Source organism: Rhinolophus sinicus, linkage group LG15 (assembly GCF_036562045.2).
Source record: "Rhinolophus sinicus isolate RSC01 linkage group LG15, ASM3656204v1, whole genome shotgun sequence".
NCBI lineage: Eukaryota > Metazoa > Chordata > Mammalia > Chiroptera > Rhinolophidae > Rhinolophus > Rhinolophus sinicus.
Genome location: NC_133764.1, coordinates 40,352,350 through 40,486,722, shown reverse-complemented (window position 1 = coordinate 40,486,722; position 134,373 = coordinate 40,352,350). Strand labels below are relative to the sequence as shown.

The 134,373-nt window shown below is 55.7% G+C and overlaps 10 protein-coding genes and 1 long non-coding RNA gene across 31 annotated transcripts in view; 5 read left to right on the top strand and 6 right to left on the bottom strand.

Annotated features, from left to right (window-relative positions):
- Positions 1-1,417, bottom strand: part of GCGR (glucagon receptor) — an 8,270-nt gene extending 6,853 nt beyond the window's left edge. For 2 of the 7 annotated variants that reach the window (XM_074319651.1, XM_019735716.2), the window contains exon 1: positions 1,287-1,417. The gene's annotated coding sequence lies outside the window, so the exon portion shown is untranslated. Of the gene's footprint in view, positions 1-598; positions 734-1,286 lie in introns of all 7 variants that reach the window. The other 5 variants (XM_074319649.1, XM_019735713.2, XM_074319652.1 and 2 more) reach the window with 4 other exon arrangements.
- Positions 1-5,610, top strand: part of LOC109449447 (uncharacterized) — a 7,217-nt gene extending 1,607 nt beyond the window's left edge. The window contains exons 2-5 of the long non-coding RNA XR_012491973.1: positions 612-899; positions 1,198-1,649; positions 4,096-4,468; positions 5,150-5,610. This is a non-coding gene — a long non-coding RNA (uncharacterized LOC109449447). The remainder of the gene's footprint in view (positions 1-611; positions 900-1,197; positions 1,650-4,095; positions 4,469-5,149) is intronic.
- Positions 5,611-24,738: 19,128 nt separating this feature from the next.
- Positions 24,739-33,092, bottom strand: SLC25A10 (solute carrier family 25 member 10). 2 transcript variants are annotated; one of them, XM_019735724.2, is made up of 11 exons: positions 32,120-33,092; positions 29,592-29,711; positions 28,943-29,057; positions 28,773-28,821; positions 28,556-28,597; positions 27,683-27,726; positions 27,448-27,518; positions 27,049-27,141; positions 26,610-26,687; positions 25,935-25,991; positions 24,739-25,836 (listed from the first exon to the last, which is right to left on the bottom strand). In XM_019735724.2, exons 1-11 carry the CDS (start codon positions 32,210-32,212, stop codon positions 25,735-25,737), a joined length of 864 nt encoding a protein of 287 aa, XP_019591283.1. In that variant the 5' UTR covers positions 32,213-33,092; the 3' UTR covers positions 24,739-25,734. The 2 variants fall into 2 exon arrangements, with proteins under 2 accessions (XP_019591283.1, XP_074176429.1); XM_074320328.1 differs by lacking the exon at positions 32,120-33,092 and adding an exon at positions 30,305-30,413.
- Positions 33,093-36,090: 2,998 nt separating this feature from the next.
- MRPL12 (mitochondrial ribosomal protein L12) lies at positions 36,091-39,891 on the bottom strand. The gene is made up of 5 exons (XM_019735688.2): positions 39,083-39,891; positions 38,284-38,470; positions 38,019-38,102; positions 36,556-36,690; positions 36,091-36,470 (listed from the first exon to the last, which is right to left on the bottom strand). Exons 1-5 carry the CDS (start codon positions 39,154-39,156, stop codon positions 36,354-36,356), a joined length of 597 nt encoding a protein of 198 aa, XP_019591247.1. The 5' UTR covers positions 39,157-39,891; the 3' UTR covers positions 36,091-36,353.
- A 593-nt stretch (positions 39,892-40,484) lies between these two features.
- On the bottom strand, positions 40,485-61,091 carry HGS (hepatocyte growth factor-regulated tyrosine kinase substrate). 9 transcript variants are annotated; one of them, XM_074320322.1, is made up of 25 exons: positions 60,947-61,045; positions 57,343-57,456; positions 56,092-56,219; positions 54,612-54,997; positions 53,101-53,185; positions 52,749-52,824; positions 52,208-52,300; positions 50,733-50,856; positions 49,318-49,370; positions 48,860-48,928; positions 48,161-48,285; positions 46,970-47,048; positions 46,794-46,892; positions 46,572-46,664; positions 45,898-45,936; positions 45,670-45,813; positions 45,519-45,578; positions 44,739-44,949; positions 44,196-44,368; positions 43,959-44,099; positions 43,696-43,873; positions 41,934-42,067; positions 41,733-41,852; positions 41,490-41,579; positions 40,485-41,170 (listed from the first exon to the last, which is right to left on the bottom strand). In XM_074320322.1, the coding sequence occupies exons 7-25, from the start codon at positions 52,295-52,297 to the stop codon at positions 41,060-41,062; spliced, it is 2,133 nt and encodes a 710-aa protein (XP_074176423.1). In that variant the 5' UTR covers positions 52,298-52,300; positions 52,749-52,824; positions 53,101-53,185; positions 54,612-54,997; positions 56,092-56,219; positions 57,343-57,456; positions 60,947-61,045; the 3' UTR covers positions 40,485-41,059. The 9 variants fall into 9 exon arrangements, with proteins under 9 accessions (XP_074176423.1, XP_074176419.1, XP_074176424.1 ...); XM_074320318.1 differs by lacking the exons at positions 54,612-54,997; positions 56,092-56,219 and having other exon boundaries at positions 60,947-61,041; XM_074320323.1 differs by lacking the exons at positions 56,092-56,219; positions 57,343-57,456 and having other exon boundaries at positions 60,947-61,025.
- Positions 61,092-61,254: 163 nt separating this feature from the next.
- Positions 61,255-65,136, top strand: ARL16 (ARF like GTPase 16). The gene is made up of 5 exons (XM_074320329.1): positions 61,255-61,330; positions 61,558-61,616; positions 62,059-62,172; positions 62,755-62,870; positions 63,023-65,136. The coding sequence occupies exons 1-5, from the start codon at positions 61,270-61,272 to the stop codon at positions 63,192-63,194; spliced, it is 522 nt and encodes a 173-aa protein (XP_074176430.1). The 5' UTR covers positions 61,255-61,269; the 3' UTR covers positions 63,195-65,136.
- Positions 65,089-70,277, bottom strand: CCDC137 (coiled-coil domain containing 137). The gene is made up of 6 exons (XM_019735685.2): positions 70,108-70,277; positions 69,624-69,757; positions 68,117-68,333; positions 66,683-66,765; positions 66,515-66,594; positions 65,089-66,381 (listed from the first exon to the last, which is right to left on the bottom strand). The coding sequence occupies exons 1-6, from the start codon at positions 70,224-70,226 to the stop codon at positions 66,172-66,174; spliced, it is 843 nt and encodes a 280-aa protein (XP_019591244.1). The 5' UTR covers positions 70,227-70,277; the 3' UTR covers positions 65,089-66,171.
- On the top strand, positions 70,277-72,050 carry OXLD1 (oxidoreductase like domain containing 1). Its single transcript, XM_019735686.2, has 2 exons — positions 70,277-70,484; positions 71,457-72,050. The coding sequence occupies exons 1-2, from the start codon at positions 70,425-70,427 to the stop codon at positions 71,874-71,876; spliced, it is 480 nt and encodes a 159-aa protein (XP_019591245.2). The 5' UTR covers positions 70,277-70,424; the 3' UTR covers positions 71,877-72,050.
- On the bottom strand, positions 72,015-83,899 carry TSPAN10 (tetraspanin 10). 6 transcript variants are annotated; one of them, XM_074320327.1, is made up of 5 exons: positions 83,718-83,899; positions 82,097-82,245; positions 81,451-81,789; positions 79,985-80,385; positions 72,015-72,145 (listed from the first exon to the last, which is right to left on the bottom strand). In XM_074320327.1, exons 1-4 carry the CDS (start codon positions 83,751-83,753, stop codon positions 79,992-79,994), a joined length of 918 nt encoding a protein of 305 aa, XP_074176428.1. In that variant the 5' UTR covers positions 83,754-83,899; the 3' UTR covers positions 72,015-72,145; positions 79,985-79,991. The 6 variants fall into 6 exon arrangements, with proteins under 6 accessions (XP_074176428.1, XP_019591241.2, XP_019591242.2 ...); XM_019735682.2 differs by having other exon boundaries at positions 81,653-82,245; XM_019735683.2 differs by lacking the exon at positions 72,015-72,145 and adding an exon at positions 79,250-79,737 and having other exon boundaries at positions 81,653-82,245.
- Positions 75,364-78,834, top strand: PDE6G (phosphodiesterase 6G). The gene is made up of 4 exons (XM_074319661.1): positions 75,364-75,466; positions 76,856-77,072; positions 77,787-77,827; positions 78,257-78,834. Exons 2-4 carry the CDS (start codon positions 76,927-76,929, stop codon positions 78,331-78,333), a joined length of 264 nt encoding a protein of 87 aa, XP_074175762.1. The 5' UTR covers positions 75,364-75,466; positions 76,856-76,926; the 3' UTR covers positions 78,334-78,834.
- A 2,861-nt stretch (positions 83,900-86,760) lies between the features above and the next one.
- On the top strand, positions 86,761-133,934 carry NPLOC4 (NPL4 homolog, ubiquitin recognition factor). Its single transcript, XM_074320324.1, has 17 exons — positions 86,761-86,896; positions 89,745-89,825; positions 94,330-94,442; positions 97,673-97,849; positions 99,515-99,563; positions 100,281-100,375; positions 101,980-102,103; positions 102,958-103,137; positions 105,933-106,019; positions 107,996-108,067; positions 108,479-108,605; positions 112,593-112,753; positions 123,109-123,180; positions 125,659-125,754; positions 126,818-126,934; positions 128,368-128,470; positions 131,701-133,934. The coding sequence occupies exons 1-17, from the start codon at positions 86,882-86,884 to the stop codon at positions 131,856-131,858; spliced, it is 1,827 nt and encodes a 608-aa protein (XP_074176425.1). The 5' UTR covers positions 86,761-86,881; the 3' UTR covers positions 131,859-133,934.
- The last annotated feature ends 439 nt before the right edge of the window (positions 133,935-134,373 follow it).

Here is a 134,373-nt window from a genome sequence, read left to right as displayed (position 1 = left end):
GAGCTCCCTCTCAGGCCCTGGGCTGTGGCTGCACAAATGTCAGCCCAGGACTACAGCCCTGGGAGAGGGCTCAAGTGGACAGAGGCAGGGGGTTCTCTAAGGGCGGGCCTGCCCCCAGTCCCCAGCTCACCCTTCTCCCCTCTTTCCCAGCCCCCATCCCTCCCCCATGGATTCACCCCACCTGCCCCACCATCTGCTGGGCTGGCTTGTGCCCTGCCCATGCCTGGCAGAAGGCACCACTCCTGGGTGCTCAAGCTTGGCCAGCGTCCCACCAGTTTCCACTGGGGATGTCTGAGGGACTCCCAGACCTACAGCTAGGGGAGGGCCCCCTAGGATGGGTGGATGGCCCATCAGCCAGGAAAGGCAGTTGTGGTCACCCCAGCTGGCGGCAGGATCCTAATGGGTGGGATTCCCCGCCTCTGAGGTGGACGAGGTGGGGGTGTTTTTGTGCAACCAGAGCAAGTGGTGAAAGGTCATGGGCCGGGGTGGATCAGGGGGCACAGGCTGTTGACAAAGCCTGATTCCGGCGTCCTTCACCCCCCCACCCGTGGGGGTGGGGCGGGCCTGGATGCAGGCCAGGGCAGAACTCCCCACCAACCCTTATTTCTCAGCGCAGAGGACTGAAAACAGCTCGGGCTGGTCCTCAGTCCTCGGTGGATGTGGGCGCCCAGGTGTCAGGAGGCAGTGGGTTCGGGAGGCAGAAACCCGTGGCGGAGAAGCGCGAGTGGGGCCGCTGGGGCAACCGGAGCAGGGCAGGGAGGGTCAAAGTGACAAATGTGGGCCCCGCGGAAGAACGGACTGGGCAGGGTCTGACGTCCCTGGGCCCCTCCCGCGGAATTGGGCGATTTCTGGGGGCTTCTGGGGAGCAGGCGCCCGCCCCAGGGGGGAGGCGGGGCTGCGTAGGACCCCGCGCCTTGGGGGGTGTCTCCACCGAGCTGCGTGCGAGCCCATGGGGGGAGGGGCAGACAGGGGTGCCGGAGGGAGGAGTCGGGAGCCGAGTGGGGCAAAAGGACCGAGCGCCTGGCAGCCACCGACACCCCCGCCCCGGGCCGCGCTCCCCGGGGAGGAGAGGACCCCCCCAGCCCACCCGACCGTCCGAGGTGGACAGGCGCATCCCGGGGTTCGGAATGGACGTGTCCGACGGGGGTGAGGACGGCGACCTCAAGATAGCCCGGCCCACGACTGGGGTCCCCGCAGGACAGTTCCGCGCTCCCCATTCTGCGGGCCCCTGGCCCGGCCAGGGTGGGCCCCGGGAACGTCCCCTCGGGCCGGGCCCCAGTGCTCACCGCGCCGTTCAGGTCCGGCTCCGCGCTCCCTGCCGGCTCAGCGCCCGCGCCCCGCGCCAGCCGCGCGCAAACTTTCCGGCGGCGACGCTGGGTGGCGGTGGCGGCAGCGGCGGCGGAGGGGGAGGGGGCGGGGGCGGGAGCGGCGCGGGGGCGGAGGGGGGAGCTGCAGGCGAGGGTCCGCGCCCGCGTCCCAGTTCTTTCGACGCGCCGCGGCGACAACGGCGACGCCCGCACTCCTCCCCGCGGGGCTCCACTTCAGATCCCCAACCTCAGACCTCGCTGTGCAGACCCCCACCCCTCCGATCCCGGCCGGCAGACGGCTGTCCCAGCCCGGCTGGAGCCGCGGGTGGACAGCGAGGGCGTGTGAGTCCGCGCCCCTCCTGTCTCCTTCCACCGCCCGGGGTTGCGTCGATTTGCTCGAAGGGCCTGCCCGCCACTTGCTCCCACCCCGATAGGCGGTGACGACTCCTTTCAGAGCCGCAGAGCGGGCTGCACTGAGGTGGGGGGCAGATCAGGTCTCCGGGCCCTGGTTGCCGCGAAGCCCCCTCCAGTGCCGCTCACCCAGCAACCCCAGTGACCCTGCCTCCCGCCCCAGCGGGCTGCCACCGCACCCCTGTCTCCACCGGTCCTTCACTGCTGATCTCGTTGCCAAATGGGGCGCCCTGCTCCTTCCACCCCTCCGTCCCAGACTTCCGCCCCCAGACACTCCTCCTTCCAGCTCTAAAGCCAGCATCCCAGCCCCTCTTCTGGGGCTTGTCCACTTCCTCACCTGCCATCACCCCCCACACACAGCAGTCCCTGCTCTGCGCCCAGTGACCTCAGGATGACCAACTCCATGGACACTTTGGGGCCTCATTTTCCCTGACCTTTCAGCATCCCAGGACACTGACGCTGATGCCCTCCTTCTAGAAAGCTCTGTGGCTGTGGCTTCCAGGGTGGCACTCCCCTCCTCTGTCCCTCACACAGCTATCAGGGTGCCACCCTGGTCTCCAGGTGTCCACTGCCACACTCCCAGGCCCCCACAGGAGCCTCTCCCCTGGGCTGCTCCCATCTCCTGGATACACCTCCTCTGCCCACCCACCTGCTGGACCCCTGGCACTGGTCCCGAGGTCACCAAATCCTGATGCTCCTGCATCTCTCTGGAATCCGTCTGGGCCTCCTCTGCACTGTCAGCCACCTCCCGGCTGCCTTCACCCTGGGGTGCCCTCCCTGGCCAGTGCATCAGCTCTTCTGTTAGATGCTGTGCTTTGTCTCTGGGGCCTTCTCCCCACTCTATTTCTATTTTAGGGGGACTCCACCCTCCATCCCCCAGAGCATAGCGGAAGCTGGTCTTGCCAGCCTGCAGGTAGCGGTGCATTAGCACACCTCTGTGCCCCGCCACCACTGAAGCCCCAGAGGGAAGGGTGCTCCTAGGGGTTGCCTGCCAGACTCCGGCGCTTACCAGTCCACCTGAAACCCTGCCCCCAGAACAGCCTTTCTGTTTTGGTTCAGGCATGGCCCAGTGGCCCTAAGGCAAAGGTCAGAGACAAAGCTCAGGAAGTTGCTCTGCCTGCAGAGGGGCTGCTTGTGCAAATTCAGGGTGCAGGTGCTGGGGGAGGGGAGCCCAAAGCCCCCAACCCCTCTCGTGCCCCTGAACCTCTCCTCCAGCTCTCCCCAGGTGGGGCACCCATGTGGGTGGGCACAGACCTGCATGAGTGCCTCCGGAAACTGTGCTCTCCAGCCTTTGCCCACGAGCGGGCAGCCTGGACCACGTCCAGGTCATGGTGACGACCAGGGCAGAAGCTGCCAGTTCTGCCTGGAGGTGGGTGGATCTGAGCAGCTGGGAGGGGTCGTCCCTGCCGGGAGATTTTCAGAGAGGTCCTGCCCTCTCTGGATCTTGTTCTCCTCAGGACGGTCCTTTAGGCCCAGCAGTCCAGGGTAAGCACTGGGTGGCCAGAGTTGGGTCCCAGAAGAAGAATAAATGTAGGTGCATGAAGTAGGGTTCCGGGGGGCAACAACTGAAATGTGTAGACACAGTAGGGAGCAGAAGGGGGAGGGAGAGGGAACAGATGGGGGTGGGACCCCCTTCCCTGGGTTGGGCCACATCTATTTACGTGACTGAATTCATAAGACATAAACAGAATGGGAACTGGGAATGAAGGGGGCTGGGCCTTCCCACGTAGCAGTCCGGGGGCCTGAGGACAGGGAAGGCGCCTGCCCTCTGCTGAGTCCCCAAGGATCCCAGTGGGGTGGCACACTGGAGGTGTGCTGGCTCTGTGCTCCAGCGCAGATAAGAACGGGGGAGCTGCCCTCTGCCTGCTTCTCTCCCAGGCCCAGAATGCAGTTCCGTCTGTGAGCACTGGGTTCGCTCAGGCTTTTGGCCAAGTGTCGTGGAGCTGGCACTGCCTACAAGGCCCAGCGTCCGCCTGGCCGCCGGGGGAGGACCGGACAGACACTCCACCTCATGTTCTGGGGGGGGGGGGGCAGACGATGATAAGTAGCAAGGAAAGGGGGGCCAGACTGGGCAGTGCTCGGCAGACACCGGGGGGCGGGGGACCCAGACAGTGTGTGACTGCAGACTGCAGCAAAGGAGGAAGATGGAAAAGAGATGGTGCCCCCCCCCCCCCACAGAGCCACTGCTGGCAATACAGCCTAATCTCTCCCAGGTCACCTTGTTGGGCCTTAATTCGTTAACTTTTGATACAGTTTTTATCCAGCTTTTCTCACCACAGCTCATAAGCATTTCACTGTATTAATAAGAAGTCCTGCAAACATCACTGTACTTGTCACTGAGTATTCAGCTGTGTGGGTCTGTCCTCACCGTTCACAGGCTGCAGGAATCTAAAACTGCAAGCCACACCCAGGTGATGGGGACCGAGCTGATCCTGGAGCCTCGCTCCTGGAGGCAAATGAAGAACCCAGGACACATTTGAGACACCAAGAGCCAGCAGAAAAGTGGACACCAGAGGAAAACAGACTGGCATAGAGAACAGAAGAAAACCTCAGAAACATGTTAAGCACGCGATGTCCTTAGAGGATAGCAGAAGACGAGGGACCCTCACAGCTAGCATGGGCACTTTAGGGGAACAAGAAAGAGCCCTGCAAATTAAAAGTACACTAGCTGCAATTTTCAAAATGTAGTAGGTGGCTGGAAGCATGGGTTGAGGAAGTCTCTCAGAAGATAGAGCAAAGTCCAAGAGAAGGTAAGAGGTGGTGGGGGCTCCATGTGGAAGGTCTAACCCTCAAGTGACAGGTTCCAAACAGGTAACAGAGAAGGAGGAGACACCACGAAGATATAACGGAAAGCACTTTCCAGAAGCCCCATCTCCCACAGGCCTGCCAAGCGCCCCACACAAAAGAACAGCAAACAGACAAATGAATTAAAAACCCCATGAGTTGCATCATCGTGAAATTTTTAAGTAATTAGAATGAACAGAAGATATTTTTAAGTTCTAGAAGAAACATAGGTCCCCCAGAAATGAGCTCGGATCGCAAGGGCATCTGGCCTGTCACCAGCAGCGTGCCACGTGTTCAGGGAGAGGTTTTCTTCCCTTCGATTCCCCCCTCAGGCACAGCAGCCTCCAGGGCACGCTGTCACATGTGTGCAAGGGAGAATAGGGCAGCACAGGCACCAGACACCAGTGGGTCCACCTCCCGCCCCTTGTCCTAAGCTCCCCAGCCTGGAACGCAGCTGGTCCTGAGATGTACTCTCCCGGGGAGAGACACACTGGAGTTTGAAGGCTTAGTACAAAAAGCAGGATATAAAATAGGTCACGAATCATTTGTGTGCTCATCACATGTTGAAATGATCCTATTTTCACCCTCCTGGGTTAAATAAAAGGTACTACTAACACGTATGTCGCCCTTTCCTTTTTGCTTTTTAGAATGCGGCGACAAGAAAATTTAAAATGACTGTGGCTCAGAGGTGTGCCTGCATGACATTCCTATTGGAAACGACAAGGAAGTGTGTAAAGAAAGAAATGCAGTCATTGAACCCGCGCTCCTTCCAAGAGCAACATTTCCACAATCAGGACGTGAACCTGGTGATCCCGGGAGCCAGACTGAAGGTCATGGTGCTCCTGGATGGATGGCAGGGCCCTTGGGCGGGACGACGGCCATCCCCGGTTGGGGTGCCAGGGGGTGGAGATATGCCAACAGTATAAATCGAGACTTTTATTCATTCCTTCAATGAACATCGATTGAGCACCTACTGTATGCCAGGCTCTGTTCCGGAAGTGGGAGACTGGAGAGAGAGGATGGCACGAACCCACCAAACCAGTGCATACTGTAGTGTCCGGTTCTGATTAGTGCCCTGAAGAAAAATAAAGCAGGGTAAAGAGACAGAGTGAAGACTGTGTCTCTTTTATATACTTTCTTTTAAAAATATGAAACATTTCAGACCAACAAAAGTATACAAAGTATCACTTGCTTTAAGAAATAAAACTTTAAAGCTGCATTTCAAGCGCTTATGCTCCCAGCCGGGGACGACCCCTGCCCCCAAGCTCCCACTGAATTGGATGCCTCTCAGTGTTGCCACACTTGCATTACAGGTGTGAACATAGAAACGGCGCATCACGGCAGGCGGCACGTGCTCGAGGGCTCAGGGTGTAATTTTCTGCAGGCAGCTAGCTCTGCTGCTTCTCGTGGTCGTCAGAGGGTCATTCATGTAGACCCAGGAGGTCCGTCCCACTCATCTGTCCCTGTGGCGCCATATCCCAGTGTGCACAAACCTGTTTTTTGCTCGCATCTCTGTTGGAGGACTTTGGTTTTCTTCCCTCACCCTCTGGCCTTCCTTTTTGGGCTGTGACAAGGAACATTCCTGGACTGGTCTCCCCAGCACACACGTGCCGCAGGGGTGGTGAACCGCTGTGTCCTCAGGCGGTGTGCACGTCTTCAAGTCTACTAGCTGTTGACAAATTGTTCTTTGAAGTGACTGTCAATTCACCGTCCCACCTGCAGGAGCAAGAGTTCTGGAACACCTCACCAACTGCAGTTTATTTTCAAATATGTGTAAGTATCAATTTCATAGCATGTCTTAAAAGTCAAGTTCACTGAGGCGTGATTTACACACAGAAGAATTTACCCTTGAGAAATGTACAGGCCAATGAGTTGTGACAAATTCTTAGTTGTGTACTAAGATAAAGAACGTTTTCAATACCCCCCAAATTCCCTCATGACCCCCTATAGTCAGTTGATCCTCTCCACCCCGCCCCCCCAGCCATCACTGACCTGATTGTCCCTATAGTGTTTTTTTTAAATTTTTATTGGGGAATATTGGGGAACAGTGTGTTTTCCCAGGACCAATCAGCTCCAAGTCAAGCCGTTGTTTCCCCTCTAGTTGTGGAGGGCGCAGCTCACTGGCCCATGTGGGAATCGGACCGGCGACCTTGGGTTATGAGCACTGCGCTCTAACCACTGAGCAAACTGACGGCCCTGTTCTTTTTAAAAAAATATTAGCTGTTCTAGTAAATGTGTTGTGGTATTTCATTGTGGTTTGAATTTACATTTCCCTGGTGACCCATGATGGTCAATATGTTCTCTGCCATCTGTGTGTCTCCTTTTATGAATCACCCGTTCAAATCTATTGCTTGTTTAAAAAAATTGGCTTTTTGGTTTTTTTAAATTACTGAGTTGAAAGAGTTCCTTATACGTTCTGGATACAAATCCTTCACCAGACATGTTTTGTAAATACGTTCTCCCTTTCGGTGGCTTGTTTTTCCAGTTTCTTAGCAGTTTTTCAGAAGTTTTCAATTTTGGTAAAGTTTAAAGATCAAACTTTTCTTTCCTGCTGCTCCACAAAAGCCTAATAAGTTTTTGATTGGATATCAATTTGGCGAGAAAGGACATATTCACAATGTGAGCCCTCCAATCCATGAGCAATCCTTAATTCCCCTCAATAATGCTCAGTAGTTTTTTGCACACAAACCTTAAATATTTTGTTAGATTTCTCCCTAAATATGTCAGGATTTTTAGTACCATAGTCAAGTCAATATAATTTTTTTAAATTTCCGTTTCCAGTTGTTCATTGCTAGTACATGGAAATACAATAGACTTTTTTGCATATTGACTTTGTATCCTACGTCCTTGCAACACTCATTAATTAGTTCTACTTGTGTTTGCAGATTCTTCGGGTTTTTTGATGAAGATGACCGCGTGGTCTGTGAAAAAGGACAGTTTTTCCTCCTTTACGATCTCTATGCCTTTCAGTAATGTTTGGGATCGAATCAGATGGGATGTGACCAACAGCACCATGTTCAGCGGAAGTGGCAAGGTCATGTCACCTCATTCCCGAGCTTTGCGGCAGAAGCATTCTGTTTTTCGCCGTTAAGTGTGATGTTGTTCTTCGGTTTTTCAGAGGTGCTCCCTATTAGTTTGAGAATATTCCCATCTGCTCCTCGTTTGCCAAAGGTTTTTTTGCTTTTTGTTTTTCAAATCATCAATGGATGTTGAATTTTATCAAATGTCTCTTCTTTCTTATGAGGTGATCTTCTGGGTTTTCTTTTTCAGTCTATTGCTACGGTGCATTACATTGATATCAAGTGTACCAACCTTGCATTCCTGGGATGAATTTCACTTGGTCACGAAGTATTATCCTTTTTATATATTTCTGGATTTGATTTGCTAATATTTTATTGAGGCTTTTTGCTGTGTTTGTTAAGGATATTAGTGTGTAGTTTTATTTTCCTCTAATAGGAAAAGTGTCTGGTTTGGGGATCAGGGTAATGCTGGCCCTGTAGATTGAGCTGGAAAGTGTTCCCTCGTCTTCTGTTTGCTGGAAGTTTGTATAGAATTGGTGCTATTACTTCCTTAAGTGCAGGTAGAATTCGCTAGTGAAGCCCCTGGCCTGGAGCTGACTTTTGGTGGGAAGGCTTTAACTATGCAGTGAGTGCCTTTCCTAGATATGGTTCCCCTGGATGTTTTCCTCGCCACCTGAAATCATTGAGCTGCTTTTCAGGCCACAGCAGGGTTTGAGAGTCTCCGTAGCTGCACTCCAGCACTAGATTCTCTTGTTTTAAATGTGTGCACATAGCAGATTCTCAAAGGAAAGAAAAAAGCGCCAGGCCATTGCCCTGTAGCACATGTATCTGGGGTAGGGAGTGACACTGTCCCTCCCTTTCTGTCACCCAGCCTGCTTGGGCAGCTCCAGTCCGAGGTGCATCCAGTTCTCAGCCAGAGGCAGTCATTTAGGACCCCCACCCCCATGGGTTCCACAGTGGTATAAAATTCATAGCCCGGGCCTCGGGAACCAGCTTCTGACACCTGACCTTGCCATGTGGGCTGGGGGGCCAGCACCCAGTGCCCCTGTACTCCTCTACTGGTCTTCCCCTAAATCCAAGATGGAGGCCAACCTGTGTCTGGACACTTGCTTGTTTGGGCGGAGAACGTGTATGTCCATAGCAGGTGTGTCTGTGTATGTACTTGTGTGAGCGTGTTCGTGTCTGTGCCCACATGGGAGCCCCTGGGTGCCCACCGCCCTCTCCAAGTCTCAGTTCGGAGCACTGGAGCAGTGAGGACAGCCAGGGGCCATGGCGAGGGGTGTCCCTGCAGCTCAAGGAAGCCCCAGGGTTGGGCATGCCCAGGCCCCCCGATCCATGCCAGGTGGGGGTGTGAAGGGCACACCTTCATATCTACCAGCCGACAAATAACTGTGACTCTGAATGGGCGAGTTGCCTTAGGGGTGGGACTGGTGAGTCCCCAACGCTGGAGGTTTGGGGGCAGAAGTGCAGGGCTTGTGCCTTTTATGTGACTGCGCGAGGTGCCTCTGAGGCTCCGGGGCCGGGCCTGCCCCCAGACCCTTCCTCTCCGTTGTCTCATCTGGGACGGTCTGGTTCGGGGACCGACTGGGCAGTTGGGGCCTTGCCCTGTGTCCCTCTCCCTCGGGCTCCTTCCCTTCTTCATCCTTCTTGCCTTCTCAACCTGCCTCTTCCACCACCACCACCCCGTTTTATTTTTTATTACAAAAAAACACTGCAGGGGTCGGCCTCAGCCACCTCCCCAGCCATCTCCCCAGCCACCTCCCCAGCCCCAGCTGCCTGCTGTGGGCTGGGCTGGATGCTGGCCTGGGCGCCTGGCTTACCCACTGCCTCGAAGCCCATGCTGTCCCCTGACCAACTCAAGGTCGCCCCCGGCCCCATCACCTGTCTTTGGCCTCCACACTGGCCTCCTCTGTGGAGGCGGGGGTCCCCGCCCCCATTTTACATACGGGGAACCCGAGTCTCGGGAGGTGAAATGGCTGGTCCAGGGTCACTCTTAGCCCCCCAGAGCCTGTCTCGGAGGGTGGGCCCTGGCCCCAGCTTGCATGGAGCAGGGCTAGGCTGGGAGAGTCCTCAGCCCTCCCCCCACAGCCATTGTTTCCTCCCCAAGTGACCCCCCCATCCTCTGGGAAGGGTAACTGGGTCCTGGCCTCCATCTCACCAGCTGCCTCTTGCCCCAAGCCACCATCAAGGTCATTAGGCTCTGCAAAGTCACATTAGGTGGCATCCAGCTCAGCTCGATTGAATCAGGCCACTTAGAGGGATGGTGACGGCAGGAAGGGGCCCTGGGCCACCAGCCCTGGATGGGGCCAAGCTTGGGTCAGCGACGAAGCAGGGGGGCTAGGCCAGGATGGCACTGGCAGGGGACAGGTAGGCAGAGTCAGAGAGGAGGCAGCAGGGCAGGCAGCCCCTAACCCAGGAGCTCAGGGTCTGACGGGGACAGACAAGCCACAGGCTCCGTCTGCGTCATCAGGGCTGGGTTGTGGAGCATAGGCCAGGGTGGGGAGTGTCCAGGGCCCCTGGGCTTCTGCAGGATGAGCCTGGACAAGTGGGGTGAGGGTGACGAGGGAGCTGGGAAGGTGGGCCCGGGGGCCTGGGTGAGGACGGGGAAGCCACTGAGGGCAGTTAAGCCTGGAGCTGTGCTGACCTGGACTCAGCCCGAACCACAGACGCTGTGGACCCTGTCACTGCTTCCCAGGCCATGTGGCTCCCAATCTTCAATGGCTCCCTGGTGCCCCCAGGAGGCAGTCCCTTCCAGTAAGGACAGATGGCCCACAGCTGGCCTTGCTCCCATCTTGTCCCACCTACTCCCTCAGCCAACCCCATCGGTGCTGGTGACTTCCTGAGGAAACTGATGGCTTCTGAGTGACAGCCTCAACCTATGACATGTAGGACTTCATGGATCCCCGGGGAAAGGAGGCTGGGGTTCACCTGGCCCATGCCTCCTGGGTTGCTGGCAGTGGGGTGGTGACAGCTGCTCACCTGCCATAGGCTGGCCTGGGCCACACTCACCACGCTTTGTGTCTTGCCCTGGAGGGCAGTGGGGCGACAGTGACTGGGCATCGGCTGGCCTGAAGCCTTGGAAGGGAGCGTGGCCAGCCAGCAGCAACTCAGGGTTTCAGGTGCTCTGTCCTCACACAAGGAAGCAACTGGCACTCCCCTGAGTGAGCTGTGCCCACTCTCCGCCTTGGCCCAAGGCCACCTCACAGTTCCTGCTGTCACCAATGAGTTTAGTGTTTGGAAATGTGCCACATCAGTGAGGGTGTTTCTGACGTTGTGTCGTCGGCAATTCAGCTCAGATTGGCTGGAAGGCTAAATGGATCAGAGCACGAAATGATCAGGGGCCGGCCTGACTCTGACGGCGCCTGGGGGGTCCCCTAGGAGGGGTGGCCTGCAGAGCCCACAGCGACCACACGGGTCTGGGCCAAGCCTGGACACTGGGACCCGTCGTGGAAGGTGGGGCTCCCCTAGGGTGCTCTTCCCTGCTGCCAGGTGTAGCCCCTGCAGTGGCCCAGGGTGGCAATGGAGGTGGTGGTGGCTGGTCCTCCAATCTCCACATTGGAGGACTCTCGGTGCTGGGTGCTGGGGAGAGAGGCTCCACAGGGGTGCTGGGCTTCCTGGTGACCTTCATGGGGTCTCGTAGTCACACAACAGCCTAGGCAACTGTCCCCCCGTGTCTTTCCTTAAGGAAAGAAGAGTCTGTGAGACTGTGCCTTTCTGGGACTTTGTTCCATCCTTATGTTTACACCTTATGTCTCTCTGTCTGGTCCCCAAAAGATGGTTTACAGCCAAAGACGGGTAAGATATCTCACGGGAGATACAACCTAAGCCAGGCAGAACCAAGTGGGGACCCCCAATGAGCTGCCTTAGAAAAATATGGGAAGGGGCCTTGCCTCCCCTTCCCCCTGCCTGGGAAAAGCTGTTGCCGGCTCTGCCTTTTCCCTGGCACCTGATTGTGAGAGAAGTTACGAAAACAATCAAGATCAGTTCTCTCCACTTAGCTCAGCAGAACTGTTACAAAATGAGAGACTTGACCCTGAAAAGGTACATACCTTAATTAAGACATTGTGGGACCTTATTATTCAGCTGTTGACTGACAAAGGGTGATTGAGATAAATATTTTTCTGTTATGATGTGTGAGTTTCAGAGACGTGTAAGAAACAATGTTGCTTTCTCTTGTATTTGTATACCTATCAATAAAAACCCCCAGTCGGCCTTATTCTGGGCTCCAGTCCTCTGAGACTGAGAGACCCCTGGCCTTCGGAGAGATTTAACTGCATTAAGTCTCTGTTTCTTTCTTAAAAACTTAACCCAAACCCCCCCTTCTCGCACCCTCACTGCCCGTGTTGCGCTGGACGCGACAGGGTCTGGAGGTGTCACCTGGAAAATAAATCTCTACCCAGTGGGCTCCCCGAGAGTGAGGAAGGATGGGGTCACACACAGGGCAGGAGGGGTGGGTTGGAAGTGGAAGGGGAACTGTGCAAAGCCCTAGGGAGCCAGACCCCTCCCAGTACCCCTCCACTGCACCCTGCGTCCAGCGTCCCCAAGGCCTGTAATACCGGCTTCCTCTGTAGACCCCTCTCCCTCCAGCCCTCCCATGTCCCACCTGAACCCCAAGATCACCCACAAATCATGCACCAAAGGCAACCAGAGCCTTCCTTCCACACGCTGCCCCACAGTCTGCTGGGGTCTCTCCCCCTCTGCAAAATCCCCACTGGCCCCAGCAGCATTGAGACAGATGGACACTCCTGGCTGGATAGACTGGTGGCCTGATCTGGCCTCTCCCCTTTGGTTCTTCCCTTGCATGTCCTCAGACCACAGGAACTGGCTCGCCCCTGGAGGCCTGATCGCCTGGCCCCTGTGCACCCAGCTGGGTCTCCAGCACCATGTCTGCCCCCCTCCCGTCTGCACCACTCTCCCATCAGGGCAGTGGCAGGGTGGTGTCCAACTGGGGTGCCTGGAGTGCCTGCCCTGCATTGGGTGCCCAGGGCCGGTCGCACCCCTCTCCCCGAGGCTGGCTGTGTTCCGGGGAGTACGCGCTGCCCTGAAACCTGGGTTCTGGTCCCACTGGGCCGGCCACCCTCTCTCTGAGGCCCTCTGGTGCCTCCTTCTCCGGATGGGCAGCTTGGGCTGGATCTGGGCTTCTGAGTTTTCCAGTTTTGTATTTTCCAGACCATTATTGTTCTCCACCAGCCCCGGAATAACTTTCCGCCAAATTTTCCTTTGTTTACTCCTTTCACCCGGAAGGCCCGGTCCCCACTGGGCGGCCCAGAGCAGCACAGCTCTGCCTGGGCCCTGCTGGGCAGCACCCTGCGCCTGCTGGCCCTGTGGCAGCTTCTAGTTGCCTCCTAACCTGCAGGCCTACCCAGCCCTCCTGACCATCAGCATCACCTGGCTGCCACCTAGCGGCCACTTGGGGGAGTGCCAGGCTTTCCTATGGCTGCCTGCCAGCTAGGTGGACTCACCCACCCCCAGGGCTTCTCCCATCCATTTCTTCTGTCACCTGCTCCTTCTTCGTTGGTTCGTTCGTTCGTTCATTAATTCATTAATTCATTAATTCACTCACTCAGCAAAGGACAGTGAGCTCTGCTAAGCTCAGCTGGCGGTCCTCATGTCTGGAAGGACCAGGCAGAGAAAACACAGCCCAAGACCTCCGGACACAAACAAGTACCTCGGTTTTCCAACGTCTCCATTGACAAATATTTCAGTTTATGAAAGCCGTAAACCCGGAAGTAAAGCTTCGGTTTTCAAACACGCCTCAGCAGTCGAACATGTCACGCGGCTTCCACTGCGTGCAAGATCCTGAGGCCTAGCTGTCGGCGAACGTTTCAGAACTCAAACGGTATCCAGAACAGATTACGTTTGAAAACCGAGGTACCACTGTAATTTTAAAAGAATGGGGCACTGGGCAGGTGGGATGGGGGAAGGAGGTTATTTCTGTCCCAGCCTCATGGATTCTCCTGCCACCCTGCCCAGGGCCCCCATTGTGGTGTGTGTGTGTGGGAGAAACTCCCCAGAGTGGAGGGTAGGTGGCCTGAATCACCAGTGGCCTGCAGCTGTCCCCAGCGTTACCATCCACCCAGACCTTCCATTCCTCACTCAGCTGCAAGGAATTTCCTTTCACCTTTGTGGGGACACAGCCAGGAGAGCAGTTTCCAGGCTCTCGGCCTCCCATGGAAAGGTGCTGGCTCAGGTAGTAGATGGCCATCACCTGTGACTATTTGGCCGTTAGCTGTTACCGGTTAGCCATTGGCCACTGATATAACTGCCATGGCTTAGCTAGCAAGCGCAGACTGTGGATTGCAGAGAGGCAGATTGCAGTTGGCAAGTGAGGTTGGTTGGCAGAAAAGCGGATGGCGAGTTGCAGACCGCGTGGCTCCTGCTTCCTGTGTCTCAACCAGCCACCAGTGAGAATATAGTGGTATGACCCCTATCTATGGCTCCGTGGGTGTTCCTTTTTGGCCTCACCATGTCCTGAGTTCTTGTGCAGGGAGCGGGAGCTGAGACCCCGCATGACACCCCGCACGACCTTTTCTAAAAACAGCATCATTGGGACATAACACACATACCACATAATTAATCCATTCAAAGTGCACAGTTCCGTGGTTTTTAGTGTATTCACGGAGTTGTGCCACCATCAGCACAGTCAATTCTAGAACATTTCATCACTTCAGAATGAACCCCCCCTGCCCTTTAGCCACCCCCGCAGTCCCCAGCCCCCTCCCCAGCCCTAAGCAACCATTCACACACTTTCTGTCCACACACCTTCTGTCCGATGACCTTGCCTTTCCAAGGACCTCCTGGGTGTGGATCATAACTTGTCCCTCACTGAGCAGAACGCCTTCAAGGCCCAACAGGTTGCAGCTTCCTTCCTTTGGGCCGAGACAGGCTTTCCTGTGGCTGCCGGCCAGCTAGGTGGGCCCACCTAGGAGCTCAGTAAGGCTGAGAGTTCACAGGGTGGCTAGGCCAGTGTGTCCGTTCCTCCATCAGTAGCCATCTGGGTTTTTTCACCTTTTGGCGATTGTAAGGCTGCTATGAACACAAGTTTGCAGTGTTTTGTGTGGACATGGTTCATTTCTCTTGATTATAAACCCGGGAGAGGAATTACTGGGTCAGATAGTAATTCTGTGTTTAATTGTGTGAGGGAGGAACTGCCAGCCAGGGGAATCCTTTAAAAACCTGAACCTGAGCAGTCATGGCCCGATCAGGACCTTGTAACAGCTCCGGACCAGCCGGCCCGGCCCCATCCTGGGGCTCCCCTCCCACCGCAGATTTCCCTCCTGCTCTTCCTTTGGCTCTCGCCCAGGCAGGCTCCTGAACTCCCTCCTGGATTGCTCCATGGTGTTTGTACGATTAGTTAGTTCAGTCCAGGTCTGAAGGCCCAGGAAAGTGAGGCCTCTGGGTTCTAAAGCACATCATGGCCATTCCCAGTCACTCGCAGAAAGAATGAAGTCTCCACGGGAGAGGGCCCAGAGCCGCTCCAGTTTCTAATGGGGCTGCGGTGGGCAGAGGTCTCTTCTACCTGCAGAACATTCCGCAGTCTCTCTCCATGTCGTGCGGGGAGTCATGCGGGGCGGCCTGCGGGGTCTCTGCTCCCTCTCCCCACATAAGAACGCAGGACATGGTGAGGCCAAAAAGGAACACCCATGGAGCCACAGATGGGGGAGTCATACTACTATATTCTCGCTGGCGGCACTATAGTCTCACTGGAGGCTGGATCCACACTGTCCGCAACCCGCCATCCTAACTGCAATCCGCGCTTGCCAGCCCAGCCGCCATCTTCTTGCTAGCCCCCATTTGCTGCTAGCGTAGCCACAGCAGTTATATTAGTGGCCAATGGCTCACTGGTTACAGCTGACGGCCAACTAGCCACAGCTGATGACCATGCAATCACAGTTGATGGCCATTTACTACCTGAGCCAGCACTTTTCCATGTGAGGCACAGAGCCTGGAAACTGCTTTCTGGGGCTCTGTCCCCACATTCCACCCCTACAGGCTCTCGCCTCACAATCTACGCGACAAGCGTCTTCCGCGAGGGGCCCTGTGCGAGGAGCCTGGAGGTGAATGCAATATCCTAGACACAGCGAGGCTCTCTGGGCACAGCCAGACTTCCTGGACTTCTTAGGGTACCACTAGTTTCCCTGGGCACAGCCAGGGTTTCTCAGGGCCTCTGGGCACAGCCAGGGTTTCTCAGGGCACCACCAGTGCTTCTGGGCACAGCCAGACTTCCTGGGCTTCTTAGGGTACCATCAGACCTCCTGGACACAGCCAAGGCTCTCAGGGCACCACCACTCTCTCTGGTCACAGCCAGGGTTTCTCAGGGCACCACCAGTGCTTCTGGGCACAGCCAGACTTCCTGGGCTTCTTAGGGTACCACCAGTCTTCCCGGACACAGCCAGGGTTTCTCAGGGCACCACTAGTGCTTCTGGGCACAGCCAGACTTCCTGGGCTTCTTAGGGTACCACCAGTCTTCCTGGGCTCAGCCAGGGCTCTCAGGGCACTGCCACTCTCTCTGGGCACAGCCAGACTTCCTGGACTCAGCCAGGGCTCTCAGGGCACTGCCACTCTCTCTGGGCCTCTCAGGGTACCGTGCTGGAACAACAGCGACTCACAGTCAAGGTGCTTACATATTCTCGATGGCGACTGGTCAAGAAACAAAAGCAAACATCCCCCAGTTCCACTACATGGTGGTATGTTCCCAAGCAAACAGTCAAGCTGTCCATTAAACTAGGGATGGAAGGCAATTCCCCATAGTCCATAGTCATTCGTCAGGGCTGTCCTGGGGGTGAGGGATGACCTTGACCTCACCCTCATCTCCCACGGAGGACTCAGCAAGCGTTTCCTCGTGGGATTACAAGTCCTACATCCGGGCTGCCTGAGCAGGAACTTCCCAGCCCACAGGGCCGCAAGGACCTTCACTTTCTCCGGCCTGTGCTGGTTGGGGAACCGTCCACGTCTTCCCACCCCTCCACAGGGTTTAGCTCTCTGGCAGCTGCTCCTCATGGTCTTCCAGAGACAGTGTTCATACACACAAACTGCTCCACCGCCCTTCGGAGAGCTTTGGCCGGCACCATACCCTGGCTTGCTGCGCCATGTGTTGTGCAGGGCGGCCTGTGGGGGTCTCTGCTCCTGCTCCCCCCATAAGAATGCAGGACATGGTGAGGCCAAAAAGGAACACCCACGGAGCCATAGATGGGGGAGTCATATCACTATATTCTCGCTGGCGGCTGGGTTGGAAAAACAGGAAGCAGGATCCACACAATCTGCAACCCGCCATCCTAACAGCAATCCGCACTTGCCAGCCCAGCCACCATCTTCTTGCTAGCCCCCATTTTTCTGCTAGTGTAGCCACAGCAGTTATATTAGTGGCCAATGGCTCACTGGTTACAGCTGACGGCCAACTAGCCACAGCTGATGGCCATGCAATCACAGTTGATGGCCATTTACTACCTGAGCCAGCACTTTTCCATGTGAGGCACAGAGCCTGGAAACTGCTTTCTGGGGCTCTGTCCCACATTCCACCCCTACAGGCTCTCGCCTCACAATCTACGCGACAAGCGTCTTCCGCGAGGGGCCCTGTGCGAGGAGCCTGGAGGTGAATGCAATATCCTAGACACAGCCAGGCTCTCTGGACACAGCCACGGTTTCTCAGGGCACCACTAGTACTTCTGGGCACAGCCAGACTTCCTGGGCTTCTTAGGGTACCACCAGTCTTCCCGGACACAGCCAGGGTTTCTCAGGGCACCACCAGTGCTTCTGGACACAGCCAGACTTCCTGGGCTTCTTAGGGTACCACCAGTCTTCCCGGACACAGCCAGGGTTTCTCAGGGCACCACCAGTGCTTCTGGGCACAGCCAGACTTCCTGGGCTCAGCCAGCCTGGGCTCAGCCAGGGCTCTCAGGGCACTGCCACTCTCTCTGGGCACAGCCAGACTTCCTGGGCTCAGCCAGGGCTCTCAGGGCACTGCCACTCTCTCTGGGCTCAGCCAGACTTCCTGGACACAGCCAGGGCCTCTCAGGGCACTGCCACTCTCTCTGGGCACAGCCAGACTTCCTGGACTCAGCCAGGGCTCCCCGGGCACTGCCACTCTCTCTGGGCTCAGTCAGACTTCCCGGACTCAGCCAGGGCTCTCAGGGCACTGCCACTCTCCCTGGGCTCAGCCAGACTTCCTGGGCACAGTCAGGGTTTCACAGGTACCACTAGTCTTTTTGGGCCCAGCCAGTCTTTCTCACATATTCTCCATGGCGGCTGGTCAAGACACAAAAGCAAACATCCGCCAGTTCCACTACATGGTGGTATGTTCCCAAACAGTCAAGCGGCCCATTAAATTAGGGATGGAAGGCAATGCCCCATAGTCCATAGTCATTCACCAGGGCTGTCCTGGGGGTGAGGGACGACCTTGACCTCACCCTCAGCTCCCACGCAGGACTCAGCAAGTGTTTCCTTCTGGGACTACAAGTCCTGCATCCGGGCTGCCTCAGCAAGCACTTCCCAGCCCAAAGAAAGGGCCGCAACGACCTTCGCTTTCTTCGGCCTATGCTGGTTGGGGAACCATCCACGTCTTCCCACCCCTCCACGGGGGTCCAGCTCTCCAGCAGCTGCTCCTCCTGGTCTTCCTCAGACTGAGTGTTCATAAGCACGAACTGCTCCACCGCCCTTCGGGGAGCTTTGGCCGGCACCGTTCCCTGCTCACTGCACCATTTGTTGTGCGGGGAGTCATGCGGGGCGGCCTGCGGGGATCTCTGCTCCCTCTCCCCACATAAGAATGCAGGATACAGTGAGGCCAAAAAGGAACACCCATGGAGCCACAGATGGGGGAGTCATACTACTATATTCTTGCTGGCAGCACTATAGTCTCACTGGAGGCTGGATCCACACTGTCCGCAACCCGCCATCCTAACTGCAATCCGCGCTTGCCAGCCCAGCCACCATCTTCTTGCTAGCCCCCATTTGCTGCTAGCGTAGCCACAGCAGTTATATTAGTGGCCAATGGCTCACTGGTTACAGCTGACGGCCAACTAGCCACAGCTGATGGCCATGCAATCACAGTTGATGGCCATTTACTACCTGAGCCAGCACTTTTCCATGTGAGGCACAGAGCCTGGAAACTGCTTTCTGGGGCTCTGTCCCCACACCCCACTTTCTGGTAACAGTGTCTTGGTTTTCTTTTGGGGACTGTCTCCTCACTCAATTGAAGGGGAGGCTAGAAACCCAGGCTTGGCCAGCTGGCCTATCCTGGACAGCTGCAGTCAACTCAGGTGGTCAAGTGTCTCAAGCAGGGTTAGTGAAAGGGCATCCAGGTCTTTCTCTCCCCCACCCATGCGGAGCCCGAGCTGGTGGAATGTGGCCACAGCTGGGGAGAGGCTGCCTGGGAATGAAGCCAGGTGGGGGAAAGCCAGGCTGACCCAGGAAAAGAGGACTGGGGAAGCACCTGGATCGAGCCACACCTGCAGCCGACAGCCCAACCTTTTCAGTTACGTGAGCCAGCACATCTCCTCTTGCACGAGTCAGGTTTAACGCAGTTACTGTACCGCGTAACCCAAACCCCCAGCAGTGCAGGGCCTGTGGCCCACAGAAGATGCACAACCTCAGCCCACCTTTCCATCTGGGTGTTCTTTTCTTAGCAGGGTAATTTGTAGGCTCAGTTAGTGTAGCAGGGACTTTTGATCATTTGTCTGCTCTGTTGTTTTGTGTGTGCATTTAGCTTATAGAATATTTTCCAATGCACAACTTTTAAATTGCTATGTAATCCAATGGCTGCCTCTCCTCTTATAATTTATGGGTTTTGATTTTGCTACATCTTTTTAAAGAGATGCCCTTTATTGGATTCTTCTCTCCTAGGAGATTTTTTAAAAAAATCACAAATGAGTATTAAATTGTACCATTTAGTGGATCGTGGGTTCTTTTCTCCTCCAATGTGTAGTGGGGGCAAGTTTGTCACTTCTCTGACACCGAATCAGTCCTGCTCCAAGCCAAACATGGCCACAAGGTCAGTTTTGATATACAGCTGACCAATTTATCCAGTTTACTTAGGCTTTCTGCGTCCCAGCCGTGAATTAGAGCGGGCCTTTCACTTCGGAGCGGAGACCCTGTCAGCCTTCTGAGAAACTTTGAGATGGGGCTTTCTCTCTTCCATGGCTCGCAGGAGACCTGCGCCTGGACTGTCCCCAGGTGTGGTGTGCCTGGGTGTGAATTTTGAACCACCCAACCGAGAGCAAGCGGGGGCTGTGTGCTCAGAGCGTGCAGGGACGTGGCCACCATCACTTGTGGTTTGGCAGACTTAAATGCAGGCAGAGGAGGGGGTCAGCTTCAGAGTGACAAAAGGGGGGCTCAGGTTTGCCGGTTTGGGGGCGGTGGCGTGGGGAAGCCCAGGGAAGCGTGGGGCTACCTATGTGATGGGTTAGGGAGCAGATCTGATTTTCTCTGGCTGGATGCAGAGGCAGGAGGGAGGGATGCTGCTATTCCTGACCGAATCCAGGCCATTTGGGGCTGGTTGTGCCCAGGTTGTGGGCCGGAGTCTGGGGCGTATACAGCCCTTGTCTGACCATATACTCGGTCTCACCACATTCTTCTAAGCATCATCCGTCCCATCTTCCCTGTTAAATGCACTGGCATCAAGGCACATGGCTTCAAGGCCGCTTTAATTTTAATCTCTCATCGCTGTCTCACTGCTGATTTCTGTCTCTTTTCTCTCTTGCTTGACCATGCTAAGGTGTCTTTTGAAAGGAGCAGTTTGGAGTTTTTGTTCATCAGTTTCTAGTTCATCAGTTTCTGTTCTTTAGCATTTCTCTCCTTCTGCTCTCTTTGGCTTTGACTCTGGTCCTTTTTATAAATGCCTAAGTGGAAGTTCAAGGCTGTAAGCTGCCCTTTTGATGGGTCTACCTTCACGGTCAATTCTGAAGTTTTCAGTTTCTGTTGTGATAATGTCTTTAGCAGCTAAGTTGTTTAGGATCGTACATTTTAGTTTCAAAGCATACGGCATTCTTTTAAAAAAAACACTTTCTTTTTATAGTATAAAGAAAAATTTTGTTCCAAGAGGATTTTTTTTCTTTTGTAGATTCCTTGGGATTTCCTACAGAGACTGTCATGTCATCTGCAAATAGGGGCACTCGGTGCCTTTCATTCTGTCCTTTGCCTCAGTGCACGGGTAGGAGGAGCTGCTGGGAAGGACGGTGCTGAGTAAATGGGGTGACAGGGGGCACCCCACCTTGCTGGTCTTGGGGGGAGGCGCTCAGTCTCCACCATCGATTGTGGTGTTAGCTGTAGGTTTTTTGGAGATGTTCTTTATCACGTTGAGGTGGTTCCCTTCTATTCCTAGTTTTCAGAGTTGTTTTCTTTTTAAAAAAAATCATGAATAGGTATTGAGTTTTGTCAAATGCGTCTTCTTGCCTCTATAGATAGGATCTTGTGGATTTTCTTATTTAGCCCACACGTAATGGATTGCATTGACTTTTTAAAATATTGAACCAGCCTTGCATCCCTGGTATAAACCCCACTAGGTTATGGGGTAGAATTCTTTGTATAGATTGCCAAATATTTTGTTAAGAATTTTTGCATCTATATTCATGGGGGGATGTTTGTCTATAGTTTTCTGATTTATTGTCTTTGTCGGGTTATGGTATCGGGGCAATACCAGCTTCAAAAAATGAACTGAGTTGTTTTCTTTTTTTAAAAAAACAGAAGTATGCCCTTTTTTGTTTTCTGGAAGAGGCTGTGTAAAATTCTTTAAATGTTTGATGGACTTCTCCATGAAGCCTTCTGGGCTGGAAGTGTCTGTCTTTGGGAGTTTTAATATTATGAATTCAATGTCCTTAATAGTTAAATAGGGCTATTTAAATGATCTATTTCACATGGGATAAGTCTTGGTAGTTTGTGCTTTTCTAGGAATGGTTCCATTTCATCTAAGTTGTCAAATTTATGTGTGTAGAGTTGTCCACACTATCCCCTCAATGTCCTTTTGGTGACTGCAAGGTCTCTAGTGAATCCCGTGTCAGTCTTGCTAGAAGCTTGTTGATTTTCTTGATCTCAAAGAAACACTTTTTGTTTAATTGGTTTTCTCTGTTACTTGTCTGTTTAAAATTTCATTGATTTCTGCTGTGTCTATAATTTCCTCTCCGTTTACTTGCTTAGGGCTTATTTTTGGTCTCCTTTCCCCTAGTGGTGGTGGAATCTTACATTTTTTTACTTGAGAACTTTATCCTTTTCTAATGTAAATTTCCCTCTCCTTAAAAAGATGTAGCAAAATCAAAACCCATAAATTATAAGAGGAGAGGCAGACATTGGATTACATAGCAATTTCAAAGTTGTGCATTGGAAAATATTCTATAAGCAAATGCACACACAAAACAACAGAGCAGAGAAATGATCAAAAGTCCTTGCTACACTAACTGCGCCTACAAATTACCCTGCTAAGAAAAGAACACCCAGATGGAAAGGTGGGCTGAGGTTGTGCATCTTCTGTGGGCCACAGGCCCTGCACTGCTGTGGGGTTTGGGTTACGCGGTACAGTAACTGCGTTAAACCTGACTCGTGCAAGAGGAGATGTGCTGGCTCACGTAACTGAAAAGGTTGGGCTGTCGGCTGCAGGTGTGGCTCGATCCAGGTGCCTCCCCAGTCCTCTTTTCCTGGGTCAGCCTGGCTTTCCCCCACTTGGCTTCATTCCCAGGCAGCCTCTCCCCAGCTGTGGCCACATTCCACCAGCTCGGGCTCCCCTGGATGCCCTCTTTTGTATGTGACTGCCCAGTCGTCCAGCACCATTTGTGAGAAACATTGTCCTTTCCCGACTGAGTCTTCTTGACGCCCTTGTTGAAATTTCTTGACAACGAAAACTTATTGTGCAGCGTTTTGTAAACGTTCCAGTCCTTCCTTTATGTGAGATTGACTTGTGGAATGTTGACTTGGTTAGTCAGCTCCCTTCCTTGGGGCCAGATGACCTGGGGGGTCAGGGGAGTGAAATCCTGGGGCGGAAGGCTGGGCTGCCCACAGCTTTGCTCTCACTCCCAGACTGGTTTTGGTCTCACACAGATGAAGAATGTGGGGCCCATGACATGAAAACTCCCAGGGGAGGGCCCCACCCTCCAGACCTGCCCCCAGACTTTCTGCTGCCCTGTCTGCCCTTCCTTTCATGCCATGCCTTCTCCCCGGAAGCCTCTGCCCGCTGCCCTCCCCTGTGCCCCAAAAACCTCGTGTCCATCCTCTCCACCGTCTGCACCCTGACCTGCAGTGCTCCCCGGCCAGGCCCGTTCTTGCCAAACTAGATGGGGCACTCTTTGCCCTCAGTCCCGGTCCAGGAAGGCATTGCATAATTGGGATCTGGCTGGGAAAGGGTTGGTGAGATGCCAACTTCCGCTGCCCTGGGTAAGACGATTCCGGTGCTTCAAACTAAAGCAGGTTTACGGAGCGAGAACATGGCCCAACTGGCCAGTTTCTGGAATGGGTTGCCTTTTTAAGTTGCCTGGGGTCTGACAGAAGCAGCAGCATTCCCTATGGCCCTCCTCACTCACCCTCACCCTCCTGTTATCATGTGCCCCTGTGGGGTTTCCCACATGGGTTTCGGGCTGCGTGCTGGCAGAACCGTGAGAAAGGGTCTGCGTTTGCATGCTCTGGCGGGAGGGGTCTTTGGGCACGCGGCCCTTCCCGAGCATGCCAGACCTGCAGCAGGCTCCTGGTGTCCCTGTAGCTCCCACCCACAACCAGAGCCCCACACCCCTCAAGTGTGCTGGGAGTCTGGCTTCATCCTTTGTGCATTTCCAGCCAATGGCCGCTTCAAAACCAGCCAGACCCAGACTCCAGACGCCACGCTCGTCCACACTCCACACCAAGTATTGTGGCCCAGACAGGAGACTGGAGTCCAGGGCTATGGGCTGGTTTTGGAAATTTGAGGATGAAGGGGCCAAATCTGGTAGGAGAGACAATAGGACCAAGGGCCTGGCTGATCCTGCAAAGGACAGGGAGGGGACACTGGCGATGAAGAGATGAGATGTGAGGCTGTCAGACACGAGCCGGACTCTGATTTCCCGTAAAACCAACTGTAACGACAGCAGTGGCAATCCAGGATGCCAGGACAGTCAGGATGAACTGTCACTTGTTTTTACATATAATGAATATTGATTTTCAAAGGCTATTTTGAGAGACATGTGCTGAAGTATTTATCTATAAATGACACGACGTCTGGGGTTTGCTTCTAAGTAACCCAGTTGGTGGGGGGGCGGGCTCTGGTGCGTGAGGTGTGTGCTGTCTGCTGAAGCTGCAGTGGGCATGGGGGTGAGGTTGGTTTTTCTTTTTTTAATTTTATTGGGGAATATTGGGGGACAGTGTGTTTCTCCAGGGCCCATCAGCTCCAAGTCGTTGTCCTTCAATCTAGTTGTGGAGGGCGCAGCTCAGCTCCAAGTCCAGTCACCATTTGAAGTTTTAGTTGCAGGGGGCGCAGCCCACCATCCCATGTGGGAATTGAACCTGCAACCTTGTTGAGAGCTCGTGCTCTAACCAACTGTGCCATCCAGCCGCCCAGAGGCTGGTTGTTTTTAAACGATTTCATCGCGATATCGTGGCTTTTAATATTTTCACAGGGCTGTGCGACCATCACCACCACCTAAAATCCTTTTTTTTATATACACTTGAATGCTCCTTGCTCCAGAACTGGGGTGTTAGGGGTCCTGACGTCTGAACTGGCTGCTGACAGACCATCTGTCCTGCATGTCCCCTGGCTGGGGCAGCTTCCACCTGTCCTGGGACGTCAGAAGGCCTCAGGGAGATACCCACACCAGCTCCCGTCCAGCCTAAGGGTCTGCACTCCAGGGAACCAGGGTCTCCCCAGCCTCTTCTGGGCTTGCTGGACAGTCAGTCAGCACACAAGGCTGACTCATGGAGCACTTCCTGCAGCTGGGAGGGATCCCTCTAGGGCTTGCCGGGAAGGGGTGATCCTGTGGGGCCTGTGGTGACGTGGATCTGGGAACTCAACACTGACCACACCCCTCAAATTGCATGCCCTGCCCCGCAGACTGGTTTCGGGCTGCTGCTGCCCCAGCACCCCCAATTCCTCTGCCCACAGGCCTTTCCATGTATCTAGTCAGGGCTGTGGCTTCTTTCCCCCTTTGGGCCCAGTCTCCCCATAAACCAGAGAGCCCTCCATGGAGGGTGCAGAGGGGGCTCTTCATTGCTCCAACAGCAAGGCAGCTCGCAGACCAGTGAGCAGCTGGGATGCAAGGACCAGACTCAAAGCAGTTCACTGTCCTTTATTAGCATCCCTGCCAACAGGCCCATTGCTGGGGTAGGGACACCATCCCAAAGGGGCCCAGGGAAACAGATGGACACAGTCCCCAGCGGCGTTTGTGGGGGGACAGGCTGCTTTGGCAGCAGAACCTGGGCGGTGCTGTTTTGGCTGATCAGCTGCTGGGGCCTTGGGGGTGACCACCATCGACAGAGAGGGGCCCCGAGGATACACCACGGCCCACCTCTGCCCAGGGAACGGAAGGGAGGGCACAAATGGCCTGAGGGACACGGCACACTCCCTGAGGACAGCAGCGGCCTCTTGGCTCCGAGAGGTTTTTGGTGAAACTTAAGTGTTAAAGCAACTGGGGGTTGGCTGGTGCAGGAGAGGTGCTCAGACCCTCCCTGCCTCCGTTTACTGGCCCAGGAGCTGCGGGGACACAGCTACCTTTGAGAATGTCAGAAAAGCTATGGTCCCTCTCCTAGGATAGAAATTCACATGCACGCACTTTGGTGGGAGACGCCGGGAGTGTGCGCCCCTACTCTGCCACCCAGGTCCTCAAGGGAGCTGCTGGAAGATGGTGCTGCTGGAAGCCACCTTCAGGCAGCTGCTCAGTGAGAGGAAACCCTGGGGGCCAGAGAAGGAGAAGGGGACCCCAGAAAGCCTGGACGGCCCGCCTTCCTGCCTTGTGTTAACTGCCTACTGGGGAGGAAACCCAAAAATGGGGCCTGGACACCTCCCCTCCAAGAGAGTTGTCAACGCACAGGGCAGGGCTGCCAGGACAGCAGGCGGGGAGAGCTGGGGGGGAGGTGTCAGGTGGGAGGTGGAGGCGAAGCTACAGGGGTTGGGGGGGTTGTGGTCACTGGAGGGAGCTCCATCCAGGCATGAGGGGGGGCCGGAGCCCTGCGGGCAGGTGCTGGGCTCAGGGCAGCACTCAGCTCATCTGGACTCTGGAAGAAGCTGGCACTGGGGACTGGGCACGGCTCAGCCCACTCCCACAGCCCCGTCAGGATGGCACTTTGATACCAAAGTGTTTGCGAAGCTGTTCCAGAAACACAAACGTGAGCACGGTGTGGGGCATGAGGCGGATGCCAGCAGGCAAGAGGCCCTGGGTGGGGAAAGGAGCAGTGGAAAATGAAAAGAGCCGGGAAGGGACCCCAGCCCAGCCCCCCCGCCCCGCCCCCACCCCAGCCACAATGCCCGAACCTTGTAAAAGGCTAGTGGCCCCAGCTTTGCAGTCTCCATGGCGCAATGGATAACACCCTGCAGAAAATGAAAAATAAAGCAATAAAAAGAAAAGCTGCTTCTCACTCAAAAGGCACAAATTAAACACCCCTCCCTGGCACTGGCCAGTGGCCCCGCTCGCTAACACGTGGGTGTAACCTGGATGACTAGTGCAGAGCGTGGCCTGGAACGTTCAAAGGTAAACCCAGGAAAACATGTGAGCAAAAAGGTCACAGCCACCCGCCTGCTGACCGCCTGACTGCTGACGAGGCAAAGCCAGAACTCCTGAAGGCGCACCCAGTGGCAGGCTGCCCCGCCGGGTGCCCAAGGTGTGTGGGTGGCTCTTGACAGCCTGGTGAGGCCTCCAGCACCAGAAAGACCATGGAGCCGTGCGCACTGTGGGAGCCCCAGGTGGGAAATGTCATGACCCTGCAGCCTCTGTGAACGACGTGTCAAATAATGATTGAAAAGCACACACAGGGCCAAGCTCGGAGGCAGCTGGGGACGGCCACTGGAAAGGATGTGGTCACTGGCACAGGAAGAACAGCTGTTGTCCACATCCCAGGACAAGGACACGGCTTTACCCGGCCACGGGGCCTGGCAGCAGCGGGGTGAGGGGGGGCCCCCACCCGGTCCCTCACCCAGCCCCCCACTGACCTGATACTCGCCCCTGGAGTTCATCAGGCGGGTCTTTAGCACATCCAGGGGCTGGCACAGGAATGTGGCACATCCACCCTGGGGGGAATGGGGGGGTGGAAGCGTCACCAATGGCCCTGCCAGGCAGGGTGCAAAGGACCCCTCAACTCCCAGAGGCCTGCCCCAAAGAGCCCCTGGCCTTGACCCCCAGGATGCATCCCAAGGGCTGCAGGTCCGGGAATGAGGGGCGACAGTAGGAACCACCCTAGCCTGGGCACCGGGGTCCCGTGAGCTCTCCCAGCCCTGGCACCCACTTTTGCAGTCTGAGAGGGATACCCCCGCCCCAGACTCGGCCAGAGCCTCCTGCCTTATGAGCCCCGGCCCTGTCAGGGACCCTCCGGTCCCAAGGCTGGTCGGTTGGGGCCCCACCCACGCCATGCCATGCCACGCTGGCACTCACCGCGATAAAGCTGGCCACAAAGTGTGTGACAATGCTGTCAGACAGGTACCCTGTGCTGAGCACCAGTTGCTTGGCCTGGTCATAGCAGGACAGCTGTGGGGGAGTGGGGGGTCAGGGACCAAGGGATGGCCCCCAGCTCTAGGGAAAGCAGAAAGCAGCCCACAACGACCCCATCCTGATTGATCAAGCACCTGTTCTGCAGTTACCTACATGGTCATGGTAACTGGGTGGACAGGTGAAGCCCAGACAGGGAGGGGCCTGCCCGAGGTCATACACCTGCCCTGCCTGTGCCCACCTCCCCAGTGCCCACCTGTGGTCCGTGGCCACTGCCTTCCTCTCAGAGGACTGGGCAGGGCTCCCCAGATGCTCCCCCAAGAGGTCCACCCCCAGCAGCCCTACCTGGCCCACGGTGACTAACATCCCTCGACTGGACGCCATTGTCGCACCCGAGAATAGCTTCTTCAGACCCTCTGTCAGAGAAAGGGGGTGTTGGGTGCCTGTCCAAATCCCTCAGGCCTCTCCCCAGGCCCTGCACACCACTCCCTGCCCTCCTCTGCCTCCCCAGGCCCCTCTCCTGGGTCCTGGCTGGAGGCTGCCCCAGACCTCTGCCATGCAAAGGGCCTGCTCCTCTCACCTTCTCGGGCCACACGGTACAGGCCATCCAGGGCGTGGGCGTAGCTGCCAGGGGACACAGAATGGGCCCATGTGAGGTTCTCCCTGACCATAGGCTCCCTGGGGAGGGTCCTCCCTGGGAAGAGCCACGCCCTCATCACAGGCCACAAGACTCTCAAGATGCATCGCAGAGGCCAAGGGACAACAGCCTCTTCTGACAGCTCAGAGTAGTCTCCCCACTCAGGGACCTCAGCACCTGATGCTCCACTGGGTTCCACAAGGAAACACCTGGGCACCAAGTGCTTTGGGGAGCTGCCAGCTCTGACGCCGGTCCTGTCTGTGGGCTGCTACCGAGGGCGGAAGGATGGGACCTGCTGCCTGGCCCCTTCCCACCACATTCACTCAGTCGGCCTTCCCCATGGCCTTTGCCCTGGCCAGACAGTGGACAATGGGCTGGCGTGCAGCCACGTTTCACCTGAGCTGACGCTGACGCCTGGATTTGAAGTGCTGTGTCTATCCATAAACAGCCTTAGAATTGACAGTGTCTTGGGTTTCATGAAAAATGGCATTTTTATCACACAAAAAAAATCCAGCTTTGAAACCCTCTGAAAAGCCCAAACTCATTTAAGCTTTAAAGTGTCCTCCATGGGAACGTGTGCATGGTGCAGGCAGAAGGAGAGGCAAGTGACGGGCCCCTGGGCCTTGCCATCCAGCCCCAATCCCAGATTCCTTCACAAGGAGACTCAGAGGTCCCGGGGTCCCCTCATGACTCCAGGACAGACGCTCACGGCAGCCACCAGGTGGCCCACAGGTGAGGTGGCCCCTGGGAGTCCCTCCCTGGCCTAGGCCTGCACCCACCAGCCACAGCCCAGGGCGGGGTCAGCCCCCGACTCACTTCCGACGCTGGTTCGCGGGCAGCTTCACGTCGTTCTGCATCCTGAAACAACCACACACGCTCAGGCAGACGGCAGGGGCCAGGCACGCGCCCACAGGCCCCGGCGGCACCCCCACCCAATGCCTAGGACGCCAAGGTCTGAGTGGCTTGTCTAGGCGGAGCCCTGGCCCTCTCAGGGGACACAGGAAAGACCCTGACCGCGGGGAACTGAACTGACCTGACGTTGACCATGTCCGCAGGAGTGCCCACGAAACCACCAATGCAGCCTGGGGCGACAGACGCAGGAGCCAATATGTGAGCACACGCAGTGCCCTGGCAGCCCCGCCTGAGCACACCCTCGCCTGCCCTCCCTCCCGCCCCCCGGCCCCCTGTCCGCCAGCTGCTCACCACTGACGGAGCCCAGCAACACCTTCTTGTAGAAAGGCAGCGGCCCCTGGCTGCCCTGGGCCACCTGGTCCCGCACAGTTTCGTAGATGGCGAACCGAGTCAGGGAGTAGGTCATCTGGGGGACGGGGCCCAGCTCAAGTGGAGGGACGGTGCTGGGCACGACCGCACCCTGTGGCCCTCCCCACCCCAGACATCCAGGCACACGGTCATCACTTGGGAACCACAGGGACATCAAGAAACCTCCCAAGGCCACGTGGCCAGCAAGTGGCTGAGCCAATTTGCACACCTGGGGCTGGCTGAGTCCAGAGCCCAACACCCTCTCCTTTCCCTCCCCAGGCCTCAGTTTCCCCATCTGTAAGTGGCATCTCAGGCCAGCTATGAGAGCAGGGCTGACTGACCCTGTGGAAGGTGGAAGGCAGCATACCGCACACCGCCATGCCCTGTGCCCACCCAGGGTCGCCAGCCCCCTGTGCCTCGGGGCTCCTTCCTCCCAAGCAGCCTTGAAAAGGAGAAAGTTGCTTCAATGGCCCTGGGGTGCCCCCAGCGGGTAGGAGGGGTGGCCTGGGGGACACCAGCTGTAGGCTCTGGGGTCAGGACCTACGGGAGCCCGATGGGGGTGCACCCTGGGAGGTGGGGGGCCCTGAGGCACCTGTCTGCATAGGGAGGCGCTGAGGCCGTTGTAGAGCGCCAGGACGCCGTCGGACCGCACCACCCGCAGCGCCATGCCCATCATGCGCATCTTCACCTCCTGCTGCGTCTGCAGGTGCACCTGTGGGGAGAGGTCACAGCCGCTCAGGGTGGCCGCCCTCCCGACCCCATAGCCTGCGCTGCTCTGAGAGCGCCTCCACAGCCTACTGCCTTTGCCCAGACAAGGTCCCCCACAGAGCCAGGTGCTACTGCACCCCCACTTAGCGATGGGAAACCGAGGCATGGGGAGGCAGAGAGGTCTCCTGGGGGCACCCAGATGGGGGGTGGAGGTGGGATGCCACACCACACTGGGCACCAACCTGTTCCACACTATTGTTTTACAAGTGACAATGTCAGGTGACTCATGCACCCACCAGGCCTATGAGAAACACTCCACACACATCTCCAAGTCCTCGAGGCACCTGCTATGGGCAGGGATCCTCAGCCCCATTTTACAGATGAGAAAACTGAGGCAGGATGCCCGTAGGGTGACTGCAGAGCCCCTCTGTTTAGCCACACCCACTTCTCAGGAGAGACAAAGTTATAGGGACTCAGAGAGGGCCGCAAGAAACAAACAAGTGGCTGGAAGAGGCAGGTAGGATTCACCAGGGTGAAGGGGAAAGGCCACCTCTGACAGTCACAACCTGGCTGGGCCTGCTTGGGCAGGTTACTGACCCGCACCTCAGTTTCTCTCCGCATGTTGTGAGGACTAAGGAGCTCAGTGGGTGACCCCCTCCTTCAGTCTCTGCCTAGGGGCTCTGGGTGGTAGGGCAGCAGGGGTGGGTGTCCAGCTTGATACCACAAAGGCTGTCCTCCTGCTACGTGCGCCAAGCCGGGCAGGACGGTGGGCATCGGGCCCAGGGACAGGGCGGCCACAAGGGCAGCAGTTCCTGTCCAAGCAAGTAGAGATGGTGAGGCCCCAGCCAGAACATGAGGCAAAGAAAGATCAAGGAGCTTTAAAATAATTTTTCCAATGACTATGCTGAGAGGTAAAAACCACAGCCAGGGCCTCCCTCCAAGGCAGACTCCACACTCCAGCATGGGGCCACATGCTCCCCGACCAGTTGCCACGCTCCTGTGGCGCCTGCCTCCCCTGACCCATCCTGGCAAGTTCTGCAGCAGAACAGCACCTTGGGGCAGGGCAAGGGGCAGTGACGCCCAAAGGGGCCTTGGACAATGGACAAGTGAGGAGGGTAGTGCTGGCGGAGGACGGCTCCCAGGGCCCCTGGAGGCTGTGCCCTCTCCTGGTCAGAGACAGTGAGCTGCCCCTCTGGGTGGTGGGTGGGCAGCGTGTGGACCTGTGTGGCCATCTGGAGAGCTAATAAAAGACGCTAGGAGTCGTTCGTCCTTCCCCAAACAGAAAAGCCCCTTCCTGTTCACTGTCAGGCCCTTTCTCTGCGGGTCAGAGCACCCTCCAGGCTTGGCCTTGCTCTGCCAGGCCATCTCTTGGGCCCTGGGGCTACTCCCAGGACGAGCCAGGTCTCGGGCACACCAATGGGGCTACAAGCTCCAGCCCCACATCTGCTAATCCTGCCTTTACTGGTGGAATTTTTACTAATTAGAGAAGCGATCTCCTGTTTAGCAGAAATGCGGCTGAAAGAGCCTCGCCCTCAGGCACAGGGTGCCTGGCTGGGTTCCAGGTCAGCCCAGGCCGCAGGAGCCAATCCCTCCCAGGGGCCAGCAGACAGCTCTGGGTGGGGGTAAGGAAGGGGTGGCCAGGTGGCTGCCCCTTGCTCACAGGCCCCACATGACACAGAGCAAGTTCCCTGGGGTGGGCCCTCTGGGCAGGCTATGGTTTGTGCCTCTAGCCCTTTCTTCTTTGTTCTTTGTGGTGAGACAGGGGCAGAAAACAAACCCCTTGGCTGGCCCCAGAGACAAGGGGAGCTCTGTCTTATTCTGCCCCATGAGCATTTAAAAAAATGTGTAAAAGAGTGTGAATGTTTCTTGCCCTGAGAAACACCCTCCTCCAGCAGGTCCCGCATGCATGCAGGGCCCGTGGCTTCCAGGTCCCACTAAGTCCAGATGGAAGCAGCCCAAAGCAGGGTGCCTATGTCACCCCACTCACCCAGGCCACATCCTTCATTCCCTCTCCCTCAGTGTGTGCCAGGATCCCAGTAGGCGGGGGGCCGCTCGGTCCATGCCCTGGGTGTGCTAGAGCCCAGGCACCCCACAGAACCACCCCTCAACTGTGTAACCAGGTAGAACGAGGGCCCTCAGAGTTGCCAGGAGAAATTGGCTCATTGAGGCCAAGTGACTAGTCTAAGGTCACACAAATAGTAAAGCGCAGGGCTACCAACCACCGGGAGCGGGCTGAGACGCGCGGGGCACCGAAGCTGTTCCAGCCGGGGTTCAGCAGACCTTGGGCGACCTCTTCCCACCCCCTCCATGCGGGGAAGAGTCAGGCTGCTCAGTGCCCACGGGCGTGGGTGGCTTGGGTGTGCTCGGGGCCCGGCCGCTACCCTCCGCCCGCCCGGCCCACGCCGCTCTCACCTTGAGCAGGTCCAGCGGGTGCGTGCAGCAGGCGGCCCCACATGAGGCCAGCCCCCCAAAATACCAACGCGACACGCGCGTCTCGGCCTCCATACCCGGACGCGGACGCCGGGGAGCGTCGGCTTCTCGGCCCGATCCAGCCCCGGACGTAGATCCAGATCCCGGCCTCAGCGCGCGCCGCAACCCCCGCGCCGGGTTCAAAAAGCAGTTCGCCACCCGCCCCCCGCACACCAAAGCGCCCGCGCGGCCCGGGGGCGTGGTTAGACCCGGGGGTTCGGCTGGCGCCGGGGGCGTGTCCAGGGAGACCCCGCCCCGGGACGTGGGGGGCGGGCCCCGGGCCTTAAAGCGGCCGCGGCCCAGCAGCCGAGCCGGGTGGGTCCCACCGCCCACCTTCGTCGGCGGCGCGGATCCCAGAGAGCCTACTGCGTGGTGCTGTCCTACTGGCCCTAAGAATCTGGCGTCCCTTCCCCACCCTGAGCTGGCCCTCCCCCAGGGCCACACCACACCTAGCGCACGTCCCCGAAGGTCACAGCCGAGGGTTGGCTTCGGGGCTCTGCCAGTCCCCCTCCCCCCCCACCGCCAACCGGAGGCCGGCCTCTGCAAACAGCCCGCCTAGCCACGGATCTGAACCCGCACCCAGTGCCCACCCCCGCCACGCAGGCCCCGGGGTCCGCCCTGGACACGTGCAGCTGCAAGAAGTGGTAGAAGCCCGCCTTGGGGCCAGACTGCGGCTTGCGGGAAAACTAGGGGCAAAAGGCGAATCTGAGACCAGCCGTCCCTGCACCCCCAGAGACTGCCCTCATCCGGTACTCCCTGCAAAGTCCAACCCTAGGCAGCGACCCTGGAGGAGGCCCAGGAGGCAGAGTTCTGGGCCTCGGCGTCCTGGGCTGGGCTCCCTGCCTGCCGCTGCCTGGCCCCGGCAGGAGGCTACCACCTGCGTGTAGTCTCCCACGCGCCCCACACCTCCCAGCAAACAACAGGAAGTGCACGTGAGCTCCTAGCCCGCAGGCGCAGCCGCTGGGCAAAGTGAAGTCCAACCAAGTTTCCAGAGCCACTTTCAGGCAGAGCCACTGGGACCCAGGGTTCTCTGCAGGGGCAGCCTACAGTCTCAGAGGGGCCGGAGCCATACCCCTTCCCTAGGGAAGGACCTAGGACCCAGCTTGGCCACTGCAGCCCCCAACCCAAGGAGAAGGGGGAGGGGCATTGGGGAAACCACTCCTGGTCCCCTGAACCTAGGAGCACCCGGGTTCTCCAGCTGTGTGGGAGGCACAGCATGTGTGAACAAACCAATTTGCCTACAGCAGCCACTTAGAGACTCAGGAGCTGGATCTTCTAGGACCCCAAGGAGACCTCTGACCCTGAGGTCCACAGCTGGGGAAGTGAACAGCTGGCCTCGGAGATGGTGTCCACCCCAGAAATGTGGGGGCTGGAGGGTCGGAGTGTCCGCCACAGGGCAGCTGCCTTATCTGAAGGGGAGGACGGGATTGAGAATTCAAAGTAGGTAAAAACAAGGCTGGGGGGGCATGGGAGCACAGTGGGGGAGGAGAGTGGCAGGAATTCTCTGAAGAAACCAGAGGGGAGGGTGGGAGACACACAGGAAACTCCACAAGGAAATGTGAAAATGTCACCCAGCAGGTAGGTGGCTTTCACAGCGAATACTTAAAAGATAGCACTTTTTTTGAAAACCAGAGCTAACGTGCCCACTAGGATGTGGCAGGTGAGGGCCCAGGCTGAATCCCAGGGGAGCGGGCAACGTCCACCGAGCTCACTCCCTGCCCGCACAAGTCTCACCCAGTGAACTAGGTGTCCCAGTTGTGATCAGCCCAAGGGTGACATCATTGGCTCCTGACTATAAAGAAAACAAGTAGGTGAAGTAGAAGTGACAGAGACTTTCGGGGTCCTGAGACTGTGACAGCCCAGGAAGCAGGGGTCCAGGCCCTGAGGGGGTAGTGGGGAGCACAACTAGTCCAGGTCCTGAACTGCTGCTGGCAGGGGAACCCAGTGCTCGCTCTGCGCAGAACAAAGACTGATCCCAAATTGGGAAGGGATGGCAGAGGCTTACGAGTGGGAACTGAAGAGGTATTTTAAGACTGAAAATGTAAAGCGCAGCAGCTGAAATGCAAACTCCTGAGAAAGCAGTCAGAATCCTGGGGGTGGGAAATGCACGGAGACTGAGGGTCAGGGAACTCGGAAAGGCCCCAGCAGAGATCTCAGACCATCGGGCAGACCTATGCATAAGCTCAGCGGTCAGGAGTGATGGGGTCATGGGACAGGCCCAGGCCCCAGGACAGGGCTACCCCAGGCTCTCAGGTGGGGCCTGGGTTCTGTTGTGTGGCATTCGCACACTTCCTGGTGCCTGGGCAGGGAGGACAGGGCCACATGGGTGGGCTGGTAGACACAGAGGTCCCTGGAACGGGGTCTGTGGGGGCAAGAAGCATGTATCAGCTCCAGCTCTGGCTTCGCTGTCCCATGACCATTTCAGCAGCCTGGACAGGTGCAGAATATTAACTCGGACTTAGATCTGACGAGATCTTGTAAGGTACCGGTTGGGCGCTAACAGAGCAACTCAGGACACACAGCAGACCCACCTCCCAGTGAGAAGCCTAAGGGCCAAGGCGAGGGGGCTCCAAGGACCAGGGTGGTCCCCAGGGGCAGGGCCATTAGCAAGTCTGAGGCACTTCTTTATGGGCCACCTGCATTGCAGGTCAAGGGGAGCTGGGGTGGCAGGCCAGGGCCCCCATCAGGAAGCCTGGGTCTGCATAGCACCTTCAGGTATCTGACTGCGCGGTTGGGTGGAGGGCAAGTAGACACCTTCAAGTACCGTCCTAGCCTGGCACACTGGAGGTAGAATGCGGATGGCCAGATGGCCCGAGGCGCAGGGTCACTGGCTTTGAGCAGCCACTCCCAACAAGTCCAGGATGGAGCAGATGGCCCCACTGTCCCAGTTGTCACCCTGGTTCCCTGGGAAAGACCCTGCAGGTCTGGGCTGTCCGTGAGCTCGGCCCACTCCCTTCCCCCAGGAAAGGCAGCTGGGTCAGCAGGCCACCCTTAGCCCCAGCGGCCCAGCAGCCACCTGCTGGAGAGAAGACACACCCAGAGATCTGCCGATGGAGAATCATTAACTCTTCAGAGTGGCTGCAGGCTTGGCCAGTGAGGCTCTCTGGGTCAGAAAGCAGCCTTGCCTGCTCCTGGGTCCCTTCCTACAAAAGGCCCAGGAGGGTGTCCTGGTGAAGGAGAGGACCCTAGGCGGTGTGGGGTGTGCTGGGAAGGCCCACATGGCAGCCGTCCCACCCAGAGGTGGCACTCCTAGCCATATAGACCCTCCTCTGGTCCCACAGAACAGAGCTTGCAGGTCATTCTTCCAACAGGGCCAAGGGAGGGAGCCAGGGGCGGGACCTGAAGACCCAGGCCAGAGGGGGTGAACCCCTGGGGGTCACAGGAACCAGTGGATGCTCAAAGCCAGTCTCGGTCTCCTGCCAAGGGCAGAGGGGGAAGGACTCTCCTGCCCCCTCCCTGGCTCTGCTGAGGGTCCTGGAAGCAAGGCTTCAGGGCCACCCTCAGCAGCAGGGGGTGGCCATTGCCATCTGTAAATGCCATCCCCTGGCACCAGACCACCTCCCTCACCTCGCCCCTCCATGACCCAGCCCCCTTAAGGGCCTCATGAGAACAGCAGTGACTCCCAACCGCTGCAGGGCTGCCTGGGACCCAGACTGCAGCCCCGCCTGCCTGGTCCAGGCTGCACCACTGCCTCGGAGCCGGCCTCAGTAAGGCCGCCAAGGTTCACAAACGAACTTGGCAGGCACCGCACACCCAGCTCCTGGGTGAAGGTCTGGAACCAGTTATGTATCACCTGCTGCCGCCAGGCAGGTTGGGTACTGCCCAGATCCCCACGATGCGACCCAAGGAACGTCACCTGCTGTGGGGTCTGAGGACCGGCCCCTGCACAAGAACCCCCACACACCACTGCACACTCAGCGCCTGAACAATGTATTCTTCTCAGCGACCACCAGAGGGCGCGTGAACTGGAGGCGCGGTCCAGAGTCCGCCCGGTGCTCACACAGGCAGCTGCCGCCCCCTCCCCGTCTCAATAGGTCCATCCGCCTGTCCCAGAGCGGGCTGCCACGCGGTGACTGTGTGCAGTTCTGCTCCGAGACCGCCCGGAAGCTGTGCCTGGGTGCTGGCGGGGCCTCGCCCAGGTCCCTGGGACCCCTGTCCACAAGTCCTCCGCGTTGGCCTACTCCAGAACCACGGTGCCGCCCACCGCCTCCAGGGCCGCCTTGATCTTCTCAGCCTCGGCTTTGGCGACGTTGGCTTTGATTTCCTGGGGCAGGGACTCCACCAGCTTCTTTGCCTATCAGAGGCAAAGTCAGACACCAGACCCGGGTCCCTGGACCGAGCCCGCCCTAGGAGGGGGCCGGGGGGGCAGGGGGACTCACCTGCACGAGGTTTATGCCCTGGACGAAGTTCTTGATCTCCTTGATCAGCTTCACTTTGTCCACCGGCTTTGCCTCTGTCAGGCGGACGGTGAAGTGCGTCTGTTCTTTCTGTTTGGGGATGTCTTCTTCTACTGCCTGGGAGCAGGGGAAAGTGGGTGGCAAGTTGAGGAAGGATGGCTGGACAAGCCCACCCCATCCTGTACCCCAATGGCAGGACCCAGGCCGACAGCCTGGCAAAGCCTGTGATTCCAGCAGGAGACCATGCCACCAAACAGGCTCAGGTCACCCAACTGGTCAAGCCCCTGCCCACGGGTGCTCTCTCTGCCTCATCCATTCCTGGGTCAGACCTGGCTCCATCACACAGAAACGTTTCCATCTCCAAATGCTGTTCTAAAACTGCCTCCTCCCCTTACCCCCAACACTCTAGTTCCCTCATCCCTTAAAAACTAGAACTTATGAGGCAGGAAGAGTGACACCTAACATGCTTTGTGGATAAAATAATGTCACAGAAAAGCAGTGCCATTCCAGTCCTCGGCCAAGCCCAAGGTTATGTATGTATCGATGACAAATTTACAACCAGCTTCAGCTCCACCTTCACCAAGTGACCAACAAGGGACAGCTGGGCGTGACAGCTCTAGAAATCTGAATAGGTTGGGACAGGAAAGCACTAATTCTGGGCCTTGTGCAAATGGTTCCTGGCTACACAAGAAAATGCCTGTTTGGAGATGTGCTGGAGGAAAAAAAGAACAGAGCAGAAATGTGCCTTAAGTTTCAAGGGACAAGTGAGGCAAATGGCAAAATCTTAATTATTACTAAGGCTGGGTGACGGGTACATGAGTGATTGTGCTATTTCTACTTGTGGATAATATTTTTGTAACAAAAGTTGCAAACCTCCCCCACACCCCAATTAGCATGTGGCTTCAAGCCTGGTTTCCTCGCAGAGACCCAAACCTACCTGTCGACCAGAGAATGGAGCTGCCCATCACCTCGCTCCTCTCCAGCCCCAACAGGCCTCATGGCCCTGTGCCCACCGTCCCTCTACCAGGAAAGCCTTGCTGTCTTTCTCAGCTCCTCACATCTCCGTGTCACCAGCTCACCATGGCCTTTCTCGAAATTGTACCTGCCCCCTCAAGTTTCTTCCCTTTTTCCCACAGCACTTATGATGTTGTACTATTCAACATAATTTCTTTCTGCCTTTTCTCTCTCATCTGGATGATCGTCTGTTTCCCTCCACTAGAAACACGGTCCCCAGTGGGCAGGGACCCGCACATCCTTGTAGGGAGGAGGTCCTGGGAAGCAGATGGGGAGCCCACAGGCAAAAACACATACATTCGCAGGGTAAGTTGACTGATACAGGTCCAAGATGAAGATTGAGAGAAATCTGGCCACATGACGTGAGGCAAGATGGGAACTGTGCACCACAGAAACATCCCCTTCTGCTCAGGACCCCAGCCTGGGCTCACCTCGGGGACCACGGCAGCAGGGGCCGCACCAGGCATCATGCCACCCATCGGCATGAGTCCGACATCCTGGATCTTCAACGTTTTCTGTAGGGCCAGAGGAGAACAGTTTCAGAAGTGGGCTGTCACACCACATACACTCAGGGACAAATCTGGCACGGTCCTCACACACAGGGGGCACACTTTCCACAATTTACTGAACTCCCCAAATACACCAGAAACAAGACAAGGGCCCCAGACCTCAGTGCCCAGGCCCAGCCCGTGATACCTTCAGGAGCTCATTGAGGTCTGAGATCTCCAGAAGCGTGAGGCTGGCAATGTCCTGAACCAGCTGCTGGATCTTGGGGGGGTACTCCTTGGGGGCGTTATCCAGGGGTGCACTGGCCAGGGCTTCCCCTCTTTGATGGCTGCTGCATCTCATCAGCCGCACTGCACAGACACCTGGCACCTGTTGCCTACACCCCATTCAAACAGAACCATCAGCCTGGCACAGGTGGGTGACAAAAGTCCGAGCATGCAGGCGCCATGCTCTCCTGTCTAGCTCCTAGGTCCCAACCCAGGGTGCTTAGACTCAAGAGTCCACGTGGATAGCAACGGGATTTCCCAGCTACTTTACATTCTTCAAGAACCTTAGAAATCCACATAATCATCGCAAACATGCTACCCACAATGTTAATTTCCTGGTTTGAATGAACAGTAATAGCCCACGGGGGTAAGGCAATTACTTGAATACATTTTGCTACCCAAAGCTTTTCAGAACCTGGGTCTCTTGACCGCGGGACGCCGGATGCACTGATGGGAGTCCTATCAGTGGACGTCACTGGGCTGCGGGGGAAACTGAGGCCTGGACAGGGGCAAGAACCCGTCCAAGGTCATCTGGGGCCACCCCGGCACTCTCCGCGGCCTGCATGGTTAGGGAGTCGGCACGCGGGGAGCCCCCGCGCCCCACACTCCCGCCGGGACCCTACGAGCTGGGGTCTCTTCCCGCCCGCCGCCCCGACCTGAACCAGCAGTGGCCGGCCGTGGGCCCCCACTCTGCACGCCCAGTCCTCGGCAGCCCGCGGTACCTGGCGAGGCGGAGCGCGGCGCCCCGAAGACCGAGACATGGCCCCCACAGGGGGCGAGCGGCCGCCGGCAGCATCGCTCCGCGGGCGGGAAGGTCACACGCGGCTCCCGGGAGGAGGGACACTCTAGCCGCCAGGGCCGCCGAGTATACGCGCTGGGGGAGGACGCTCTAGCCGCTCCTCTCGCCAACTTCCTCTCGCTTCCCGAGATTACCCACAAGGCGGCGGGCCGCGCTTGCGCAGACCCTCGGCGGCGAAGGCTGGGGTCTGGGGTTCCGGCAGTGACTCGGTCCCTCGCCCCGCTGGCCGAACGAAAGCCGAGGCTTGGAGCCAGGATCCGTCCGAGTCGAGGAGACGGGCCTGGCCTCTATTGTACAGCGCAGCGATCCCTGCCCCCCGATCCCTGCCCAAGCCTGACGTCCGCAGACAGTGGCTTTCGGCTCCTGACGTTTGCTCTGCGGCCCGCAGTCCATGGTCACCCAGCGCGCAGAGTTCCAGCTGCCCTCTGGCCAGCCTGCTCCGGGCTTCCTCCTCCACCGAAACGGCTCCCTGTGCCGCCAGCACGGGAGGGAGCACGTTTTGTCTTTCGGTCCAGGCCGCCCGGGAGCGAGGCCGTGTCCTGGGCAGCGGGGCTCGGGACTCTGCTTACAGTGTTTGCTAAGGGTTGTAATGGAGCCCGGAAGGGGTCGCGTGATGGGGTCCTGGGCAGAAGGGCTAGCAGTGCCCCTGGGAGAAGAACAGTTTTAAGCCGTCTCCAGACACCCAAATCCTCTGCGCTCCTGGCCTTCCTCTGTCCAGCTCTCAAAACATCCCGCACGTGGGGTGTCTGGCTCCACCCCGCTGCAGCGTCGGCTGGGAGGGTCCTGGGCCTCTGCTCTTCAAATGCAGCAAGCAGAAGAGCAAGCAAGTCCCCCAGCTGTCCCGCCGCGCCCCACATTTTCTAAGAGCCAGTGCTGGAGCCCACCAGACTAGGTCACATGGAGAAGGCAGGGCTGCCCTCTGCCCAGCATCTCCTTATCTTGGCCCTGCTGTTGACCTGAGCTCAGGTGGCCTCTGTGCCTATGAAACTAGTCCATTCCTTTACAGAAGAGCTAATGCTGGGGTCACCTAAGAGGTTTGGGTATTTAAGGTGAGGTGTCCTGAACTCTGGATGCAAGAGGCCATGAGTCTTCTAGACTACAACGAGCATGGTAGTCGGACAGAGCTGGGGTCCCTGTAGGTGTCTCCCAGGAGTTGGGCAGCGCTGCGTGGGGAGGACTGTCAGAAGGGTGCCCCAGTGCTGTCTTAGGGAGGACACAGATCTGCAACTGCGGTCAGAGCAGCGTCCCCTGGGGAGACTGTGAAACGGCCTGGGGCACAGGGCAGGCTGCCCTACACGCCACTACCTCTCTAAGCAGACACTCAATACTTGTTGAAATTAATTTTATTATCACTGTTTCATTTCATCTATTTGGGGCACTGGGTGAGATGACAGCTCAGAAGCAGAGAAACTGGAGACAAGCCCCCAACCTTCCTGTGAGGGCCAGGAGCACCTCTGCTAACAGCCCAGGGGCCACGCTAGAGGGCTCTGAGGAGACTCACACTAGTCACAGACCACAGGAACCCAAGGTCTTATGGGGTGGGAGGATGGGAGGGCAGCGGGACCCCCACTCCAGTTGCCCCTCATGGGACCCGACATACCAGGCTGGGGGCTTCCTGTCAGAGATCCTACCCTCCCACCCTCAACCCCAAAGACCAGCCCTGGGGAAAGAAGTCAGAGACCAACTCAAGGAGACAGGGACGAGAATGGAGCGTGGGGGATGAGGAGCCAGCAGGCAGACAGGAGGAGGGCCAGGGAGAGGGGCCATCCCCACTCGCTCAGAGCAGGGACACTACAGGGCAGTAAGAGGAGAGCACGAGGCGGGAGGATGATGCTAGTTAGAAACGGAGGCGGCAGTTTCGAGAACCGCAGTGTTCCTCTGGGCAGTGAGCCAGCCCGGGTCAGTCAAATGAGATGAGCTGCGCTTCAGTGCCCTGTGCGGGCGGCCCCTGTGCTGGCGGCTGCTGGGCCACAGGCGGCTGCTGCTGGGGAGGGCCAGCCGAGGGCGCCATCTGGGGGACACACCAGCTATTGGTCCTTCTGCCCCAGACCCCAGCTTCCCACCCTCTAGTGGCTTCTCTAGCATCCTCTGTCTGGGCCGTACCGTAGGACTCAGAGAGGCCTCCCCAGCAGAGGCAGACCCCGGGAGATCCCAACAATGTCTGCAGCTGACCTTTTAAGTCAACACACAGTTTGCTACCTAGAGGTCACTGCGCGTGACCCTCCAGGGTATGTTTGCAAGCAGTAGTCCTGGCCGCCCTGCTCACTCTTCCCAGGGCCACCCCCCAGCTGAGGGCACGGTCCCCTGGGTAGCGGCCCCAAGAGGCTCACCTGCTGGTACAGGGGCTGCTGCCCCGAGATGTAGGGCTGCTGTGGGGGCGGCAGAGGTGCGTCCTGGCTGGGGAGGGTGGTCATGAGATTCTGTGGAGGATTAAAGGAACCCGTCACTGCACTGATGGAGGAAAACCAGCAGGGGGAGCCCGTGGAGGGGAAGGGGGTGGTGATGAGAAGGGCTGAGCCTGCCCAGTGCGCCCCCAGCCCTCGCCCCTGTCCGGACACCCCACACGATCTCACCTGCACGCCATAGGGCTGGTAGCCCATGGACACCGCCTGGCTCCCCATGTAACCCATGGTGCTGGACTGCGGAGGCTGGGAGATGGCTGGGAGGCTCTGCGGGGCCTGGGAGGCCACGTTCTGTCAGGGGAAGGGTGTGATGGGAGCGGGCCGGGCACCCAGTGGGCGTCCCAGGGGAGGGGAGCAGCCTTGCCCGCCTACCTGATAGCCCTGGCTAGGAGTGGGCTGGTAGGATGAGTAGGCTGGGCTGGTGGTGGGCCCCGCTGGGCCCTGGGGGGCCGCCTGCCCGCCAGTGGCCCCTGCTGGGTACATGTAGGCACTCACCATACTGGGGTCTGTGGAGAAAAAGAGGAGTGAGCTCACGACCCAGGAAGCCGTGGGGGGGGGAGGGGCGTCACTTCTCTGAGTTTTCTGTTTGGTTGTGACTTTTGGAACCAAGTTCATGTTTCACAGTCTCACAAAAGGAAAATAAATGAAATCAACAAAGACGGGAGAGGACCCCTACAATTGAACAAAATGGGAAGAAACGAACCCAACTGTATTCCAAATGAGTAAATGGTGACACGGCAGGGGGTGGGGAAGAGCTAAGGCTAATAACTTCTGAACCCAGATCTGGACTCTGGGCCCACAGCCTGAAGACACAGGACAACAGCGAGCCTGGTCAGGAGGACCCTTTGCACAGTGGCCTGGGTTGGCATTCCTGAAACTACCTTCTGTGAATTCCAGGAATGAACAAGTCAGTACAGAGGACGAGAGGCAGGCCTGTCAGACAGGGGATTACAGATGCAGAAGAGGGGGAGCCTGTGCTGCTAAACTGGGAGGTATGAGAGTAAACATGCGTGTTTTGCTATATGCAGATAAAGATGCGTGCGTGTGTGTGTGTGTGTCCACACACACTTTCTGTTCAGTCTGCTGAGGGCCTGAACCCAGGTCTGGGTCTCCAAATGCCCTCCTTCACTAAGAGGAACCTGGGGTTCCTTGGAGAAATGGCTGTTTCCAGGACTGAGAAAGTACAAGATGAACACAGAATATCTACTTGTACCAGGAAGAAAGCATCCAAAAGATGGCGGAACGTGTCAGGAGCACACAGGAGCCGGCCTGAGGGGCTCCCAGGCCACACCTGGGACAGTCAGCACCAACACAAAGTAAAAGACTATGACTTTTTGAATAAAATGAGTTCACACTAATACGACAGATGAATGAACAGGAGAAGGAAAAGTACCTCCTTAGAAAGACAACTAATAAATATGGGAAAACAGAATTAGAAAGTCACTACCTGACATTTAACAAGTTCAGGCAAAAACTAGCAAAAACTACTAAAACTTATAGATAGTAAATATTTAGTTGGTACGTGAAAATTTAAGCAGAACAAGAGTATTTAAAAGTCTTTCTCCCCACAAAACACTTGAGTATCAAGGGAAAAACAGTCATTCCTGTGACATCCAGCCAAAATACAGCCCTAGCACGTCACACCCACGGGACACCAAATGAGCACAAACTGAGCGGTGGTCTGCAGTGCTCTCTGAGAAGTCGATGTCACGAAACACAAAGACAAACCGAGATATACTCTAGATTAAAGAAGGCAAAAGAGAACAGCTGACTACAACACATGCGAGGGGCTTCCTACTGGGACAACCTGAGCAGCGTGGCAGTGGGGGAGGTCCCAGCGCGGTCTGAGCCCAGGGCCTGAGGGAGTGTCTGGTTTTAGGAAAAGTGCACTGAAGCCACTAGGAGTAATGGGGACCTGCTGCTGCTCACTCTGCAATGGGCCAGGCAAGTGTGTGTGCGCGCGCGCGCGTGTGTGTGTGTGGAGTGAGCAAATGTGGCAGAATGTTAACATCTGGGGAATCTGGAAAATTCTTTGTACCGTTTTCTTTTCTGTAAATCTCATGTTATGCCGAAAAAAAGAAGGTAATGGTGTGGGGCCCACCCTGACTGGTGAGCACGTCCACCTGCCCATTACCTGCTGCGGCCCCGGGCACGCTGGGGTAGGGGCCGCTGGCGGCCGGGGCTGGCTGGCTCATGTACACAGTGTGCATGGGGGAGCCCTCCACCGAGCCTGCTGGGCTGAAGGTCCCCGGAAAGCTGGTGGGGCCAGACGGCTGGTACAGCACACCCCCTGCCGCAGGCATGGCCTGGAGCTACGGACAGAGAGAGGCCGTCAGGTGGCGGCTGGCGGCCAGCGGCTAGCGGGGTGGGGTCAGGGGGTGTGCGGGGGGCACGTGCCTGGGCGTAGGGCAGGGCGAAGGCTGGCATGTGGGCACGCATCTGGATGGTCTGCTTCTGCTGCTCCAGGCGCATCTGCCGCTCCTTCTCCTGCTCTTGCAGGCGCTGGATGGCCAGCTGCCTCTGCACCTCCAGGTACTCCTGTGGCCACAGCACAGCGGTGAGGCAGGGTCGCCCCGCCCCCGCCCCGCCCCCACCCCGCGTGCCCCGCCCCCCACCCCGCGTGCCCCGCCGCACCTGCTTCTTCTGCCGCATGATCTCCAGCTTCTGCGCCAACTGGATCTGGCGCTGGCGCTCGGCCTCCTCCGCTGCCCGGCGCAGCTTCTCCCGGTGCTCCTCCCTCAGGGCGCTCAGCGCCCCCCGGGCGTCGCGGATCTGGGCCAGCTTGTCCTGCAGCCCCTCGTAGTACACTGCGGAGGGCGGGGCAGGGAACCCTGGGCATGGCACGGAGGCTCAGGCTGCCCGGTGGGGCTCCTGCCCCGTGCGGGGCCGGGCCTTCCTTTGCCCAGCCAAGCGCTTGTCAACAGGGCACGGCTGGCATAGGGGCTGGGTGGGGGATTCTTCCACAAGCTGACTGTCCTGTGCTTAGTGAGTGGGTCATCTCCTGTCACTAAGACCACCTGACCTGGAGCCCACAGGCCAGACTCCCGAGAAGCCACAGCCCCGGGGGAGCCCCACCCTGGGAACCTTTTCACAACCCTCAGCCACTAGCCAGCGCAGGAGGCCCCCACAGCACCCAGGCGAGCAGCAGGGCGGGCCGGGGTCGCGGGAGGCACGTACGCCTGCGCTCATCCAGCTGGTTGAGCAGCTCCAGCAGCTGGGGGTGCATGCTGTTGATGGACTGGAAGAGGGACAGCACAGCCGAGTCGTTGGTGATGCTGCGGCCGCGCACGTGGTTGCTTTTCATGCGGTTGACGAAGGTGCTGACGGCGTTCTGCAGCGCCTTCAGGAACTGCGCGTGGCTCTCCTCTGACTCCCCGTTCTGGCACTGCTGTGGGTACACACGGGAGTCTGGCTGAGCCTTACCAGCCACCAGGCCGAGTGAGGCACAGACTCCCTGGGTGGGGCGGCGGCAGCCCTACCTGCACCAGGAGCCATCTGGGCGCTGAGCTCCAAGCCTGCAGCGCCCCTGACCTGACCTCTGGATGGCGCTGCGGGGGCACCACAGCCTCCTGTCTCACAAATGAGAAACCAACGCCCAGGGAGGCTTGGCTCTCAGCCCTGGGCATGGTGGGGGCCAGGACAGTGCTGGCTGCAGGCCCTCTGGCCTCCCTCGCAGGCGCTCCCACTGGTGGTGACATGGGGCCTGCCTCCCCCACTAAGGCCTGGCGTCTTACTCCAATGGCCAGCAAAGCCCAGAAGCCCCAGGACAGACTCAGACTCTGGGCTGCCCTAGAACATTCTGCTCCGTTCAGCATATGCAGCGAGTGGCCGAGCTCTGGACCACAGCTGGCCCAGAGACGCCCGCCTTTGGCCTTCCTGTCAGGACAGGAGTGGGGCCTGGCGCTCTGCACTCAGGAGGCCGCGTTTGCCCAGCCTGAGGACGGAGCCCCAGCTTACCTCACTAAAGGGGCCACTGGAGGAAGTGATGGGCTGAGAGTCTGTGTCCGGAAGGGGCGTCTGGAAGAGACCAGAGGGTGAGTGGGGCCGGCTTGGCCCCGCGTCCCCTCCCAGGGGACTGCGGTGCAGAAGCACTGAGAGGGCACCTTACCTCCACCACGTTCACAGGGGCTGGATGTCCCTCCCCAGGCTGGGCGGCTGGCTCCGTCAGGGGCACCGGCGCGGACGGCGTGGGGCTCTTCCGAGCCTCCTCCTGCTTCTTTTCCCAGTAGTTCCGGTTCAGGTACCGGGCGAGCTGCACGGGTAACAGGTCACTCCTAAGGACGAGGGAGCAGCGAGGGGAAGCACCACGTGCGGGGGTGTGAGGGTGGGGGCTCACCTCGGGGTCCATGTCCTCAGCCAGTGGCGCCGACGAGTTCTGGGGAGACATGGGAAGGTCTGAAGGGCCACAGGCCAGAGGAGCAGTGACTTGCAGGCTCAAGCCCACGCCCAGCTCCTCCCCAGCCATCACTCAGGAGGCCCGGGTGGCCCAGCAGTGACAGTGGACTCTGGAGTTTGGCCAGGGTTGGTTTGCAGGGACCCTGAGAGGCCCCATCACCACTGACAAGGAGCAGGGCAGCACCCCCCCCCCCCCCATCAGCAGCACAGATGGTCCCCGACAGGTAGGTGGCAGGGCTGTTCTCAATGCCCACCCGGCTGGCCCCACCCCCACCCACCCACTATTCAAAGGAGCTGAGGCCACAGAGCTTGGATTGACCCCCCCCAGAAAGTAAGTCCTGTCATGCCCTCAGGCTGACACTAGAAAATGCAGCCACCCTTGATCCCACAGCTCCCTACCTCCTCCTGCCGGGGGAGACTGGGCTCACACCAGCGGGGCCTCCAGCCTTACTGGTTCCTCTGCCCCCACAGGGGACCCCTGACCAGGAACCAAAGGCTACGGGGGGAAGGGAGCAGGCCGCGTGACACAGCACTGTCCTTTCCTGGGCAGCCCTCCTGCCCCCTCCCATGGAAAGCCACCCAAGCCAGTGTGACCAAGCTGGAGGGGACGCTCACCACAGGCGAAGCGTACAGGCTGCTGGCAGGGGGCGCCGATGAAGCCACAGGCGCGGGCTCTGCCTTGGGGTATGTGTATGTGGACTTCTGTCTCTGAGGGAGAACCAGGAAGAGCGGGAAGCACGTGGCACAGGCGGCCAAGCCTCCACACTCTGTGCCCTCCCCAAATAGCTAAGGGTACTCCCCCCGCACCACAGACTCGGGCCTCCCTTCTCAGCTCACCATCCTCTCCTTCTCCTCAGCCTCCGACTGTGACAGGGCCAGGGCCAGCTGCAGCTCCTCCTCCTCCTGCAGGGCCGTTTCATCCCTCTTGGGGGGCAGCTGGGGACAGACAGAGCGGGCTGAGCATGGCCTGGGGAGAAGCACCCGGGGAGAGGTGCCCGCAGGCCGGCCAGTACCTGGGACTGCTGCGACAGGGGGCTGGTCAGGTACTCCGGGGGCAGCTCTGTCGTGGAGGGGGCCTTGCCTTCGGCTTTCCTGGAGCAACAGGACACTGTGAGGGGCTGGGCACTGCACCTTGACCCCCCCAGAGTTTTTCAGGACGCTGCCGGGACTTCCCTCCAGTGTCCCCATGGAGTGATGACAGTGGTTCCTCGGCCACGCTCGAGAAAAGCTGAACCCTCCCACCAGCTCTGTCACCTGCAGGCCTAGGAACCGTGCAAGTCACCTCGCCTGAGCCACAGCCCCCTCCCCTGAAAGCGAGGTTCAAACACCCGCCTGGCTGGGACGCAGCTTTGCACAGAAGAGCGTGTCAGTGGAGTGGCCGGAAGGCACCACTTAGCCGAGGGATTGGCTCCCATCGCTGACACTGGGTCATACAGACGGCCTGGGCCTCTAACCTGCTGCACCGAGAGGCACAGCCTGACTCCTGGGATCCCGCTAGGGCTGCAGAACCTGATATGGACCATGAGGAAGCCTGAACCAAGCTGAGGGACACACTGCAATGGCCTAGACCCTTCAGAAATGTCTGCATCATGAACAACAAAGATGTTGGGGAGCAGAGGGGGCGTGACAGTCCCTGCCACGCAGTGAAGAGCCCGATGGGCCCTGATGGGACAGAACAGCCACTGACTTCACTGGGACTTGGCACAGCCAGAAAAGGGGCTGCAAAGTCCGCATCAGCTGGGGAGTGATGCCAAACGCCTGCCCTGACAGGCGTGCTGTGCTACGGAAGACGATGTACCTCTTCCTGGGGACATGAAGGTGCAGGGGTGGGGACAGCTCACTTGCAATGGTTCAGGATAAAGCACGTGTGTGTGAACACACATGCAGATGGGAGAGGAGGACACGCAATTAAGCCACCGTGGAAACAAGTCAATGTCAACACCCAGGGACCAGGTGGAGGGCACGCACGCGGAGTCTTATCGCGCCGGCGTCTTGCCTGTAAGTTTCACTTCCAGACGAAAAGCGAAGGTTAAACAAACCGCAGCAAGTGGCCAGCAGGTGTCAGGCCCTGGCTGCGCCCACCGGGCACTGCCCTGAGCCTGGGGCGTGGCCGGGGAATGGAGCAGCCCTCCTGGACAGTCCTCAGCAGGACAGAAGCCGGCTGCATGGAGCACAGAAGCCTGCGCACCCAGCGGGAGACTCACTTGTTCAGCTGCTCGTAGCAGGGCTCGCACACGCGCACCTCCTTCTCGATGCCGAACTTGGGGATGGTGGAGTACCGAGAGGAGCATTTGCCACAGAAGATCTGGCCGCAGGCCCTGCAGTGGTGCTGTGACACGTGACATGGGGCAGGTCAGGCAGCCACCAGGCGAGGGCCCTAGGCTCCGCACCCACTCCGCCCAGCACCACCAGCCACACAGTGTGCCAGGCTGGCCTCCCAGGCTGCAGTGGGCCAAGGGCGGGCAGGGCCCTGGGGAAACAGGGCACGCCCCGGCCCTCAGCTGCAGCTGCCGCTTAGGGGAAAGATTTTAAAGTAACAAGGTTCACAAAAACCATGCGTGAATTAAGCTGAGACAGGTTTTGCTAGGTGGGGACACCCCAGGCCGAGCCTTTGCCCTCATCGGCCTGAGCTTCAGTGGGGACAGAGACATTGGCTTGAGAGTCCAAGCTGGACAGGCAGAGTCAGCTGAGGACACATGGCTGAGGGGCTGTCGGCAGAGGCGAGTCTGAGCATCAGACACCAGACCCCTTGGTGGCCACGCTCCACCACACAGCTGGGGACTGGCCAAGGCCAAGAGGGAAAGGGCTGTGCATGGGGGCAGTGGCCACAGGATGACGCAGGTGGCCTGGGGTTTGCCTGGCCTTGCATGCAGCCGGACCCCTCCCCCCATATGGTGACTCACCTTACGGGTCACCACCCCGAACTGCACCCTGCACCGGTGGCACTCTTCTGCATCTACCCAGTCGGGGGCCTGGGGGGGGGGGCAGAGTCAGAACCCCACAGCCCTCCCTTTCCAAGATGCCCACTTCCCACAGACGGGAGAAGACCCAGCGTGGCAGAGGCCACGCCAGGTCAGTGAGGACACGAGGAAGGAGCCTCTAAAGAACTTTTCTTTCTAAACGTTCAACAGCAATACGTCCCATGGCACCAAGGACACGTCAATGTTTAACGACATGAACCCACCAGCCACAGTCCAAAGGCAGCACCTTGAACTGTGTTCCAATGTCAGCCTGCGGAAAGTTCTCGTTTTTGAGACAAACAGCGGCTCGCCCGCCGCCGGTACTCCCAACAGGCCCCGTCCAGGCTCCCTTCAGCCTCCCCAGGGCAGCCCACTCCTACGTCTCTAGCACCGTGACTCACTCTCTCTGCAGCGAACATGGCGTCACTCTCCTTGAACTCTGGGAAGACGTGTCCTGGAGAACGGAGGCCGCGGTTATCGCTGGGGCCGCCCTGGTGAGTGCGAGGCCTGACAGCCTCACTTGTCCCCACCAGTCTGCCCAGAGACCTTTAGGGTCTTGGCATCCGCCTCCCCAAACAGACCAATAAGAGGAGGCCCGGGGCCCCCGGGTGGCCAGTGCCGTGACCCCACACTGGGCAAGGGCATCCTGGTGCACAGCTGGCCGGCCACACCACTCAGGTGGCTCCGCAGAGCTGCTTCATCTGCTGGGGGGGAGGGCGCAGCAGAGACGGCCTTGATCCCACCACGTCAAGGCCTCACAGAGCTTCCCTGGGCCCCCCATGTGGCTCCTGGCCCTTCGCTCCAGCCAACCACACTTCCCATTGCTCTTAAAGACGGGGTCCCCAAGCTTTCGTTGAGGCACAGACCCTTTGGGAAGCCTATCAAGCTTCGGACGCTCTCCCCAAGAAAGTGAACGTGAGCACACAGCCAGCACCGAGGGCCTGAGGCCAGCTCACGGACCTATACAGGACCCCATATGTCCACATGGTGGTGCCCAGCCCCCAGACCCCAGCCAGCAGACACGGCCCCTCTCACACTCTGCCTGCTCTTCATGGCCAGACGGCCGAGCTGAGGACGCAGCACACACGGGAGCAGCCCCGGCGCAGCCCCTCATGTCCTGCCCGGCCAAGACCAGCCAATCCTCCGAGCGTGACCTAAACCCACTGCCCTCCTTGCCGAAGCCCACCAGCTCTCCATGGCTGCCACAACAGCAGGAAGAACGCAGAGGGGTCCTTAAAAACAGCATCTCAGAGGCCACGCCCTGGCTAAAAACTGCCCAAGGACGTCCCGCTGTGCTCAGAGCGCCCCAGCTCCGCCCGCGCCCCTCCTCTGGGATGGCGCCTCCCGTCCCGTCCCTTCGGCAGCCTGTGTGCTCAGCCCTGGGCCCCTGAACCGGAGTCCTCTGTGGGATGCTGGGGCCGAGCTCCCCGCACTGCTCATCCTCAGGCTCAGGCCCATCGGTCGTGCTGCCTGCTCTCCAGGGCTCCCCGCCCATTCGTCCTAAACTGGACCCGCAGAGGCCAGGTCCCAGCTGCACTTCCCTCCTAGGACCCCTCCCTCAGAAATCAGCTCCTGTTAACTTCCCGTGTGTCTGCCGCACCGCCTCATGCTTGCCCTGACGAGTATGAGGTCAGGCGCCCAAAGCTGGGCTGACCCCACGCACCCACCCTGGGGACACCCGCTCCCCGTGCCCACTGCTGGTCACTAGGTGAGATGCTGTCCCCCGCCGGCATGGGGTGAGCACAGCCCATGGCCCTGCTTGATGCAGGGCAATCGCTCAGTCCCTGGACGTCGTGTCCCTCCCCGCCTGACTCACCTTCCACCTTCATGATCTGGTACGTGTCCTGGACAACCTTGTACTTGGGCTCGTTGCGGAAAGCATGCGCCCAGGCCTGGATCAGGTACAGGATCTTGTTTCTGACGTTGACTTCCACCTGCCTCTGCAGGGAAGAGCATCAGGAGGTCATGGGAGATGCAGGTACCAGAGACGTGTCAGCCTGAGGAAGTGGCTGGCAGGACCTCAGTACCCTAAGTTGATGGGGCTGGCAGAGGTGGGGTGGGTCACAGGGACCATGTACAACCCTCTCCCCAGGCCCTTCTCCATGGAAGCCCGCCTCTGAGGACGAAGTCATCACCCCGGTCTGCCCACTCAGGACGTGGACTGTAACCCTCAGCAAAAGCCAGGGACCCAAGCGAGGCCAAAGCTCTCCGGTCCTGCATCCCCCACACCTGCTTCTCTCCCGGCCCTCCCTGACCAGCGCGGGAGCTCACCCATACCCCACTCTGGCCCTGCCTTAAACCGACCTCCGCCAACAGGCAGAGTCAACCAGGTCTAGGCAGAGGGAGCTGATGCGCAGCCAGCAAGCCCCCTTCCAATTACACGCGCTCCAGGCATGTCCCCACATACACAGCCACCATTTCCACCAGCTTAGAGCACAGTCAGTCACTTCCAGAGCCCTCTTGGGCACTGTCACACACGCTCGGGAGGATGGCAGGACGAGAAAGCTGCTTCAGGAACATGCCTACCACAGCTCAGCACTGGGCTTCTCGTTCTTTCCTGTGACCTGTGTCCAGACCCTCCTGTCCTATCTGCAAGGGGGACTAATTGGCTTAGACCACGTGTGGCAGAACAGGACAACTGGCAAATGTGGGAGAAGGCAGGTTCCAACTCCTTCCGCTCTTTCCGATGGGCCAGGGTAGGGACTGACCAGGTCACCCGTGGGCCTCAGAGAAGCTGGCTGTCAGGTCAGGTCTCAGACAAGCACCCTGACAGGACCAAGAAACTGTGGCCTGGCCTGCCAGTGGCAGAAGAGATGGTGCTCAGGGCTGTACTTCTCAGCGGCCAGTCACATGACAGCCTCACCTCCACGGGGTCTCCTTTCACCTCAAAGAATGGCTCTGCACAACCTTGGGTGTCACTGCCCACATCACAATCCCTGCAGGGAGCAGGGCGAGCCTGGGAGGCCACAGGCAGGGCCCCACTCAGGAAGATGTCTCAGGCTCAGGAGGCTTTTCCTCCTCTGCTGGAGGGGGACACGAAGCCCACTCCCCAAGCGGACCTGCTCTGCTGTCTCCCCACTGTCCCTCCATGGACATGTTGGACTCACGTGCCTCCCACTCAGAGCCCTTCCCGCCCATGTCCGTGTCCCGTCCTTCAAGGCACAGCTCCCAGCCCTGTCCCGGGATGCCTTCCCTGACCCTGCAGGAAGAGGGGCCTGCTGCACGTGCCCCACACACGACCATGTTGGGATTGGCATGGCGCAGGGACCCTCCCCCCCAGGGAGTGCCCACCTTCAGTAGCTCCTTCAGCTCCTCCATGGTCTGCTTGTTTGCCACCTCGTCGTGGACCGTCTGGCCGCAGTTCTTCACCACAGACTCCATCACCTGCAGACACCAAGAATGGGAAGGGTCTGGCTGCTGGACAAGGCAGGGACCTCTCCTGGACGGGTCTCCCTCCCCAGGAGAAGGCAGGCCTCGACAGGCCCTGCAGGCCACCCAGCCCATCCTAGAGTCCACATGACAGCCTCTGAGGCAGGCAATAGCCTATGTGTCTGCTTGTTCATGCCTCCAACTCCGCACTTATCACCAAGGACAGAAACTAGAGTCACGCTCAGGGTCCCAAGTGTGTCATCTTCAGGTGGAACAGCTGAGGCACTGCTCCCACCCCAGCCCTGTCAGGGCTGCTCACATCTGCCCTCATGCCCAGTGCCTGCCTTCTGCCGGTGGTGTGCCCAGGCAGCTAGGTGGGCAAGGCCACGGGGGCCACTCGTGTGCTATCCTGACCGCTGGGGCTGGGGACCCTTGAGAGATTGCAGTGCAAGAGTCTATTCACCTCGAGGGCATATAAGGCCACGTGGGGGTTCTTGTCGTTGACTTTCTTCTTGATGGAACTCACGGCATATTTTGCTCTGAAAAAAAAAAGGCATCGACGGAGCAGAAAAAGAGAAAAAAGAAACAGTCTCAGCAACTAAAACGAGAAAAGTCTGTCCACCATCTGGTCCCTAAAAACCCCCAACTGTACAGAAAAGTCCTCTGACTGTCCCAGAGCTCAGAAATCCCAGCACGCAGCCTAGGCAGCTCTCTACCAAGGTAAAGGGTCCTTGGAGGGTCAGTGACCCCACAACCCTAGTGCACAGTGCGGCCGCCCTGTTGCTCACGAGCGAGCACAGGCCCCGCTCACTTACTGCGTGTCCCCCTGACGGATCAGGTCGCAGATCTGGAGGATGGACTCCCAGTCGGTCTCCAGCAGTAGCTGGCTGGTCGCTTTGTCTAGGGCAGAAATGCACTGTTACGGGGGGTCGTCCTGCTGATTCCCGAAGCAGCCCCCAGCTCAGCAACAGGGAGGACTGACTGCCATATTCCCATTTTAAACATGTGAACCAAACGGAAACCCTGTGAAGATGCTCCCGACACACAGTGATAAGCACGAACGTGCTGTCCTTCCCACAAGGAGCAGACAGCTTGAAAAGTAGTAACAGAGATCCCTTCATGTGCTCGTGACACACCAGCTACTGTTCCACATGCTTCACGTGAACTCACTCACTCCATACACAACCTTCCGAGCTAGGTTCCATTTCCATCCTCTGCACATAAACTGAAGCAGAGGTGAAGTCACTGCCTCAAGTCACAGTTTGCTGGGGACAGAACCAGGAGTCAATGCTATGCTCAGCTGCTTCTCCACAAGGAGAAATCTGCCACCTTGGCCATCAGAGTCCCTGGTTTTCAGTTTAACCTAGTCGGTTAGATCTCAGCTGGGACAGGGCTGGAGAGAGGAAGCACGGGCTCCAGGCCCCTGCTTCAACCGGTGGGAAGAGAACTGACCCCCAAAAACACCCCAATTAACACCTCTACTCTCTCCTCACCACTTCCTCAGACAGACATGCTCTGAGGCGCTGCTGCTCCAGCCCTAACCGCACCATCTTCCCTGGAGACCACACATGACCTAACAAGGCATGTACACGATGAGAATTGATCTGGTCCTAACTGACTGATCCATGAAGGGCTGACCCAGCCCATGTGTCTGAGTCCCTCAGCTGGCACCTTCCAAGAGCAAGGAAGGTGCTTCACCTGAGGTGTCCCCCAAAGCTGCACTCAAGGAAAAAGGAGGGCGGGCTGGAGCTGAGCATTTGAACACCCGGGGCACCGGTCCCAAACACAGAGCACACGAAGTTCAAAGGGGGAGGGGGAATATGCCCACAAATTTGTGACCTCCAGGAGGCTCGGCAAGGAGCAGCCATAGGCCTCCGACAGAGTAAACGCCTTCCTGAACCACCTGGCGCTTCCCGGAGCGAGTGGGGAAGGACAGACGGAGCTGGCCTGGTCCCCAGTGAAGCAGCCCTCAAAAGAGCTTGGCAGATCCCAGGGAGGTGTCCTCCCTTTGGGGGTGTGTCGTGCGGGAGATCCTGCTCACAGCGCCATTTGTCGTGCGGGAGACCCTGCTCGCTGCGCCATTTGTCATGCGGGAGACCCTGCTCGCTGCGCCATTTGTCGTGCGGGAGACCCTGCTCGCTGCGCCATTTGTCGTGCGGGAGACCCTGCTCGCTGCGCCATTTGTCGTGCGAGGAGGCCTTCTTGCCGCGCCATCTTCCAGGTGGGGCAGCCTGCGTGGTCTCTGCTCCCGCTCCCCACACAAGAACGCAGGATATGGTGAGGCCGAAAAGGAACACCCACGGAGCCATAGGTAGGGGAGTCATACCACTATGGTCTCACTGGAGGCTGGGCCCACCGGACGCGTGACCTGCCCTCCGCTTTTCCGCCAACCGACCGACCGACGACTCTTCTCCACTCTCTCGACTTTCCTCTTCCGCTCTCTTCGGCTCTGCTCCGCTCCTCGGCAATCTTCCGCAGTCGCAGCTGCTATACCAGCGGCCAATTGGCTAACCGGCCGCAGCCGATGGCCAATCAGCCACAGCCGACGGCCATTCACCACCCGAGCCAGTACCCCCCCACGCGAAGCCGAGAGCCTGCAAACTACTTTCTGGGGCTCTGTCCCCACACTCCACCCCTGCAAGGTCTCGCCTCACAATTTTCGTGACAAGCGTCTTCCACGAGGGTTCCTGTGCCGTATTAGCCTACTGACACCTATGGACGAAAAGAAACGGTAGTCTTAGGAACCAACAATGGCAAATCCCTCCCATCTGGGAGGATACATGCCAGCTTCTTGTCCTGGGAAAGGAGGGTTGCTGCCACTGGCACCTTTCCCGGTTTGTGGTACCAGACCTTTATGGCAGTACTTGGGGTCCCTTGCATAGTTTCAACATGTAACAGAACAGGGGACCCCATAATAGGCCATAGTGAGAGCACATAGTTTCCTCACAAAATCATCCCGGTATCGGGGCCTCTGTATACTACAGTCACTTGCGGTGGCCACTCAGCCACCACCCCTGGCGTCACTTGCAAATCATGAGTCAAACCGGCCCCCCATGGGGCTATCAGACCTAACCACCGACAGTGGGGGCTTTTGACCTGCCAGGGCCAAGTCCATTGCTGCCGTTCCCCTGCTTTCAGGCATGTGGGTGCTGGCAGCAAAATGTTCCCATTTCTGCCGTAGCCTGGCTTTAACAGAGTCTCACTAGTGCTAACTTGTAATTGAATGGGAGCGGTGCAGGCCCTCCCTTCCATGGTCTCTCATTCAGGACTCTCAAGACATCCCATAGACGAGAGGCCCAGTCACGCATTGTGGGAGGGTGTTTTGACACCCGGAGGCCTTGCTTCAAAAGGCCATTATAGCATTCAATCATGCCAGCTGCTTGTGGATTGTACCGGGTGTGAAACAACCATTGCACGTCCATCCTGGCAGCCCAGCGCTGCACTTCTTGCCCCGTAAAATGGGTACCCCTGTCACTTTCAATGACTTGGGGGCGCCCATAGAGGGCGCACAGCCGTGTAAGGGCGACCACTGTATGCCGCTGATCCGCAGCCGGACAGGGCCAAGCAAACATCAACCCCGTAGCAGTGTCCACTGCTGTAAATGCATATATCGCATTGCGGGCCTTAGGCAGGGGTCCAATGTAATCCACTTGCCAGCGAGTGAGGGGCACCCTCCCTCGCGTAATCTGCTGTGTCTCCCAGGGGAGCCTCCGCCTTTGGGGGCTGTCCTGGGCACAGACGGCACAGTCATAGCAGGCATCTGCTATCTCCTGCCATTTCAAAGGCAGGCCCCAGCGTCTGCTCACCTGCCACATGGTTCGGCTTCCAGCGTGCTGCAATTTCCTATGCAGCCAATGGGCCACATCAGTGGCAGGAGCCCGTTCTAACCATCAGACCCGTGCTAGGGCGTCTGCTTCATCATTACCTGGGGACACTAAGGGGGAGTGACCTGTGACATGCATTGGGGTCACCCCCTTTCTCTGCCCTAGGTCCCAGAGGTCCTGCGACATGGCTTGACCCCACAGTGGACGGTGTCCCACCAACCAGTTTTGGTGTTTCCATGTAGGGAGCCACAATGTTAGGCCCCGGAACACCGCCCAGCTGTCAGTGCAAATAAGTAGGGGCCCAGGCTCGTGGCTGATCACCATCCACACAGCCCGTAACTCAGCCCACTGGCTACTCTGGCCCGTCCCAGTATCAAACCAAATGGTGTCTGTTTTGGGCTGCACACCAATAGCCGTCCAAACAGCTGCAGCCCCTCGGCTAGAACCATCGGTAAACCAGGCATCCTCAGGTACTGGGGGCTGTCCTTTTTGTAGGACAAGGGCTCCCCTCTAGGCAGAGTACTTGGCTCAGCCTGGGCTACAAGCTCCATACCTTGAGCTTGGCTACAAGCTCCATACCTTGGGCTACCAACCCCAGAACCTGTTGTAGCTCTGTGCTCAAAGGGCTTGAACTAAGGCTGCTACGTTGCTCCAAGTAGGCACCCCACTTGGCGAGGGTGGTGGTCTGTGCCACCCCCGTTTTGGGTCCCTGGGTCCACGTATGGACCCACCCCTGGACAGGATATGTTGTTCTAACCAACACGCGTGCTGTTCCTGTGATGGCTTCTGTGGCCACTAGGGCTGCATACACAGCAGCCAGCTGTTTCTCTATTAGAGAGTAGCGGACCTCCGCTCCTTTCCATAATTGGGACCAAAATCCCACTGGCAACCGGAGACGCTCCTGCCGTTGCCAGAGGCCCCATCCGTATCCCTCTTGGGTTACGTGAACATCAAGTTCAAATGGGCGGCCGGGGTCCACTACTTGCAGAGCCTGTGCCTGCTACACTGCCCGTTTCGTGGCAACGAAGGCTTGCTCTATAGCCTCAGTCCAATCCCATGAGGCCCCCTTTTTTATCATATTATACAAGGGCCTTGCCATTTGTGCTAAATGGGGTACAAATGCCCACCAATATCCTAGCAGACCCAAATACGTCTGCAGTTGGGAGACCTTGGTCGGCCGGGGAAAGGCTTGTATCTTATCAATGATTGCCTCAGGTATAACCTTTGTCTTACCCGACCATACAACACCCAAAAACTTGACGGATAAGCCAGGGCCTTGGACCTTTTCCTCATTCACCACCCAGCTGCGTGACTTCAGGTGGCAGAGAAGAGAGGGAGCTGCTTGCTCTAAATCAGAAAGAGAATCTGAGGTTAACAGAATGTCATCAACATAATGAAACAAGGCCACAGAGGATGGGTGATCCCACTGTGCCAAATTCTGGGCCACAAGCCCGTGGCAGATAGTGGGGCTGTGCAAGTATCCTTGCGGAAGGACTTGAAAAGTCCACTGCCGCCCATCCCACGTAAAAGCAAACTGCTCTTGACACTCGGGTGCAATGTCAATGGAGAAAAAAGCATTGGCCAAGTCCACTACATAGTGATATGTCCCTAGGCGGACAGTCAGACGATCCATTAAATCATGAATTGAAGGCACTGCAGCGTGCAAGGGTGGCGTCACCTTATTTAACTCCCTATAGTCCAGAGTCATTCGCCAGGTCCCATCTGGCTTTTTGACAGGCCATACTGGGGAGTTAAAGGGACTGTGCGTTGGCCTCACAATATGTGCCTTTTCCAATTCCAATATTGTACGACCAATCTCCTCCTGTCCTCCTGGCAGGCGGTACTGTCGCACTGTAACCATGTGCCAGGGCTGTGGCAACACTTGAGGAGGGTGGTGAGCATGCCCGCGTGTCACCGCTTTCACCACCCGGATCCGGAGACAGAACTCTCCTACCGACGTATGTAAGCTGAGGCCATGTAGCACGTCCACCCCTAGAATATATTCCGGAACGGGGGAGACATAAACCTTGTAGGTACGAGGAGGAAGCCTTCCTATACCCAGTGGTAAGGAAACGGCTTTCACAGTCACAGTTTTCCCCCCCGTAGCCATCAATGCAGACTGCTGGTCCAGGGAACAGTTCTGGGTTCCCATAAACGAAGACTGCAGTCGGCGCCAGTGTCAACTAAGCCAAACCCTCTGCACATTAGAAGGGGACCAATGTATGGACAGTTCCACGTGGGGCCTCCGGTCCCTGCTCGTCCCCTCTGACCAGGTACCTTGGCCCCACCCCTAATCAAGCTGCAAGGGGTCAGCCTCAAGCGGCTGCATGAAGTCCTGGAGGGACACAGGTCGCGCTTTCCCAGACTCCTTCTTTATGTTTCTCTGGAATTGTTGTTCTGGACGCAACTGTTTCCAAAGTTCCGGCAGGAGTGCATTGGGTTGTCGGTCTATTTTCTTCCTATCGACCCCTGCTGCCACGAGATCACGCCACATCTGTGCGCGTGTTACTCTCTGAGGCCCGCGATCTCGCCCCTTTATCTTTGGTTTGGGCTTCCAGGTCTCAACTGTGCGGACCTCCTGTCTTAACTTCGTTCGCCTCCGGCTTTCAACATCCCCTAGGGTGGCCATGGCAGTTGTAACTTCATGGATCCGTCGCCCTACATACGGTGTAAGAATAGCAACCAAGGATCTAAAAGCACTTGCAGGTGCAGTATCCAAAACCAGCTCTCTCATGCTGGCAGTAAAAAGCTCGTCATCTGGGCCCTGCATGTTGAGGTTAAAAATAGCATGTCTCATACCCATTTCACGGATTATTTGCGTAAGTTCTGTATATGACTGCCATTGACTCACAGTGTCTGGCAGCTCGCCAGCCTGTCCCCATACTGTGCGTACCGCAGCAGTGAGCCACTGCATTAGAGACTGGCCAATCTATGGCAGTTTTGTAACCTTTGTCGCAGGGACGGATGCACTGTCACGAAGGCTAGCTTTTCCATCTCGCCTGGGGAGCAGAGAATGCTGTCTGCTCCCTCATCCCATAAACGTAATAGCCAAGCCGAGACTGGCTCTCCAGGGCGCTGTCTGTACCGCCTCCCCAGCTCCTGCAACTCAGTGGGAGTATATGGGGTGTAGGTAGTGAACTCAGTCACAGCTGGGTTGCCGGCAGCAAAGCCCCCGGGGCCCAAAGGTTGCTCACGTTTTACCCTTTGCTTAAAGATTGGCCGGGCTTGGGGGTTGGGAGCTACATTGTCTCCACTTGCTTCCTCCACCTCTGCCTCAGAGTCTCCACCTTGGGGCCCCTGTTCTAACAGGCGGACCCGGGCTTCCAGCGCTTCCAACCAGGACACCTGGTTCGGCACCCGGGGCCATTTCATTAAGCGCATTTTCCGTGTTGAGACTCAAGGCCGTGAGGAACATCCAGCCCACGCGGCCGGCTGTAGCCTTCTCCTCCTCCGGCAACCGCTCAGCCAGAGCCTGCAGGGCCCTCTTCACACTGGCCGGAGAGCCGTCCATGTCCTCCCACCCCTCCTTGGGGGTCCAACCCTTGAGAACAGTGGCCACCGAACACCACATACTGTGTGTGGGCCACACATCCTCCTGCCCAGAGTCAGACTCCATTCCTACATGGTCGGAATCTTGCTCACCGTGGCAGGTGTCTGAGTGGGTGGAGGCCTCCTTGTAAGCTATCCACAAGCTTCGGAGCCTAAGGCCGCAGCAGATCAACAAAAGGAGGACACCGCCTTCTATGCCCAAGAAGGTGGTGTGCCAGCTGGAGGCTCGAGTCTCCCAGGCAGACCGCGCCTCCCGTTCCCAGTGTCGCTCCTCATGGGCCTCCCAAAGCTGGGCTCTCACATGAACAAACCGCTCCACCATGCTTCGGTAGGTGTTGGCCGGCACCGCACTCTGCTTACGAAGCTGAGCTTTTATACGTGTAAACTGCTCCAGTACATTCCGGAGAGTTTCAGCCGACACCATACCCTGCTCGCTGCGCCATTTGTCGTTCGGGAGACCCTGCTCGCTGCGCCATTTGTCGTGCGAGGAGGCCTTCTTGCCGCGCCATCTTCCAGGTGGGGCAGCCTGCGTGGTCTCTGCTCCCGCTCCCCACACAAGAACGCAGGATATGGTGAGGCCGAAAAGGAACACCCACGGAGCCATAGGTAGGGGAGTCATACCACTATGGTCTCACTGGAGGCTGGGCCCACAGGACGCGTGACCTGCCCTCCGCTTTTCCGCCAACCGACTGAGACTCTTCTCCACTCTCTCGACTCTCCTCTTCCGCTCTCTTCGGCTCTGCTAGTCTCCTAGGCAATCTTCCGCAGTCGCAGCAGTAATACCAGTGGCCAATAGGCTAACCGGCCGCAGCCGAAGGCCAATCAGCCACAGCCGACGGCCATTCACCACCCGAGCCAGTACCCCCTCCACATGAGGCCAAGAGCCTGTAAACTACTTTCTGGGGCTCTGTCCCCACAGGGTGCCAATGTTTTGGTCAGAAGCCCTAAACCCCACGCAACCTAGGCTTTTGGTGGTGGCATCTACTGATGTTTAACTATTTGACCGAGTCACCCATCTTAGTGACTCAGGACTTCCGGCCCGCTCAGTCAGATGCCGGTGGTCGATTCCTGGAGACCTGCCGGCTCCTCCGCGGACCCTCACCCGCCTCGTCAGTGCTCCCGCCCGCGCCCGGCAGCGCCGAGCCCAGCTCGCGAAGCGCCCACCCAGTGTCTGGGCCGCGCAGCGGCAGCCCCGCTCCGCTCGGAGCCGCCGGCCGACCGAGCGGAGCGGGGACCGCGGACTCGCCGCTGAGGCGCCGGCGGCGGCGGCGGGCGGGGGCCGCGTTACCTAGGAGACGCTCGAAGGTGCCGCTGCCGCGCCCCATTGCGACCCGGGCCCGACCCGACGCCGTGGCCTCCTCCGCTGCGAGCCGGCGCGCCCCCGACTTCCGCTTCCGCCTTCCCCTCGGGCGCGCGCACGCACACGTCGCCGGGCGGGCCTAGGACCGCGAGGAGGTGGGCCTTTCCGCTCGCCCCAAACTATGTGCTCCGGTTGAACCGTGACCAATGAGCATCCCGGAGACGAGGTTTATCCAATGAGAGCCGGGCGGAGGGCGGGCCTTGCGTCACGGCGGTGCTGAGCCACGGGGGCGGAGTCCCGCAGGGTTCGGAATGTGTCTACTGCTTGGAGCCGCGGGCGTGGGGAAGACGCTTTTGGTGAAACGACTGCAGACTATCTTTCAGTGCTGGGCGAGGGGGGCCGGGGGCCTGGGACGCGGTTGGGGGGGTGCTCCTGGTGTGACCCGGACAAGGGGACGCAGGGCGCCCAAGGGCGGGGGGGGGTAGGGGTCGCTCTGGGGGCTGGAGAGGGGCCCTGGGGCTGTCGGGGGAGGCCCGGGGCGGGGTCCGGCCGCCGCCCGCTTTCTTCTGCTCCGCTCGGCGTCCTTGACTGCCCCGCACAGCTGAGCTCTCAGGATGGGAAGGGCGACCTGGGCGATCCGCCCGCGACGCGGCCTACGGTAGGCTTCCGTTCTCCCGCGGGTTTAGTAGAAATGGTACCCCTTGCGGTTTGCAAAGTGCTTTGGGTTCTTTTAATGGAAACTGGAATTCCGCCAGTCCACTAGTTAAATGCAACCCTGGGGGAGCGAGCAGGGTGTCACGGGAAGCCGTTGGTCCCACTGGGACACAGCTGCGATGGAGGTGGGTGCATGGCGGTGGACCCCGAGTCACCCCCACTGCTGTCGCTGGTGGCCCCACAGGGAGAGTCCTACTGATGGCCATAGCCAGCCTTAGCTGAGCGTTAGGGCCCTGAACCCCTAGAAGCGTTTTTAGCCCCATTCATTATTGGGTTCTGCTTTGGGGTCTAAGACCCTGAAAAAAGGGCCTGTTGGGGTTTAGGTAACAGTGTAAAGCGCTCCCAGTGGGAACGTGTGGTGGTCTCTGCATTGTGTTTTCCCACAGGTGGGCACCAACCTTACTGACATCGTGGCCCACAGAAAGATCACCATCCGGGAGCTGGGGGGGTGCCTGGGCCCCATCTGGTCCAGTTACTACGGAAACTGTCGTTCTCTCCTGGTGGGTCATACCTTTGAACTTTTAGGGAAGTTTGTCCCCACTTCATTATTGTCCAGTCCCCAAGCTTACTTTGTGTAGGATGGAGTTTGGGTTCTTGGGCGGCTATGCCAGTCAAGGAAACATGGCCCACGCCGGTTGCTTCCTTCTGGACACCCAGCCTGACCCCTCGCGCTCCCAAGCTAATACCAAGGCTCACAGAAGGCCTGCTGAGGGCAGTATAGGTGCGCTGCAGGTACCTGCCTGACACCTGCCCACTCTGCCTTGTTGCCCTGGATGTTTTGTTTATGCTTGAACTCCGCATCTCTTGGGTTTGCCCCATCCTAACAGGGCCTGTGCCCCAAATTCCAGGACCCTTCCTGGGAGAACTGATGGCCACACGAGGAGAGACTTACATATAGGTGGAAGCAGGTGACACTTGGTCACTCTCATACACCTTGTTTTCTGCTTCTGCCTGTCCCCAAAGCCCTTTATTTCAAAGTCACTTGGCAGTTCCTGAGCCAAGTCTGTGATGCCCAGGGGAGGAGATTTGGCAGGCGCCGTCTGCGTCACAGAGCAGCCCTACACTTTTTCTCTTCTCCCCAGTTCATGATGGATGCCTCCAACCCCACCCAGCTCTCTGCGTCCTGTGTGCAGCTCCTGGGCCTCCTTTCTGCGGATCCACTTGCAGAAGCGTCAGTCCTGATACTCTTCAATAAAACGTATGGCTCCGTGAGCCCAGAGGGAGGACAGGGTGCCCTGGGAGGAGCTCCCTTGGAGTGGAGCCAAGGGGGTGGCTCCTTAGGGAGGGGCTGCATCAGGGCTGCGGGTGGCTTGTGCAGCCCACTGTGACAAGGCTCTTCTTTCACCCCAGTGACCTGCCCTGTTACATGACCATAGAGGAGATGAAATCGTTAATCAGGCTCCCAGACATCATTGCTTGTGCCAAGCAAAACATCACCATAGCAGAAATCAGTGCCCGGAAAGGCACTGGCCTGACAGGGGTGCTGCGCTGGCTCCAGGACACGCACAGAACCAGCAGTTGACTTCTGGGTTGAGAACATGGCTGGGCAGCTCAGTGGCGGGAGGCAGAGGATGACACCGCTTGGCCTCCAGCGGTTTGTTCTTGTAAAGACAGGGTGACTGTTGTAAACCTGCAAGGTGGGCTCCTGTGCAGAGTTGCAGTGACGGGTAAACTGAGGCACCCAGCTTGCAAAAACAGCTGACCTCTGAATGAAGAGACTGTCCCAGCGCTGGGAGAGCATGACAGGCCTGCCAGACCTCCGGTCTTCCTGAGCACCCAGGGAAGCTTGGAGGGTTAGGGTTCCCTCAGGTAGCAAGGGCCCTGATGGAGCTCGTCGCCAGGCCCTCAATGCCACGGTTGGCCGGTGTCCCGCATCCGCCCCGTCCATTTCAGCCGATGGAGCTTGCAGAACACCTGTTGGTGGGTGGATGTGTCCTATGGCCCGCTTAACAAGTCACTACAAACTGGCTTAAAACAACACATTTATAAGCACAGTTCTTTAGGCCCGAGGCCTAAAATCAAGGTTTCAGCGGGGTTGGTTCCTTCTGGAGGCTCTGAGAGAATCCATTCTTTGCCTCTCTTCCAGCTTTTAGTGGCTGTGGGTAATTCCTGGTCTCTTTGACTTGTGGCTGGTACAACTTTTTATAATGACACCTGTCATTGGACTTAAGGCCCACTTAAATCCAGGATGATCTCATCCTGAGGTATATAATTACATCAGCGAAGACCCTTTCTCCAAACAAGGTCACATTTGCATGTTCCGAGGGTTATGTCTTAGACATGGTTTTGGGGCCACTATTCAACTCACTATATTTGGTTAAGAAACCCCGATCCTGGGTGACCGGATGGCTCAGTTGTTGAGAGCACGAGATCTTAACAAGGTTGCCGGTTCAATTCCCACATGGGATGGTGGGCTGCGCCTCCTGCAACTAAAGATTGAAAACGGTGACTGGACTTGGAGCTGATTGGTCCTGGAAAAACACACTGTTCCCTGATATTCCCCAATTCAAACAGAAAATACCCTGATCAGGAGTGTGGTCGTGAGTTCTCTCTGAATAGCTTTCTCTGTCTCTGCTTTCAATTTAGGCCCCTGGGGCATATGCTGCCTCCCGTCTGGAGCAGCAGGCCTGGGTCTTAGGCTCTGCGTAGTTACCATTCGGCCACTTTGCTGGGTGGGGGAACATTTGTTCATGTGGGGGGTTGTAAACGATGTCCTGGAAGAAAATTTCTGTATATCCCGCAGGGCGACGGGCTCAGATGGTGTCACTTCTTATGGCGTGCCTTTGGGAAGGTTTGATGCTGGCTCTTTGTGGTGCACAGCCTGTGCCACCGCTGAGTGCCACCTTCTCAGACATGCCCAGTGAATCATCTCCACTTATGCCACTGAACAGCCCTAGACATGGGCGATCACCCCAAAGGGCTTGCTGACATCCCCAATTTCAGGGGATACCCTCTGAGCAAAGCCTGGAGAGAAACATGAAGTGTTAGGATCTCTGAAGCTGTAACTCATCAGTTCTTCAGCTGAGGGTGTAGGAATCCCAGGAAAGCGTTTAGCACTAGGCCCGAGCCCTGGGACCTGCCCTTTGAGCCAGCAGGCAGGAAGGCCCCCTTCTTTACTGGGAGCTTCTGAATTACGTAAACCATGTTTTACATATTCCAAAACAAAGGAAAAATAAAAGCCTGACAAGCAATCTTAACTGTCTATCAAGTTAGAATGATAACCAGAGAAAACCTCTTAAGGTGACATTTAAACACAGTTGGCCTGTCTTCAGTTGGACAGGAACAAAAAGAACTAACATTTTAAGTGTCAGTGTATACGTCTAGTGTAGCACTTGGCATTAGAGTTGTTTTATGGAATTTGTAGGAAAAGTGAGTATTTATGAAACACTTTCAGTGGAAAAGATGCAAACAAAAACTCCTGTAATATTACATTTTAATAGCAAATATAAACTCAGAACTTTAAAGTTACGTGTTTTTTGATTCATACAACAGCCTGTCTGCTGAAATGGTATAGAAACGATCACATCCCAGCATTGAGGAGCATTTCTTAACTCAGATCTTGCTTTCTAAATACCACACCCCACCAGAAGGAACCAGGGTCCCTCCCTTACAGAAGCCACTGACTCCTTTTCTCAGTCTGGGTCCGAGCTGGGAACCTGACTCCGATTAGTGTCCAAAGACACAAGGTCTCCCCCCTCGTTAAACATGGGGCAACTTAAACTACGAGAGAACCCCCCAAAAGTAAAACAAAAACCAACCTGAAATTTATTGTACTGCACTGTTAAAATCGCGTAGAGACCTTATTTGCCACTAGAGGTGACAGTGACAACTGCTAAGGTAGCTCTCCTCCCAAGATGGGTCCCCTGTGAGAAATGCTTCCTGATACTTGTGCCCGCGGTGTGGCTGGCATCGTCAGTCTCCGTACCTGGACCAAAGCTTGGGTGGGCTGCACCTGCCTCAGGACGGTTAGCAGAGGCTCCGTGAGCAGGTCTAGGTGGTCTAGGTGCTGCCCGCCCCCCACCCCCCACCCCCCCACCTGCTGCCTGGCGCATGCTTCCAGCTGTCCTGCTCTTGAACCCAGGGGGGCTTGTGATGGGTTTAGTTGACCTAAGTTGGCGCTATCTACAGTTAATTGGCATCTGGGGACAGAATTACGGGATTGGCCCAGGTTGTGTCTCAGCCTCGACCTGTGTTTAGAACAAAGATGTGGGCGGTGCTAGGCTCACAGGAACAACGGTGGCTGTCCAGGCGCTGGCCCCACCTATGGGGACTCTGGCCCCACCTATGGGGACTCGGGACAGGTGACAGGGCCCAGCGGGTGGTCACTCATGAAAGAGCAGTTTTTAGGGAGGGAAAGAACGAGAGCCAAGACCTGGAGCTACACCTGGGAGCTGGTGCACGAGGCCCTGGGGTCCCAGGGTGTGTCCAGGGAACAGACTTTGGTCTGCAGGCCACCTGCCCGCTCCCCCAACCCAGTGGGCAGCCCTGGTCCCTCGCCATCACAGACGCGTCTGTGGCTCTTTCCCGGGAGGGTGGCGGGCTGACCGAGGCCCCTGGCACTGCCGCAGCTTCTTCAGTGCCCTGTACGCCTGCACAGCCCGCTCCCTCTCCTCCGCCACGATCCGCTGCCGGGCCAGCGAGGTGGCCGAGGGCTGGGACACACCGCCAGGGCTCAGGAGCATCCGCAGCATCAGTGGTTTCTTGCCAGGCTAAGGACCGGGGACGAAGGTATGGCACAGATTCAGGGAGAGGAGATAACCGCCTAGGTCGATCCCATAGCTGCGAGCCCAATGAGACGCGCGCTCATCGGGGACCCAGGGCAAGCCCTCCGCCCCCGCTTACCTGGTCCCTGCTCATGCTCATCCTGGGCTTGGCGGTCAGCTCAGGGGGCTGCAGGGCGACCTCGCCAAACTTCACCGTGTCTGGAAGGGCAAAGGAACACGACTGAGGCCCGCTGTCTGCCCCTGTGGGTCGCACCCAGGGCTGATGGGGTGGCCTCAGGAAGAGGACCTTGGAGCAGCTCCTGCTCCAGCCTCTCCGCTGCCTTTTCCTCTCTTCTCTGCCGGACTTTGTCCAGTCGCCGCCTCTGGAACCTGGGGAGAAAACAATGCCACTGGGATCCCCAGGTCTCATTCCACTGGACTTAGGGTGACAGCAGTCACTCTGCCCTGGAGGGATACCCGCGGCAGAGCCCAGCCGGCTGCCTCCAAGTCCCCATTCCTGCCACCGGCGCCCCCTCCCCCCAAGTTCCAAGTCAGTGGTTCTCAGCGGGTGTGACTGGGCCCCGGGGCACAATTGACAACATCTGCAGACATTTCAACTTGTCACAGTGGGGGGGGGGTGCTCCTGGCACCTCATGGGGGAAGCCAGGGATGCTGCTCACCCCCCTGCAGAGGACGGCCCCACCCTGAAGAATCTTCTTCCCCAACAGTCAACTGTGCCGCTGCACATGACACGGCCCCTTAATGACTGGAATCATAATGTTTAACGATGTAAAGTTTGGGCGCTCACTGTGGGTTTGACAGTATCTGAGGGCGGTTTTCTGTAACATAATCTTCACTGGCTGATATGACAAGTATGGGAAGAATTCAGACACCAGAAAACTGCACAGAGCTGAAAACAATCTGACTTTCATGGCTTTTAGAGAAACTTCTCATGAAAGCTTGGGTTGGTTCATCTCAAGAGTTGTGGTTAAGGCAGAAACACACCTCAAAGAGCCCTTGTTTATTAAAGCAGATCCCCAGCCCCCACCACAGGCTCAGGACGGTGACACACAACTTCCTTCCCAGATTTCTCCAGAGCCAAGGGCAGAGGTAGGCTCCGTCCCGGTGCTGGCTGCCACCCTCAGGAAACCTACAAGGATCTGAGCAAGCCCGAAGCCAGCATCAGGGGTCACAGGACTTATGCAAATGACACAGCTAAAGCCCCTCGAACCTCCTCCGGACATGAAACGTGACACAGTCCAGGTCCAGGGAGACAAGGTGGCGTCTGCCGACCAGAGGAGGGGAAACCCCAAAACTCCGTGTCAGCCTCACCCAGATCTCCCAGCCCCAGTCCTGATTTCCACAGCGGCTGGCATGGTCTCGTGGCCAGCAGGCCCTCCTCGGGGGACACTGAGCCTCATCTTTTCTCCACTTGCCTAGAGCAACCAGCCTGGGTTGGACGGCTGCCCTGACCTCCTCTGGCTCATAGACCCAGAGAGATGCAAAGACAAAGCCAGGCTCTCAGAGTTCCATGGGTCAGAGCCTCCCTGAACCTCTGAGGTTAAGAAGTTCAGACGTAAAGAAAAACAGTCGTCTGCTGACCAGGGTTTGTAACTTCTTTCCGGGCTTTCCCTGAATCTTGGAGCAGGGTGGGGGTGCCCCTGGCAACAAAACGCTGCCACTGCAGAGACAATCACGGGACCTGCAGCCCTGCCTCCCCCAGGCCTCAGCCCCCACTCACGCCTTCTTCCCCTCCGACTTCTCCTTGGGAGCCGCCTGTGCCTCGGGCTGCCGGTCAGCCTGATTCTTGCTGAGAAACAGCACGTGCTGGGCCTCCTGCTCCATACGCTGGACATAGGCCCCATCAGACTCCCACTTCCTCTGCTTGAACTTGGGGACAGCAATGTCTGGATCCTCTCCCTTTGCTTCCTTCTCCGTCTTTCTGAAGGCCACCTGGGCTGAGGACAAAGGGAGATATGGCATGAGGGGCAGGAGGGAGTGGGTGGTGCCAGGCTGGCCGCCACGCTCACTTCCCCTCCCAAGGCTGCAGGAAGGGAAGACCGGCTCCAGAGGGAGCAGCCCAACTCCACTGGCTAAAGAGGAGCTAAGACGCCCAGCTTGGGGCGCATAGGAGTGGGTCCCCACAGCCCACTGGTACATGTCTGTCACGCAACTCCACTGAAAAAGGAAACTGGAAACAACATAAATGTCCATCAATAGGTGACCAGTTGAATGGATTCCCCTATGGTTATCCAGAGACTTCACTGCAGGGGTATGGAAGGCAGCATGGGGAGCTACGCACAGGGATGTGGAAAGATCTGGAAAGTCTTCTGTAAGTGAAAACCCAGGACTAAACAACATGTAGACGAAGGTATAGCTTGTCACTACGTGTAGTATTTCTCCTGGGAAGGTACACAAGATGAACAGTGGTTTCTTTCAGGGGGAGGGAGCAGGATTCAGAGACAGGAAGGGAAGCTACGCCTCACTTCATACCTTTCAGAACTGTTAGATTTTACCATATAATGTGAGTTTCTATCTTTTAAATAACTTAACCCAAAAGAGCACTTTCAAAACAAAAAAAGCACTTTCAATAGAGCACGCTCCAAATGTGCCATCTCCCCAGGCCAGCACACGGCCTCTGCCCTCCCCACCCTTCCTCTATCCTTCTGGCAGCCATAGAGACGCCAACAAAAAGCCTAAGGTTTAGAAAAAATTGTCAAACAGCAGTGCTGTAAAAGCAGTCCTACGTTTGGGAAAACAAATACGTATACGCACAAAACACAAACACTTCTGACAGTCACCGCTGGCAGAGCCAGACGGGTGGACACCGATCCGGCCCAGGGGGAGGGGTGGGAAGGGTGTTTCTCAGGTGGGGCCTTAACTTAACCCCCAGAAACCATCCACTTCTCTCCACCATCGTTTCTACACTCTGGTCCAAGGAACCATCCTCTCACACTCGCAGGAGCCTCACTGGCCTGCCTTGTCCACGCTCCCTCCCGCCCTTTTAACAGAGTGACCTGTTCAAAGTAAACCTGAACTGACCACCCCCCAAAAGGTCTCCACTATTCTTGGGAAATCAACACTCCTTACGCGAGGCCCAGGAGCCTTCTGAAGCCTCAGCTGAAAGCACACTGCCACCAGCCTCTGCTTTGGCCCTGGCGACACTGACCTTCCCTCAGGTCACTGACACGCCATTAAATATTTGGGCATTTAAGCTTTATTGCCACCCACATGGGCCCGCACATTACCCTCTTTCTTCCTTTGCTTGTAACTGATGGGGTTTTTCATCTCCTGGCGGCTCCTCATAATCTCTCGGAGCCGGAAAGGGATTTCCTGTTCATCCTGGTTCTTGGGCTTGCAATTCACTTTCTTCTTTTCTTTGCTAAGAAGGAGAACACCAGGGTGAGACGCATCCCACGTCCAACATAAGCAGAATCAGACAAACCGAAGGTGGGCCCGGAAAAAGCTTTGCAGACCACCCTGGCTGCTGTGGTGCCGCCGGAGGCTGTCCCTGCACCGGGTTCTCGCACGACGCTGGCGTGAGAGGCGCTCCGACAGCCCCAGGGTGGGCCATCGCTCCGACCTCATCCAGGACGGCAAAGGCGGTCCCCTGGAAGTGGAAAGCGTCACACCGGAGACTCCCTCCCGCGCGCCCAGGGCAGGGTAGGGCAGGGCGCTGGGCCTGGCCGGGGGACAGGCCCGGGCACAGATTTCAGGACGGTGACAACCGACCTGCGCGGCCTGGGCCACGGCGCCGAGCGCTGTTTCCCCTGAAGCTGCTGCGGCCGCCCGGGGCCTCCAGACCCCGCCGTCCGCGCGGAGGCCGCGGCTCGGCGCCCGGATCTCGCCATCTGCACGCCGGGGCTCCCGGAAGAAGCCACTTCTGCCCTCGGCACGGTCCCGCCCCACGACCCACTTCCCCACGACCCACTTCCGCTTCCTGCACTCAGCCCCGCGTTCCTGGGGACGGTGCCGCTCTAGTCCGGGCCGGGATTGGCCCGGGTGGCAGAGGCTGGAGCGCGCAGGCACCCTGGGCCGAGCTGCGGGCGATGCTGCTACGGAACGTGGCCCGGGGATCCCTGGCGGTGGCCGCAGGTGCCCGCTGCTCGGTAAGTACCCGGCAGGGGCATGGGCCGGGGCTGCGCTCGGGAGGCCGGGGCCGGCGGGGACCGAAAAGCACCCCCCGCCCGGCCTCCAGTTCCAGGGGCTGCGGCTGCAGCAACCGCGCCGGGGGCGGGCGGGACAGCCTGCGGACCTCGCCTCCCGTCCGTCTTGCCCTCGCCAGGCACTGCGCCCGGTTTTTGAGAAGGGTCATTCTGCCACTGGGCGGAGCCCCGGGATAGTACCGGCCGCGTTCTGAGCTCGTTCACTCGTTCCGGAGTATCTGTTGAACGCCTGCTGTGTGTGAGCCCTTTGGGGAAGCCGCAGTGAACGAGGGTCTGATGCTTCTCGCAGGAGTTAGATAAATAAATACGGAAAGTTTGGGCTGTGTCAGTCGGTGTTCAGTGCCCTGGGACACAGAGCAGGAAAGGGGACTCTGGGGCCCGCCTAGGGCTAAAGGAGGTGGGGAGGGCTGCCCACAGACCTTTGAGGGGATGGCCTGGGAGGCCTGGGCTTCTCGTGTGATGGAGAGAAGCAGGGATAACGGAGTGATGCGAATAGTCAGACGGTGAGAGGGGCAGAGCACAGCTGTTCTGGTTGGACAGGGAGAGGTGGCTGTGTGGCCAGGCGCTCACGGGCTTCCAACCCCTGCTCCATCATACACACGGCAGAACCATCTGAGCTGGAGGTGACAAGCTTCCTCCAACCCCACCGTCTGCTGGAAGGCATGCCTAGCGCCTGGCCCTGAACCCAGCACTTTTCATGAATCACGTCCTTCTCATAATCACCATTACATCCATTTTACAGATGGGAAACTGAGTCTAGAGATGAAGGAACTTGTTTAAGGTCACACAGGAAGTGAGGAAGCTGAGGGCATGGAGCCTGCTGCCAGTGACAGGAGGCTGAAATTTCCTTGGAGCTGGGGGTAGGTGAGGTCTTACCAGCTTCCTAAAGACTCACAGGCTTATCTGCATTCTTAGGGGCCATGCCAACTCTCCAGCTGGGACTGGCGCCAAAGGCTTCCTGGAGGTGGCAGCATTCTGCGCAGGTATCATGGCCGGACCCCAGTGCATGAAGGCCGCAGAGCTTTCGGGAAGGACCATGTGGAGGTGGGCTCCCAAACAGGTGCAGATGACACCCAGCAGCTCAAGTCCTCCCTGCCCAGTGGGGGCCCCTCAGAACCCTCATACCCTCTGCCACCCGAGCTGCAGCCCCCCACAAACTGCTGCCTGAGTGGCTGCCCCAACTGCGTGTGGGCAGAGTACGCAGAGGCACTGCTGCAGCACTACCAGGATGGCGGGGAGCGGGCCCTGGCCGCCCTGGAGGAGCATGTGGCTGACGAGACCCTCAAGGCCTTCCTCAGGATGGAGATCCGGCTGCGCATGCGGGGTGGACGCTGAGCCCGCCTGGCGGGACTCTTCCCCCGACGGGCTCCAGCCCACCAGCTCCTACCCAGGAAGCCGCACGGCCGTCTCTGCACGTGGCCCCTTCATGGGGCTTGTGGCGGGGGTAGACGAAGAATTATTTATTGACTTTACCTGAGAATAAATAAGTTATCTGGTGGTGAGACAGAAGGCTTCTGTGTTGTCTGAGAGGCTTGTGAAGCCTCGTCAAAGGAACGCGCACTTGTCATCAGCTGTTCACTGAACACCCAGAGCCATCACCAAACCTGTGAGGGTGAAACAAGACCATGTCCTTGACTACCCAACTGACAGTGACCCCAGGGCCCCCTTCCGTGTCCCAGCACCCCAGAATTCCTGTCCGAAGGTCAGCCGTGGTTACTAGCAGTGCAGCAGAGGCAGGACCAACTAATCCCTTGGAGGTGCCATTTGCAGAGCCCCTGACACGCACGAATGGCCCCAGACAGCCCGGAAGGTACCCCATTTGTCCAGCTGCAGTCAGTCCCCAGCTGCTGGGGTCCTTGGGAGACACCCATTTACTGGCCAGGTAGAAGGCCGCAGAGCACCTGCGGGGCCCTAAGCTCGGCTTAGCCACCAGTCTTTCCAGCCGACTTGGCCATGGCTCCCCAGGCAGCTGGCCGGGGCGGACGGAGCAGCAGTTCTCAGCCATTAACCCTAGAACCAGCATCCCGGCAGCAGCTGGTCCTGGGCTGCAGACCCGGCCACTGGAGCATCAGTGGCTGGGACTTTATCTTAGGGCCCTCGCTGCCCATGGCCATCTCCTGCTCCCCTTCACCCATGGAAATTTTCCTAGCTCATCTCCCTCCCCTCAGCAATTCCAAACTCTGATACCAGTGGCCTGGACAGGGCAGGACTTAAACGAAGTTATGCCAGTTTTATGTCCTCATTGAAGGGAAAAGCTGAGGTTGTAACGCCTTCACATAGGATTGGAGCTGACACACAGGCCTTCCCATTAATGTAAAGCCAGTGTCTCTCACAGAGGTCTGTGCACAAGAGGCGGAAACCAGCCGGCACAGCCTGATGGTGCGCTCGTGCCTCTCGTGTCACCTGCTCGTCCGTGCCGTCGTCTCGCACAGCTAACACGTGTCATCAGGGTTTAGACGGGTTCAGAGAAACGTTATAGCAACACGCACTTATTACACACTATCTCAGAGGGCGTCTACTCCGACCCTGTGCTCGTACAGGTTTGAAAATGGCCCAGGAAGAGAGATTTTCCCAGGACGGCAGCAAGCAGAGCCCGGTACAGCCTGGGGCCCCGCTACAAGGGGCCTACCACGCAGCGGTAGTTTATCTCAGAGATGTGGGGACAGGTTTGCTGTATTTTCCTCCAAAATGTGGATTTACAAAAGTTTTCTACAGGCGTATGTGTATATTTCCGTGGCTTTACACATGTGTATGCATGTATACATGCTCGTACATCCCACCCGGTGGACCCTATGAAATCAGCCTTATTTTAGAATTCAAGTCAGGGCGAAGCCCCTTGCAGTGTGACATCCCCAAAGAGAAGCCACTGGCCTTGCCCCTTGCAGTGGGGCAGGCCCCCTTCTAGATGTAAAATATGGTCGATGACGCCAGCTCAGTGTCAGCACCAAACTCGCTGAGACTAGTCTGCAGGTGCAGGTCTCGTCTGCATTCAATCCACAGGTACTTACCGACCATCTGTGACGTACCTGGCACTGGGCTAGACACTGCGACCTGGTAGGAATCTGTGCCCCATTCCACTCTAGTGTGGAAGACAGGTTAACAGGACTTCTCCGACCTCACACCTGTCAGAACGGTCATCATCAAAAAATCAACAAACAGCAAATGTTGACGAGGCTATACTGTGGGTGGGACTGCAAATTGGTGCAGCCTCTGTGGGAAACTGTGGAGATTCCTCAAAAAGTTACAAACAACTACCTTATGACGCAGCAATTCCACTCCTGGGTATTTATCTGAAGAACTCCAAAACACTGATTTGAAAAGACATGCGCCCCTGTGTTCATTGCAGCGTTATTTACAATAGCCAAGATATGGAAGCAACCTCAGTGCCCATCAGTAGACGAATGGATAAAGAAGAGGGACACGTGTAATAATAGACTATTACTCAGCCATAAAAAAGAATGAAATCTCGCCATTTCTGACAGCATGAATGGACCTATAAGTATTATGCTGTGTGAAATAAGGTAGACAGAGAAAGACGTACCATATGATTTCATTTACATGTGGAACTTAAAAAACAAACGCACAAAGCAAAATAGACACAGACTCTTAGATGCAGACAACAAACTGATGGTTGCCAGAGGGGAGGGAAGTGGGGGGATAGGTAAAAAAGGTGATAGAGAATAAGAGGTACAAACTGCCAGCTATAGATTAAGTCACGGGAATCTAATGTACAGCATAGGACAAATAATATTGTAATAAGTTTGGCGACAGATGGTTACTAGACTTACTGTGGTGATCCCTTTGTAAGGTATATAGATGTTGAATCACTGTTGTACACCTGAAACTAATATGATATTGTATGTTAGCTATACTTTAGTGAAAAATTTTAAGGGCCGGCCCAGTGGCTCAGGTGGTTGGAATGCCGTGCTCCTAACGCTGCCGGGTCGAGCCCCACGTGGGCCAGTGAGCTGCACCCTCTACAGCTAAGATTGTGAACAACAACAGCTCTCCCTGGACCTGGGCTGCTGTGACCTGCCATGACCTGCCGTGTGCTGCCACGGGCTGCTGTGTGCTGCTTTGAGCTGCTGTGAGCAGCCGACTGACAACCTACTGCCTCAGCCGGGGAGAGCGCAAGGCTCATAACACCAGCATGGGCCAGGGAGCTGTGTCCTACACAACTAGACTGAGAAACAACGGCTTGAACCGGAGTGGGGGGGGGAGGCGGAAGAAAGTGGGGGGGTGGAATTTTTTTTAAAAGAATTATCCAAACTTACTACATGATAAGTGTGATGAAGGAAAGTCCAGCTACCATGAGGTCTATGGGATAGGCATCCTGGTCTAGCCTGGTCATCCCTAAGGAAGCAATGCTGGAGCAGAACTTGGAAGTCCCTAAGGAAAGGGGAGCAGCAGGTGCAAAGGCCCTGGGGTGGAAGGGGCTGCTTAGAGTACATTCAAGGGGAGGCCTGTTTGTCAGCTCAAATCCCTTGTGAAAGGGTGGGATGAAAGGTGAGGCCAAAGAAGTGGGCAGGGGCCATGAAGGCTGGTTCTTCAGAAGTCAGAGGACTGAGAGGTGCGGAGGCTTGAGAGCCACTGCTGCTGTTTCATCTTCGTTTCAAAGATGAGCAGGTTCGGGAGAGAGTCCTGCCCTTCTCGCTGTTCACGATCACACGTTCCCTCCCTGTCCTGGCCCCGTCCCTGGCCCTGGCTCGTCCTTTCCTCAGGCCCTTGACTGCACCTGAGCCCTTTTGCCATCCCCAGGGATCCTCGGCGGTGGTGCCCGCCTGAGTGGCCCTGGCAATCTCATTAGTGTTGGGGGACAGTCCTAATCAGCTTACACAGGGGCAGGATAAAAGCCCAACTGATGCCCTGGTGAGAGAGGCCCGGCACTGACACCCAGGGCCCCCTGAGACCTGCCCCAGTGCTTGGTGAGTACTGACTGTCCCCGGTTGCCTTTCCTGGTGGCCACTTACCCAAGGGTGTTAGTGGGTATCTGCCCAGAGGGTGGGAAGCTGGTGGGCTTTTCACCACCATGCTGAGGCCGGAGTCTACAAGAGTTCACCTACCACCCTCTCCTTCAGAGAGGGCGCCCAGCTGATTGCCTCCTCTGCTCCCCCAAGTCAAACAGTGGAGCAGCCTATCCCCAAGTCCAGTGATGGTCTGGGAGCCTCAGGCCACACGCGCTCAGTCAACATGAGTGGGCACCAGCCATAGGCAGGGCTGGGGCAGGCAGCTCGGGCAGTGGTCTCCGTGGAAACATCTGAGAGCGGGCACTCCATCAAGGCTCAGAGCTTCCCACGGTAGGCCCATGACTCAGGACTGGGGAAGGGGTCCGGCTGGGCTGTGAGGAGTGGGCGTCAGGGTCTGAGCGGCCGGGACCACCAGGCCTGCTGCCGTCCACCTTGGACCCCTTCTGGTGCTGGTCCTGGCACAGAGGCTGAACCTTAGGGAGGGATGGCGCATGGCGGGGTCCACCCCAATCTCAGGTGCCTGGCACCCACCACCAAGCCTTCCTTGTCAGTGAGACCTCCTGTCCTTACCTCCCAGTTAGTCTCAGGCGTGATGCTCTAGCAGGCAGCTATCGGCAGCCCAAGGCTGCAGTAAGGCCCTTCATCCCACCAGATTGGGGGAGCACAAGAAAGGGAACCCAAGAGATGGTGCCTTGGACGTACAGTGAGGGGGCAATGGCTCCTGCCTGTGTCGTGTGCTTAGCCCCAGAGTCTTCTGGGCCCCAGTGGCCCTGAGGGATTAGTCTCCCTCTGGTGCTAATAGGCTTCGAGGAAGCTGAGCTGCCCTTGACCTTGCCAAGGTCACCAGGGCTTAGAGCATTTGAGGAGAGGAGAGAAGTTCACCCTGTGCAGTGGTACAAAAACACCAGCAGGTGACGTTGGCATCCAGAGCGGGCTCCAATCACAAGTGAGCGGCCCAGCAGAGGGAAGACATTGCTGGGGTGAAGGGTGCACAGCTCAGCTCAGCGTCTCACTCTAAAGCAGGCCGCTTCCCTGCCCAGGCAACCTGTTTTCCCATTTCTCGGGTCATTCTCCATGGACACTGCTGGGTGCCTGGAATGCCACCATGAATGAGACCCAGTGTCCCAACCCAGTGCCCCAAGGATTGGGGAGGGGAGCACAGAAGGGGAGACACGTGAGGAAGGGTGCACTTGGGGGGCCACCCAGCACTCTCATCCCCCTGCCTGGCCCCAGTGGAGCCCCACATAGAGATGGCAGTGGGCTGCTGTCTGGGTCTCAGGATTCAGGGTTTCCTCGGCTCTGGTGGGTTGAGACCAGTAGGAAGTCTGACTGAGACGCCCTCCCCAGGTCTGCCCCAGCCCACAGCGTGAGGGAGTCCAGAAGCCAAAGGTCGCTGCAGGGCCTCTGCCAGCCTGGCCATGAATCTGGAGCCACCCAAAACCGAGATCCGGTCGGCCACCAGGGTGACTGGGGGGCCCGTCACTCCCAGGAAAGGGCCCCCAAAATTTAAGCAGCGGCAAACCAGGCAATTCAAGAGCAAGCCCCCCAAGAAAGGCGTCCAAGGGTAAGCAGAGCTGGGGAAAGGCTGCCTCTATGAGGGGGTGGGAGGGTCCAGCCCCAGGCTGCACAGCAGGGAGGTGTGGCTGGGGAGCTCAGCACCCTTTCCTGGTTGAGGGTGGTCCCATCGTCCTAACAGAGTTCCTGAGGGCCTGAGCAGGGCCTGTATCAGGGCCCCCCATCTCCCAGCATGGAGGGCAGGGGGGACCCTGAGAGGCTCCTGTCACTCTCCAGCTGTTATTGCCAAAAAGTCTGGAAAGTACTGCCACCTAGAGACTAAGTCACAGCCACACACAGCCCCACATACACAACCAGGGCACACTCACTGCCCCATGTATACACACCCAGGGCACACTCACTGCCCCATGTATACACACCCAGGGCACACTCACTGCCCCATGTATACACACCCAGGGCACACTCACCGCCCCCCCCACACACACCCAGGGCACACTCACCGCCCCACATATACACACTCAGGGCACACTCACCGCCCCCCACACACACCCAGGGCACATTCACCGCCCCACGTATACACACTCAGGGCACACTCACCGCCCCCCCACACACACCCAAGGCACACTCACCACCCACACATATACTCCCAGCGCACACTCACAGTCCACACTCTTAGGAACCTGCACTCAAAGAGCAAATATACCCCCACTCACCCCACTCCACTCTCTTCTTGGCCGCCACCCTGACCCCTCTGTCCTTGCAGGTTTGGGGACGACATCCCTGGAATGGAAGGCCTGGGAACAGGTATGATGACTACTAGGGTCCACCCAGGTTCCCCCACTCACCCACCCACCAGTGTGTGGGGGCCCAGCCTCCACCTGCTTTCCCAGGCTCACCTAGGGTGCCGCCCCCAGCCTGGCCTTCATTTTCTCTCCAACATCTAGTGTCACATTCCCCCTGAAGTGGGGTTGTTCCCACACTGAGTTCACCAGGTACTGGGAGGGGCTGGAAGACAACGAGGAGCCCTTGCTGTCCCCCTTTCCTCAGCAGCAAGGCACATCTCCCATCCCCTCCCTTGGGCCTGCTTCACTCACTGTCTCTGGGCAGAATGTCCTGGGAGGAGAGTCTTCACCTAGGACTTGTACTCTCAGCACTTGGGGTGTGGACAACAGGGCCCCAAGGGGATGGTGGGGCCATGGGATCCTCCTGGACACACTGGCCCCTCTCCCGCAGACATCACGGTCATCTGCCCATGGGAAGCCTTCAACCACCTGGAGCTGCACGAGCTGGCCCAGTACGGCATCATCTAGCACCAGACCTGGGCCGGTCCCAGGACCCTCCCTTCTGCTGCCCACCCCACCCCTGTTCATGATCCTTGTGAGGAGGCCCGCCCCGCCCACAGTGTCCAGACCGCACAGGTTGTCTGGAGACCCTCGAAGGTCGGCAACCTCAGGTCCTCAGGCACCAGGCACCCACCACGTCCCTGCAGGATGCCCGTTTGGGGCTGGCCAGGCCCTGCTTAACTTCTGGAAATATTGCCCACAGACCCTCTCCTCCTGTGCCTGAAAAGCCACAGCAGGACCTCCCAGGAGTGTCCCCCACACACCGCCCCCCTGTCCTTCCTGTCCAGAAGTGAGGACAAGCTCCCCCCACTAGCCGTGCCCAGCCATGCCTTTGGGTCAGCATGGTGGGTAGCAGGAGTCCTGGGGCATCAGCGAGGGAGGGGGCCCTTCCAAACCCACCGCGCCTGTGGGAAGCTTGTCCTCTCCAACATGGCCCTCATTTGTTGACCCCATTTCACAATAAAATTATGTGCCCCCACTGACCCATCTGGGGTGTGTTGGGAATTGGGATGGAGCCCGAGTGTGTAAGCGGCTCAGCAGGAGTGTGTGGGTAGAGACACAGGGCAGCGGGGGCGGCCGGGGCCTGTCCACACTGTCCCAGCTGCAGCAATCATCCAGAATCTGCCAAGTTCATTTCCACATGGGTGAGGTGCAGTGACCAGACAGTGATTCTCGGGAAGGGCCCTCTGTGACCCCATTTATGTGAAAGCCAGAAAGTCCACCCTAAGGGAAGAGGATGAAGCTGCAACAGAGGTGACTGTGGGGAAGGGACGAGGGCGCCTGCTATGGCAGGGTCTTGACTGGGTGGGGGGTCCACAGGTGTTTAGCTAGGTAAGACTTCCGCATGCTGTCCATGTGACATCAGTGCGACTTACTGTGCAAATGATTCATCAGTAAAATTTACTCCCCCAAAAAGCCTTCTGGAAAGAGGCCTGGGCCTCAACCCCAACCACCACAGTGGACAGGAAAGGGGGGGGTGGCCTCAGAGGGCGGGTGGCCGGTGTCAGGACAAGGGGCCTCAGGCGTGGGCTCCGAGGCGGTCGTTCGGTGGTTGAGAAGGAGGTAGGAGGTGGTTGGAGGTGAGGGTCTGAGGTTGGCCTCAGAGGCAGTGTCCCACATGGTCATCCAGGTGGGAGGTGGGCGTCATCACAGGTGGGTCTTTTAGGCTGGGCCCTTAGGTGGGGCCTCACAGGCAAGGGTTGCAGTTGGGGCTTCTGCAGCAGGATTTTCATCCAGCCCTCCTTCCAGCCAGGCACCCTCTGTGGGAGGCAGACACTGCCCGGCAGTGGGCAGCGGGTCAGCCTGCAGTTAGACCCCAGCGGTTTGCAAGTGAGGGGGCAGTGCCAGCTGATGGTCTGGGGGCAAAAGCCTCTGAAAGAGGGAAATCAGACAGCGGCTGGGCCTCAGGGAAGTAGCAGAACTGGGTAGGAGCTGGGTAGCCCCGCCCTCGGGAAAGGGGACGCTGGAGGCCCGAGGCACAGCAGGTGGAGGAGGCCAGGTGTCCGAGGTGCATGACCATAGTGCCCCACGCGGGACTCTGACACCTTCCTTGGGAGGGGAAGTGAGAGGAAGCCTGCGGCTCCACACCCCATCCCGGTGCCCCTGACTTTTGTCTCACCTTCCGGTCATTCCGGGGCCGACTTGGGGGCCGGCAGGTCGCGGGGGCCACGGCCTGGGTGGACAGGCGCCGCCGCTCCGCCCACTCCGGAGCTCTCCGCCGCCCCCTTGCGGACAGTTAGGGCCCTCACCAGCCGCGTGGCCAGCAGGAGCTCCGCCCCCTGGACTACCACCACCGCGATCGCCAAGCCGCCCACCGCCCGCATGTTCCTGCGCAGCCACTCGCGGAGTGGGGTGCCGCAGCCCTCCAGGTGCACGACTCTCTGAGCTGCATCCTCATCCAGGCCCAGGGCCCCGGAGCCGCACTGGTCATTGATAGAGGCGCCATCTTCCCGGGGGTCGATGCAGCAGGAGGCCGGGAGGCTGCAGGCCTGGATCCCCGGGGAGCTGCAGTTAAAGTACCTGCGGGGGCACGGGCGCTGTTCTGGGACCCGATGCAGCGTCGGACGTCTCTTACCCACACTTCCGTGGCACACACATGCATAGGCACACGAACACACATATGCAGTCATGAATGCACAGGCATGCTGTACACGCACAGAGGCCTGAATCCACACGTGCACACACACACATACACACACGGTACCCAGCTTTCTATAACTGATCCTGGCACTGTGGGTGCCCTCTGTACGTGCTGGCAGGTGGAATAGCTTCTTGGCTGGAAGGGATGTATTTAGTGAGATGGTGGAGGGAGAGACAGGCATTTGATGAGGGTGGGGGGAGACTCTGCTGAGTTCGTGTGAGCTCGTCCAGTAAAGCAGGAGAAGGTGGGCTGAGGCCTGGCAGGGCCTCGGTAGTGGTCAGTGGGTCTAGCAGGGATAGAGGAGCAGCACTGGGCAGGGACAAGAGGTGGCAGACTGGGAGGAGCTCCCAGGACTGAGAGGCAGTGGTGCCCTCGTCACAGTCCCAGGTGCGTTTGGCCTTCGACATGTGTCCAGGGCCCTGAAACCTCCAGGTTTATCCTTCACGCTCCCTCCCAGGCACTGTCTCCTCTCCCAGAAGAGTGGGCCTCACTAAGGCAGGATCTCGAAGGCCAGCAGGATACGTGGCCATGACGCCACAGAGGGCTGCCACCAGTCCAAGGTCACACATAGCCACCAAACGAGAACATGTGTCTGTTTGGAGAGTGCCTGGTGCAGGAATGGGCCCAACACGTTCCGGTGACTGTTGGCACAAATGGTCAGTTTTCAAGAGTCCCCATGTGACTCCATCTCTTGTCGCCCAGAAAGGCTCAGGGGAGGGGCATGTCCCATCTGTCGTAGGGGTCACGTGGAGAGCACGTGAGGGATAGGTGACAAAACAGCTATTCTTGAGGAGAATGGAAAATATATCGCGTTGTATTCCTAAACACAATGCTTGAATACACACACACATACAACACACACACACACAATGGAGGGAGAGTTCCTGAATTAACCTAAAAGCTATTTTCATTTGACATTAAGATGTTTTGTAGGATGTCCTTACCTAAAAAAACCCCAAAAGTGACTTTCTAAGTCTGTTGGCTGAGCCTCTCCGTTAGGGTCCCCGCATGTCCACCTGGTCCTGGCTGGGCCTGAGCGTGTACATGTGGGAGTGTGTACACATGTGAGCGCATACATGTGGGTGTGTGTGCATGAGTGTGTGGTTGCCGGGGGCCACCCTCCTCCCTGTTGGCTGCAGGACTCACAGGTTCTGCTGCCAATCCTGGTAGGAGGCAGCCCCACAGCACTGCAGCCCGAGCTGCACTTGGTCCATGAGGAACTGCAGGTCGGGGTCATCCTGGTAGTGGGTGATGGCCACGCGCAAGGCGTGCTCCAGGCCGTCCTGCAACGGGCCCCAGAACGCCACCACCAGGGCCCCCGCCAAGGCCTCCAGCACCAGAAAGGCAAGGAGGCCCCCGGAAAAGCAGCGCAGCAGGCAGGCATTCTCACAGAGGGCGCCCAGGCAGCCCGCCAGGCTCACTGCACTGACTGCCAGCCCCCCCAGCACCAGCCCCAGCATGGGGTCTGCGGGCAGGGGGGCCCCCCAGCTATCCCCCAGAGACCCCTTGACGGCCAGGCCCCAGAGCCCGATGGCCAGGGCCAGCAGGCCAAGCAGAGAGAAGACGAAGTTGGACAGAAAGGTCAGGCACTTGACGCAGCTGCTTCCCCAGGGGAGGGAGGGGGCCTGGCCTCCCCCAAGGCCTGGCCTCCATGCCCATCTCTCCTGGAGCGCTGGACCCAGGTGGCACGGAGTGAGTTGGCTGCTCTTGGAGAGGGGTGGCTCCTGGCCCACAGCGTCCTGCAAAGGGAGGAGGCACCGGAGGGTGGGGTTCTTAACAGTGTGACCCCATGGTATGGGGTCAGAGCCTGCAGGGGGAGGGAAGCTGGGCAGTGGAGGGGGTGGCGGGCTCAGAATCCCAGCCAGCACGGACATGGGAGCTTCCAGGCGTGTCCTGGATGGTGTGGGTCCTAACTCCTTTGCAATGGCATGACTGCACCGTTCAAGTCCACGGTGGAGATTTAACAAGGTGACCGCAGGAATGTGTGCTTCGCAAACGCACACCTCTCCCTGCTCCCCTCTGCCTCTATGTGATGAATGATGTGGTCACACGGGGACTTCTCCACCCCGGCCAGGAGGTGGGCCCCACCAGGCAGAGGGGCTGGCTCAGGTGACTGCCCTTTCTGCCTCCCCCCTTGAAACTGGCCTCGATGTCCCAGGATCCACTTGGTCATCCCCACTGAGTGCAGACACTGTGCTAGGCCCACGGCAATGAGGGCCAGGTTGGGAGACCAGGGCTCTGTGGGTTGCACTGCCTTGCCATCCAGCAGGACATTCAGCCAAGCCCAGGGGACCCTGTCCGTACCAAGGTGAGGAGCAGAGGGGTGCTGGTCCCCCCACAGAGGAGTGGCTCATTTCTCGGTGAGGTTTGGAGAAGCTGCTAAGGCTGTTCTACTTGGCGCCTTAATGGACAATCTCAATTTCAGATCTGCCTGTCCCCCCACCCCGCACCCCAGCCCCTCCACCCACAGGCACCCAGTTCTGCCAGTGATGCAGTGTGACTGGGGGAAGGATGAGGGAGCTAAGGCCCTGTGCCCTGGCTTGGTCCCCTTCTGACCCAGGATACCAGGAAGAAGCTGTCACTTCACTCCCCACCTGTCTGGATCTGAATGATGCTGCATTGATTCTGGACTCAGAGCAGAGAAGAGGGGGGCTATTTATCAGCCCTCCAGACCCAAAAAAATCAGTGGGAGCTGAAGGACAACTGCTGGTGCCAGCTGTGGGTCTGCTGGAGGCCTGGGTCTGGGCTGGGAGGGGGGGTCATCTCCTAGCTCCATGGCCACCTGGGAGGGACACGAGCTTTCAGTGCCTCCTACACCCTGAGCCAGAGGTCACCCCAGATTGGCAGAGACTCCACCCTGGATCCCTTGTCCAGTGACTGGCACTGGACTGAGCGATAGGGGCAGTGAGTAAGGGGGCAACAGTGGACGTGAGAAGGCTGAGGGGCCTGGGGGAGGGGAGGGGAGGACATGAGGGAGGCCCACCAGCCCTGTGTGGCCGTCCCCTGGGCGTGTGCTTTCCTGGGGGCACGCGCACAGTCGTGCTGGGTCAAAAACAAGAGCAAGGCCGGGTCACATTTCAGAGTCCGAACAGGATGCTGGGTGAGGTTAAGTGCTTGGTTAGTAAACCATACCCCCATCTTAGCAGCTCCCATGGGCCTTGGGGCTGGGGACATCTCCAAGCCCCAGGAGACCCCGAGAGTGCTGGCTTACCTGGGACAGCAGGGGGCTCCTTTCCCCCTCCTTCATCCTCCACTAGGACAGGTTCGCAGGTCCCCTGTCTGGCCACCCTGGCTGGGACACCAGGGCTGTTGCTGCGGTGTCCCCGGCTGCTCTGGGAGCTGGGAGCCCAGGGCTGGGTGAGCTGTGAGCCCCACCGTGACACCACAGTCATGATGGGATCATGTGAGGAATCACGTTTTAGGGCTTAAGACAGCCCCTGCTTGTTCAGTGGCAGACAGACTATCTTGCTTCTTGAGCAGCTGACACTCCCCAGTCATGAGGAGCTTCCATTCTAGCACAGGCGAGTCCTAAAGCAAGCAGAGGTAAATGTACGCTACTTCACACGGCCGTAAATTAAGAGGCAAGCAAAGGCGGATGAGTGATGGTGGGGGTGGTGATCGGCGGTGGCCTCACTGTAAGATGTCTGGCTCCCAAGGTAACTGAAAACAGGGACACACGCAAGGATTGGACACACATATTCACAAGTGCCAGAGGGTGAAACAACACAGAGGTCCATCCGTGGAGAGCAGATTAAACAAATGTGGTCGGTCCATGCAGTGGAATATTACTCAGCCACAGACACTCAATACAACTTGGAGGACCCTTGAAAACAGGACGCTCAGTGAGAGTAGCCAGTCACAAAAGTCCACATGGTGTATGATTCCATTTATATAAAATATTCAGAATAGGCAAAGCCATAGAGACAGAGTGAAGATTGGTGGTTGCTGGGGCTGGGGACAGGGGGGTGGGGAAACACGGAGTGCTGTGCCTGAGGCAGGAGCAAGCCTGGGAAGTTTGAAGGGTGGCTGTACACGAAAGAGTGTCACGTCTGTCGTCATGCAACGCTCGAACATGACTGCACTATGAGACTCACGAAGAAGACATAGCCTTGTCCTTCTGTATGCGTGTAAGGAATATGTTTGGTTACAAGACAAGAAGAAAGCTCAGAGGCCATTCTGTATGAAAAGAACAGGAAAGTGAGAGTAGAAGGATGTGTGTCAGCAGAATGAAAACCAGCACACCAGTACTTCGGGCAATCCTACCCACTCTCCCTCCAGTTTCTCCTGGATGCAGCCACCCTTTGTCCTTGACTGCCACCACAGTCTCTCCTCTCCTCAGTCACATCAGCCTCCTCAGGGGTGTCCTTGCTTCTCCTGCTGCCCCCTCCTCGATGTCTATTCTTCACTGTGCCTCCAGAAAAACCCTAAAATGTAACAGAGAGCACGTCTCCTCCACTCGCACCCTCCAAAGGCTTCCTGACACTTGGAATAGCCTTTGTACGTCTGACACGGTTCTTCCTGACCCAGCCTCCCCAGGCTTCCCGTCCTCAGCCACACCGGCCCTTTGGTTGTTCCCGGAGCACCCCGCTCTTCTCAGGCCCCTGGACCTCTGCACTTGGTTTTCCTGCAGTGTCTTTCACTCTTCCTTCAGATACCCGCGTGTCTCTTTCATCTGGGACCTGCTCAGACCTCTCTCCTCGGAGAGCCCCTTCTTGACCTTCTTACTTGAAATAGCCTCTACCACCCTTCAGCCCTTCCCCTGCCATTACCTGACGTGTATTCCTGTGTATTCCTATGCTGATCTGTTGTTTATAATCTGCTTCCTGCTGGTGGACTCCACCAGAGCAGGGCTCTATCTCTTTCTGCTGTATCCTCAGCATTAGAGCCATGCCACCCAGAAAGTAGACAGTAAGTATTCGGGGTGGGGGGGTGGGAGATGAGGGTAAGGGGGATCAAATATATGGTGATGGAAGGAGAACTGACTCTGGGTGGTGAACACACAATGGGATTTATAGATGATGTAATACAGAATTGTACACCTGAAATCTATGTAACTTTACTAACAATTGTCACCCCAATAAATTAAAAAAATAAACAGTCACGGGGATGTAAAGTACAGCAGAGGGAGTATCAGTCATATTGTAATAACTATAGATGGGCACTAGACTTATTGGGGGATCACTTCGTAAGTCACATAAGTGTCTAATTACTATGCTGTACACCTGAAACTAATACTGTACATCAACTATAATTGAACAATATTCTTAATTTTTAAAAAGTTAAAGAAAAATATAAACTATTAAAACCCGTTGCCACTAAAGAAGATGAGAGAAACTTAAAAAAAAATAATTCAGTAATGGAATGAATAAGCCAAGTTCAAATAACTGCTGAAAGAAAGCAGTGACATTAAGAGGTGGGGGTAGGGGGAAATAAAAGTAAAAATTTCCTAACTTTTTCAGCACAGGAGTTAAATAAATACAATCTGAAATTGAACCATGGTGTGATTACAAAAAAACATAGATTTTAGCCTCTTAGAGGTTTTCGTGACTTTCTTACAATCATAGGCACGGTCAGCTACAAAATCTGCCAGGCTCATTGCAAAAGGAAAATGTGAAGCCCCTTGTTAAAAAGTATTTCCAATTTTAGGACAGCGACAGCAGAACATTGAACGCAGCATGAGGTCCTTTGAGTGGCAGAGGTGACGGCCCGTCCCTCCCCCCCAACCTGGCCCCGGTGGCACATTTTAGGATATTATATCTCTGTGCCCCAGAAACTTTTATCTAAAATGCAGCCTAAATTCATTTGTTTCTCTTATGTTAGCGTCAGGGAAAATACCTTCTCTGTTTTTTCGTAACATGAAGGCACGATGTCACCTTCCTGAAATCATTTCTCTATTTATATGTGACCAGCGAAAGGCCCGCAATGCCATTTTCCGAATCACAACGCACCAATGGTTATTTGTTTCTCTTCGGACTTTCCTGTATTTCTTGGGTTTCCAATAACGAGCATCTGTCATTAATAAAACCATCTTTCAAGGGCTTTCTTCACCGTGTGGCCAGGTGGTGGCTCAGGGCCACGCGCGAGGAGGGAAAAGGGCGCGGCCGCGCGAGTGGCGGAGGGCGCGCCGGCCGCCATGCGCATGCGCGGCCGTTGGTGCGGCCGGAACCTGTTTTCCGGGCTGCGCGGTCCGGGGAGCGCGTTGGGTGAGGCACCGGACGTCGCGGCTGTGGCGGCCGGGCGGCGAAGCTGGAGCGGCGGTGGCGGCGGCGGCGGGAGGCCGGGGCCGGGGCTGAGGCCGGGGCCGGGGCTGTGAGGCCCGCCGGGCGGCAGGTGGCGGCGGCCCGGGGCTCGAGCCCGGAGGCGGGAGCGGCCGCCATGGCCGAGAGCATCGTGAGTGGGGCGGTCGGGCGGGAGCGGGCGCCGGGATGAGGCAGCAGATTTGCCGTCGCGGCCTGTGGGAGGCCCCGGCGGCCCGCCTGCCCTCCGCGCTGGGCTCACCGCGGAGCCGGGCTCTCCGACCTCCACTCCTTCGGCTCCTTTCCGTCCCGGACCCTCACCCGTGCTGGGAAAGGCGGGCCGGTCTGAGGCCGGTGGGCTGTGCCTCCCCGTGGCGGGGAGGCTTGCCGGGCGCTGTGTGGGGGGCTCCGTCCTTTGCTCAACTCCTGTGGCTCTGTCCTGCCCCCTCACCCAGCCCCGTCAGTGCCCCGTCACGACTCACGAAAGGAGAGCGCTTCCTCCCGACGGGGACAGAAGCGCTGGCGCCTGGTCGGCTCGCTCCTCGGTGGAAGGAAAAGTTGACAGCCTCCTGTCTGTAGAAGAGTAATACCAAAGTTGGCTTCATTTATCACCTGAAGTTAGGACTCGGCACGCTCCTTTTTACCCCTTAAAGGAAGAAAGTCGGTAAAAATCAGAAAAAACCGGCCATGAGTTTGTTGGTGGAAAGTTTCACCCCAAAAGTCAATGTGGCAGGAAAGAAAGTCAGACCAGCCAGCGGGAGCATTTTTGTCACCATGAAGGAATATTTGGTATTTCCCCCGGGCAGCAAAGCAGCGTGTTGGGTGGCAAGTGATGTTCTGGCTTTAGCCGAGGGACCAGGGCCCCTGCAGTGTTGCTAGGTGTCCAGAATGGCAGTGATACTCCTTTCTGGATGCCGCAGCAGCCAGTCCATGGCTTTTCTCTAAAGATCCTTACTCAGGGGCCCTGGTGTGTCCTCCGTGTTTCCCAACCTGGAGATGGACTGAGAGAAACTTGACTCCTTTTAAAATAAGGTTCACTAATCATTGGTGACTTGTTAGGTTAAGAATTAGCGCTCAAATCTGCTCTCAGACTTTTCTCTTTACTGTAACTCAATTAAAGTAAGCATGGACAAGTGAGTGGTTCAGACGAGGCCGGTTTTCTACTGGTGTAAGTAAGGCTAGGCTCCCGTTGATAGCATGGGTCTCTTGTCGAATTTCTCAGATTGTGAGGAATTAAAACAGATCCTTCTTCTGAAATTGATTTCAGAAAGTTTTTTTTCTGAATTTGGAACAGTCCTGGAACTTTCTGTGGGTAAAGTTGATCTTTCACCAAGTCTTCGACTCCCCCAAGAAATATTCTGGGCTCATTTTCTAATAAACAGGGAAACCTAAGTTACCAAGTGGCTGTGTGTCCATGTTGTCAGGTCAGTCCCTTCTTGTTTATTTTGTAGCCTAGGTCAGACCAAGCCAGAACTTCCGTCAGTACAAGTTACGTTGTCTATTGGAGTGACGTACTGGACTCTTCTTGGAAACCTGGACTGCCGTGCCCTGTCGTAGATGATCAAGTAGAACAACTTCTTAAGCCGTAGAACTCTTCCTGACACGTGTGAACCTGACCTTTAGCTCCTCCTGGAGTGGCATGTCCTGCTCTTGTTCCTAGTTGAACAGTCAGAGGGATGGTCACAAAAAAGAAACAGCTCTTCACTTCTTAACTTGTCTGTTGGAGACATTTCAGAAACAAATAGGTGGAAGTGGTTTCCTAATGACCATACTGCAAGTTACGAGAACATTTTTCTAGGTGTTGAATCAAAGTGGGGTGTACCTGAAACCAAAAGTCAAAAGCATCTGTATTTGTACTCCACACGGACAAGAGAGAAAGTGAACAGGTGTAGTTGAGAAGTAAAAAGGTAGAAAATATTTTATGCTCTTAACAATTGGGATTTCATAAGGGTCATTCAAAAACAAAATCTTAAAAATTGAGAACAATATGGGGGCAAAGCCTTTTCAGTCAAGTGAAAACTATTAGAAAGTGAGAAGGACAGTCAAGCGATTTAGGGAAATCTAGACTATTTATTCTTCATTTGTTTGATTAAAAACAGATAGATCGAAAGCCATTGTGGCTTTTTTCGTGTGTCAGTGAACATCTTTTAAAAAAGACAACGGCTTGTGATGTTTTTCATCTGCTTAGCGTTGTTTTAAATATAGTACACAGCGCAGTAATTGCTGAGAGGAGAAACTACCACATGAGAACTTTCTGGCATATTTCTGTCTGTCTTTCCTCCCTCAGCACAGGTGGTTGGAGCATCATCTGTGTTGTTGGCGGCAGGGCATGCCGTCTCATGCCCCTTGTACAGGTGGCCAGGCGTAGTAACTCACCTTCAGAAGGGCTTTGGTCAGCATAAAGTCAAGCCCTGGAAAGTGATGGTCTTTGTCAAGTGGCCTTTCAGGCTGCCAGCGTTTAAGGCTTGCCATGAAAATATGTTCTTAAAATACTGCTAAGTTTTACTACGGTGGTAAACACCTTTTTTTCTTTTCTTTTAATCTTTTTATTAAAAGTAAATAAAGTAGAAGATTTCCTCTGGTTCTTCTAAGTCAGTCTGATGTTTGTGTACAGGACAGAACAAAGTGAGATCTTTTTTTAAAGAACCCAGTCATTCATGATTCATGGTGGGGTTTTCCTGCCTTTTTTTTTTTTTTTTTTGTAAATCTGAAAAGAAAAATGTTAGTGTTTCAGGTATACTCTTTATAAATAATGGTGAAAAATTGAAGTTGTTTTCTTGAGTGAAACAACAGAGTTGAGAATCAGGGCAGAACTCTTCGTGTGTCTCTCCAACTCGTACCTCTGCTTCATCTTCTGGAAACATTGGTTTGGGCATTGCACGGGGCAGGGTGGGGCTTGGCTTGTAGGTTTCAGTGCCCCAGGTGCTGAAAGCCTGCAGATGTTAGTAATGGAAGCAGGCCCTCTGGTCTGCGTGGTGACCATCCTGTTTCCTTGACAACAGATAATTCGTGTCCAGTCCCCAGATGGGGTGAAGAGGATCACAGCAACAAAGAGAGAGACAGCTGCAGCATTTTTGAAAAAGGTACCTGTGGCTTTATTTACCTTTCAGATCATCCTCTGCTGTTATTCCCTTCCTGCTCTGTGTCTTTTCACTTTCCCGTATTTCCTGGTTCCGCCCACTCCCAGGTTCAGTCTCTTGCATTGCTTTTGTCTGTCACGACTGCTTGGTTTGATACAGGATCAGATTGTGTCACAGCTGACCATAGCGAACAATTGCAGGACCAAGGGCCAATGTAAGTGTAATGGTATTTCACAGGAGTCTTATTTATGAGAGTGAAAATCGAATCGTCTATCGAAGGGGAGTTGTTAAAAACATATATGGAGTCATCCCACTTTGTTCTATGAAATCAAAGCCATGTAAGTCTGTTGTGCGAACATAGAGTGTGTTGAGGAAGAGCACAGCCAGACTTAAATGGGCAGCCCGAGGAGGGCAGGCCTGCAGTAAGGAGAGTGCTGTTGCTCTATATTTCACATCAGACGGCATGAAACTGGTTCATGGGCTGGCTGGCTGTTTTATGAAGGTTTTATTGGGACACAGCCACACCCATTGATTTATATATCTGTTGTCTGGCTGCTTTTGAGCTCCAACAGCAGAGTCTAGTAGTTGTGACAGAGTGTGGCCTGCAAAGCCAAAATATTTATTGTCTAACCTTTTATAGAAAAAGTTTACTAACCTTTAGCCTTTATTTTATACATTATATTATTTGAATTTGTTGTAAGCAGGTGTTACCTTTGTAATGATAAAAAAATACTGTTTTTTATTTTTCATAAGCGAAAAAATTGTAGGGTCATAGACTGTTAGAGCCAGAGGGAATCTTAGATGTCTTTTAGATGTCTGATGTTATTTTCACAAAGGTGGAAACTGCAGACCGAGGGAGTGAGATTTGCTGAGGAGCACAGTGGGGCTGTAACTGAAGCCACACGTATTTGGGAAACTTGGTTTCTAAAAGGTCATTGCTATCATGATTTCAACAGCACTGTGTATGGGGCCATATTTATAAGAATAAAAGGAACAAGGATTAGGTGCAATAGGTAACAGAAGACAATCTCTGAGTCTTCAAGAAATTTTTAACATCCTACTCTTTGCTCTTAGTAGCAGCTGACCATTGTCAGCTTGCTCCTAGGGATGGTACTAGAATACAGAAAATGCTGGAATTCTTGAGAGAGGTCATCTGAGACAAAGATTAAGCATTAAGGAGCTATCGCCTAGACACTTGTGAGGATAAACACCAGGCATAAGAGGACGGCATACAGTTGTTCTTTACTTTTCTGAGGCTTTGTGATGGGGAATTTCTTAAACCTGCAGTAACCTTGTAGAGGTATGCTTTTGTTTTTAACTTGACGCTTTTGTGCTTGTTGTCAAGTGTAGAGTTGTCAGACAGGTTAAATTCAGATTGCAGAGGAACCTAAAAACCCAGCATCGAGCTCTGACTTCTTTGCTTCGGCAGTATCCCTGAGGTCCTGGGATCTCCCTCCGTAGCTCATTGCCACCTTACTTAGAGAAATGCAGACACAACCGCTGGCCATCGGAAGTGATTGAGCTCAGGGAGGCGTAGTTTGTTTTGACAGCTCGATGGCTGAAGTCATTGCTTAGGAGCAGCCTTCTCAGGACTTCTCAAAATTAAACACGTTTATCACTCTGGAATGTGGTTCCCCGAAAATGGAAATCTTTTCCTCTGATTATGACAGTAATACGGATTAATTATAAAAGGCTCAAACAGTACAGAAAAGTATAAGGATGCAAGTCAGAATCACTTTAAAATCTACCATGCAGAAATAGCCATTAACACGGTTTGTCTTATGTGTGCACTGTGCTTGCTTACATGCACACCCCTACATGTGTATGTGCCCATGTGTGTACCAGAAGGGGATCATACTGTACTATTGCTGTACTGCATCAAATGTAAGCCATTATTGAATTTAAGGAGAAATGGTCATGTACCACCAAGACAGGAAAAAATGCCGTCATACCTGCTTTCCCTTGTCATTTAGAATTGTACACTTTCATAAACTTTTTTAGATGGATTTGGAAATAATTTATTTTAATCACACATTACTCTCACGCATCCATAAGAAGGAACATCTAAGTATAGGATCTCCCCACAACATCACTGAGTCTAGCCTTTCTGAACCATTCTTTTTTTAAAGTACTAGTCTTTTTTCTTTTTTTCTTTTCTTTCTTTTTTTTTTTTTTACAGGACTTTATTGGGAACAGTGTGTACTTCTAGGACTTTTTTCCAAATCAAGTTGTTGTCCTTTCAGTCTTAGTTGTAGAGGGCGTAGCTCAACTCCAGGTCCAGTTGCCATTGCTAGTTGCAGGGGGCACAGCCCACCATCCCTTGCGGGAGTCAAACCTGCAACCTTGTGGTTGAGAGGACACGCTCCAACCAACTGAGCCATCCGAGAGCGGCAGCTCAGCTCAAGGTGCCATGTTCAATCTTAGTTGCAGGGGCGGAGCCCACCATCCCTTGCGGGACTCAAGGAATTGAACCGGCAACCTTGTGGTTGAGAGCCCACTGGCCCATGTGGGAATCGAACCGGCAGCCTTCGGAGTTAGGAGCACGGAGCTCCAACCACCTGAGCCACCTGGCCGGTCATCTGAACCATTTTTTGATTCAGCTGCCAGTGTCCACGTCTTACTGCACTTTAAAAATGTCATTCTGTTGTCTTCTGGTCCCCATCACGTGTGGCTCAGCTGTGCGACCACGATGTGCCGGGGCCACTTTTCCTGAACTTCTAGGTTTGTGACTATGTTTTTCATCAAATTTGAGGTTTTCGGCCATTCTTTCATTAAATATTTTTCAATCTTGCCCTTATTCTCTTCTCTAGGATCATTTGGCATTGTCCCAGCGGTGCCTAGGGCTCTGCTCATTTTTCTTTCGTCTCTGTCTTCAGAGTGTGTAGTTTCTGTTTCCCTACCTTTAGGTTAATGGACCCTTTCTTCTGTCAGCTCCCTTCTGCTGATAAGCCCCATCCAGTGAGTTTTCTGTTTCAGTTATTGTATTTTTCACTTGTAGAATTTCCATTTGATTGTTGTTTTTTTATCATTTCTGTTTGTCTGCCAAGAATCCCTCTGTCTTCATTTGTTTAACTCTCCTCTGCTGACCCCAAAACGTCCAGCTTTAGCTCTGGCCCCTCTCCTGGCCCCAGACTCAAATACTCGTGGCCTGCCCGACGCCTTCCCTGGGGTGTTTGGGAATCACCTCGAATCTCAGAGTCCAATGGAAGGCCTGATTTTACTTCACTCTCCTTCTTTCAGTCTCTCTCATGGTTGCCTTACAGGTGGCACTTGAGAACAGGTGCCACCTAGTGCTCAAGCCAGAAGTTGGAAGACCACTCTGATGTCCTTCCTTCCCTCGCTCCGTTCTGCCCCCTTCTTTTGCCCATTAGCAAAAGCTGTTGATTATAATAATTGCAAGGTGTGCTCCTCCCTCTGCTGCACTGTCCTGGCCTCTTCCGAGCCCCCGTGTCCCCAGGGCGGGGCTAAACCACTGGCCCTCTTGCTTCCTCGTCCCACCTGCAGCAGGGTGGTGATGAGAAATGGGACAGTGGCTCTGGGGCCCCTGCCCTCAGCCCCTGGGGCTTCCCATGGCTCCCGGGCTGGAATGCAGACTCCCCACTGCCCATGTGGTCCTGTCCACCTCGCCAGCCTCGTCTTGTCCTGCCTCCTGCCTGCCTGCTGGGCTCCCTTCACTGGCCTCTGTCTCCGCAAGCCCTTGCTGCGTCCAGGCTGTGCTTGCTCCTCCCGCCTGTGTCCTTTCCCAGCTCTGCTGGCGGGCGGGCTCGCTCACCAGGCTTCTGCTCACATGGTTCCTCGGAGCGGCCTTCTCTGTCCTCCCGCCTGGAGGGCCGCTCCGTGCACCTCTCTTCCTTTCCTGCCATGGGGTTTTCGTGTTTGTTGACTTTGTTCCCCGTTTGACAGTAAGATCCTCGACAGCAGGACCCTGGTCTGTTTTTATTCCCAGTTGTTCCGAGCACGCGAGAGGAGTCAGCACGCAGGGCTGCTTCCATGTGTGGAGTGAGTGAAGGAGGGTGCCCGCTGCCTGGCACGGTGCCTACTCACTCCTGACTTACAGGCATCTTTTTTGTTTTTCTTAAGGAGCGCGCAGCTCACAGCGGCCCATGCGGGGATCGAACCGGTAACTGGCCATGCAATTACGCGCATCTTTTGATGGCTTCAGTCCTCTTCTGTTAGGTTTCAAAATCGGAATTGGGTTTTTACAATGGATTTCAAAAGTACAAATGAGACTTTCCAGATATGGTCATGACTCTTGCTTCAAACTCTTAAATTTGTCACACAGTCTTATTTATACAAAGCTCTGCTTCTTTTTGAACATTTTTCTCATTTTACTTGACGTCTGCCTAAGCAGTACCAGTTTCCTCACAAGACAGGAAATAGTGAGAGATTTGGTAAATGAGCAGTTTCTAAATTGAGTGAGTGTTCTAGTCATGTCTGATGTGTATGTGGTCAGAGTATTGACATGTAAATGTTTTATTAAATCTCTGCCATTTGGGGCTTGTTTCAGGTCGCAAAGGAGTTTGGCTTCCAGAACAACGGCTTCTCAGTTTACATCAATAGAAACAAGACTGGAGAGATCACAGCGTCGTCCACCAAGTCCCTCAACCTGCTCAAAATCAAGTAAGTGCCCACTGGGGAGGGGAGGGGACGGCATCGGGGGAAACGGCGACACCAGTTATGCACCAAGGTTGCTCCGTTCTTCACGCCTGTCTCCTCCTCACACCTCTCTAATTACAGCCCACTTTACTGACCGAAATGCAGGTGTTCTTCTTGCCAGGTGTTGAGCAGTCACACCAGGTCTGCGGTCACTGTTGAGCCGATCTGATTGACTTGCTGAATTCTGAGATGTGAGTCCCTGAGGAGAAAGTGATGGCCCCAGGCCGCGTGTGCAGCTGCAGTCTCAGGTGCTGCTCTGGAGAGAGGGGCGTTGCCCGCGCTCTGTGCGGAGGTCCAGCTCGGGGCCTGCGTGGGGGGTGGTCAGAGGGCCGGCAGGGCAGTGGCCCACTGCCCACGCCACATTTCTTCTGGCAGGACCCCCTGGTGTGCCTTAGAGTTGGTCACAATGTTGGGAGGCACCTAGAGTGCAGAGACCTTACTACAGTGCACCGCAGCTGTGTCCAGTCACGTCGCTCCAGGCTCCTTCCTGCTGCTCGCTCTGCTTCACACTGGCCCCTGGGATCCCAGTGAAGAACCTGGGTTCTCTGGGGGCTCTGCCTCAGCCTGGCATACACATGATGCTTCCCTTTTGGGTCTCGCGATGTCGGCAGTCTGTCTCCCTGCATGTATTCAGGGTTCGTGAGGATTGCTGTTGCACTGCTCTGTGGCTGGGCTTGACGTGTGGTTGAGCTGTCCATGTGGGGGCACTTGGGAACAGCCACTGAACCCGGCCCTTGCTGTTCCGCATGCCACAGCCCCACCAGTCACCTGGGAGGGCCTCTTGATGCTCGCACTTTTCTCACTCCATTTCCATTTGCTATAAATTGACTGTATACGTGTATATCCTGAACTTTGTAATTCCAAATCTGAAGTCCTTGGCTGTCTAAATCTTGTTCCCGTTGTCCCTGCCCACCCGAACTCATGGTGGCTTGTTTCTCTTGTACATTTGGTGACCTTTTCTTGAGAGCTTGTACTAGACCAGACTTGCTCTTGGGGAGTCCTGAAGGGCCCCTGGTTAGTGGGTGTTCTACCGAGGGCTTGCGTTGGCTTCTGTTGGCACTAGGGGGTGCTGTGGGCCCAGTGCTCCGACCCTGCTCCCGTCTTTGGTCTTCCCTGACCCAGTGACATCCCAATTCCACGCCGCCCGCCCACACGGCCGTGTGCGGCACAGCAGACTCAGGGTCTGCCTTCCTCCTGCGTAGTGGCTGGAGGCTGATGGGGTTCCTCCTTGCTGCCGGCTTTGAGCCGGTGGACTTTTCCCCATTGCTGAGACATCCTCAGACACCGGCTTCGTGAGAGTTTCAGGCCAAGCAGCCCGCTTTGGGCGGGCAGGCTCAAGCCTCATCTCCGCTGCCCAGAGAACAAGTGTGTGAACCAAGCACGGGGTTGCTATAGTGAGCGTGCCAGGGGCAGCTCTGAGCTGTGTTCCCGGCTGCTCTTGGTTGAGCTACTCTCGGTTGCTTGCACCCTTTGGGACTCCTCCTTTTCTTTAGAGCTTAGCAGGGCATCTTAGAGTATACTCGTTAAAAGTGACACAGCAGCTGAGCCCAGTATTTCATAGCTGGACAGTGGTTAGGAATATCTAATCTGCTGTTAGAAATGGAAGTCTCCAATTACAATTGGCAATGTCATTGCCACTAAGTGAGGAGAAAGCACGACATACTGAAGAGCTAAGGCCAGGCTCTGCCGTCCTGAGCGTTGTACCTTGTGCTCTGGCTTGTGGGTCTAGCGCTCTGGCAGCGTGTTCTTCCATTCATTCTCTTTTTTCTGTGTGTGTGTCTTGTTGGCAACAGTTAAATTTTTACCAAATGGGGCTGTAGCTTTTCCTCCAAGACTGGTGTTGACTTTTAGTGTTGCAAACCATGTCTGGCCACGCAGAGGCTCGCGGTGCTGCTGTAAGCGCCCAGCGTAGCAGATGTTGGCTCACCTCGGGGTAGCAGTGTGGCTGAGGGAATCGGGTCCGCAACGTGCCAGCAACGGGAGTCTGATCAAGGGGGGACTGCAGTTTACACCGAACGTGATAGAAAACAAAATACTGCCATTTGAAATGTGAATTGTGGCAGCTTTTGTAAAAACCATACATCGGCAGCTTTAAAAACAAACAGAAACTCTTCTGTCCAGCAGGGCCACCACCCTGCAGAAGGAAAGCCATGTGACTGCCTGTCTTTGGGCATTTAAGTGCTATTCTCCTGGTGGCAGGAAGCCGCAGAGGCACATGTGCCTGTCACTGTGGGAGTGGCAGAGCACGTCATGAGGCGGCTTCACTGGGGACCTTGTGTGGCCATTAAAAGTGACAATTAGACACGGACTGTATTTGGAGGGATTTCATGAGGATTTGTTGCATGGGAAAAGCAAGTGCAAAAAGTGTGTCTTTGATAATCTCATTTTCTCAGGCAGTGGCATACATGTCTGTGTGTGTACGTGGGTGTGTGTGCGTGAACGTAGAGAGAAATGTGGGGGAGGTGAACAGAGGGCTGGCTACGGAACGAGCAAAGGAAAGTGGGAGCCAAGCGAAGAGTGAGAGGGAGGGAGAAACTGCCTAGAGACCCAGTCTGTATGCTGTGATTGTACAGGGGGCCTGAACCGCGTGGCTCCAATTACACATGGATGTTTTTCAATAAATATACAGTTGGATTCAACCAACTGTGGATCGAAAACAGTATTTCCCATCCGCGGCTGGAGTCCACGGATACGCAGGGCCCACTGCACTGTCTACGTCGTGTCACATAAGGGGCTTGAGCATCCTTGGGTTTCAGTATCCGTGGGGGGTCCTGGAACCAGTTTCCCTCAGACACCGAGGGATGACTGTAGTTAAGCTTTTGGGGAATCAGAAGGTACATGCAGATTTCCGGCTGCACAGGGGTTGGCACCCCTAACCCCCATGGTATTGAAAGGTCAACTGTGTATCATTTGTGTGAAACCAGATGCTAGGTATATGGATGTGTACCGTAAATGGTAAAATACGGTTGTGAAAGGAATGAAATGGCAGTCCCAGAGCACCTGCTGCTGAGCTTGTAATGCTGAGGAGCACGGGAGAGATGTGGAGAGAATCAGGTCTCCTAAAAGTGGACACCTCGTTCCTTAGGCTTTCAGGATGGGTGGTGTTGGCTTTTCGCAGATGTCAGTCGATCTTGCACGTGTAGGTCGTGGAAGAAAGGCAGGCAGGGCGTGATTTGCATGTGTCCTTTGAACAGGCATGGCGACCTCTTGTTCCTGTTTCCCTCGAGCCTTGCCGGACCCTCATCTGAGATGGAGACGTCCGCCCCGCCCGGGATAAAGGCCCTGGGCGCCCCCAGTGTGCTGGAAGATGAGATTGACCAGTACCTCAGCAGGCAGGACGGCAAGATTTACCGGAGCCGCGACCCGCAGCTGTAAGTGCCCCGGGGCCTTGGGCCGCTGAGGTGCCTTCAGGCTCAGTAGAGGGAGTGTGTACACGACCTGTTGTACAAAGTAGCTGATGAAAAAAAATGTAGGTTTGAGTTTGACCATCTGTGCACATGAACTTTCACTCCAGGTTAGTTTGTCGCTTTTTCTCATTGCTTGGATCTCAGTGTATCCCACATGGACTTTTAAAGTTTTCAAGCATTTGGAACTAAGATTTGAAAGACGGCAGGGTCTGTAAACCGAGTCTCTGCCGTGATGTACCCTGGAGATCCTTGACAGCCACATGGCAGAAGGGACTTTAGAAAGTGGGACGGGCAAGAGGAAGGAACAGTGGCGGGCTGACACTTGGGTTCCTGCCAGAGCAAGGTCCTCGTTCATGGAACCTCGTTCAGTGGTAGCGGAGCAGTTCCGGCACAGCGTGCACGCACGTGCTTTCCATTCTGCACGCGTCGTTTGCTAAAGCTGGTGCCCTTGAATAAGCACAAGGTCACAGTGCAAAGTTATGAGGATATGGCACATGGAGAGGCACACTGTCACCCGGGATTGTATAAATGCACGTGTTGTTTGCTGAAAATGTGCCCTCGAATAGTCACTTCTCACCTGGGTCGTATGCGTGCTGGTGCATGTGTGTGCTGCTTAGGTTTTGCAGTTCTTTTTATGGAAACCAGTTAGGAGCATCTGAGTTTACAGTGGGGGGTGTGGAGTTGTCTGAGCGAGGGTTGCTTGTCTGTGATGGAGTCTCTATAACTGCATCGCTCCGTAAGCATGACGGGTGCTGACACTGAGGTGTGGGGCTTCCAGGTGCTGTATTGGCAGCTTGTCTGTCTTGCATTAAAGGACCAAGTGGCGCTCAGCTGCTGTTGGCATGGAGCCACTAGCCTGCATGCTGCTTCCATTTGCCTTTCCTTCCAGCCCCGCCCCTCCGTCTGTGTCTCTGAAGCTTCATGAGGAATCTTTCAGAGGGCGCTTGTGTGCGTGTGGTGTGGGTGTGCAGTGTGTGCGTGCATGCTGACCTGTCATCTGAGCCACAAGAGACTGCCTATCCAGAGAGACGGGCCGTCTATTCAGAAATGTAGAACTCACGTGCATCTGAGAGTCTGCCCCCATTTAGAAAGAGATCTGATTGAGCCCAGAGGGACCTACACGTGGCTTTTCCACCAACCGCTCACCGGCCTCATCCCCTGAGCACATCTCCAGTGTCGTGTCATGTGTGGAGCTTCCAAGGTTTCTGTGACTGGAGGACGGAAACCCGCCCACAGAGCCAAGCAACCTGTATATGTTCGTTTCCAAAGTGGCTGTTTTTTACGTACCACTCTCAGGGTTTTTGCTGTATCCCTGGACCACCATTCTTAATGTTTGCTTAACATTTTCATTTAAATTGACTTAAAATCCATTGACTTTGTTTTTAGTTAGTGTCATTTTAAGCAGTTAGTATCCACGAAGTCACAAGTGTGAAGTACTGCTGAGCTTTTCCAATTGCAGATCAAAATCACACTGTGAACATTCCCCCTGTACCCTGTGAGCTAACTCGCCTGGGGAGGGAAGCACTTTACGGCGGGTGATGTACGGGGAAACGGCAGAAGCGGCGGGAGGCAGCGCGGAAAGGCCGGCGCGCTAACTGCTCTCTTTCTTTTGCCCTGTGCTCTTCTCAGATGCCGACATGGCCCTTTGGGGAAGTGTGTGCACTGTGTTCCTCTAGAGGTGAGTCTGGGGAGCGAGTTCCGGCAGGCGTGATGGCTGCCTCCCTGAGCCATGGAAACACCTGAAGCCCCTGCCCTTGGCCGTGGTGGTTGGGAGAATTCCCTGTTAATTACTGCCCTGGGCCTCGTAGTCGCACTGGTGCCCGCTGGCTGCACAGAGGACGAGCCTTATTTATGGGTGCGACCGCCCGGTGGGCTGGGGTGGCTGAAACATTTCTCCTGCTCTGACGGAGGGGCCGCGTTTGCAGTGGGCTCCTTGGACAGTCCTTTTAAAGCCTGACACAAGCTGGCCTGGTGGTTTTCATGCTCGTCACTGTTTTGATTTACGTTGCCCGGAATCTCACGTCTCCTCCGTTGGTTAGTCCTGGTGAGACTGAGAGCCAGTGTAATAATGCTGGCTTCATGGCAGCAAGTCCCCCCCAGTTCCCCTGATTTCCTATGTGAGGCTCCTCTTGCTTCATCTGGGGACTTTTGGGGTTGTTTTGCAAAATTGTCCTGATATTTACTTGACTTAGCGCATTTTATGTTTAATAGAGATTCATTTCATCTTGCAAAGATACCTGGTACACAAAGAAAAAGTCGTCTGATGTAGAACAGGAGAGACCCAAGCCCTGTCCTCCCTCTGTGCCCTCAGGGGGGTCTGGCTCTGTCCCCGTGTCTGCTTCTGTGTGCCCTGTGACCCCGGCAGGTACATGACCTACTGACTGTGTTTTGGCAGCCATTCGATGAGGACTACCTAAACCATCTCGAACCGCCCGTGAAGCACATGTCTTTCCACGCCTACATCCGAAAGCTGACTGGAGGGGCCGACAAGTAAGCACCCTGAGCGCGGCCAGGCCGCACCCCTGTGGCTTCGCTTTGTGTATCTGACCAGTGTTCCTGAAAGCCACTGGCGTATGAATGAGACACACAAAGGTCAGGGTCTGGGCACGAAACATTGGAACTCATGACTTTGCCCTGATGGTAGGAAAGAAACAGCTGATGCAGACTCTGATGCCCTGCTGTAATCCACAGTGCCCGTAGTGCTGGGCAGCTGCCAGGCTGCTGATGGCCACTGTGGAGGCCCCTGGGGGACCTCACTGATCCTCCTGGCGACTTAGTTGTATGTGAAGGTGGGTGAGAGAAGGTGTGATGGTGGCCACTTGTGTCTGTGGAGTCGCAGCTTTTCCTCTGCTCTTTGGACAAACTGAACCATGCATTGGACAGCCCCTGTCAGCCCTTTGCCCGATGGACTCGTGGTGCCTCTGGAACTTCTGTCTGCAGGCTCAGCATGACAGACGCTCGGGGGAGGCAGGGTGGGCAGTGGAGGCGGGGCGGCGGGCTTTCCTTGAGTGTGGCCGTGACGGCGGCCAGAGAGAGGCACACGAAGAGTGTTTTGATTTAAAACCACGTCAGACACTAGCCTGTGTGACCCCTTCTGTTGCCTGTGTGCTCACCTCACCAGAAAGTAACGGGCTGCGTCCTGTGATTTTATAACTGCTGTCAGTGCAGCCACCGGAGACGCTGACTGAACTGGAGTCAGCAACATTCTGTGAAGAATGTCACATTTGCCTGATTGTAGTTTTTCTCTGACAACCCGCTGACATCCTGAAATGACTTTTTAAACAAGTTAGACCAGGAGAAAACAGTCCCACCAGAAACCCATTGCTGCCTGTCATTGGGTAAGCTATGGAACTTTCTGGACAAGGGAATGAGCAGAGATCTTTTGTGCTGAAATCCTCCAGCCTTTCATCCCTCTCAGTCAAGGACCATTGTCACATTGGCACCATTGGCACATTGGTAGCTGTCATTAACATGCGGACATGGTGGCAGTCATTGCTCCCAGTGCCATCAGACCAGCGTGCCGGTGGCTGTGAAGATGAGACTGAATTTTGGGGACCATTTTGTGAATGGGAAAACGGGCAGCGGGTGGAGTCAGCTTCACCCCAAGTTCAGGGCGGGGCCCAGGACTTCCTTATAACTACAGTCTCCTGACCAGAATTTTTATTTTGGCCAACGGCAGAGTGAAGCTATTGTTGCATTTCTGAATCAGGCTTTTCCTACGAAGAAGAGTTCTTTACAAACAACCTAAGAATGAGACTCATAATTAATGAAACTTAAATAGAACTCTTTTTTTCTCCTCAGTGATACAGGTTAGGTCTGTAGATGTGCAACAGCATTCTTGAAAATATTTGTGGATGTGAGTGACACACGGTGGAAATGAAAATCATTTTCATAGGAGAGTAGTTCTGCCTCGCTGTGCAGGGCCGAAGCTGCGCTCCACTGGAGAGTTCCAGCACCTTCCCCTGCTGCCGCCACCTCATGCGTAGCTCCTTCGAGCTCTGCGCAGAGGTGTAGGACAGCTGGACGTCATTTCCAGTCTCCTGCTCAGCTGCTCTCCACCATAAGGTTTAATTAAGTTGCCTCTTCTTACCCAGGGGGAAGTTTGTTGCCCTGGAGAACATCAGTTGCAAGATTAAGTCAGGGTGCGAGGGGCACCTTCCATGGCCCAATGGCATCTGTACGAAGTGCCAGCCAAGCGCCATCACCCTGAACAGACAGGTGAGCTGCTCACTGCGCCCGTCCAGGCTGTGGCGGGCAGGTTTACCTTCATGGCTGAGAAAGGAGTGGTTCCTTGGAGAGCAGCTGCTCTAGCAGAGGGTGGTACACATGGCACACTCACACTCCTTTGTGACTGGTGACCCTTGTGGAAGTCATACACCGCAGACATTATTTACAAGATTTGCAGCTTGCCTGACAAGCGTTGGAGGGGTTTCGGTTCGCTCTTCTGTCAGCTTGTGTGGAGGCAGAATTTTCCTGGTGACTGTTTAAAATGCTCATTGGTTGTGACTTTACCTTTTGAGAAACCGTGGCCCTGGAAGCTGGTAACAGACCTGTGCTCAGGGCACCTGGCCAAGCCAGTTTAAGAAGAGAGCTGAGCTGGGCTGAAGGAGGAGGCAGAGAACCAGGGAAAATTGCATGTGGTTATACTGCCTTTCCCGCCCTGGGCCCTGCCCTCTAAGAGTGGAGAGTGGCCACCCCCCCTGCCCCGCCCCCACCCCGCCCACATGCGGTTCCTTGACTGTTTGGAGCCCTTTCTTCCTTTTCTTTCTCTCCCTCCCTCCACACTCTTTGTTGTTTTCTCACTCTTTTTGAAAACTATTCTTTCCCCTAGAGATTTTGAAAACCTCTATTTTAGATGCAATCCCAAAAAGATTAATTTGAATTTCTTGAGGAACCCCACCCCATCCCACCTACCCACTAGAAGTTGAAGTGTTTTTAAGGGCAGCGCATGGTCTTAAAATGTGCGTGTGTGTTTTAAGAGCTAGGTAAAGGCTATTTATGAACGGTTTGTACTAGAAAAAAATAATTTTTGATGAATATTTTTATTTAGTCCATTGTTGTTAACTCTACAGAAATACAGACACGTGGACAATATCATGTTTGAGAATCACACAGTTGCTGATCGCTTCCTTGACTTCTGGAGGAAGACAGGGAACCAGCATTTCGGGTACTTGTATGGACGGTACACTGAGCACAAAGACATCCCTCTGGGCATCAGGGCTGAAGTGGCGGCCATTTACGAGCCTCCTCAGGTAGGGCCTGCGCTCACAGGGCTGTCCGCGTTGCTGGGTTGGGAGGCTGCGTGGGTGCCCTTGCAGACCGTGTGCTGCTTTCGCACTGGCCCAGTCTGTCTGGGTCTGTGTGTCTCTGTGCACACGCGCACGCAATACTTGTTTTCTGAATTATTGGAGAATAAGATCATGGCCGCTAAATATTTCAGTGTGTATTTCCCCAAAATAGGTATTCTCTTACATACCATTTATCAACTTAAGTAAATTGCACATTGATAAGTGTTTTTATCAAATCTGCCGTCCGTATTCCACTTTTGTCAGTTGCCCCCAAAGTGTCACACAATTGCTCCCTCTCTTCTCACAGTCCTGTATCTCGTCTGCCTATGCCTGCTGTCAGTTATCGCAGGCGTCGTGGAATTAGAGCGTCACAGAATTACTCGTTCCTTATCCCGTACCACACAACTGTGTCAGAATAACAGCACCGAAATTATCGCCTGTGAGGACTGAAAACAGTCGAAGAGTTTTTGGGAGGGAGGGGAGAGTCCTTAGGGTCTCGCCCATGAGGGACCAGCAGTCTGTTACTGTGTTTTAAAGTCACTTGGGAGGTCCTCTCTGTATGATTAAGCACCAGCTAGTTATACATTGATGCTCGTTTGCTTTATAATATCTTCAGTACTTAGGGCTTGGTTTATATGCTGTGACGACGTTGAATTCTAGTTGATGATGTACTTGCCGTCATGGGGGGCGGGGTGCACTCATGTCTGCAGTTTACTGTGAGATGGAACAGAAGTCGGGTTGCGGGGACTAGAGGATGGGGGGCATGGAGGTGCTGATGCTGGCCCAGGTGTGGGCTACACGGCTGTTCAGTGTCAAGTTCCTTAGCCTGCTGTACATTTGAAATTGTTCATAAAAAATATTGAAATAGAAAAAAAATTGCACATTTCTAAAGTCAGATCTACGCATAAGGTATTCGTCTTCATCCTGTTCCCTCCCTTCTTCTGCAGGTAACCCCACCTGTGCTACCTTCTGGTTTAGACTTCTAAACCTTGACTTTTTAATATAAGTAGATACAGATACCCGTACTTTCCTGTGCTCTGTGTCTTTGGGTCTGTACTGTACCGTACACACCTTTGTCACCTGCCTGTGTTCTGGAGAGCGTGCTGTGACTGGCCTCCTTTTTAAGTAAACTGGGGTCTGAAACTGCAGGCTCCTGGCCTCCGGCTGGCATGCAGATCTGTGGCTCCGGCATCAGTGCCATGTCCTACCTGGCAGTGTTTACAGATTTGGAGTGTAGTCTTACCCCCTCTGACGTTTCTTGTGTTTACTGAGAGCTGTGGGTAGACGGGTGGACGGAGAGAGTGTTTGCGGAGGCCCTTGTGTCACTTCACCTGAAAGGAGACACTAGGTGGCAGCAGACACCCCACCAGAGGGGCCCTGCTCTCTGCCCCCAGAGCACAAGTGTGCTGCAGTCGGGGGGTTCCTTATGGAAGCACGTTCAGTTTTTCCTAGGGAATCTGTTGGAACAGAAGCCTCTGGCGTCCAAACTACTGACAGCACCATCAGAGCTCCCAGTTTGGGGGCCTCTGACAATCTCCAGCTCATTAGCAATCGAAGCTCATGCTGCTGCCTGTTGTGAAACGAGGTACTCCCGTTTTGCCCCGAGTTGGGGATTTGACCTCTGCTCTGGAGGTTCATGATCTCCAGACGGGTATACCAGCAACATCCAGTTCTTCGGTCGTTTTGCCAGAGTTTGACTAATTTATAAGCATAGGCCAGTTAGGAAAGGCGGTTTGGGCTCACCTTCACTATTCTGTTTCTGGGCCGGGGCTTCCGCTCGGCAGCGTACTTCTAACAGTGACCCATGACCTGATTTCACTGCGGATTAGAGATCACAGCGAGCGCTGTCCACGCGGGCATTCAGGCTGCATGTGAGCCCACCAGAGCCCGAGCCCGCCTGCCTCCCTGAGCCGAGCGTGCTGCCCACCAAGCAGCCGGTTCCCGACTGCAGGTACCTTTCCGTTTGCTGAGGGCCGGCGTGTCTGCCACGTCTCACTCAGTACCTCGCCTGTGAAGCCGCGCGCTGCCCCTGCAGGAGCCGCACATGTGGTTCCTATGGCTGTTTTCTGGGACGGATGTTCCCTACAGCTCTCATTTTGCCTAATCTTGCCAAACCGGTCGGGAATAAAACTATTTATCCAAGGGAGTTTTGAAACTAACTTCTTTCCCCAATAAGGGCACCTTAGAAAACTGCGTAGGGACCCTGCTGTCCTGAACAACCCACACTTGATATGGAACTGACAGGACAGCCTGAGCACTGCTTCACTGTTCTCTGAGTCTTTGTTTTTTAATTATTATTTTTATTTATTTATTTTTTTAATTGGGGAACAGTGTGTTTCTCCAGGGCCCATCACTCCAAGTCGTCGTCCTTCAGTCTAGTTGTGGAGGGTGCAGCTCAGCTCCAAGTCCAGTTGCCGTTTTCAGTCTTTAGTTGCAGGGGGCACAGCCCACCATCCCGTGCGGGAATTGAACCAGCAACCTTGTGGTAGGGAGCTCACGCTCTAACCCACTGAGCCACCCGGCCGCCTCTTTCTGAGTCCTGACTCAAAGCGCAGTGCAGCCTGGGAAGGGAAGAGCCTGGAGGGCCTGCTGGGATGCATCTGATTGCCTTGAGCTTCTTCCACTGCTGTCACTCTCCCTTTCGGCAGAGGGAGAGCAGTGTTCCTCCGTGACGTCTGAGCCAGAATGGGGTGGAGCCGCTGTGCGGCTTCCCTGAGCCCGCTCCTCTAACGCCAGTTCTCTCTTTGACTCCCCGACAGATTGGCACACAGAACAGCTTGGAGCTTCTTGAAGACCCAAAAGCTGAGGTGGTGGATGAAATCGCTGCCAAACTTGGCCTGAGGAAGGTAGTGAGGCCTTCGCGGGGCCCCGGGCTCTGTGTTGGGGACACCAGGTGGGCGGGGCCTCGTGCGGGGCTGAACTCTGAGCTCTACAAGGTCGGGGGCAGGCGGGCATGCTTTGAAACCTCACTTGTGTTTATTGGGTGCTATTAGCTTTTATGTTTCTCCGATTTAAAGTAAAATGTGAGCATTTCCCTGAGCATGAAAAGAACGAGCCCAACACGGGCTGTTCACTTAAGCTCTGCCAGCCACGCTTCTGGGGGTCACTTCAAGGCGGAGGAAGGAAGCCGGGAGCTGGTTCTTCCTGCCGTTTGCGGACTCCACCCAGGCTGTGTGCCCTGCCTGCCCCGAGGCAGGGCCTTGGCTGTGAGCTTCTCCCTCGGGCACCTCTGCCACCTGCGGCCAAGGCCCATTTAGTATTCATTTTCTGCCCCTGCGCTGGAAGCTTCTGGGTTCCCTCTTCAGTCACTGAATTTTCTTGTTTATAGTTTAGCCATCTGAACATGTAAGCCTTCCAAGTTTTACTGGCAGTTAGGAGACAGGGAAGAATTCTCTTTTTGAGTCTGTTGATCTAGTGTATCTTACATCCTTGGTAAAGTTCCCAGGAACTTCAGAGATGTGTTTTTACAAGTACATGTTGAACTGGGGATTTGAACACATCTTAGAAGTTCACTATTGGTAGCCATGTGAGTTTTATTCTTTACTTCCTAATCAGTTTAGACAGTGAAAAATAAATTCCCTACAGATAAACGGTGGAAACTGGAAATGTACTTAACCTAAGAATGTTACAGAGCAAAGTCACTATACCATCATAAGAAAAAAGTTTTAAGGAAAAAAGTGTCCTTTTATTTTTAACAAGGAGTCCGCATCTTGAGTTAGGGTCATATTTCTGTTTAAAATCTGTAAGTTTCTCTTGTTCACAAGAGAAATTGGTACGGTTTTTGACCTGTGTGTATTACAAACGCATAGTTCATGGTCCTTGTGACATTGATAGAGGATCTTAAGGTTATGTCAGTGCCTTTCCCCAAAACACTGGCTCCTTAACCTCCATCCATCTTGGGTTGGTTTGGGTTCTGCCTTGTTTACTGTTTACTTACATTGGTCATGTATCTTTTAAGTCTCATTTTCTTCATTGCTCTCCTCCTTGTGGTTTTCGTTCATCTGGGCTTTTTAAGGAAAATGAAAGTCTCCAAAGTTGTGTGGTCATGGCTGCAGGAGATGGACCTGAAGGGTCTGTGTCAGGGTTGTACTAGAGAGTGTCCCAGGCCCCAGGTCACTTCTCTGAGGGACACTAGCAGGGTGTATGCCTGGATTCCAGCCCCGCTAGTAAACCTGCCAGCTAGGAGGCTTGTGGGCACGGGAGGGCCAGGATCACAGAGCACAGACAGGCACTGTCCCTGCAGCAGGGCACACTGGGGAGGCCGGCGTGAGGGTGTCCCGGCGACGGGGCTTCACGTCCTGTACCCCCAGGTGCTTTCTCCAGCCCTGCAGCGGAGCTCAAAGGAGCAGCCGGGACAGGTGCCTGAGGCACGTGCCGTCTCTAGGGAGGCTGTTTTCTCCTCACGGAGAAAGCCCCGCGCCTGGCACCTGTCGCCTTTGTGTGCTTGCTCTTGTCCGTCGTCCTCTTCGTGGCATGCGTTCCCTGGGCTCCAGCATTCTGTTCATCGTGTCGGCTCCAGACGGGCCCGCACCTGGCACAGTGCTGGGCACGGCCTTCCCTCCCCGCCAGTTGGGGAGCTCCGCTCGTTTGCCCTCCTCTCCAACCCAGCAGCAACGCAGGGTGGCCAGTTGCCCCTGAGCAGTCCCTGGAATCCCTGGTGTGGCCTGGTAGCTTAGCTGAGGGACCGACTCACCTAGAAAGAAAGAACTGGGTCTCTGGAGTCCTTCACTGAGAACAGTTGCTAAGCTCTCTGGGCAGAAGCCAGGAAACATTCGTCATCTGTTTCAGGGAGAGACTTGAGATAATTTCCTTTGTTGTGCAGGTCGGCTGGATATTTACAGACCTCGTCTCGGAAGACACCCGGAAGGGGACAGTCCGATACAGTCGAAATAAGGTGAGCTGGGTGGGAGCGCTCTCCGAGCCTGAGCGCGGTTCCAACCATCTCTGGCCCTCGCTCTCGGGGGCTCTGCACAGCTTGTTCTGGCTTTGAGACCAAATGATTTTCAGCACAGTGTTCCTGATAAAGTAAGGCTGGGTCTAGTGTGTCTGCCTTGTAGAGCAAAGCCCACCCAACCTTTCCACACCAGTGCTTTCGCAGGCCAGACATGGGGCTGCTTGCCTAGTGCTTCCGGCCTTACAGTCACGCATGGCTTTACATGAGCGTCTCAACGGCTGGAGACTACAGGTGTTTTCACCGTAGTTCCTGACATGTTGTAATTTACTCCTTCGTATCTTCCAAAGAAGGAACAGAATCGTGTTTTGACACGATGCTGGAAAACGTGATAGGCTGGTTCTCTTCTCTTAGGACACCTATTTCCTGAGTGCGGAAGAGTGTATCACTGCAGGAAACTTCCAGAATAAGCACCCCAACATATGTCGGCTCTCTCCAGACGGACACTTTGGATCCAAGTTCGTTACTGCAGTGGCTACAGGTATCAACGGGGACGGTTACCTTGTAAACGTTACTGCTTGTTAGTATGTTTTGTTCCTTCAGCAGCTTCTCATCCTTATTTTCCTGTAAGACCCAGTTTTATGTAGCACATAAGATATATGTTGTATGTAACTTATAAGACTGGGTCTTGTATTAATTTTTGCTCCAAAAGGCGCGGTAGAGCTGATTGTTCGGTTAGGTCTTATTTTTGGGGAAACACGGTAGGTTTTCTTAATGGGCCTGTGCAATTATAGATTCCTCTTTTGGGTTTGTGGTAAAAATCCTGAACATAGCAGCTTCACTCACAACACTGCTAGAATCGGGGCCTCCGGGTCATTCTTCTCTAGCCCACTCTCTTGTCCCAAGGCCAAGTTGTCTGGGTTCTGGATCTGAGCTTGGGGGCTGCCTTTGCCCCTTTCCAGTAACCAAAGATGGCTGTGGTATCTGGGAGAAAAGAGATTTACTGCTTCTGTCACTTATGAATGGGAGTGTCATTTTAAGGAACCATTTTCATAAAGCTTTTTTGAAAGGGGCGTGTGTGTGTAACGTTATGTATGTTATGTTAGGTTTTGTGAACATCATAAATATATAATAAGAGATTGTGGTCTGTAAAAAAGTGCCACCAAATCTTTTATAACATAATTTGAAACTTGGAGAGCCCAGTCATAAAAACAGAATTTGTTTGGTCAGTTTTATAAAGTAAATACTGACGTCAGTTTGTACCCCTGCAGGGATGGTCATTCAGTTCGTTCTTGGTAACCATCCTTCCCCTAGTTCTGTGGTAAGAGGCACCCTCTTGTTTAGCAAACGCCAGTTCACAAATGGCCCAAGCATGTCAGTTGGCCTGTTCCTATTGCCGGGGGAACCACAAAGAAAAACTTCTTTACACCGCCTGCGTTTTTAAGATCTGCTGGCTTATGACCCATTTTGATTGACAGGCGCCTTCTTTTTGAAATGAATGTGCTTTGCGGAGCATTGGCCGGGCCAGCACCCTTCACACGTTAGTGTGAATCAGTTGAGTCAGATTTATTTTCCTGAATTGTTGGGTCAGGTGCTTAAGGGAGTGGATGGGGTTTTGAGGAGAATTATAGGAAACAGTAAATCTGCAGCACGGAGTCCTTCCGTAAGGGCAGAGGGCAGACTGGGCGGGGCCTGTCATGATGGGGACATGAAGGGCAACAGGACAGCGGCTGAGACTGGACGCCATGGACGGGAATAGAGAATAGATATGTTTGACATAAAATACACTTCACTCTCATCTCAGGTCATCATAAACGGGTTTTTGTGTCCATGAGTGTGCAGGGGACGGACACTCAAGGTCATGTGGGACGTGGAGCAGTTGTTTGTTGTGTGGGACTCTCCTGAACTCAGCAGGACCCCGGCCATCTTTGACTCCAGCCCGCTAACCCTTCCTGCCACCTTGGAGCAACCAGAAGCCAGCCTCACAGATTTCCAGAACTGCTGTTTCAGGCTCCACAGCCTGACCCTTTATTAACTGTTTCTGTCGGGAATTACTCGATGGGCCAAAAGGACTGGCATGTGTTTAGAAATGTAAACAGTGTCTAACTTGGGGCCACCTGGACCTTCAGTCACGAGTCACACTTCTTGTGGGGAGTTTGGAAGTTGCCATGGAATTTTTGCCTTTGAAAAGTGCCACTTCACAGAAAGGTCTTAGCGCTGACGCAGTGAGCAGTTCCCGTGCAGGCGGGGCCCTTCCGTGTCTGCACCGAGTTGTCCGCATCACGGCGTGGGATGCTCGCTCATAAATCACTCCCTTTCCCAGGGGCAGCCAGCAGAAGGGTGTTGTCCGAAGCACCACAGAGCTTCTTACTCCAAAGGAACGTGCTCTCTGTCTGGAGGTGGTTCTTGGCCAGAGATCTGGTGGCGCCCTGTACACCTGTCTGAAATGCACCTGCCTGAGGTCCCAGTGCTTGGAAGGGAGCAGTCCCTCCTGTGTCGGGCTGTCTCCCAGGAGACTGACCGTTGCATCACAGGGTCTGTGGTGCTTCGGCAGGTGTGGTGCTCTCAGCTGTCCCCAAGCTGCTGCTGAAGCTGCATGCCCGTCTGCGGGCTGGGGGCAAAGACTGTGTCCACAGATCCCTCCGCACAGGGCACTTCTCTCGCCTGACACCTTTGGAGCACTGGTTATGTGGGGGGCTTGCTCATGAGCCTGGAGGATCTCGTGGAAGGAAAAGCATTACAGGGCCTGAGCTTGAACCCCTGCCATGATGCCAGCGTCCATCTTTGTCATTTGGCACACCCCGTTCTCTGGGCTGTGAAAGGTCTTTTCTGAGGCTGCGCCTTACATTAGTAGCGGCGGAGTTCTTCCCGTCACGACCCCTTTCATCTCACTGTGGATGTCCTGACAGGCTCGTTTGGAAGGGGTTGAGCTAAGCGGTCAGGCCTCCTTTGCATACCAGCCAGGGTTCGGTTTCCGTGGAGGTAGAAGCAGCTCATTAGGCGTGGTTTCCTGTGACTCCGAGGGCAGGGTCCTTGCAGTTCCTGTCATTGAGTCCGCCTTTGGAGACCACCCATGTGGACCGAGTTGGCTGTTTCAAACAGCCTTCAGTTTTACAAATGCCGCTTTCTATTTTTCTCTGGTTCTCAAAGGTCAGATGTTTCTTTCTCTAACAAGCTATCACACTTGAATGATTAACGTAAAAACCGGTACGGTTACAGTGCCCAAAGTAAAGTGGTAACCCAGTGCGCACGTGAGGGCGGCGCCTCGCGCTCCCTGTGCCCTTGGGAACCTGCTCATCCGAGCACAGCAGGCTGGGCCGCCTGTCCTCAGTGTGAGTAGGGCCCAACGGCGGGTGCTGGATTTAGTGGGACAGCATTTGGAAGCCGGCTGCTGTCAGCCTTTGGTGTGCAGAGGCGAGCAGACGGCAGGCCCCGGGCCCCAGGGTTCCCGCAGAGGCTGGCTCTGCCCTCATCCTTCACTTTCTCTGATTGCTTGGCCATCAGGTCTGGTTTTTGATAAATGTTTGAAAGACAGACAGACAAAATTTCTGTTCCCTGATCAGTAATTTAATTCTATTTTTGTCAAAGAAACTAAAAGAGAGATATTGAGGGGTTTTTATATTTTCCAAAGCCTTAACAAATAGCGGATGTTAGAGTCGTCCGAGTGTAGCTGGGTTCTGGAAGTGCCTGTCTGTGGTGGTGGAAGTCGGCGGTGGGCACAGTCTGTCTCACCTCTTCCGGAGGCTCAGGGCCCGCCTTTCACAGCCGGCCCGTCCTTCTCTCCCAGCTTCTTGTCTCAGCCGGCTCCCTGCTCGGTGTGACATGACCAGCTCCTTCCCACTCAGCAGCTTTTGGCACTCACTCTGGTCCTTATGTGACGTCATTTTGGCAGTTTATGGAGTGGGATTGAGGAACAAAAGAGGAAGGTGTGGAGGGCGGTCCACGGTGCAGTGCAGGTGGTGACCTGGGCGGGGGCCATGCTGCCTGCAGCTCTGACGGTGCCCACAGCCACTACCGGGGCTGTGCCGCTTTCTCTGAGGTGCGCACTACTGTGCGTGTGGTAGAGACAGGTTGTTGCCGCCGCACACGGCTCTGTCTTGCTCTTCTCCCGTCTACTCCCATACCCCCCTGCCTCCCCTGCCTCCACGTGCGTTCCCCGTTCCCTCACACACGTCTGCTGGCTCAGGGCTCTGTCTGGCCTGACTGGAAACCAAGAGCCCAAGTAGTGGGCGGCACTGAGCAGTTTGTGCGGGTGTTGGAGAACGTTTACCAGTCTTGTTTCCCAATTTGGTGAGAACATGCCCCTTGGTGGGACCTGTTTGAGGAGCTGTAACGGTGCCTCCATGCCTGCGTTCAAGGCCTCCTGCTCAGGCTGCTCGTACACTTGCCGTCCAGCGTTTTTGAATTCTTCCCCATGGCAGACTCCTAAGAGTTGGTTTGCTCTGTGCGCCCGAGGGGAGAAGTATCAGATACAGACTTGCTCTGAATGTCCTTTGGTGGATTCTCACTGAAGGTCTGTCTCTTGCAGGTGGTCCCGACAACCAGGTCCACTTTGAAGGGTACCAGGTGTCCAATCAGTGCATGGCGCTGGTCCGTGACGAGTGCCTGCTGCCGTGCAAGGACGCCCCCGAGCTCGGCTACGCCAAGGAGTCCAGCAGCGAGCAGTACGTGCCCGATGTGTTTTACAAGGTAAAAATACAATGGTGGGCAGGCGTCGAGTAGCTGCAGAACGGTGTGGACACTGGCTGCCTGGGGCCTGACCGGCCACACTGGCTGCCAGTCAGCCGTGGTTGTTTAGATCCCAGCTTGTGGGTGAAGGATTCCAAAGCACTCTCAGGCTTGTTGTCAGCACTCCGATGGCTGTGATGTTAGGGCTTACAACTGGAAGCGGAAATGGCGTGCAGGGCCTGGGATGTGTAACACCGGACCAGACGTTGCAGCACACACGCAGCTTTGGCTTCTAAAAACAGGAAGACGGTGTCTGTCAGGGCCTCCCCAGCAGTGAAGAATGGAGCTGTGAGGGCAGGACCTAGGCTCTCCTGAGCGGTACAGGAGTCTCAGCGAACCATTGAGACAAACAGGTGTCCATCCTTAAGTCTGTTTCTTGTGACAGCTGTGAAAACTTTTTATTGAAAACTATCCGGGTTGGATATGTAGGTGTTCGGTGCTTCCTGGCAGGCCCAGAGACACGACGGTCTCACCGCAGGTCGGGACTTGTTCCCGGTCATAATCGAGGCACCTGGCACCACCTGCCGCCCGGAGGACTCCTTAATCTTACACCACAGGGCAGCTTCTGTGTGTCTGAAAGTATTTTGTCTTCATTTTTGAAAGACCTTTTCTAGGTTGCCAGGTTTGCTCCACTGTTGCCTGATTCATTGTGTCCAACGGGAAGTCTGCTGTCACCTCATGTGTCCCTCTGTTCAGAATGTGACATTTCCCATGGGCTGGCCCATCTTCTCTAATCATTGGTTCTTAGCCCTTCGGTCGTGAGTGCCTGGTGGTTTTCCTCAGGTATCCCGTGTTTGGGGTTTGGTGAGCTTCTTGGACCTGTGGGTTGATGGTGTTTTGGGGCCGTTGTGTTCATTTTCTATGGCGGCCAGGACCAGTGGCTGCAAACCAAGCGGCTCTAAAACAACGCCCGTGTCTCATCTCATACTCTGTGCTCAGGAGTCTGGGCAGAGCTCGGCCGCATTCTCTGCTCCAGGTCGTCCGGGCTGCAGTCATGAGTCGATCAGAGCCTGATTCCACGAGTCAGGAAGTGCTGGCGGCGCTGAGCTCCTTGGCTCCTGCCCTGGGGCAGCTCCCGGCCTGGCAGTTTGCTGCTGCTCCCCGCAGCCCGCAGGCGCGCCCATCTCGCTGGCTGCTGCTGCTGTCTCGCTGGGGCTCCTGTCCTTCGCGTTGGCCCGCCCAGGTGGCCCAAGGTCATCTCCCGATGTTAAGGTCCGTTGGTTAGTAGTGACCTTGGTTACAGCTGAACAACCCCCTTTGCTTTGTGAGGGGCTATGTTCACAGGCATGGTTTTGCATCACATTCACAGTCCCGGGGAGTCGGGTGGGAAATATTTCAGGGCCGTTTTTAGAATTCTGCATGACAGCTGCCCGAAAAACTGTTCTTAGCAGTGGCCTTCTGGCAGGGGCAGCGCCTGAGTTCTCAGCCTTACGTGCAGCCAGGGTTGAAAAGAGTCCCAGGCAGGAGAGGGCTTTTGGTCTCCATGTCCCTGTTCACTCTTGCCGGGTTTTCGTCACTTGCCTGATCTGTTGCCAGGCCCTTCTGCCTGAGGACCATGAGACAGATGCCGCCGGTGCTCAGCCTCCCAGGCATCTCGGTTGGACGGTGTTTGGTGGGGAGCTGGCTCCAGCCCAGCCCCCACCTCTGTGGGTATGCTGCCATCTTCCTCTCACAGGCCTGTGTGAGCCAGCAGAGAGCGGGCCTCCCGTCCGGCATCAGTGGACGCCCCGGTCGGCTGTCTGCTCGCCTCTGAACAGTCCCCTCTGGAGTTTAGTCCATTAGTCCTCGTTGATCTTTGTTGTTTCTACAGCTCTAATTCATTTTAAAATGAAGTTTTTATCATTTTTTTCCCCTTGTTTGTGGGAGTAGCAACCTGCCAATTGTATCCCATTAGGAAGGGGAAATCCGGGTATCTTTTCATCATTCTTGCCCACATCTGAAATCCTTTGTTGTTCCTGATCATGTTTCTGTTCTGGAACTTTCCTTGTCGTCCTTTTTAGCTAAGAAAGAGCTTGCTTTGATCCTAGTGAAACGGCTCTGGTTTGCCTGTAGGCACACAGTAGGACCCCCAAGGATTGTCATTGCTGGCTTCCAACATGGCTGCCCACTTTCTAGGTGTTTCTTCTTACCCTCACTGCGCCGCAGGGTGAGGTTTCACTGTGACTGCTGTTGCTGTTGTCGTCCTTCCCATTTTCCAGGTGAGGAAATAGAGGCTCGCAGAGGGTCACACAGCCGGTGACTGGGAGAGGCACCAGTGGGGGCCCGTCGGAGGCTCTGAGCAGCCTCACAGCCCTGTAAACACTTAAAATCGTGACTCAGTTTGAATGTTTTATTTGCTCATTGAATGGAGAATTCTACAATGGATAAAAACCTTATTTGGTGGACCTAATACCCTGCATGAAACCTGCCGCAAAGATTTCCCTCTTACTGTGCCTGCTGACTCTGATTAATCATGATCCATTTTTAAATTGTCTCTTGTGAAATAGCCTACATGTAAAAGAGTCCATAAAACACGTGAACAAAAGTAGTAAACACGCACGTCTTCACCTATAAGAAGCAGAGCACAGCCTGCACCACAGGAGCCCTTAGGAGCCCTCCCTGAGCTGCCCATCATTTCCTTGCTTTTCTGATGATTTTTGCCGCATGTGTATATCCTCATATGCCTTGTTTTAAGCTGTATTTAAGTGAGACCCCCTTGTTTTTCTTCGGGAGCCCTGACTGTTCTTGACCCTTTACTCCTCCATCTGCAGTTTAGAATTCCTTGCAGGTTGCATCAAAACAAACAGGTCTCCTGAGGATTTCTTTGACCCCCTTTTCCGTGCAGGGTCCCCCTCCAAATGTGGGGGTACTGCGCTTGTGTCATGTCCATGAATGTCTCTCACACGAAGGCCATCATTTATTAGATGGCTCTTCCGTGTTATAAGTAGCATCACTTTAAAATTACGTTTTCAAACTGTCGCTGTTCAAAACTGGTATACTTGTGTTTGGAGCAACTTCGTTTGTTGGTTACTCGTTCCTCTAATTATATGTATATACACATTCACACACATACACAATCTCGCTCTGTCTCTCTGTCTCTCTGTCTCTCTCTCAGGTTTTCTACACAGACAAGTGTATTATCCAGAAGTGACATTCCTGCTTGTCCCTTCCTGTTCATTCTGGCCCCTCATTCTGGCCAGGGCTTCTGGAACAGTGTCTGCTGTCCCGCGTCCGGCACTTTTGTCCTGTTTTTAAGCACAATAGCAGTGCTTTCAGGATTTCATCATTAACTGAATTTGCTGTGGGCTTTATTGGAGTTTTTTGTTATTACCCTTTATCAGATTGGAAATTTGCGTTTTGTTCCTCTGCCTTTTGAGCTTCTTGTATGTGGCCGTGGGAGCCGTGTTACTTCCTTGATCAGGCCGTTGTTTTCGTTCATTGCTAACTTGCCTTAGAGCAACTAGACGTGCTTCCAGGACTGTCTGTAGCCCTGGAGGATTTGACACGCTCATTTCTCATGTTGCAGGAAAGTGCCAGTTTGAGCAAAGACCTGTGAAAGCAAACACTAAAGTAACCCTATGAGTCCTCCTGGAGGCGTTGGAATCGCACTTAAAATACACCTGTAAGCAGGACGCGCTGCAGTATTTGTGTCATCTGTAGTAACAAATTGGCAGCAATCTGAAAGTCCAGTCACGGGTATTAACATAATACATCTACGTGGACCGGTGTTACTGATCACTAAAGGCAGGCGTTTAAAAACTATCTCAGGATACGGGCTCCAACTCATGATGTAAAATTATAGATGTACCTATGTGTACGTTTTTGTGTAGTTGTGCATGTGTGTGCACGTGTCTGTGTGCGTATCCACGCAGAGGACAGGAGTGGAAGCTCGGAGGCCCATGGGGGTCCCGTCTGTCCAGGGTGCGCTGTGCAGCCAGTGAGACCTGGCCCAGAAGCACATCCTGCAGGCGAAGGGCTGTGCGTGCACCCTGGTGATGGAGGCCTGTGTGTGCCTTTGCTGGAGGCGTTCAGTGCTCCACACGGGCTCCCTGGGACCCTCAGGGAGGGAAGTGTGGTCCTCCCTGCACACCACGCGTGTGCTCCGTTCTGACTCACGGCGAGTCACGTTCCTCGTAGCACAGTTGACCCCCGCAGGAAGACATACATAACGATAACCACTGTTAGGCAGCAGTTCCTCCTCATTTTTCTCTGTTCTTGTAAATATTTAAATTGTAATGACACAATAAGTGAGTGTGGTGCACATGCAGCCCAATCATAATGTCTTGAAGGAGTCTTCTGCTGACGGCCACGCCGTTGCTTCGGGGGGGGGGGGGGGGCGCTGGTGCGCCCGTGCAGCTTTGCACGTGGTGCGGTGCTGCGGTCGCAGTCCTGGTCGGGCTGGGGAGGCTGCAGCTCCCCAGTGAAGTGGACCTGGACGTGGCTCAGAGGTGCTGTTTCGATGGCACTTGGGCTGGGAACCTGATGAGATCGGCAGGGAGTGAAGGTGAGACGAGCTCTGAGTGCCCGCGCAGCCCTGGGCGTCCAACGTGGGGGTGAGGCCCAGGGTGCTCCGTGAGCCTGCTCCCCGGCAGCAGTGGGGAGCCTGGAGGCCAGGCCGAGAAAGGGCTTCCTGGTCAAATGGCCCTCAAGTCCAGAATGGGGGTGTTGTTGGCACCGTGTGGCTGTCAGGGCTTTGACGAGCAGGTTGCATCAATGGTCACATGGGTGTAAGGGGGAGACTAGGAAGAACCGAGGCGGCAGGCAGACACTGCTGAAGCTGCGAAGGGAAGTGGGGCAGTGACAGTGCTGGCTGGGAAGTGGGCCAAGGCACGTTCTTGTTTGGGGTTTTTAACAGGAGACAACAACCTGCGTATGTGCGCTGGTGGCCGCGGTCCGGTGCAGGGTGATGGGTGGTGGAGGAGAGAAGGGAGGGAGGGGACTAGTGATGCACTTGACAGGGGTGCGAGGGACTGGTGCGTGGTGGGCAGGCTTCCAGGGCATCGAGAGGAGGCAGCCAGGTGCCAGCTGGGAGGGAGGTGGAGGACGGCGGGGACGGGACGTCTGCAAGTTCAGTTGCTCACCAGAAGCCGAGTTCTCTGCCGAGAGTGAGGCAGGAGGCACTGTGCTGGCAGGTTGCGGAGCCAGCATCTAGGCAGGAGGCGAGGACGGCCAGGATCAGGCAGTAGGACCTCTAGGTTGGGGTCACAGTCAGAGTGTCGTGTGCATCGGGAGTGCAGGTCTCCTAAAGATGAACGTCTGGGACATTTTAATAAGAAATGAAGCTTGTGTTTATTGTGGATTAGCAAGGAAACAGGCCTGCCCGCACCTGTCCTTGCAGCCCCCTGTGCACACGGGGTGCACGCAAGCTACCAGTGGCATCACCGCGGGGTCTGTAGCCTCTTCCCTCGGTCCAGACTCAGATAAGGGGCCAGGTGTTCTGCCCAGGTCCTGGGCCTCCCGCGGTGAGCAGGTCACACTGGGCCCCTTGTCCCAGGCTGTCTGGGTGACTGTTGAGGTGCCTGGTGTGGTGTGGCAGGCGCAAGACCTGAAGAGTGTGAGTCTCAGCCAGGTGGGTAGGAGCCCTCAGGGGCCACAGTCCAGAGGCTCCATCTAGCTTGCGTGTGCTTATGGTGGGTGTGGTGGGCGGGAGGAAGCCAGAAGGAGAGAGGGGGGGTGTGGGCCGTTCCGGCTGCGTGTGTGAGGACTGGTCTGCAGACAGGAGGCTTTCGCAGCAGCACAGGCATCAGATGTGAGAAGTGAGGTGGGTCTAAAGTCGAGGGTGAGACGCAGCAGGAAAGGGCTGAAAACCAAGTAGGTGAGAAGGTGATGCCTAATCCAGATGACACCGTCTGCCCCTGTGGCCTTTGGGGACGGAGCGGGTGTGCTGGAGCCGAGTCCTACAGGCCGTGCAGGGCTGCAGGAGGAGCCCGGATGGAGCCAGGTCTGTGGTTTGGGTGGTGTGTGTACTGCAGCTGTGCAGTGAGACTGAGCTGCTGGGGTGTGTGGGGTGGAGGTTCAGATGCTGACACTAGGGGGTTGCTGTCAGGCAGTCGCGGTAGGGACCGAGAATGCTGTTTTCAGGGTCATCTGCACAGAAAGCCCACATTTGGGCCCTGGAAGTAGATGAGAGGAGCCGAGATTGTTCCCAGGACAGAGAGGGTGTTGAGCAGCCCCGGGGAACCTGCTTTTAGAGGGCTGGCCCAGCTGGGGGCTGGGGGGGCCAGATTCCTAGCACGAGGGGCAGGTGTGGTGCCAGTGTGAGGAGTCAGGAAGAGGTGATAGGAGGCTGCAGCGGGAGGAGGGGCATCGCTCCCTGGAGTCGCTGGCTCGGCCGTCACATCCATTTCCACCTGTCCCTCAGCCACACACACGTGGGTTTGTCCCAGCGCCTGGCGCTTACCCCACATGCCCTGTGGACCATCCGTAGTTCATTCTGCGAGTGCTCTAAACTACTTGGGACAAATTCCCAGAACTGGCGTTATTTTGTCAACGGATGACACATATTTTAAAGGTTTTATGCATTCTCCCAAATTCCCTCGAAGAAGGTTGCATGGTTTACTCGGAAAAGCTGTGTGCAGACCAGCCCTGCCCCCGGCCCGCCCGCCCAGACAGCCCACTCTGGGACCCTGCCCTCAGAGGGGTCTCCCGTAGGTATCTCAGGGGGGTCTCCCATGGGTATTGAGAGTCTCCTGTGGGTATCGGTGATTTCTCCGTGAATCTCCTGCATGTGCTTAGGTAATTAATTGTAAGGTAGTTCATCATTTTGTATTCATGGTGAGGTCTTTCTATGCTAATCCTTAGTCATGTTGCAAACACAGGCCAGGCCATCATTTTCTCTGTGCTTTTCATACAAAGAACCCAAATATTTTCTGATCTCAAAGATACAGTGTTCCTTTGTCTTCATACTTACATGGGAAACAGTTCTTTACCCTAAAAGTGCATGTTTACTTACCTACATTTTCTTGTGGTGCTTTTATGACTTAATTTTACACTGAGATCCATAATCCATTTGCCCGTTGTTTCCTTATTTATTACAGCTCCACAATACACTGTTGTGTATGTTAGGGCAACACCCTGCACTGTTCAGCTTCTTAAAAGAAATGTTTTCATCACAGGGGTTATTGCGTTATTCAGGAAAGTTGATCAATTAATCAAGAAATTGCCAACAAGAAAAGAGCTTCTGAACAACACATGAACATGATACCCAGTCTAGGAGAAAGAACTGGCACCTGCTACCCCAGCTTGGCTGTCACTCTTCCCCTTGAGTGCGATGTGGCGTCTTGCTGAGCATGGTCAGCTGTCAGGGTGGTGCCTGCACAGGAGTGTGGTTGGGTTGTGCTGAGATCCTGGATCTGATGTGGACGGGCGGGTCTCTCACCTGCCCCGCCCTGCCCCCCAGCTGGCAGAGCTCGGGCACCTCTCGTTTCCTCGCCTTCAGTAGCCTCAGCACACCTTGGGTGGCCAGTGGTTGTGTGCTCATGCTGGTGAGCCTGGCGCAGGCGCCACAGTGCCTCAGAGATAAATGTCAGCGGCTGGGTGTTTGCACCTAAAGGCACTCTGTGGGTCTCATCAGCCTGACTGTTCCCTAAAGGTTGATGAAACAGTTGTGAGTTTTTCTTGTTCTATCCTGTGAAGTCGCAGGTCAAGCTGCTTGTGTCACTTGTTACCCTTCTCGCCAGTTCTTTAAGGAGAAAAGCAGTATATTCAGGATTTCATCCACCTTTTCCAAAGCAAGGTGCTGCTGCCCAATCCGTGGAGTTTGCTGCTATTCTGGCAGCGGCCCGCATGCCTTCACACTCTCAAAGACGGAGGCCCTGGCTTTCTCCCTGATGTCACCATGCTGGTGCCGCTATTTCCAGAGGTGGCCCTTAGCAGGTAGTAAGGCAGTAGGGACCTCGACTTCTGACGCTCCCAGTGTCTTGCTCCAGGTGGAGGTAGAGCCACTGATCCTCCGGCTGCTGCCAAACTTAGAGTATGGTGTCTTCCTCCTAGGTATCCCGCTGGCATCTGCTGATGCTCATACAAAGCTATTGCCTGTTAAGATGGGAACGAGGGTGGGGATCGGCTGGCCAACCATTGGAGTAAAGGCGTGGGGGAGCGATGGAAGTTAACCTGCTTTGCCCTGGGGAGAAGAGAGGGTGTGACACCTTTATCTTCTTGGGGAGCAGAAAGGTACAGTTGGGTAGTTAAATTTGTAAGAGAATGTCAGGACACAGAAAAAGAGAGAGGAGCTTTTAACAAGAAAAATCCCTGGAGGGGAAGATTAAAGCGAGCAGATGCTAGAAAAGTGTCTCTGCCTTTTAGAGCTTAATTAGATTCGAGGATGAATTCCAGATGGGCTAGTTACGTGTGAGTTGTTGCAGGTTATTTCTTGTAGGGGCAAGGGTATATTTTTGGAAATGGTGATTTAGTTTGATTGGATTCGATACCTGCCTCCTACCATGTGTCCTCCATGAGAAACTGCTGCTTCCGGGATCCTAAGACCCACTCAACGGCTCACATCTCGGGGTGCCCCTGTCGAAGCCGGTAGAACCGCAGAAAGCTGGGTCCAGGGGCCGGCCCGGTGGCTCAGGCGGTTGGAGCTCCGTGCTCCTAACTCCGAAGGCTGCTGGTTCGATTCCAACATGGGGCCAGTGGGCTCTCAACCACAAGGTTGCCAGTTGGATTTCTCGAGTCCCACAAGGGACGGTGGGCAGCGCCCCCTGCGACTAAGATTGAACAGGGCACCTTGAGCTGAATTGCTGCTGAGCTCCCGGATGGCTCGTGTCCTCTCAATCACAAGGTTGCCGGTTCGACTCCCGCAAGGGATGGTGGGTTGTGCCCCCTGCAACTAGCAACAGCAACTGGACCTGGAGCTGAGCTGCGCCCTCCACAACTAAGATTGACAGGACAACAACTTGAAGCTGAATGGCACCCTCTACAACTAAGACTGAAAGGACAACAACTTGACTTGGGGGGAAAAAAAAGAAAACGTCCTGAAAGTGCACACTGTTCCCCAATAAAAAGTCCTATTCCCCCTCCCCAATTAAAAAGAAAAGAAAGAAAGAAAGCTGGGTCCAACCTGACTGCTGCAGAAACAAGCATAGGAGGGCACACTTGTCACACGGAGGGACTGACAACTCCTACCCAGACAGGGGAGCGTTATTCCCACTTCGCAGGAAGGCAGACAGACAGAGCTTATGTTGCCAGGAAGGTGCCCTGCGTAGATCACGGGTTAGGTGGATTTAGACTATTTTCTGGGAGGGCAGAAGGGCAAGCTTTTGTTGGCAGCTGTGTGGGAAGGCGAGGGTGAGCTGAGATGCATCGCGGCCAGAAATGTTTATTTCTTAACAGAAGGAACAAGGCCAGATGGGGCCTTCAGATTTCCTTTGAGGGCAGCGGACTTGGTCTCCCTCAGGAACAGCCTGTGAAGTGTGTCTCAAAAGATGGCATGGGTCTCTGGGCTGCCCAGGAAGGTGTGGCGTGCGGGGGGTCCTGCATCACTCTGCTCGCCCCAAGGAGAGCTGCTTGACATCCATTCGGTCTGAGAGCTTAATAAACATAAACTTTTATGTCAGACCCTGTAATTGGAAATTATGGATATATAATTTATATATGACTCAATGTAATGATTTATATAATGTTAAGTGATGATTTAGATAGGAAATATGACCCCCTCTCGCAGAATCTTTAATGAAAAGCATCGGTTCTTAGGAATTTATTTCTGGAGCTCTGTTTGAACGCAGCATGTTTGACATAAATCAGATCTAATTGTCATTTTATGATTAATGAACATATGCTGGCCGTTTTTCTCCATAATTAAACTTTATGTTCCATGCATCTGACAAAGCAAACCAAGTTTAGACTTTGACAGGTGGGTGGTGGGGCTTTTCCGTGTCTGTGTGTTTGTGTGTATACACTCATTTTTGTGCGTATTTATTTAGTAATGTACAAGTGTTAAGTTTCCATGAAGTCGGGTTTTCCGAGCTGTAAGATCATTAAGAATTAGTATTCAGACATGCGACTGAGCCAGCTCACAGAGGAGGAGAGGGCACAGATGGAGCCTGAGGCGGCGGGAGCCAGGCTGCAGTGTGAGAGGGACGGGCGGTGAGGCTGGAAGGGCTCTGCCCGCGAGAGCCCATCAGCCAGGAGCACGGCCACTTTCTCATGTTATAGCCGTCACAAAGAGCGCCGAGCAATGATGGAAGGAGGATTCACTGGGCAAAGGCACATTTTCCTTTCTGCTTTCCATACACTTCAGCAAGAATTGTAGTAATTTAAAAGGTGAGACGAGCATGTGGAAGGAAAGACATGTTGCTGGTCAGCACGCCTTCACTCACCTTTGTTTCCTGTTTCAGGACATAGACAAGTTCGGCAACGAGATCACCCAGCTGGCCCGCCCCCTGCCCGTGGAGTATCTGATCATAGATGTAAGTGCATGTCGTCCCCCCTGGGCTCACGGTGGGCGAGTTGGAGGTCAGGACTGCTAGCCGTGTGGTGGCTACACGAGGCTGGCAGCAGCCTGGACAGTTGCCCCCCTGCCCAGCGCAGGACATCCCTGGAAAAGCTCGCAATATTAAGGGCTTTTTCTTTCAGTTGTGTTTTATTTTTCTCCTTAAAAACAACTGAGGGATTAACTTCTCCCAAACTAAAGTACAACAAAGGACCACGGACCAGGCCGAGCAGCCTCTGGTGGTCAGCGACCCAGCATGGCTTCAGGGGTGATGTGTGCGGTGCTGCCCTGGTCACAGCTCACGGCGGGCCGCTGTGTCGGAGTTGGCCCCAGGCAACACAGCCGTGACAATTCTCACATCAGGGGCCAGTGGATTCCTGGGTGGAACTCCAGGGGCCAAGAAGGCCCCTGGCTCCAGTGCGCGTGCCCAGAGTCTCAGCTCTGGCAGCATGCTCTGGTCTCGGAGAGGGGGCCGCAGAGCAAGACCGTGCGGGCTGCAGGAGCGAAGAGCGTCACGTCTATAGCAGTCAGCGCTCCGCCCAGAGGTGAAGGGAGCTGCTCGTCCCCTAACTGCCACCTGCCAGGATCTATGCGGGCTGCATTGGGACTTGGGGTGGGCATGTGATGCAGGCTGTGAAATACCATGGCACTGGGGGCAGCGGGTCCCTGGGAGAAAGCCGAGCACTGGCGCTCCATCCAGTGACAGCTCCGTAAAGGCATCTGTGTTTGAGGCTGCCTGGGGCGTGATTAAGATGAAAACAGATTGATGGAACACATTCTTAGGCGGCGTCAGCATGATTTCAAGACAGCTTTCAGAGGTCTTCTCTCCCAGTGGCCACCCCACCCCTCCTTTTATAAAAGATCTAAGTTCTTGCCTTAGTGTATTGTTTCAGTTGTTTTGATGGGTGAGGGAACATTCCCCCCATGTGATACCTAAGCTCTGTTTTTGGTGACGATGTTGGAGCAGTCCCCCGATGGCATGTGCCCAGACAAGTGTGCTCAGCTCGTCGCCTGGCCCCAGGCCCAACACCTGACCAGGGCGCTTAGGGAGAGGGCAGGTAGAGCACAGGCCCAGGGGCTCGGTCCCTGCATCCCCTCCCCCAGGCATCTCGGATTGGCACTGAGCGCTCCAAGGGACAATTATGGGTCTGACACACCCTTCTCTCAATTGCACACTTACTTACTAGTAGGTGTTCCGCTGTGCTGCTCCATGGCCATATCTGCCCTCCCAAAGGGAGGACCCACGCTGTCCACAGGCCTCTGTCTCACCAGCGTGGACAGCCCTCTGCCGTCTTTAGAGTCATGACAGCAGCTGAGCTGAGCCCGTGGGTACCAGCTGCTCTGAGGGTTTCGCCTCTGAGGGCATTTATCCTCCTGGCAGCCTTAGCGGAGGTATGAACAAAGTGAGGCTTGGGGTCCTGGCTGACAAGCCACGCAGCTTGGACGGGCCCATCGCTCAAGTCCCTGGCCTCGTCCACGAGGGAGCACGAGGCTCGGCTGCGCCTTCAGAGTGCTGGCGCAGTCACAGCGCAGCGCTGCCTCTGCGGGGATGAAAACAGCAGGTGACATTTTCATTCATTAGAAATAGTCCCAAAGGAACCAGCATGGCTGCCTAACCCTGCTGCCACTGTTGTCGTCTTGCAGAGGAAAAGCTGCGTCAACCGAAAGGTGGCTGACAACTCCCACTTGGGGGGGCTCTTCCAGGAGCAGTGAGAAGCTACCTGCCGATTCTTACACATTTACACTGTTCCTGTGGCTTCTGTTGATGATACATTAGCTGTAACGTGCCCCCTGTCGTCACGAAAGCATGTCTGAGCCAATGAGGGCCTTAGGCTCCCTTCAGACACAGGCTCTCGGTTCCAGTTGTCCCCAGGGGAGAGTGGGAGCTGTGCCCTGCAGCCCAGAGGCCACGGTTCTTCCTGCCTGCACATAGCCTGGCCCCACGGAGCAGTGCCCCTGAACTCAGCAGAGCCTCAGCAAGCTCACTGAGGGCACCGCGGCTCTCAGAACCCTCAGGCTGACTCACACGTGCCCTCCAGACCGCGATGGGAACAGTCAGCTCCTGAAATGCCTCCGTGCTATCCCCATGGTCACCCCAGAGTTCATGGCCACAGAGATCAGCTGTGTGGCAGGCTTGTCATATGGGAGCTGTGCGTCAGGCAGTCGCAGGCAGACTTGACTTATATATCATGGAACCAGCCTGGGTTCTGAGGTCTTCTCTCCCAGTGGCTGTCCTCAGGCTGCCCACATGTGCCATGATCTTAGAAATTATTCAGAGTGATTCCTTAGTTTGCTTCCCAGAGTCAGTTCCAGAATTTTCATTCGGGTGGTACTAAGGCTTAATTAGGGCTCTAGCTGCTGTAACTTGGGGCTGGGGGTGGGGGGTGGCAGTTGAGGGCTGTCCTGTTTACAGCATAATTAATTTATGTCATGGGTTTGTCTTTTTGTTCATTAGATCACAACAACTTTCCCAAAGGATCCAGTTTATACTTTTTCTATATCGCAAAATCCATTTCCTATTGAAAACCGGGATGTATTGGGTGAAACACAGGTAAGCTCTTTGTTTCTAGAAACGTAATTTAAGTAACTACTGCTTGTTTATCTAGTGCCAGCATTTCTTTTCCAAAGTTCCCAGCTTTCAGACTGCCCTGACTTACTCTGTGGCAGAGCCCAGCTGTGCCTTTTTCTCTGACACTTGATCACTGACCCCCTCTCAGAGCTGGGTGACAGATGACCACCAAGGCCTATCCCGCCAGTTGGGTCAGGCCTACGGCTTGGCCGGGAGGACCATTCTTAGTTGACTTCCTTTGTTCCCCAAAATGTAGTTGTCACGTCGTGTCCTCTTACCACAATTTTTCATTGTTGATGCACGTCATCTCTGTATGGAGCTGTCTTGCTCCGCGGTTTGCTTCAGCCCTGCCTTATCAGCCTGCTGCGTTTCTCAGGCACCGTGTGAGCTTGGAGCTTCCCGTGGCCTGACCACAGACGTTCGGCTCCTGGTGCCGTGGCCTCTGCTGTCACTGGCGAGCAGGCCAAATCAGAACTGCTGGGACTGCCCTGTGGGGGCCGCGTAGATGGTCTGATTGGCTGACAGGTGTTGTAGAAAATGGCTTGGTTAAAGAATGTTTGTAAAGAGATTTTGTTTTCAAGCTGGTGGTTTGTTTACAAAACCTCTCTGACACTTTGGTCTCCTCACTGCCCATCTGCCTGGGCATTCGGGGTACTTAAGGAGGTGCAGAGCCACTTACTGGGTGGCACCCATGAGTCTCGTGGTTTGAGTCCGTGTTGCATAGTGAGTGCCTTCTCCCCACCACACATACACCTCCTCCTCCTCCGTGTCTGCTGCCCCAAGTCAACAAGGCACCTAGACGGGAAGGGATGGTCCCTGAGTACATGTGTCTCACAGCTGGGTCACCTTCCTGGGAGAGGGAGGCCACAGCTTATTGTTCAACTGTGTTCCTCTGTCCCTGGGTCCCCGCCAGTGGCTATAGAAAGACAGAGAGAGAGAGACGTCTATCAGCCTGAAATGTATTTAGTTACGTCTTGGGAGGAGAAGGGCTCTGCTGTGGGTCTGGCCCTGTGTGTTTATTTCCTCCCTCCCACCCCGTCACCAGGACTTCCACAGTTTGGCCACCTACTTGTCCCAGAGTACCTCGTCCGTGTTCTTGGATACCATCTCGGATTTCCACCTCCTGCTGTTTCTGGTCACCAACGAGGTCATGCCTCTGCAGGTACGGGTCGGCGTGCGCCTGCGAAGCACCCACCTGGCTTCGGTGGTCCCCAGGTGGGGTCTGCGTAAAGAGGTCTTTCCTTTCCTCACGTGCCAGAGACTTGAGTCGAGTCCCCTCTTACGTCCAGTGGTCTGTAGCTTTTCACAAGGGGCTTATTGATAGACGAATTTTTTTCACATTTAGCATTTGCATTAAGACACCTTACTTAAGTGTCCACTTTCTGTGACGGAGGCTGGTCTCCTTCATTTGTTACAACCATGTGGGAAGCAGATGTTGTTTAGCTGTGTGTCCCTCAGCATGAAGCATTCGAGATCCAACCAACACGCCTGTCCTAACAGCTTCAGAACCACGGCCCCTGCTTTTGACTGACATCTCCCTCTCCCAGCTCAGCTTCTATCACTGTGGTCCACACAGTTGGCCAGCAGCCAGGCCCCGAGTGCACAGCTGGCACTGTGAGACACCTTGTGGGGGGACAAGAGGGCGAGTGGTCCAGACGGCAGCTGCTCTCTGAGCAGTGCGGGGCAGTGGGCAGCGGGGCAGCGGGTCCAGCCGGGAGGCCCTTTGCAGGTGCCGGGTCGTGGATGTCCGTTCTTTGGCCTTTTTCTGCCTGGGACCCACAGAAACACCAGAGAGAAAGTAGCCATTTCTTTCAGAGACTCTGATACCCCTGACTCAGCACCTTCCCCCAAAGGTGACAGAACAGAGTGGAGAGGCACACTGCTTTTCTCCGCCAGGCAGCCTGTAGCTTTTCTTGTATCCTGCTGGCTTTATCTTGTGCCTGTATTTTGTCCCAAATCTACTGCCTTCTGATACACCAGGCACCCTGAGAGTTCCCCCAGCTTTGCCTTCCCTGTGACGCCCTGAGAGTTGCACCTCCAGCCCCAGAGTCGCAGCCCATCTAGTGGGCCGGGTGATGAAAGACGGGCGCTACAACAGGGCATCCTCGCTAGCAAGCGGCTCCCGGTGTACAGTCACCTATCAGAAGCACGTTCTGTAGGCACTGAGAGTGCCCTGAAAGCTTGGAACCCTCTTGTTACACTCCTCCTTCTGCCCCCGAAGGCCTAGGCTGTAGAGTGTGTTTCTAAAGATGTGATTGAAAAGAGAAAAGCTGGAGGGTAGAGTGAGGGAGGAGGGTGGACTGTCCATCCACCTGAGTCCCCAGGAAAAGGGTGGGAGCCTCTGTTATCTCGGTGACAGACAGCACAATAGCCAACTTGGGGCTGTTCGGACAGAATTTAAATCCTAGCTCAATTTAGCACTTCTATTTATAGACCGAAGTGTGTGGCATTTTGCGTTTCATAGTGACAGACTGCCAGGTTTTCTAAATTCCCTCTGAAGTTACGTCATGACGTTAGGGGGGAAAAAAACCTATAGCAAGTGTGTGCCCATCACAGGCAAAGTGAGCTGGAACCTTCTTTTATGGCTTCTCACAGGACAGCATCAGCTTACTGCTGGAGGCCGTGAGGACCAGGAATGAGGAGCTCGCGCAGACATGGAAGAAGTCTGAGCAGTGGGCCACCATCGAGCAGCTCTGCAGTAAGTGGCCTCCCCTTCCTCCATCCCTGGGGCACAGCTCCAGAACTTGTCATTATGCCCTGGAAACCCGACCCCACATGCGTCCTGGTGGGAGTCGTGGGCAGTCGGACAAACACAGACAGACCTGCCAGGGCACGTGGGTGTTCACTACTGTGACATACGTGCTCCAGGACCACAGATCGTTGGTACACAGCTCTGTGAATTTTGACACATCAACGTACTGGGCATGCTAATGTTCAAGCATCTTGGGAGCAATTGGAAAATCACTGTGTTAGATAAACAGAGATCACATTCACACATGTGCTGAGAACCCAGGGACCTTTTGGTCTCCTCGGCGTTTCTTTTTCCCTTTTTCCCACCAGTCCTCAGAGATTTCTTGATTGAGAGGGGAAAAGAGTTACAGAATAGAATGTGGGGTTCTGTACCTCCGGGAGCCTGAGTGACCACACCATCCTGGTGACAGCCTTGTCCGCCGGCGGGGTAGCTGCTCCCAGCGCGTCCGTCTCGTGCCTGCGTGCTGCTGGCGCCATGCGGCCCGCCCTGTGCAGCCGGGAGGCCAAAGGGCAGGTGCTGTGCGTGCTCTTCCCTGTGGGCTTGAAAAGGACAGGCATGCCCTTTAAGACAACCTTGAAAATGCGTGTTTGAGAAGTTTGTACTGTTTTCTCAATCTAGTAGGTAGGTACCAGAGCCCAAATTAGCCCAGCAGAAACTCCACAGGATGTGAGCCGAGGGCGGCCGCCTGAGCGTCCTCACTCTCGCGACACTAAGACACCCGGGAGCTCTGTGGGTTCCAGAGCCTCGGTTGTGTTGTGCTCCTTGTTAAGTTTTCTTTCCACCCAGTTCTGAAGGACAAACCAGTAGTGTGGCCACTCTGTGTGCCATGTGTTCTGCCCTGATGTTCTGAATGCTGTTCATATGTTCCAGAAGAGACATGACAAACTATTCTCACCAAACTCCCTAAAATAAAGCTCAGCCTCGTGTCCTTGGGGAGGGCAGTAGGGTGCTTCTGGCCAGTGGCATCGGCACCTGGTATGACCCCCATGTAGGGGGCTCTCCGCCCCCCGCCCCCATGTTGTTTTGGGATCCTTCACACAGAAACTGATTATAGCAGCTTCCATGTTCTGGAGCCCCCCCCACCCCCCAACCCAGGAAGTGCCAGAAGGGCCTGCACACAGGGAAGCCGAGAGGCCCAGAGCTCCCTGCAGGCCTGAAGGGAGGACGGGTCGGTCAGGAGGTCGGCTGGGGAAATGGAAACTAGATCCGCAGAAGTTCCAGTCTGAGCAGTTGGCATGTCTTTGCCATCCCCATTAGACAATAACCTAAAGCTAGCGGCCCCATGGGTTCTGGGGCCCACGGGCTGCACCCCGCATGTTTAAACGGGGGAAGTGGAAACCCGCACCGGGTCCGGCGTCAGTGCCATGGCAGCAGGGTGACACAGCCTCTGCTTGGAGAGCTCCAGGTGGTCGTGACTCACTTTGCTGCCAAGTGTGTTATGTGATTGTCAGATCCTATCAACAGGTATTCTACTCATGGAGCTCAAATTACTGTGCATGGCATTGGTGACAAATTAATGACAGCACCACAGCACGTGCAACACCTATGGGTAGTTAGTGGAAGCCATGTGAGAGCTCCCTGCTGAAAGCTAACACTTTGCCAAAAGCAGAACTAAGTAAATCGAAAGAAATATCATCTTTCCGATTGAGAGACTCAATATATTATTTTTAAGATGTCAGTTTTCCCCAAATCGGTCAGCACGATCCCAATCACAATCCCCACAGGCTTTTTCTTTTTCGGATTGGGGGGGTGGGAGTGGTTACACGATTTTTCCGGGAGCGCAGAGGGCTGAGAAGACCACCTTGAAAAACAGCACACAGACTTTGACCTCCTCGATGTGCACCACATACAGAAGTCAACTCAAGATGGGTCATAGACGTCAAGGTAAAAGCTAGAGCGACAGCAAGCTGACCATCTTGAGGACCTTGAGGTAGGACAGAGAAAAACACTGACCACGAATAACTGTCTGGTAGGACTTTATCAAAATGAAACCCTGTGCTCATCACAAGACTCTTAAAAAGATGAAGTCAGGGCACAGACTGGGAGGGAATGTCTGCAATACGTGTAGATGACGTGGGATGTAACGTGCAGTCATGTGCCGCTAACGACAGGATACTATCTGAGAAATGTGTCGTCATGCAGTCACACGGCTGGCAGTGCAGTGGGTCTGGTGACGCCAGCGTCCCCACAAACCTGGGGAATACGCTGCGACGTCATGCTTGCCACGAAGTCACTAGGCCACAGAAATCTCCAGCTCCCTTGTAACCTATGGGACCACCATCGTACATGTGGGTTCATCATTGACCGAAATGTCGTTATGTGGCACATGACTATATAGAGAGCGCTGCATTTTTTTTTTTAATTGGGGAATATTGGGGAACAGTGTGTTTTTCCAGGGCCCATCAGCTCCAAGTCAAGTCGTTGTCCTTCAAGCTAGTTGTGGAGGGCGCAGCTCAGCTCCAAGTCCAGTCGCCGTGTTCAGTCTTTAGTTGCAGGGGGCACAGCCCACCATCCCATGTGGGAATTGAACCAGCAGCCTTGTTGTTCAGAGCTCACGCTCTAACCAGCTGAGCCACCCGGCCGCCCGAGAGCTCTGCATGTTGATAATAATCAAAAGGGAAAGAGCATGAGTAAAAACTGGGCAAAAGACATAGACATTTCACAAAAATACAGCAGTGGTCCACATTCGTCATCAGGGACGTGCAAGTTAAATGAGATGCCGTTGCCATTCATTGGAGTGGCTAAAATGAAAGAACTGACCGTGGCCGGAACCTTCGCTACCTGGTGAGAGTGAGAACATGACCCGACAGGCCCACTCCTGGGTTTTTACCCAAGAGACGTGAAAACACACAGGCACACAAAGGTTTGTGCAGGAATATTCACGGTGGCTTCGTTCACAGTGGCTCAGCACTGGCAATGATGCAGGTGTCCAGCACGAGGGGTGGGTGAGCAGTGAGGGTGTTCACGCAGCGCTGCCTCAGCAAGGGGTCGGGGCCAGTGGCCGTTCCCGCCAGCCTGGAGCTCCGCACACGGCAGCTCTGCAGCCGGGCTCTCAAGCCGCCTCTGCTGGCGCCCAGAGCAGAGGCCACTTTCACTCCGACGAGTGGAACAGTCCCAGAGGGTGGGAGTCATCCTGTGCAGAAATGATGGACACTCGCTTCTCTCCCCGCCCACAGGCACAGTTGGGGTGCAGCTTCCCGGCCTCCACGAGTACGGCGCTGTTGGGGGTTCCTCGCACGCTGCCGCGGCCGCCATGTGGGCCTGTCAGCACTGCACCTTCATGAACCAGCCGGGCACCGGCCACTGCGAGATGTGCAGCCTCCCCAGGACCTAGGGCCCCCGGCCGCCCCAGCCCTCTCTGACCAGGATCGCTGAGACGTGCCCACACCGGCAGTCCCGAAGGGCAGGGCGGGGGTGGCTGCCCTGGAGGAGGGGCCAGGCTGGCGCTCTTGCGGCTAGAACCAGTCCCCTGTGGGGCCGGGCGGCCTCCCCTGACGCCTCTGGTGCCAGCCCCCACTGCTGGGAGGACTGGCGCCTCTGACTTCACCTGGAACGGAGGGGCAGGAGCACCTGCTGCTGCCTCGCTTTCTTTCTCCTTCATTTGGATGCTTTTTGTTCTTGCCCCTTCCATGGTTTTGGTTGGGGGCTCTTGCTGGCCTCTGCCCTGATGGTCGGGGGCAGACCCTGCCTGCCAGGGCCACTTCCTCCCCTTCCGGCAGCCACTGTCGGGCGGAAACAAAGCGGCCACAGGCTCACCGGCCTCCCATCTGCTTGGTCTGCAGGTTAACTGGCTGCCTACCCTTCTCCTGCCCCCACCTGATATCCAGGTGGCGTTTTAAAGTCGGCATTGGTTGTAATAACAGTTATCGGTAATTCCTGCCCAGAAGACTTATTTATTTTTTTTAAGATGAAAACTGCATAAAAGGGGAGTGAGACTAGTTCCCACTTCCTTCCCTCTAGTGAGTCCCTGTGGGTGTGTGCAGGGTGGGTGAGTGTGGACGGGGACCCACAGTCACTTCTTGGAAGTAAACCTCAGTGCCTGAGACCTTTTCTGCTAAGCTGTCCAGCCTTGGCAGCTGCAGACATGGGCCGTCCGAGCAGGAGCGCAGCGGTGGCTCCCACCAGGCAGGCGGCCCCTCCAGACAGCCAATACCGCTGGCCAGGCCTGCATGGGGTGAGCTGGGTTGCCCAGGACCAGAAGCTCTGGTCCCCTTCGCCCCATACACAGTTCTTTCCCGTGGCCCCATCCAGCCCCTGGCCTGTGGCACAGTGACTTGGCCATTGAGACAGGCCTGGGTGAGGGAGTAGGGGCTTTTGACCTGTTGTGAGGCCACTTGGGTCTGCTGTGGGGGCCTTGGAAAGTGGCCACTGTGCTGCCGGTGTGAGGTCTGGGTGGTGGTCAGACCTTGCGCATGTGCTCTGGGCTCCCTGAATTTCCTCTGGCTGGGCTGTACTCGGGTCCTACCCCAGGGACTTGCAGGCATGCTGATGCCTCTTTGCCTTAACAAGAGCTGTGTCTCCGAGCAGCCCCAAACCCATGGGAGAGGCGGCCCAGACACAGTATGCTCGGGGCCTTCATGTCTGCCCGGGGCGGGGCGGGCCTGGCCTGTGCAGAGCGCACTGGGTGTTGGCTTCTGCCACGTCCACCGGCACAGACTGGTCTGCTCTTAGGGCCACAGCAGAGCAGCTGAGCCAGGGAGCAGGAGGGCCAGAGCAGCCCATCTGTGACACAGCCCGCTGCTGAGGACTGTCTGGTCGCACCTCCAGGTGCACTGGCTGGAGCTCCGGCCTCTGTCGTTTGGTCCCTGCGGTCATACATGAGGCTGCAGGTGGGCCCTGTGCGTGGCCTGTTTCCCAGTGCCCGGGGAGGCCAGAGGTGCCGCTTGCTTTGTCTTCATCCACCCAGCTAGTTCCTTTCCGCCAGCATTCTCTCTTGAGTTCTGGCATCTGCACCACTCGTTTGTTTCCTTCTGTCTTTTAGCTAAAGAAAAAGCGTGATTTCTCTGCTTCTGGTTTTGAGTCACTCTGTTCAGTAATGCACTTTATTTTATTGTCCAAAGAGTTGAGCTCAGTAAAGGGTATGGGAGTGCCCTGCCAGCTGGTGGGCTTGGGCCCAGGCAGCTCAGCCTCCTCTGTGCAGAGGAGGGGGCCCCCCAGCCCCACCTTCCTCCTACCTGCCCTCGCTTGGACACAGCCTCTCATGTCACCAGGCGCCGTAGCCCAGCAAGGGTGGCTGAGTGCACACCTGTTCAGGTGAACACAGCTGCTGCCCGCCCGCCTCTGACCAGTCTGCTCCCGGGGCTTCCGCTTCGGCTCTGCTGGGGACTCAAGGGTGTGCGTCGGCCGGGCTTGCGTGAGCATTTCCTGGCCTCCGGCCCTGCAGTGCGACTAATAAAAGCACCTGAAGCGATGCCGGGCTCCCCATTTGTCGTTCTGGGCCTGAGGCCTCTCCTTGTGCCCTCAGCTCTTTGTCTGCAGGGCAAGTTCGCATCTCCTTTGTGTTAGGTGACCACTTTCTCCTCACCTCATTGTGTCACTGTCCTCCGCTGACATGTTTGACTATTGAAGGGTAGATAATCCCCCCACCCCAGGCACCCCTGCTCTGAGCTTCCAGTGGGAGGTCTGGGTGGAAGGGGGCCTGGCCTCCCTAGGGTGCCCTTTTTGTGCCTTTCCTGCCTGTCGGCCACTTGGCTGCACCTGGGCCTCTGCGTGCTGGGACAGACGCATGTGGCCAGGCAGCAGGTGAGGGACGAGGTCCAGGAGCCCCAGGCTGCACAGGTGCGTGGGAGTGAAGCCAGAAGTGACACTGCCTGGCCTGAGCTACCTTGCCCCCAGCCTCCACACACACG

Bases quoted from the DNA above. Each gene is read 5' to 3' on its own strand.
- SLC25A10 (XM_019735724.2), bottom strand. From the start codon at position 32,212: ATGGAGGCCGAGACGCGCGTGTCGCGTTGGTATTTTGGGGGGCTGGCC. The intron at 29,058-29,591 runs GTGCCTCAGGGC...CCCGTCCCCCAG, and splicing joins GCGCCTCCCTATGCAGACAG to ATGACCTACTCCCTGACTCG. The intron at 25,837-25,934 runs GTTCGGGCATTG...TTCCCCACCCAG, and splicing joins GGCCACTAGCCTTTTACAAG to GGCCTCTTGCCTGCTGGCAT.
- MRPL12 (XM_019735688.2), bottom strand. From the start codon at position 39,156: ATGCTGCCGGCGGCCGCTCGCCCCCTGTGGGGGCCATGTCTCGGTCTT. The intron at 38,471-39,082 runs GTACCGCGGGCT...AATGGGGTGTAG, and splicing joins GCCGCGCTCCGCCTCGCCAG to GCAACAGGTGCCAGGTGTCT. The intron at 38,103-38,283 runs GTATCACGGGCT...CTGGCCCTACAG, and splicing joins ACCTCAATGAGCTCCTGAAG to AAAACGTTGAAGATCCAGGA.
- HGS (XM_074320315.1), bottom strand. From the start codon at position 54,594: ATGGCTCCGTGGGTGTTCCTTTTCGGCCTCACCATATCCTGCGTTCTT. The intron at 44,950-45,518 runs GTAAGCTGGGGC...GTGTACCCACAG, and splicing joins CCAGTGGCCCCTTTAGTGAG to CAGTGCCAGAACGGGGAGTC. The intron at 41,171-41,489 runs GTGAGCCTCTTG...TGTGTCCCCCAG, and splicing joins AGCAGCCCCTGTACCAGCAG to ATGGCGCCCTCGGCTGGCCC.
- ARL16 (XM_074320329.1), top strand. From the start codon at position 61,270: ATGTGTCTACTGCTTGGAGCCGCGGGCGTGGGGAAGACGCTTTTGGTG. The intron at 61,331-61,557 runs CTATCTTTCAGT...ACTGCCCCGCAC, and splicing joins TTTGGTGAAACGACTGCAGA to AGCTGAGCTCTCAGGATGGG. The intron at 62,871-63,022 runs GTATGGCTCCGT...CTTTCACCCCAG, and splicing joins CTGATACTCTTCAATAAAAC to TGACCTGCCCTGTTACATGA.
- CCDC137 (XM_019735685.2), bottom strand. From the start codon at position 70,226: ATGGCGAGATCCGGGCGCCGAGCCGCGGCCTCCGCGCGGACGGCGGGG. The intron at 68,334-69,623 runs GTAATGTGCGGG...CTTTGTCCTCAG, and splicing joins CAAGCAAAGGAAGAAAGAGG to CCCAGGTGGCCTTCAGAAAG. The intron at 66,595-66,682 runs GTCCTCTTCCTG...TTGCCCTTCCAG, and splicing joins GGAGCAGGAGCTGCTCCAAG to ACACGGTGAAGTTTGGCGAG.
- OXLD1 (XM_019735686.2), top strand. From the start codon at position 70,425: ATGCTGCTACGGAACGTGGCCCGGGGATCCCTGGCGGTGGCCGCAGGT. The intron at 70,485-71,456 runs GTAAGTACCCGG...CTGCATTCTTAG, and splicing joins CCGCAGGTGCCCGCTGCTCG to GGGCCATGCCAACTCTCCAG.
- PDE6G (XM_074319661.1), top strand. From the start codon at position 76,927: ATGAATCTGGAGCCACCCAAAACCGAGATCCGGTCGGCCACCAGGGTG. The intron at 77,073-77,786 runs GTAAGCAGAGCT...CTGTCCTTGCAG, and splicing joins CCCAAGAAAGGCGTCCAAGG to GTTTGGGGACGACATCCCTG. The intron at 77,828-78,256 runs GTATGATGACTA...CCTCTCCCGCAG, and splicing joins AATGGAAGGCCTGGGAACAG to ACATCACGGTCATCTGCCCA.
- TSPAN10 (XM_019735682.2), bottom strand. From the start codon at position 83,753: ATGAAGGAGGGGGAAAGGAGCCCCCTGCTGTCCCAG. The intron at 82,246-83,717 runs GTAAGCCAGCAC...CTCCCTTTGCAG, and splicing joins GGAGCCCCCTGCTGTCCCAG to GACGCTGTGGGCCAGGAGCC. The intron at 80,386-81,652 runs GTGAGTCCTGCA...GTGCCCCCGCAG, and splicing joins CAGGATTGGCAGCAGAACCT to GTACTTTAACTGCAGCTCCC.
- NPLOC4 (XM_074320324.1), top strand. The intron at 103,138-105,932 runs GTAGGGCCTGCG...ACTCCCCGACAG, and splicing joins CCATTTACGAGCCTCCTCAG to ATTGGCACACAGAACAGCTT. The intron at 112,754-123,108 runs GTAAAAATACAA...TTCCTGTTTCAG, and splicing joins TGCCCGATGTGTTTTACAAG to GACATAGACAAGTTCGGCAA.